Source organism: Odocoileus virginianus, chromosome 12, assembly GCF_023699985.2.
Source record: "Odocoileus virginianus isolate 20LAN1187 ecotype Illinois chromosome 12, Ovbor_1.2, whole genome shotgun sequence".
In the NCBI taxonomy this organism is placed as follows: domain Eukaryota; kingdom Metazoa; phylum Chordata; class Mammalia; order Artiodactyla; family Cervidae; genus Odocoileus; species Odocoileus virginianus.
The window spans coordinates 41,374,811-41,514,991 of NC_069685.1; the positions used below are offsets into that span (position 1 = coordinate 41,374,811).

At 57.1% G+C, this 140,181-nt stretch overlaps 2 protein-coding genes and 1 pseudogene across 28 annotated transcripts; 2 read left to right on the forward strand and 1 right to left on the reverse strand.

The window, feature by feature from the left end:
* Window positions 1-5,075: 5,075 nt before the first annotated feature.
* On the forward strand, window positions 5,076-6,713 carry LOC110145402 (protein farnesyltransferase/geranylgeranyltransferase type-1 subunit alpha pseudogene; annotated as a pseudogene).
* A 4,373-nt stretch (window positions 6,714-11,086) lies between these two features.
* Window positions 11,087-17,416, forward strand: LRCOL1 (leucine rich colipase like 1). The gene is made up of 5 exons (XM_020905671.2): window positions 11,087-11,182; window positions 12,158-12,283; window positions 12,394-12,519; window positions 12,587-12,709; window positions 17,189-17,416. Exons 1-5 carry the CDS (start codon window positions 11,087-11,089, stop codon window positions 17,414-17,416), a joined length of 699 nt encoding a protein of 232 aa, XP_020761330.2.
* A 7,852-nt stretch (window positions 17,417-25,268) lies between these two features.
* On the reverse strand, window positions 25,269-108,647 carry FBRSL1 (fibrosin like 1). Of its 27 annotated transcripts, none has more exons than XM_070474989.1 (20): window positions 107,954-108,640; window positions 92,250-92,450; window positions 75,249-75,353; window positions 73,049-73,084; window positions 57,091-57,120; window positions 38,944-38,989; window positions 36,092-36,407; window positions 35,761-35,978; window positions 34,995-35,063; window positions 34,627-34,826; window positions 33,859-33,909; window positions 33,566-33,661; window positions 32,947-33,015; window positions 32,764-32,796; window positions 32,489-32,560; window positions 31,101-31,230; window positions 28,801-28,878; window positions 28,553-28,636; window positions 28,159-28,366; window positions 25,269-26,767 (listed from the first exon to the last, which is right to left on the reverse strand). In XM_070474989.1, the coding sequence occupies exons 1-20, from the start codon at window positions 108,230-108,232 to the stop codon at window positions 25,930-25,932; spliced, it is 3,159 nt and encodes a 1,052-aa protein (XP_070331090.1). In that variant the 5' UTR covers window positions 108,233-108,640; the 3' UTR covers window positions 25,269-25,929. The 27 variants fall into 27 exon arrangements, with proteins under 27 accessions (XP_070331090.1, XP_070331092.1, XP_070331088.1 ...); XM_070474991.1 differs by having other exon boundaries at window positions 32,489-32,557; window positions 32,764-32,793; window positions 35,761-35,981; XM_070474987.1 differs by having other exon boundaries at window positions 32,764-32,793; window positions 35,761-35,981.
* Between the last annotated feature and the right edge of the window lie 31,534 nt (window positions 108,648-140,181).

Genomic DNA, 140,181 nt, shown 5'->3' on the forward strand with positions numbered 1-140,181 from the left:
CTATAAAGGTTTTCTTGTTTTTTTTTTTTTTTACTTAAAAAGTCATTTTACAAGTGAAAAAAAATCAAGTTACACAATTGAATTCTAAAACCTTTGGTTAAAAGGAAATGCTACTCTCTGATAAGAATAAAAGTAGTGAGAATAGAATTTTTAAAATGTATAAAACTATCAAGTTATAAGTAAAAGTTCAAATAAATTTCCTTTCCTAAATAGCTTTATTGAGATAAAAGTCACAGGTTATGCAATTCACCATTTAGAGTGTATAATTCATTGTTTTTAGTATATTACAGAGATCTGTTTTAGACTGTCTTCCTCACCCCGGTAAGAAACCACATCCCGTAGCCAGCGGCCCCTCCTCACCCTCTGTGACCTCCCTGAGGGATAGTGTCTACTCCTGGGTTTCAGCCCTGGGAGGATCACTCCATCTCCTACGCTGACCAGGCATCTCCGGGGGTGGTGCTGGCTCCTGGCCTGGGTCCTCCTGGGACTGTGTTGCAAGGAAGCCGTGTGGGGGAGGCGCCCCAGCCGGTCCAGCTCCGGCTACCTCGGTGGAAGAGGCTTCATTTCAGGTCACTTCACCAGCCTGGCGCAATCTGACTGCCCTTTGCTGTGTGAGTCCCGGTGAGAATCTCCCTGGCGAGCCCGTCAATCCACAGGACCAGAGAGGCAGTCACAGACTGCCCTTTGGGCCACTGAGCTTTGGGGGGCTTGCTGGCAGTGGTGGGCCCTTGAAATGCTGTGCAGAACAGAGCCCCTCACAGCCCCACCCCTAGAACCTGGAGTTGCCCTGGGTCCCTGACGCCCTCACCTCCCACACACGGTCAGCACCCAGCCCCAGTTCTTTTTTGGCTGTGCCGGGTCTCCGCTGTAGCACAGGCTTCTCTTGCTGCGGAGCACGCGCTCAGTAGTTGCCCCGCAGCATGTGGGAACTTACTTCCTCTACCAGGGATCGAACCCACATCCCCCTGCACTGGAAGGCCGGTTGTTAACCACTGGACCGCCAGGGAAGTCCTCCAGTCCTGGTTCTTGCAGCTGCCTGCTCCTCAGCGCCCACTGACCCCGAGGTTCGGCAGTGCCATCTCGTCCTGCCCCGCGTGGTGCCCGAGCTTTCCGAGACGCTCTCTGTCCCGTGAAGGTTCTCGCGCCGGTTCTCCAGGCCCCACCCTCTCACCCACCCCTCAAACCAGGCGGAGCCGCTTCGCAGCCCATCCCCCTGCTCTGCCGGGACCTCCGTCCTGCCTCCCGCCACCTAGGGAACCCCACCTGGAGAACCCCGGTGCTCCCTCCCGGCATCCCCACTGCTCCCCTAAAGGCTCCAGGTGGTCTGCACGGGTTTCTTCCCCGCAATAAGCCCAGAACTCCTTTCCGGGTGAGAAGGCAGATGCTGCCGCACCGGCTTCTTCCCAGAGCTGGGCGTGGAGCCAAAGGTAAATGTCACTCAATGTTAATTGAATGAACACTGTGTTCACACCACCCACAAGAGAACAAACACAGCCTGGAATCGGCAGCCCCCCAGGCAGGCAGCTAGGGACCCTGAGGGTGAAAGAGGGGGGCTCCAGGGCCCTGAGGGTGCTGGTGGGGAGGGCAGGGCGGCTGACCTGAAGCGGGGTGTCCCAGGTGACGGGCTAGGGGCTGGTCCTGAGTGGAGGCGGGCAGACCCGGGGAGGCTGCGGTCCCTGGCCGTCGGCCGCGGTGGCAGAGGCTGCGACTGGTTTCTGGCGTTCTTGTGTGGGCCCGCGTCCTGCTGACCTGAGTGCCCTGGCCACCAGCCACTGTGCATCTGGTCTCTCCTGAACAAGGAAGAGACTTCTCCTGGAGGGCAGAGACAGGGACACGGTGGGAGCAGAGGAGGGGCTGGGGGCCGCTCCAGTGATTCTGAGCAGCTCTCTTCGGCGAGTCTCTGCTTCTGGGCTGGGCGTCTTTTCTGTGGCCACAGCCTGGCCAGTGTCGCTTCTGCACAAAGGAGCAAGTGGGCCCCAAGATTTAAAGGTAGGATCGCTGTGAACTTAATCCATTATCAGCTGGCTACCAGAGGGCGTTTTTTCCTCAGGGAATGCCCAGTCTCACATGGTGATTGGCGAGTCTTGCTCTTCTGTGTGTAAATGTACCAGGTGACCTGCCCGCGACCCCTTATCTGGGCAGCACCTTCGGGTCACCTTTCTCATGGGCACCAGAGGCTAGGCTGCCTCTCTGTTCAGAGACTGAAACAAGCAGCGTGGGTATGGCTCCAGCACAAGGGGTTTATGTTGTAAATACAGTAACTGTAGTTTGATCATATAATTTAAATTATTCAGATTTGTAAGGTTTTGGGCAAGGTTTGGCATCAGGCTTTTATTGGGCAGACTGAGATATCATGGAATCATACCTGATGTTGGTGTTTGGAAGGCAAACCTGTGCAAAGATGCCTGATTTGAGAGATGTATAAACGAATATTCAAGAAAACAGATTCTCTGCAAAGAATATTTCAGAATAACTAGAGGCAGCAAATATGAGATAACTATGCCTCCAGGGCCCTGAGTTTAATCCTGGTAAAATACATACAATATAGAATTTACCATCTTAACCATTTTTAGGTGCACAGTTTAGAGCGATTAAGTGCATTTTCATTGTTGTGCAACCTTCCCCGCCATCTCTCACCAGGACTCTTTCATCTTCCCAAAGGGAAACACTCTCCCCATAAAATAATAACTCCTCTGCTAGACCCCTCTCTGCAGATTTGACTCCTCTCCTAGAGAGGATCATAAAAGTGGAGCATACAGAACTTGTCCCTTGGTGTTTGTCTTATTTCACTGAGTGTGATGTCCTCCAGGTTTTTCTATGTTGTAGCCGGCATCAGAGTCTCCATGCTTTTTAAGGAGAGTAATATTCTATTATGTGGACAGACCTCATTTTGTTTGCCCATCATCCACTGATGGACCCTTGGGCAGCTCCCCTGTCTTGGTTGTTGTGAGTGATAGGCTGTGAGCACAGGTGGACTGTGACCTTCCATGAACTAGGCTTTCTTGGGGGGAGGAGGGGAGCGGTGTCCAGTGCTTCTGTGTTGTGGGGGCTGTTTGATTGGCCAGGCACAATGTACCCAATTTTGTAAACTGGGCCTGCATACTTTTCATGGGCCTAAGAAAAAATATGAGACCAGAAAAAAATTTTCCCCTGATTTAAAATACAAAAGGAACACTACAGGGTTTCCCCCATGGTCAGTGGTTAAGTCTTTGGCCTCCAATGCAGGGGGCATGGGTTTGATCCTTGGTTGGGGAACTAAGATCCCACATGCCATGCCAAGTAGTATGACCAAAATTTTTAAAAAATAAAGTATGTTTCAGTTTAGTTCAGTCGCTCAGTCGTGTCCGACTCTTTGCGACCCCATGTACTGCAGCACACCAGGCCTCCTTGTCCATCACCAACTTCCGGAGTTTACTCAAACTCATGTCCATTGAGTCGGTGATGCCATCCAACCATCTCATCCTCTGTCGCCCCCTTCTCCTCCTGCCCTCAATCTTTCCCAGCCTTAGGGTCTTTTCAAATGAGTCAGTTCTTCACATCAGGTGGCCAAAGTATTGGAGTTTCAGCTTCAACATCAGTCCTTCCAATGCATATTCAGGACTGATTTCCTTTAGGATGGACTGGTTGGATCTCCTTGCAGTCCAAGGGATTCTCAAGAGTCTCCTCCAACACCACAGTTCAAAAGCATCAATTCTTCGGCACTCAGCTTTCTTTATAGTCCAACTCTCACATCCATACATGACCACTGGAAAAACCATAGCCTTGACTAGACAGACCTTTGTGGACAAAGTAATGTCTCTGCTTTTTAATATGCTGTCTAGGTTGGTCATAACTTTTCTTCCAAGGAGCAAGTGTCTTTTGATTTCATGGCTGCAGTCACCATCTGCAGTGATTTTGGAGCCCAAGAAAATAAAGTCTGTCACTGTTTCCATTGTTTCCCCATGTATTTGCCATGAAGTGATAGGACCAGATGCCATGATCTTAATTTTCTGAATGTGGAGTCTTGAGCCAAATTTTCACTCTCCTCTTTCACTTTCATCAAGAAGCTCTTTAGTTCTTCTTTGCTTTCTGCCATAAGGGTAGTGTCATCTGCATTTCTGAGGTTATTGATATTTCTCCCGGCAATCTTGATTTCAGCTTGTGCTTCTTCCAGCCCAGCATTTCTCATGATGTACTCTGCATATAAGTTAAATAAGCAGGGTGGCAATATACAGCCTTGACGTACTCCTTTCCCGATTTGGAACCAGTCTGTTGTTTCATGTCCAGTTCTAGTTTGGAACTTCCCAGGTGTTCCAGTGGATAAGACTCCTCACTCCCAATGCTGGGGGCCTGGGTTCGATCCCTGGTCAGGGAACCAGATCCCACATGCAGCAACTGAGAAACTGTGCAGCCAAATAAATCAATAAAATAATAACAAAATAATTTGTTTAGAAAAATCTTCTCCATAATATAAAAAAGAACACTGCAGGTTTGAAATGTTAAAATGCTCAAGTTGTGATTGAAATTTAGCTCTTATTCTGTTTTGAAATAATGATTGTATTTGATACATTAGACATGGGAGGGAAACAGAGTGTACAAAGTTCAAACAGTGACTGTGGGGCTGCCATTTATCTTGAAACATGTTTATAGGACTCAACCGTCTGGTGTCATTTTCCTCAAATCATGTGATGTGTGTGCAGCATCCGAGACTTTTGACCTGCCGTGAAGGAAACGAAGTTCCTGCACCCTTTCTGCTGATGGCCCTCACAGATCAGCAGGAAGGCAGAAGGGTGGTGGTCAGCTGCAGGAGGAGCCTGCAGCCAGGGACGAGGGGCAACTGATCCAGAGCTTTCCTAGCATGAGGACTGGTCCATCCCTGCACCAGACCTGAAGACAGGCGGTGTGCAGACACTGATGGCTGGAAAGATCGGCTCCAGTGCATGCAAGGGGAGGATGTTGGTGGGGGAGGTGGGGCGACCGACTAGACGTGGGGTGTTGTTGTGGCCTGAACTGTGTCCTCCCAAATCCTACCCCAGGACCTCAGGATGTGACTGTCTGTGGAGACGGGACCTTTAAAGAGGTGACTGAGGGCAGTGATGGCGGCTGCCGACGGGGTCGGGGAGGCCTCGCAAGGAGAGGAGCCCGGTCAGCTGGAGACGCCGCTGCCGCCCCAGGCGCATCCTCCTCCGCCGCCTCCCCAGCCGCCGCAGGAAGAGGCGGCGGCGGCGTCCCCTATGGACGACGGGTTCCTGAGCCTGGACTCGCCCACCTATGTCCTGTACGGGGACAGGGCAGAATGGGCTGATATAGATCCAGTGCCGCAGAATGATGGCCCCAATCCAGTGGTCCAGATCATTTATAGTGAGAAATTTCAGGACGTCTATGATTATTTCCGGGCTGTCCTGCAGCGTGACGAGAGAAGTGAGCGGGCTTTTAAATTAACCAGAGATGCTATTGAGTTAAATGCAGCCAATTACACAGTATGGCATTTCCAGAGAGTTCTCTTAAAGTCCCTTCAGAAAGATCTACATGAGGAAATGAACTACATCTCGGCAATAATTGAGGAGCAGCCCCAAAACTATCAAGTCTGGCATCATAGGCGAGTGCTGGTGGAATGGCTGAGAGACCCATCACAGGAACTTGAGTTTATTGCGGATATTCTTACTCAGGATGCAAAGAATTACCAGGCCTGGCAACACCGACAGTGGGTTATTCAGGAATTTAAACTTTGGGATAATGAGCTGCAGTATGTAGACCAACTTCTCAAAGAGGATGTGAGAAATAACTCTGTCTGGAACCAAAGATATTTTGTAATTTCTAACACTATGGGCTACAATGATCGTGCTATATTGGAGAGAGAAGTCCAGTACACTCTGGAAATGATCAAGCTAGTCCCACATAATGAAAGTGCGTGGAATTATTTGAAAGGGATTTTGCAGGATCGTGGTCTTTCCAAATATCCCAATCTGTTAAATCAATTACTTGACTTACAGCCAAGTCACAGCTCTCCCTACCTAATTGCCTTTCTCGTGGATATCTATGAAGACATGCTAGAAAACCAATGTGACAACAAGGAGGACATTCTTAATAAAGCATTAGAGTTATGTGAAATCCTAGCTAAAGAAAAGGACACTATAAGAAAGGAATATTGGAGATATATTGGAAGATCCCTTCAAAGCAAACACAGCACAGAAAGTGACCCACCTACAAACGTACAGCAATAATACCATCTTGATGAACTTGATGGGATGCTTTTATTTTTTTAAGAGACTCTAATGAAGGAGTTAAAAACTACAGCGATCATTCCCTTTGCCTGTGGTGTAAAACATACAATGCACAGGTACTGCTTTTTAACATGAACTAAGTGTGATGCTCCTTGGGTGCTGCTGCTATTCAGACTAGTTCCAAGTAACTTGATTTTTTTTTAAGCAGAGAATTTGGGGGAGGGCGAGGAAACAAAGTCCATAAAGGAACTTTTGTAGTCTTATCAACATTTACTCTAACCCCTTAGCATCAACTTCTCCCTAAATGGTTTGTGTGTCAGGATTTGCGGCATTAATGTTTGCAGGTATGTAAAGGATATAAGGAACTTACCTTCTGGTTCAGAAAGCAGGGGATGCAGTTGTTAGGTCAGAGCTGCTCCGCCACACTCACAGCATCGTGCTCTCACTGTAACCAACTAATGCCAAAAGAATGGTTTTGTAATAAAATTACAGATGTATCCAAAAAAAAGAGAGGTGACTGAGGTAGAATGAGGTCTAAAGGGTGGGCCCTCATCCCATAAGACTGGTGTCCTTATAAGAGGAGATCAGAACACAGGTACACAGTGATGGCCATGTGGGGACATGGGGAGGAGATGCCAAGGAGAGAGGCCTCAGAGGGAACCAGCCCTGCCCACACCTTGATCTGGTCAGCCTTCAGGATGCAAGACCATCCTTGTCTGTGGTGTTTGTTACTCAGCCTAGCAGACTGATATGGGCGTCCCTTGTGATGGGTTAGGGGGCACATTTGGCTTCTCAGGCTGGTCCTGAGTTGGTAGAGGGGCACAACCACGGTGGACATCTGGGGTCACTGAGAGGTTTGACCGGCTCCCCTGACTGGCTGCTCTAGGCTGTGGGTCTGTCTGTAGGTTCGGTCTCCCAGGACCAGGAACTGTGTCTTGGGTTCCATCATGGAAACACTTGTCTTCTTCCCAAGGGCCACTTTGGAGTAGAGGGTCAGGAGTCTGGGTGGGAAGACTGGGAGGTGCAGGGGCTCCCAGTGAGGCCCCAGAGCCCAGAACAGCCTGCTCACACCTGCAGAGCCGCCGTGAGGTGCTAGGAGACCTGCAGACACCCCTGGACTCCTGTCAACACGTAGGATGCTCATGTGATAAAGGTTTGTCCCAGCTTTATAGGTACTTTTCTTTTTTTTTTTTGAGAGGAAAAGTTTAGAACACTGTTGTCACAAGTTGAAATAGACTTTGAAGGTGCGTTTTTTTTTTTTTAATCATTTATTTGTTAGGTCTTCGTTGTGCTGCACAGAATCTCTAGTTGTGGTGCACGGGCTCCGTAGTTGCTGGGCAAGGGCTTAGTTGCCCCTCGGCATGCGGGATCTTAGTTCCCCAGCCAGGGATCACACACATCCACTGCATTGCAAGGTGAATTCTTAGCTCCTGAACCATGGGGAAGTCCTTGACTTGCTTTTTTAAAGGCAGAATTTAAAAGAGAAATGGTATTGTCACCAAGACCAGCCTCCTCTGATCTCTTTTTTCTTCATCTTTATCACTTTTCAGTGACAAATAGCTCCAAATAGGGCTCTGAGTTCATGCTATTGTGTCTCTTCTGAAGCAATGAGCAAAACTTCTGAATGACATGCATATGCTCTTTGTGGCTCATGAGTGATGGCTTACTGTCGACACATTTAAATCTAAAATTACCGAAAACCAAAACTCAGAGCAGTGACGCATCCTGTGACTTATTTTTTACATGATTTTATTTGTTTATTTATTTTTGGCTGGGCTGGGTCTTTGTTACTGTGTGGCCTTTTCTCTAGTTGCAGTGAGGGGGCTACTCTTTGTGGAAGTGTGTGGTCTTCTTATTGAAGTGACTTCTCTTATTGTGGAGCACGGGCTCTAGGCCCTCGGGCTTCAGTAGCTGCAGCATGTAGCCTCAATAGTTGTGGTGCACGTAGTCTCAATAGTTGGTCTGAGGCATGTAGGATCTTCCTGGACCAGGGATCGAATTTGAGTCTCCTGGATTGGCAGGCGGATTCTTTACCACTGAGCTACCAGGGAAGCCCTGATTTGTTATTTCCATTGACAAAAACATATAAATGAGGCTAAATGCCTTTTGCCTTTCTGAGATGTTTTGTGTTGCTCAGTTCTGTCCTTACAGGAAGCATAGGGTTATTTCTCAGTATTTGTATGGGGCCAAAAGAATCTGTGCTGACAGTAATGGCTCCGGAGTAAATACCAGCCTCGCTCATTTGGATCAGGTGCTCCTGTGTGAGGTGAGAGGAGCAGGAATCAAGCCAGACCCCTGCCTGCCCGCCCCCACATCTCCAGTGCTGTCCCACTCCCCACCAACACCACTGCCCAAAACTTTCCTGGTCGGCTTCTCTGGGTGGGAGGGAACCACCCCCCCTCACGCACCACCACCCCAGTCTGTGCTCCTCCCCAGTTCTGTTCTCCCAAAGGCTCTGAATTCCTAGCATGGGGCCCAGACGAGGCAGCCAGACGGGGGAGGCCGAGGATGGGGAGGAGAGAGCTGGGCATGTTCCTAGGCTTAGGACCTTAACATTTCAGGGAGTATAAAAAGCAGATTTCCACTGTGCTTTCCACATCGTGACTTCACAGAATCATCTGAAAACCATCAGTTGAAAGGGAACCCACCCCTCACTTCACAGAGAGGGAAACCAGACCCCCCAAAGACCCAGTGGTCTCCCCAAGGCCCCACAACAAATAGAGTGACCTGGGAGAGTCTGAGGGGGGCCTGTGGTCCCTGAGGACACTGTTCCTGTCACATCACAGGGTCCTGAGTTGGAGACCACAGGGGCAAGTGACAAGGTGGGGCTGAAAGACAGCCAGGAGAGATTCTGGAACATGGGATGGAGGCAGGGAGGGGAGCAGGAGACTCGGCAGCCTGGGGAACCCCTCCCCGCTCAGCCCCGACCTTCCCAGGGCTTCTCGGCTTCTACCCTGTGCTCGGCAGAACTCGGAAGGACTCGGCAGAACTCGGCAGGACCCCGAAGGACGGTGTTCGGATCACTTCCGCTCCCTGCCGGGCTCTGTGCAAGTGGCTCTGCTGATGGGCCCCGGCTGTGGTGGATAACAGAATATTCTAGATCAGTGGCCCCCAACCTTTTTGGCACCAGAGACCAGTTTCATGGAAGACAGTTTTTCCAGGGCTGGGGGGTGGGGATGGTTTCAGGATGATTCTCATAAGGAGCACGCAACCTAGATCCCCCGCATGCGCAGTTCACAGAAGGGTTGGCGCTCCTGTGTGAATCCAATCCCGCCACTGAGCTGACAGGAGACGGAGCTCCGGCTGCGGTAATGTGAGCCTGTGAGCGATGGGGAGCGCCTGCAGCTACAGATGAAGCGTCCCTGCTCAGCTGCCGGCCTCCTCCTGCTGTGCAGCCTGGTTCCTGACAGCCCCAGGGATTGAGGACTCCTGTTCTAGATGGAGCTGGTGGTTGCACAACATTAAAAATGCATGAAATGCCACTGACTTGTCCACTTCCGAATGGCTAATTTTATGCTGTTTGAATATCATCTCCATTGGAAAAAAAATTAGGAATAAATTGGAAACCAAATTGCTGGCTCTGTGAACAGCCAGGAAACCAACACATAGCCCCAGTGGGTCGGAGCAGCTCAGGCTGGGGGTCTGGAGGGCCTCTGCAGAGGGACTTGGAGGCGCGGGAGGAAGCAGGCTGCAGAGGGTAGACCCCCCCAGGCACACATTAACCTCAGAGACATTCTCCTCTGAAGCGAAAAAGGGCTTGATCGTTCGCCAGAGAAAAGTGCTGTTGAAAATCTATTTTCCACTCAGAATAAAGAGAAATTTGCTACCAAGCCCTAAAGAGACATGGAGGGCCCTCAGGTGTGTATCAGGAAGGGGAAAAGTCTTCTGAAAGGCCACACAGTGCACAATTCAACCCCGGGATGCTCTGGAAAAGGCACAGCCGTGGGGACAGTAAAGGGGTGGGGTGGGCGGTGCCAGGGGTGGGGGGTGAACAGGCAGAGCGCAGAGGGTTCTCCAGGCAGTGAGATGACCCTGTATGATCCTCAATCACAGGTACACATCATACATTTGTCCAAACCCATGGCAGGTACAACACCAAAACTGAACCCTCGTGACAGTGGGCTGAAGTTTACAATAATGTGTCAGTATCAGCTGATGAGTTGCAGCAAATGCATCCAACTAAGAAGTTAACAATGGAGGCGGAGGTGGGGGGGGGGAATGGGAATTGTCTGCACATCCTACACGATTTTGTAAACAAAGCCCTTCTAAGAAATCACATCTATTCATTATTTTTTTTTAACATCATGCCATTTTGCCCCTACTACTGTTTGTTTATATATTTGGCTGCATCAGTTCTCACTATGGCACGTGGAATCTTTTTCTTCTTTGTGGCGCGAGGGCTTCTTTCCAGCTGTGTCTTGTGGACTCCAGAGCTCGTGAGCTTATTTGCTGCACTGGCTGTGGGATCTTGGCTTCTCAGTGGTAGAGAGCCTGCCTGCCAATACAGAAGACATGGGTTCGATCCCTGAGTTGGGAAGATCCCCTGGAGGAGGGCATGGCAACCCACTCCAGTGTTTTTGCCTGGAGAATCCCATGGACAGAGGAGCCTGGTGGGCTGCAGTCCATGGAGTCTCAAAGAGTCAGACACGACTGAAGTGACTAATCTCACAGAACACACTTGGATCATAATTTCCTGGCCAGGGATTGAACCCACACCCCCTGCATTGTAAGCTGAATTCTTAACCACTGGACAGCCAGGGAAGTCCCTGTCTATTCATTTTTGAAAATCCGTGTTGATGGAGAAGGATTGGGAAGGCAGGAGGGAGGGGAGGGGGAGCCTCGTGGGCAGGCATCCATGCCCTCTGGCACCAACAGGCCGAGCCATGGCCAGCGCTGGGCGTCTACTGCTGCCACTGCTCTGCCTGCTACCCGTGGCCCCGGTGCTGACAATCAAGAAGTACCAGCAGCTGTCCCATAAGGTAAGCGCCACGTCCCTATCTCTGTAGGGCCCACGGCTAACTCTCGCCAAACCCACCCCAGGGCACCCAGGCTCCCAGCCCCCTCCCTGCCAGGTGCTCTGTGCTTTTTCTCCTGCCCCATCCCCACTTCATGAATGCATCTGCCTCTGAAGGCTCTCAGGTCCCCAGGATGATTGACTCCTGGTGGACACCCAGACCCCCGATGCCAAGTCCCAAGTCGAGGGACCCCGCACGGGACTGGGGGGTGTGTGCAGAAGAGGCAGTATGGGAGGAGGCGGGGCAGTGGGTGGTCTGGTGGGGTGATGTGCCCAGCTCGTGTGCATCGTGGAGCGACAGCAAAGACAACACAGTCTGTCAGTCCTAGGGGCCGTGTGTCAGCCCCTGATCCCCACGTCCTGCCTGGTCCGAGGTGCCCCTGTGCAGGACGCAGGAGGGAGGGTACGACGCTGTGTGGCCGCTGCTCCCCAGATGCAGCTCCCGCCTCTGTCCCTCCCGCTCACCCGCTGGGTTTGTGGACTCCAGTTCATGAGCCAGATGGCTTTTATCTCAGCCAAGAAGAGGTAAAATCACTCACACCCAATAGTAAACCCGCAACGACAACTCTTTGCAGCCTCCAGTAATTTTGCATTTGTAAAGGAGTTTCGAGACTCTGAGAACCAAGTCGAGGGCCCCTCCTCGCAGGAGGTGGGCAGGCAGCAGGACCAGGCTTCCGCTCCAACTCCTAGTTGGCTGTGTGACCTGGGCAAGTCTCTTACCATCTCTGAGCCGTGACATCTCACCTATAAAATGTGAGAGCACGTGGAGGGGGCCAGGTGAGCTTCTTCTGCTCACCAGCATCCTTCATCCTTTGGGCCTGGCTCCCTTAGCCTTCCGGAACAGTGTTGGGCAGGCGAGCTAAGTTTGCCGAGCTGGACAACAGACTTGCAGGGACGCTGGGTCTGTGGGGGCGCACATAAAGGAGCCCCAACTTTGCAGAGCATTGGAGAGCCCTGTGAGATGCACAGTGAGTGCCAGAGCGACTGCTGTGTCACCAACAGCCTGAGCCCTCAGAAGTTCTGCACCGCCCAGACCGTATTCCAACAGTGCCTGTCCTGGAAGAAGGTGTGTCCTGCCTGGGCGGGTGAGAGGTGGGGGGCAAGGGGCTGGGGATGGCAGCCCCTGAAAGGAGGGCCGGGGGCCTGGCAGAAAGGACCGCTCTCCTTTTGCTGCAGCCAAATGGGTACATCTGCAAGGACCACTTGGAATGCCAGAGCAGATGCTGTGCCATCAGTAACTACGGGGTGGACATGTACTGCAAAGCCAAGACCATCTTCCTGCAGTGCTTGCCCTGGCGCAAGGTGAGGCCGGGGCCACGGGGCTGGAGGGAGGCGCCCGCCAGCTCTGACCTCTGACCTCTGTCCCCAGCCCAACTGGGACTACTGCTACTACCACACAGAGTGTCACAGCAAGTGCTGCATCCGGCTGAACGAGCTCAGCCCCAGCCGCTGCGTCCCCCAGAGCGGCATCCTGCTCCAATGCCTGCCCTGGGTGAGTCCTGGAACCCAGTCCGGCCCACCTGGGGTGCTCAATCCCACGACTGGCCTGAGGGCAGGCGGGCAGTGACCTGGAAGGCGGTGTGTCCATGTGTGTGGGTGGGCGTCCCCTCCAGGAGAGGCCACCAGTCGTTTCTGCCAGTTGGCCTCCTGTTGCTGCATCCTGCAGCAGGAGTGCGGCTGAGGCATCAGAAAAGGACACAGGTTGTGGGCAGTGGGTTCTCAGGTCCACCGGGGTGGCAGCAGGACAGAGCGTGGACACCTGGTGAAGGGCCAGCATGGTGGTAGGTGGTGGGCCCGCAAGACCCGGCAGCACCGGGGCCTAACTCCTGTGGGGCTGGACCCCTGGCAGGACGAAGGGGAGGGCCCCCTCTCAGGAGTTTCCTCCTCTTCCCTCCCTCGCATCTCCGCTGGAGACCCCAGAACACAGAGCCTGAAGGCACCGTGGAGAACAGTTGGGGGCAGAGAGGGGTGGGGGCACAGTGATGGGGTTGGAGAGGATGCTCTGGTGTCTGAGCTCGGATGCCGGGATCCAGGACTTCAGTCTGATTATAAAGGTGTGTCTGAGCCCAGAGGTTAAGAACCAGACCTTTCTGAGCATCCTCACCTGCTGGCCATGGTCCATCAGCACCCAGAACAAGAGTGGGTGCAGCAGGTGCCACAATAGTGAGTCCACAGGTGTCCCCAGGGTGTCCCAGGGTGTCCAAGCAAGCCAGGCAGCACCATCAGTGGCTTCGCCCAGAGGTGCAGACTGTCAGTGCTGAGGAGAGTGTCTGGCCATTATCCAACTGGCCCTGGAGGACAACTCCTTTCTGCCTCGTGGGCTGTGTCTCCCTGTGTGTTTCCTAATTGTGCTGTGTCTTCCAGTGACGTGGGCCCAGTCTGTGCCCTGGAGACCACCCTATACCCTGAGTCCTGTGTGTGTTCATGGGACCATGAAGGCCTGCAGGTATTACATGTCTAACCGTGAACTTCCAAGACCATCCATGTCCGTGCAAGCCAGGGGCAGCTCCTGGAACCTCACTGTGATGACTTAGCATGAATAAACCTCCTGACTGAGTGAGCATGTTTCTGTGGGTGTGGAGACCCGGGTCTCTGCTTGGTGCCGTCTTGAGGAACCCCCTCAATCAGAGACCAAGTCTCCCCAGAGGAAAGGGCAGGTGTAGACGTGCTGCTCCCCTGCAGGCACATGACTGTGACTTGTCGTCACAGGTGAAAGGTTGGAAGGAGCCCCTGACCTTGTGGATGGTGCAGTGAGGGCGATGGAGCCCGTTGAAGACCCCTGGGGGGAGGGGCCACCCACTGGCCCCTCCTCCTGCTCCCTTGGCCCCCAGGGTCCCCACTTCCCCCAGGAGCTGAAGTCCTGGCTGATCTAGAAACTGTTCCCTCTGGTGGCTTCTAGAGGCGAACAGCACAACTGGCTCCTCTGCTTCCAGAGTGCCAGAAATTTTACTGTCACCTTCCTCTGCCCTCACCCATCTTGCAGATACCAGGATGCTTTTTGGGGCTCTGTTAAAAAAAAATTCCCCTCCCTCTCCCTCCTTTTCTTCTCCTCCTCTCCCTGTCCTTCCTCCCACATCCCCCTCTAGTCCCCCTCCTCCTCCGTCCGCCCCCCGCCTCCCCCTGCCTCTCCCCTTCCTCCCCCTCCTCTCTCCCTACCCCGCTCTTCCCCCCTTGCCTTCCTCCCCCTCTCCTGGTCTGGAGCTGACTGTGACAGTCCTTGCAGAGGAAGTCGTGAGATGCCATTCAGTTCAGTTCATTTCAGTCGCTGAGTCGTGTCTGACTCTTTGCGACCCCATGGACTGCAGCATGTCAGGCCTCCCTGTCCATCACCAACTCCCAGAGTTGACCCAAACTCATGTCCATTGAGTCGGTGATGCCATCCAGCCATCTCATCCTGTGTTGTCCCTTTCTCCTCCCGCCTTCAATCTTTCCCAGCATAAGGTCTTTTCAAGTGAGTCAGTTCTTCGCATCAGGTGGCCAAAGTATTGGAGTTTCAGCTTCAACATCAGTCCTTCCAATGAATATTCAGGGCTGATTTCTCTTAGGATGGACTGGTTCGATCTCCTTGCAGTCCAAGGGACTCTCAAGAGTCTCCCACTCTAATAATGAGAACAAGCCAGTTAAGCCACACACACACACACACACACACAAAGAATAGACTTAAATGTAAAACATAATACTATAAAGCATAATATATAGAAAAAAATAGAATATTTTCATGATCTTGGATTAGACAAAGATATCTTAGTCATGACCACATTCCACCGATAACAGAAAAAGTAGATAAACTGGATTTCATTAAAATTAAAAACTTTTGTTCCATGATAGACACTGTTAAGTTAATGAAAAGACAAGCCATGGATGAGAAGAAAGGACATATCTGACAAAAGACTTGGATCCAGACTAGAGGACTTCCCCGGTGGTCCAGTGGCTGGGACTCCATGCTTCCAATGCAGGGGCCCCGGGTTTAATCTCTGGTCAAGGAACTAGAGTCCACATCTCACAACTAAGAGTTCACATGCGACAACTAGAGATCCTGCGTGCTGCAATGAAGATGGAAGATTCTGTGTGCCCCAACTCAAGACCTGGTGCAGCCAAATAGAGAAATAAATATTAAAAAAAAAAAAAGACAAAAGATTTGAATAGGCATTCCACCAAGACAATATACAGATGGCCCAGAAGCACGGGAAAGTATGTCCACCATCAAGAGTACTGAGGGAAGCACAGAGCAGGCTGAGGTCTAGCCTGTGATTAGAGGGACCACAGACTGGGATGCTGAGAGCTTCGGCCACCTGCTGTGACCCTAACCCAGGTGGCCTCATGAGCAGCAGGTGGCAGCCAGGTGAACACTCACCCAGGTGCACAGAGAACTTGTATCCCACAGAAATCTGCTCAGATCTATCCAACATCACTGGACAGATGACCCAGTGCATCCCCAGGCAGGAGGTTGAGCCGCCCAAGGAGGAGTGGCCTCAGAGACCACATCCGCTGGGTCCCATCCACGTGATTCTCCAGAAAAGACCCAACTGGGCCAAGTCAGCTGAGTGGCTGTGTGGCTGGGGTGGTGATGGACTCACACAGCAGGGCTTCTGGGGGGTGAGGAGATGCGAAGGGTCCTGGTTGTGGTGGGAGCAAATGGATCTGTGGCTTTTCTCACAGCTCATCTGTTTTGGGGGGTGATCTTTAATGTCATCATACCTGTGAGACTGACATGAAACAAGGCCTTGGGAGCGCTGATGTTTTTGACTTTGTGTGGTAGGGAGGCAGAACAGACTTGAGGAGACAGGGAGCCACCAAGAGCTGAGGACGCTCAACTCCCACCCCGCACCGAGGCTGGCCTCCTGGCCTGCGGGACTCTCAGGAAGATGGGCTAGGAGTGGCCACCCCTGGGCAGCATGGGGTCGCCTGTGGGCCGAGGTTCACTGCAGGGTGCTTTCCTTCCCCCGAAAGTCCTGTGGAGGCAAGGTGAGTCTGCAGGAGGCCAGAGAGGCCTGCAGGCTCCACCCCAGCTTCGGTCTCGCCCCTCCCCTCTCCTCTGCCCACCCCTTCCTCCTCCTCCCTCGTCCCTCCCCCTCCCGTCTCCCTCCTCTCCCCTCCCTCTTCCCTTCCTCGCCACACCCCTCGCTCCCCACTTCCCAGGCCACCACTAGTCCACTTTCTGTCTCTGCGAATTTGCCTGCTCTGGATACTCCGAGTAGACAAACTCGCACAATCCGTGGCCACAGTGGCTTCCTTCACTGAGCGTGATGCTCTCAAGGCTCATCCACATTGTGGCAGGACTTTGTTCCCTTTTTTCCACTTGAGTTTGTACATGTTGTTTGTCCAGCATGGGTGGGTGGACATGTGAATTGTTTTCCACTTTTACTACTAGTAAAGCTACTGCACACATTCCTATGCATGTTCTCTGTGGACACAGGTTTTTAATCCACTGGGCGTGAATCAGGAGCAGCATGCTGGCTCTGAGGATTACTCTGTTTCACCTTTTAGGAAACTGCCAGATGACTTTCCCGCACACCTGCACCTTTTCACACTCCCGGGGCCTGTGTGAGGCCTCCAAACTGTCCACACCCTAGACAACGCCTGCTACCATCTGTCTTCTTGGTCCTGGCCAACCCAGGGGGCAGGAAGTGGAGCCCAGAGTGACTGCAGTTCATTCTTTAAGAACAAAGCTGGGGCTTCCCAGGTGGTCCAGTGGTTAGGACTTTACTTTCACTGCAGGAGGCACTGGTTAAATCCCTGGTTGGGGAACTAAGATCCTACAAGCCACAGGGGCAAAAATAAAAACAACAAAACCAGAAGGATCCCTCGCCTTACCTCAGAATGTTCTTGAGACACTAGGAGTAGAGGCCAGAGCTTTGCTGTGGCCAGGGTCCTCCCCACTGCCCAGGGAGCGGGGTGGGGTGGACTGTCCCCGGGTCCTGCCCCACCCACCCCCTCGCTCCGCTCTTCTGGGGCCGGTCTCCCGCCGCAGGGATTTCTCAGGATCCGCCCCAGAGCCTCGCGGAGTCCCCTACTCCCCGTACTCAGACACCCGGTTCTCAGCGGTATCCCGGCCATGCTAGTTCCAGCCCCTCCTTGTCTCCTCGGGCGTCGGGACCTCCCGGGGATCCGGACATTTTGCCTGTTTATCTCTCTGATGCACCCACAGCAGCCGCTGTCTGCGCTTCGCCAGCGGAAGGAAGGTTCGGAGGAACGTTGATGTAACTGCGCCGGCACCATCCGGGGCCGCCAGGGGGCGCTGTGGGCCGCCAGTCGGCCAGGCTCCCAGGCAGCCTGCAGGTGCTTGCTCCTCTGGGGATGAGGACAGACTCTGACATTTTCCCTTTTCATCGGGAAAACAGCAGTTTGCCCACTGCCTCGTTCAGGTTAACGCGGGGGGAGCACCTGCGTGCGAGGAGATTCCTGGCGGCTACTCCGGGGTCCCCGGGACCTGAGAGCCTCCCAGTGTGGCCTCGATCTGGCGGCTGTTCCCCAGGAAACGGCGGCGACCTGGTTCCTCGGCCTCCAGGAAAGCCTGGTCCCCTCGAGGCCGGTGCTTCTCCGCGAATGTGGAGAACGTGGTGTCCGGAGCCTGATCGGCCCCCGCATGGCTGACAGAGCCTGGGATTGGGGTGGGGGGCGTGCACGCTCTCTCCTCCTCAGGTCCCCACGCGGTCATTCCATGTCTGTGTCCTGATCTCCTCTTATAAGGACACCAGAACTGTGGGATTAGCCCCACCCTATGACCTCATTTGAATTCAGTCACCCCTTTAAAGGTTCCCTCTTCCCATACTCAAATCCTGAGGCCCTGGGGGTCAGGGCTTCAACATCTGGATTTCAGTTCAGTTCAGTCAATCCGTCGTGTCGGACTCTTTGCGACCCCAAGGACTGCAGCATGCCAGGCCTCCCTGTCCATCACCAACTCGGGGAGTTTACTCAAACTCATGTCCATCGAGTCGGTGATGCCATCCAACCATCTCATCCTCATTTGTTCCCTTCTCCTCCCGCCCTCAATCTTTCCCAGCATCAGGGTCTTTTCAAGTGAGTCAGTTCTTCACATCAGGTGGCCAAAATATTGGAGTTTCAGCTTCAGCATCAGTCCTTCCAATGAAATTCAGGACTGATTTCCTTTAGGATGAACTGGTTGGATCTCCTTGCAGTCCAAGGGACTCTCAAGAGTCTTTTCCAACACCACAGTTCAAAAGCATCAATTCTTCTGACCCAGAAGAATGGTCACATCCATACATGACCACTGGAAAAACCATAGCTTTGACTAGACGGACCATCTGGATTTGGGGGGACAAAATTCAGCCCACAACACCCTCCAAGACATTCTGGAAACATGTTAGATGGGAGGAAAGAGCTGCCAGGCCCAAGGCCCTGGGGAGAGGAGGAGAGGGAAAGGAGCAACCACGTGGGATTCCTCCTGTCTGTTCCCTTGAAGGCCCCCACCCCCGTTGGCCTCCTCACCATCCTGGTGGCCGGGTTTGGTGACAGAGAACTCCTGGGAGGAGGGACCCGGGGATGCACCTCTGGTCCAGGGCTGGGCAGAGGGGAGGAGGGGTCTGCAGGGGAGTTGGTGACAGGTGATCCGAGGGCCACCTTCCACAGGGGCTCAAAGGCGTCACTCGCTGGTGGTGGCCCTGCTCACAGCCCTGTCTGAGGCCCGACAGCTGGGTGACAAAGGGGACTTTGCTGGGGTGGGTAGGACACAGCCTGGGACACCTCCCTGCAGAAGGAACTCGGGTGATTCTTTGTTCAAAGCAAGTCACCCAAGGGCTCCTACGTCACGGGTAGGACAGGACGACCTCCTCTGAGAAGTGAGAACAGCACGCCTCCCCCTGAGGCGTCATCGCCCCCCAGAGTTCATATGCAAAATGTGCCCACCTGCGGTATGGGGGAGTGGGGCTACAGCTTTCCTGGCTTCTTTCCCTCAAAACGTTTTTTTGGGTGTGTGAGCCCACAGTTCTTTCGTTTGTTTAATTGTATTTATTTTTGGCTGTGCCAAGTCTTGGTTGCTGCCTGCGGGCTTTTCTCTAGTTGCAGCGAGTGGGGGTTAATCTCTAGCTGCTGTGCACGGGCTTCTCTTGTTGTGGAGCACAGGCTCTAGAGCTCGTTCTCAGTAGCTGCGGGCTCCCAGGCCTAGCGGCTCCGTGGCATGTGGAATCTCCCTGGACCAGGGATCAAATCCATATCTCTTGCATTGACAGATGGATTCTTTACCACTGGACCACCAGGGAAATCCTCCCCAAACTTTTTATTCTATATTCATGGAATGCAACTTTTTAAAAATTGTGGTTAAAATACACTTGACATAAAAATTTCCTTCTTAGCCATTTTAAGTGCACAGCTCAGGGGCCTTAAGTACATTCACACTGAGAGACCATCCCACCACCATCTCCACTTATCTTCCTAAATGGAAACTGGACCCTCAAACTCCTGACATTTTTGCAGGCTTCCAGCATCAAGAAGGGCCAAGCCCGAGGCTCCCCTGCCTGTGAACTGTTGCCGGCGCCATCTCTTTGAAAAAGTGTGAGTGATGAAGGCGACCCCTTGGTATGGGATCCACCTGGTGGTCACTGCACAGCACAACCTCTTTCTGCACTAAGCAGCTCTGGTTTAAAGCTGCGCTGGTCCCCAGAACAAACTAATTCTCCAGGATGTGGAGCCACAATGGAGGAGATGGTTGGGGGAGGGGTGCCCTGACTCCTGCTACGTGTAACGGGGACACGCGCAGGGGAGGTTGGTGGCCATCACTGGACAGACTTACTCCATGTGGTCTCCCCACAAACTCTGATAAGAAATAACAAAAGGTGTTAGTTACCCAGGGTAGGGTTTTTAGATCATCTCTAGGCGGTTAATCTCTGAGGTTCCGAGGCTTGGGGGCAACCACACCCCTGGAAGTACTTTGTGGCTTCAATGACATGGTGGAGAGAAAGCAGGTGCTTTGTGGTATTTATACCCTGAGTGATGAATGTGGCAATTAGAGCCTGCAGTCCTGTGGGAGGTTTGCTGGGGAGCAGGCGGGGGAGGGGAAGGATACATCCCAGGGGGCGGGGTGAAGGGCATGGGAGGGGGAGAAGACCCAGAGATTTGGATTTTGCAAAATATAATAAAGACAAAACTCTGAGAGTCTGATAGACAAAAGGGGAAACACCAATGAGCCTGAGGAATGTGAAAGGTAACAGAGTCTCAGAGGAAAGACAGTTTGAAAGAAGGTAAGAAGTGTGTGGTGTGGACTCCACACTGAGGTGCCCATGTTCCTCAGAGAGCAGATCCATTCCTAGGAAGATAAAATGAAATGTTAGTCGCTCAGTCGTGTCCTACTCTTTGCAACCCCATGGATTAGAGCCCTCCATGGAATTCTCTGTCCATGGAATTCTCCAGGCAAGAATACTGGAGTGGGTTGCCATTTCCTTCTCCAGAGGATCTTCCCAACCCAGGGATTGAACCCAGGTCTCCTGCATTGCAGGCAGATTCTTTACCATCTGAGCCACCAGGGAAGCCCTCACAAAGATAAAAATTGCCTAAATTGTCTCTAAAACCACAGATTAATGCTGAAGATCAGAAAGGGTCAGTGTTCTGGCCGGGAGCAGGCTTGCCGGGACCTCCTGGTGGGACAGATGTGGTCACAAACAGGACATCCTCAGAAAGACGTTGGCAAGGTTGCCAGGCAACATGTTAAATAGCCACAGAAGCACAGGAAACTACGTCTCAACTTTCCCCCTTCAGGACTCAGGGAAGTAGAATAAAATTTGGTCACCAAAGAGCCATTGGATTAAAAGTGGTCAAGGGTGCAACTTACAAAATCATTTTAAAACTAAGAGTGCCTGGACTGCCCCGGTGGTGCAGTGGCTAAGAATCCGCCTGCCAATGCAGGGGAGACGGGCTCGATCCCTGGTCTAGGAAGACCCCACATGTGCGGAGTAACTAAGCCCCAGTACCACAATTACTGAGCCTGTGCTCTACAACCCACGTGTCACAAGTACTGATTGAAGCCCAAGAGCCTAGAGCCTGTGCTCTGCAACGAGGGGCCACCACAAGGAGCAGCCCATACAGCAGAACCAGAGAGTAGCTCCCGCTCGCCGCAACTGGAGCTGCAAAGGAGACCCATTGCGATTAAAAACGAAATTATCAATATAATAAATTAAAATTGTATATTGAAAAAGAAAAAAACAACAACAACTAAGAGTGCCTGACTCAAGGCAGTGATGGTCATGCAGGAGAGCATGGGTTCACGTGGTCACACTTGGCCTTTTCACAAGAACTCAAGCAAGCCAGCACAAAGGTCGTTCAGTGTTAGGACAGCTGCTTGTGTGATGTGTGACATGAGCAGACTCAAGGAGAAAATCCACACGGTCAACTGATAGATAATTAGACCTGTGTCTCATTTAAAAATTAAAAAGTGAGCTAACCAAGATGAAAACCTGCCAACCGAACATCAAAGTCCCCGCTGTATTTGTACAGCATGTATCATGCTGGAACAGTGGGCATCCTCTGGGGAGTCCCAGCTCAGGGGCCGCCCAAGGGGTCAGTGAGAAGATGCTGAAGGACAGCCAGACTGTTCCTTCTTGGAGTTGACCTCCCAGTCTACCTGGAGACTAAGAGAATCAACAGAAGGACTACTGGAACCAGTAGGAGGATTCGGCCGGCCCCTTAGCCCGGAGAGGTCAGGTTGCGCTGCTTTGGCAATAGCCGCAGGTCTCAGGGCTCTGGTCTGTGCCCCTGCACCAAGAGCCAGGCCCACAGAGCAGCCCCCTTGGGAGCAGTCCTAGTTCTGAGGTCCGGGGGTGCCAGACCAGCAATCAGATGGCCCCCTGCTCAGAAGCAGTGTATGGCCCTTCCACGGATGACCACTGACCAGGGTGAGTCCCCCAGCCCCACGCCCCACAAAAGGCCTGTGGTACAGTCCTCCCACCTGGTTACCCTTGGTAACCAGCACTGAGGCCACAGGAAGGGCTCAGATACACAACAGATAAGCAGACCAGGAGCTCTCTGCACAGCTGTCACAGACAACGAGGACACACAGCTTTACTGAAAGCATAAGTGAAGTGAAAGTTGCTCAGTCGTGTCTGACTCTGTGACCCCATGGACAGTCCATGGAATTCTCCAGGCCAGAATACAGGAGTGGGTAGCCTTTCCCTTCTCCAGGGGGTTCTTCCCAAGCCAGGGATCGAACCCAGGTATCCTGCATTGCAGATGGATTCTTTACCAGCTGAGCCACAAGGGGGAGCCCAAGAATACCGGAGTGCATAGCCTATCCCTTCTCCAGCAGATCTTCATGACCCAAGAATCAAACTGGGGTCTCTTGCATTGCAGGTGGATTCTTTACCAACTGAGCTACCAGGGAAGCCCAGTGAAAGCATAAGACACCTAGGAATACATATAAGCTGTGAGACAGCTGAAGGGAATTAAAACCTTTACCAAGAGAAAAGGAAACAAATACATTAGTGAGAGTTCTGTGATAGACCAGGAAGGATCAACATTGGAAAGGTGTCAGTTCCTCCCAAATTTATCTATAAATCCAATGCTATCCCAACATAATGGCCAGAGGACAAAATTAGCAGAATTTGATAAGCTAACTCTAAAGTTCACATGGAGAAAACCTGCAAGAATGGTGGCAACAGCCTCCCTAGAGGCCTCCTTCCTGGGTCCTAAGGGCGTCCTCCTGGGCACCCTGTTTCTCTTGGTTTACACCTTTATTTTACGGCAGTATGTCCTCCAGCAGCTCCGAAAGAAAAGATGCAGTGAATTAATATATGTCTGAATCCTTGCGTGTCTGAAATGTCTTTTTGGCTGGTATTTGACCGGGATGTTGTAAAATCACTACTTTAAGATGTCCCACTCCACTTAGCTTTTATTCTCCCCCAAATTCTATTAGTTGGAGGCTGGACATCCTGGGAGGTTGTTCAGCTTTTCTCACATTTATTCACTGTCTTTTTAACTTTCTAGGCGATTTTACAAATTCTATCTTTTAATGCTTTTATTGAAACATTTTATTTGACAATCATTTAACTTCACAGACCTTTCCTGGAGATGGCGCTGCAGTGTGGACTGTGGGTTCCTGGAGGCTGGTGCTGCCTGACAGACCATGGTCCCTATGGACCACTATCGTAGGTTACAGTTGTTCAGAAACATGCCGGTATGGAGGGTATGTTTCCCCCCAGCGGGCAGAATTCCACTGGTGATTTTGTTCCATGAAAAATCATGCCCTTTGGGAAGACATTCCGTTAGAGAACGTGATCCCTTGAAAACAAGGTCCCTTAGAGATGGCCTGCCCCAGGGCAGATACCAACCCTACCCTGCAGGGGACGTGCTGCCAGGGGCCCTCCTCTGAAACCAGGCAAGAAGCACAGGCCTCCTCCCCGTGTCCCTGTGGTTCAATGCAGACTGTCATTTGGCTTTAACTCAAACATTTAATCCCTTCCTGTGATATCCCTGGACTCCCAAGTGGTCTCGGTCAAGGGCAGGCCCTGAATGGCATCCATCCTCCAACTACATCTACGCCTGAGGCCCCAGGGCCCTGGGTGCCGAGCTGGCTGGGCCTCTGCTTCTCAGGGTCTGCTCCACGGGGACCCTGCAAGCGCTGTGGGGCGTGGCCCGGGTGACCGGGCGGAGCAGCCCAGGGTGAGTGTGGTCATCAGCCTCCCACAGTCCGTCAGCAGAGCACGGTGACAGGTGCTCCTGACACTCTGCTGTGGAGGCTACCAATGAGACAAAGGAAAACCAGGCCGTGTGGGAGGAAGGCACTATGGCCGGCTGGGGCTGGTCCCTGGGAACCAAACTCCTGTGGAGAAGGCCCTGGAGGGTGCTCTGGCCGCAAGTAACCAGGAGCGTCTCCCTGGGGATGAAGGGCAGGCCCCCCCCTCCTCCCCCTGCTCTCCATGGGGACTCCAATGGGCTTAGGCTCCAGGAAGTTCTGAGCCAGGCTCCTCACCCTAGAAAGCCAATTCAATTGGGGTGCAATGCCAGGGCCCCATTTCCAAACCATGCCAGGGTAGGGCCCTGTGCTGAGCACAAGCAGCTGCACAAGCCCCACTGCAGGGTGGGCACCCCCACACCTGTGTCCTTCAGCAGGTCAGGGCAGCAGCTCTGCCCCCGCGCCCCTCCTTGCTGAGATCTCCCCTCTCCAACAATGGTCACCTGCTCTGCTAGGGGAGCAGGGGGCGAGGCCAGCCCTCCCGAGGACGTGCACCCTGACCCCCAGTGCACAGAGAAAAACCACCCAGAGGACAAGTTCGGGGCTGGGGTGATGTGGCAGGTGACAGGGTGGGGACTGTGGGACCAAAGCAGCTGAAGGCAAGATGGAGATGCCAGCAAAGGTCAGAGGGAGGAGCCCCAGCAGCGGGAACTGCTCTGGGGAGCGAGCCCAGGGGAGGCAGGGCAGACCTGGAGGGTGGGAGCCAGGGGTTGGGGGAAGTAACTGGGGGCGGGTACATTACCCCCACCTGCCACAAAGCCCCACAAAACACTCAACCACCTTTTCATCCAAAATCAAGGCTGTATTTACCTTCATTGGTTGATGTGAGAACAGATCGTTTAAAATAACCGGGTTCTACCGTGAAAACACGGGGTTGAAACTACAGAACGGAATAAAGTAAACAGCCAAGGATGGCCAAACCGAGGATCCAACGCTCAGGACACAGGTGTGGACGTCAGGAAAAAAGGGATACTGACGACAGGGCACGGTGACATTCACGGGGTTATGAAAGTAAGACTCAAACTGAAAGGAACTCATGCCAAAGCCTTGGCAGGTGGGAGAACATGAGACCAATGTCTTCTGACAGCCTCCGTGGAGAAGAAACACGGGTTATTTCTTTTGTGATCAGCCTTGAGCCTCTTTACCTCCCAATCCCTACTCATCTAGGGTGGATCCCCAGGGCACCGCATAGCCAGCCCGAGGTGCACGCACGTCCCAGGGCCGCTCTGCGGTCCCCCAGCGGCCTGGCCGCTCAAGCGCTTGCATAGTTGAAGGATGTTGCTGCCATTAAACGTCTGAGGGCAGTTCCAACTGACAGCGGGTGGGTTGTTGTGACCACCTTAAACAAATAACCAGAGAAATTTCTAGAAACTGTTTTTATAAAGTCTACCTAGGTTAAGAATTTAATAACATCATATATTTATATTAACAGACTATTTACAGTTTAATTTTTCTTTTTAAAAAAACAAACCGAAAAAGAAACCCTTTTACACTTCTGCATAATAAGGCAAAAAAAGCTTTGTACATTATTATCTTAATATATATCTGTAACTTCGGTTCCAAGTACCAAGGGAGGGCCAGGGCCGGGCCTGAGTGGGGGCCTCACAGTGCATTGGACAAAATGACCGTTTTTTTTTTTCTCCATAAATAAGACAAAAAAACCCCAGGGGTTCTGGAGACGGATCTGAGGCCATTAAATTGCAAAACCAAACTAAAAGTAAAAAAGCAAAAGTGTCTTTCGTTTCTCTTAAGTGTCTAAAGAGCACAAAGTTGAAAAAAATACAAATCTATTAAAAATGCTTCTCACCTGTGGGAAAAAGGTACAAACTTGAATTTTTTTTCCAGAAGCCTAATTTCAAGCTCGGAAAACAAAAGATCACCCCCATAAAAGCTGTGTGTGACACCCCCGACGCTGCGAGTGGAAAAGTGAGCGTCGCCACCCCAGGGCCGATGGAACTGTGCTTAAGTTCTAGAAACGGAGGTTTAGAAAAGTGGACAGCAGTGCGTTCCTGGCGGGAGCGGCCCCGCGGCCACTACCGCGCCTCCACCTCCTGGGGGTTGCGGGAAGGGGAGTAGTCGCGGGCCTCGCCCGGCGCGCGGGCCCCCAGCGGCGTAGTCCTGCTCCGCGGCTGCCCGGGGGGCGTGGGGGGCCCGCCTGCGGCCACCAGCGGAGGCGGAGCGCCGAGCGCGGCAGCGGAGGCGGCGGGCGGGGTTCGCGCCAGGAGACTGCTGTGCAGCGCGGCGGCGGCGGGCGCGAGGCGCGGGTAGTGCAGGGCGCCCAGCGCCGGCAGCAGCGCCGCGCCGTCCAGGTGCGCGGCCCGGGCGCGCTCCAGCTCGTCGCGGCGCGCCTCCCGCAGGCGCTCCGGGCTGTAGTCGTGCGGTTCGCGGTCCCGGTAGGGGCGCTCGGGCGGCTCGAGGAGGGCGGCAGGGCCCGGGCCTGGCGGGGCGCGGCGGGGCAGCTCCGGGCCACGGTAGGCGTCGCGCGACGGCTCCCACGCGAAGGCTGGGCGCTCGCGGCCTGCGGGGCCCGGGCCGGGCTGTGGGGGCGCATCGCCGTCCTCCCCGCGCTCCTCCTTGACCTTCACGTCGCTCTGGGACCGCTCGGCCGGCGCCTCGTGCGGCTTCCCGGGCTCACGGCCCAGGAGACCAGCCAGGCGCAGGCCTTCCCCCAGGGCCATCTTGCTGGGCTTGGGGCCGTCCTCCCTGGCCGGGGAGCGGCTCTCCTTGATGCGGAGCTCAGCCTCGCGTTCGGTGGGGATCCCGGGCCGGCCCGGATCGCCCTGGCCCCGGAGCAGGAGGCCACTGCCTGGGTGGCCCACGGGCGCCGCCGGAGAGGCCCGGCTCAGCAGGCGTGTCTTTTCCAGGAGGTCCCTGGGAGTGACAATACAGACACCCCCGCTCAGCCCGACGCGACACCCTGCAGCGAGCTCCTCTGCCACCAAGGTCCCACCCTCAACGCGGCACCGGCACTGTCACTGCAGCGACCTCAGGCTCCTTGTGTGTGGGTGTGTCCACTTAGCAGCCCAGGTTCCTTGTGATTACTGCTAGTGGCACCCATCAACACACACATGGTGATCATAGCCCACACACCCCCAAGTGCACCCCCATACCTGCCTCCCCGCCCACAGGCAACTTTGGAGCCCAGCTTTGCAGCAGCAGCACAGACTTCTCCACCGGAACCCAGGCCACTCAGCCAGGAGAAGCCCTTCAGTGGGGGGGGGCCCTCCATGCCCCCTCAGACCCACTGATCCTCTAGAGGGACAGGGCTCTGAAACCCTCTTCTGGTGGGTGTGTGTGGCCTGGGTGGGGCGCACAGAGTGCTGCCTGCCCCATCCCAGTCTGGTTCTCACCCATGAGGCGCCACTCTACGTTTTAGCCCTTTGGCCCTGAGACTGGGAGCAAGATGGGCATGGCCTCCACCCTGATGAGGGGCTGGGATGGCAGCTGAGCTTAAGCGCATCAGGTGCCCAGGTCCCCTTCCAACCTTCACTGCTGCACCTGGCCACTCTTACTGTACTTGCAGCCCGCCCTCTTGACCCTGATGTCCCCACGGGGGGCTGTAGTTCCCTGGGCTGCTCCCCAGCACCCTTCCTGGGGCCTGTGACAAATGTCCCCGTCGTCTTCTAGGCCACCCCCTCCCTCACTGTGCTCTCAGGCTCTGCCCAATACCTAGCTTGCAGCAATGCCCGGACCTGGCCGGAAGGGCTGGCCAGGGGGCCTTCCTCTGCTCCTGTCTGCATGCTGGCCCATGACTCAAATCCCGGACTCTGACACTCGCCTGTTAATGCAGGCTCCCTCCTGCCTTGCCCTGGCCTAGCTCTGCTGCCCGTGGGGTGAGGGGTGGGAACACACAACCTCAGCTCCCATCCTCCAGCCCAGGGAGCTCCCCACAGGTGTACCTCCCAGACCTGGCACCCCCTGGTGGGTCAGCAGCCCACCTCCAGACCCCACTGTGGTGCAGAAGCCCACCATCCCTGCCAGGGCCTTGGAAGAAGTAACCCTCATCCTGGATGGTACCTGCCCAGACCGTGCCCCAGCAAGTCTTCTGTGGGAACAAGGTGGAGAGTGTGTGGACTCGGGGGTCCCCTTCCCCCGGTCTTTCTGCAGTCTTTGTGTCCTCCCACAGAAGGAGATTTCAGTTTGCGCCCTTGGGTTCAGCAGAGGTGGCTGGGGGCTGCAGGTGCTGGGTGGGGGTGGGGGCCAGACAAAGTGGAGGGGGCAGGGAGCTGGCAGAACAGGCAAGTGGAGGGGCCCCTACTCACCGGTCCCGCTCCTCCTTGCCCTTGTCCAGCTCTCGGTCGTGGTTGGTCAGGGCTGAGACCCGCTCGGCGTCTACAGGCTTGGGCCACGGGGGTGGTGTGGGGAAGGAGGGTGGTGCTCGGTGCAGCCGGTTCCAGGCCTCGTGGGGGCTGGGCAGGCCATGTAGGGTGGGGCCTTCCTTGGGGGCAAAGATGCCACCGCCACCGGGAGCTGGAGTGGGGGTGGTGGCAGAGGGTGAGGCCAGGGTGGCAGGGAGGAGCACACACAGGGAGATGCCCAACCCCAGGCCTGCGTGTGCCCTGAGGAGACAAGGGGTGACAGTCCACCCGGTGTCATTGTAGCCCTGATGCATGCCCATGCCCGAGTGAGGGGAGAGCAGGCGGCAGGGTCACTCACTCAGCGCGTGGCTGCCGAGGCCTCCGAAGGCGTTGCTGCCCAGGCTCCCCAGGCCCCCAAAGGTGCTTGATCTGGTGAAAGGGTCTGTGGGGACAACAAGCACTCAGAGATTTCTGTGTGCACCAGGACCTCCCCCACCCCGGGGCTCCAAAACCTGGCAGGTTACCACCTGCACAATCCGAGGGTGCCCTGGTTCTTGGGGGTCAGCACAGGCCAGTCAGACTGCACAGACCTCAGGGGACACCTACCTGTCAAGTGACCAGTGGGCAGGAAGCTGCCAGGATGCGCTGAGGGTCCAAACGGGTTGGAGGCGGGATGGGTGGCACCTGCAGAGGGGGAAGGCTGTTGGAGGCCTGGGTGCACCCGGGGCCCCATCTCTGCCTCCTTCGCAGGGTGGCTGCACCCTGGTGCTCCACCTCCCCTTTCAAGCTCAGGACCAGCTGGGAGGTAGGCTCTCATCTCCGTGAGTCCGGAGGACCAGCACGCAGGGGAGCAGGGAGGGAGGTGCTGATGGCAGTGAAGGCCCCAGAGGAAACACGGCAGAGAAGGGCCTGAGGCTGAGCCGTGAGGCGCTGCTCCCGCAGCCAGCTACCTTCTGAGGGCCCAACCAGAGCTAACAATCCTGGTTGTGACAGTGAGTGCGGCCTGGTGCAGATGGACCACGGCCCGAAGACGGCAGCCTCTCTGGTGGTGTCCCCTGGCTATAGGCTGCAGCCCACAAGCATCGGTGCGATGTCAGCCCCACTCTCCAGACGCCCCTCAGAACCCAATCTGGAGGGCCCAGTCCCGAGAAGGGGCTGCTGGGTCAAGGGCTGACTCTGCCACTTAGGGTGTCCCACCTTCTGTCTAGAGGTGAATTTCTGGTGAGACCTGTGAGAGGGGTGCCCTCTCCTGTCTCTCCAGCTCCTTCCACCTGTGGGGACCCCAACAATGGAGTGCTCCTGCCTGCCTGCTGTGGGCATCACAGGCGGGCTCTTCCACCCAGACAAATGCAGGATTAGTTCCCAGAGAGCTTCCACCTAGAAACGTGATCTCATTTCTAAGTGACCTTGTGAAGAAATCAAACCAGAAGTTAGGAAACAGCTGGTCCAGTGCTGAAGAGGATGCTATGAGAGCATGTGGAGGGCAGTCAGGGAAACATGCTGCCTTAAAAAGCTACACCCCGAGGAAAGGCCAACAAGCCGATACTCCCTGGGGAAGAAGATGGAAGAAACATACACGCCAGATTGCAGAGGGGAGGGAAACCAGGCGTCAGGTAGGCCCTGGTCTGGGTGGGGCATGTGCTGTGGGAAGTGGGCACACAGCAGGACAAGGCCATGGGTGGAGGGAAGCACAGAGGGGCCCAGGCCACAGTCTGTAGGCTATGGCCTAAGAAGTCTGCTGGCCGCCAGGGCTGAGGCCCAGATGGGAGGCTCTCTGCTTTCTGAGGGACCCTGACACAGGGGAGACGTCTCTGCCCTGACTGGGGACTGGAGGTCATGAGGGTGGTGGAGTGGGGGCTGGAAAGAGCCGCCCAGCTCACAGGCCAGCCAGCATGACCCCATCACGCCGGTGCGCTAACAGGCTGTCTACAGGGACTGACATGACAGGAAGCGAGCATGAGCTTGCGCCAGAGTGTGAACACAGTGGATGTGAGGAGTGGTCAGGGAAGGTTCTCTGAGGAGGTGACATCCTTCAAGGGCCTGATGGCTGGCGAGGAAGCAGGAGCTGCCTTGTGGCCTCCAGACCATCACCCTGAGGCCTGCTGCACAGCTGCCCTGGGCCAGCGTCTGAGAATTCAGGTTTCAGGAGGTTTCTCACCTTCCTCTGATAGGAATGCCTCACTCACATGTGCTCAGATTGTGCAGTGTCGTCTGTGCTGAGCACCCACTTTCCTTTCGGGAGTCTGGGTTTTGGTCCAGGCACACACAGGTGCCTACGTGACTGGCCCCCAGTAAGAAGCCAGGACGCTGGGTCCCCACAAGCTTCTCTGGGAGACAGCCTCTCACCCTGCTGTCAGGGCTCCTTTCTGGGGAATAAAGTGCATCCTGGGGCTCCTCGGGCAGTTCTCAGGAGACACCCACTTCCACCCTCCCCCCCATTCCTTGCTGACAGATGCAGGTCCCTTGGCTACAATGCATATAGCTAGTGGGGTGTGAGACGTGGGCTGAGTCCCGGGGGCGCTGCAAGCCCAGCGATGGCCCTAGGGACCCCGACACAGTGAGGCCGTGGTGTGGCTGCTGGCGGAGGTGAGCACGGAACAGAGGCTCTGGAGCAGTTTCCCACCATTTGGACAACAGCCGAACCCTTCCTGGGAGGGAAGCCCCAGAGAGGAGGGTGTCCTGGGCCAGAGCATGGGCGGGGTCAGATCAGCGGTGGGGACACCACTGGGGGTGTGGAGGGAGAAGCCTGAGGCAGGCAGGACTGCCAGACCCCACCTGCTACAGCTGGAGAAACAAAAGCGCTGCCCACACAAGCCAGAGGAGAAAGGCAAGAGCGCGGCTGCCAGGCCACCCCTGGGACTGCACGGTGGCCGGGCTGCCAGCCCCCCTGGGCCAGGCCGCCTTACCCGAGCTGGAGAAGAGGGGCCGGGCCAGGTCCTGCGGGCAGTGGAGTCCGGCGAACACGCCCGGGGCGGGGGGTCTGCTGAACAAGTCCAGCTTGGTGCCCACGTCCAGCTTGTGGGGCTCCAGCTGCATCTGCCGGGACAGAGCGTGTATAGGGGCCGGAGGCCGGGCCTCTGTCCTGCTCGCCACCAGGCTGCCGATGAGCTGGACAACAAGGTGTGATGCCCCCAGCTCCGCTGGCCTCGCTCAGTGGGCAGAGAGACAGGTAAGAGCCATCCTGACCACGTGTCAGCGATGCGGAGAAACCGAAACGTCGTCACGTGTGGTCGATATAGGAGGTTCCCGATTGCGGCGTTTCGCTCCTGTTTATATGGTCTTTGAAAGCTGGTGTTTTACACTTAAAACTCACCTCAATTTAGATGCTACATTTTCATTAGAAATACTCTGTTTAGATTTTGTAAAGTTGAGTTGGAAAAGTACATGCGCATACCCGAGTCTTTCCAGTTTTCCAATGGCTAAATTTACCATGAGTATTAAAATTTAAATGTATTAAATAAAACTAAGATGCCAGTCCCTGGGTCACTAGGGCCACAGGAGGCACGGGGCGGGCCAAGTCCGTCCCAGTTCTTCCTGCTGTGGTGACAACAGAGGGGTACCCCCACCCTGCCTCCTCCACTGCACCTTCCAGGCACGCTGCCTGAGTGTCTGCATGCTAATCCGTCATAAATCCCTTTCTGTGACTTGTCCTTTGTAACCCACTTACAGCGTGATGATTTAAAAATACCTTGAGTAAGGGTAACGTGTTACCTGAGATGACAGACAAAAGTGTGGAGACCCTTCTGTGATACAGGGTGCGGGATCCCATCCTGGCCTCCCTCAGCACCCCAGCCCACTCTCCCTGGCTACAAGTCCCCAGGCTTCCCAGGGACGCCTCTTCCCTGCATCGCTCAGCCAGGGCATCTGGCATCCCCCACTGCGGGAGGACAGCCTCAAGCTGGGTTCCTCTTCACCACCTGTCCCCCCCAGGAGCATGCAGGCTCCATGAGCACTTATGTTCAACTTTGTCCGTGGCCCACAGCAGACACTTAATAAATACTTGGGGGAAAGGGGGAGCCGGGCCAAATGCTCCCTGGGAGAGCTTTGAATGACAGACAGCAGGGAGGCCCAGCAGGATAACCCTGCCTGGGTCATCCTGGGTGACCAGCTGGGATGTGACTCTGAGTTCCCCATACACTTTCGTCCTGCTCCCCAGATCCGACCCCTGCTGGCCCGGCCCAGCGCTGGGGAAAGGGGCACATGCGCACACGTGTGGACGCTGGGGAGGGCCTGGCCCAAGAAAGGCGCCCTCTGAACCGCAGGCCTGGCTGGCAGGACGAGCAGTCCAGCTCACCTTTATCTTCTGCTGATGGTGGTAGATCTGCCAGGCGATCTGCACGTGCACAGCGCACCACTTCCCCGGCTTCTGCGACGGGGGGATGGGCTCAGCCTCGCGGCCAGAACCGTCTCCTCACTCCCCACCCCCAGATCCCTGCTGTCACAGGGCACCCCTGGGCCACCCCAGAGAGTCCTCCCTGGCCTCAGACACTCCCTGAGGTCCCACCGGGCCCCTTCCTCCCAAGGTGAGACACACACAGACCTTACACATGCAAGCACGCACACACTCACCCTGATTGCTGTCCGGTACGGGTCGGACACCTGCTGTTGACAGAGGAGAAGTGTTAGACCCAGGCTCTGCAAGCAGTCAAGCCCAGAGGAGCTGGGGAGGGGTGACTATGTGAGCCTCGTGAAGCCATGCTGGCTGGATGCCCACCCGGGAAGGAGAGAGGCAAGAACACCGCTGCCACCTACCCCGGGGGCTTTCTGCAGGAGGGTGTGAACCGCACTGGCCCGGCCTGTTAACTCGAGTGGGTGTGAAGTCTGAGGGGAGAGAGGGACACCGCACGAGACCACTTTGCAGGCTCCGTGCCCAGGTGGCACCAAACCCCCCCCCCCGGGTCACCAGTGTCCACCTTGCCCTCCTTGTGGGGCCCTGCACGCTGTCACCCGGGATGGTCTGGCTTCCCACCACACCCTCCGTCCGGAGGTTTCTGAAAAGGTGGCAGGAGAAGGCTCTGATCGCTGTGCTGGGTGAAGGCAGCCCTACTGCAGGGAAGGTGAGCAGAGCAAGCCCGGTCCCTGGTGCCTAGGCCTCCTGCAGTGTGGATGGCCTTGGGCGGCTGCTGTCCACACTCCACCTCTGCTCCTCTGCACTGCTCCTCCCAACCCCCAACCCTGAGTGCTCCCCGCTGAGGAGCAAACAAGTCAAGCAAGGCTCTCCTGGCCCCGAAGGTCAGGATATTCTGCACTGAGGTGAAAGCCCTTCAGGTGCCACCCGGGATCATGACTACCCTGAGAGATGCTGGATGGGGGGGGGCGGTCCTGCAGCCCCTGCCCACCATACCCACCCCCTCCTGGGAGCAGCTGGTACCTTGGGCTGAAAAGCACCCTGCAGGGATCCAAAGGGGCCTGGGTGTGGGAGCAGGGCGGGCAGTCCTGGGACGGCCGGAGGGAAGGGCGGGAAAAACTGCAAGAGAAGGTGGGAGGGGTGTTCCAGGGGCCTCACCGGGCACTCGGACATCCTGGGCAGGGGCGTGGGGCCTGGCCCTCTGGTCCCCACCCTGCCACGCCTGCACTAGGTGGGAAGCTACATGGACAAGGCGCAGCCCGACCTCCACACCCCCCACCCTGCCTGGCGATCCCAGGGCACGCAGGGACACTCACGTTGGAATGTCGGAAGTAGGGGCTGTCCAGCTTGGGCGTGTACTTGTCAAACTGGAAGGGAAGGAGGCAGAGAGTGAGGCCTCCCAACCTTGCCGATGCCCTCCACTGGCCAAGCTCCCACCCACACCGTCAGGCCAGGCAGCGGCCAGAATGAGGCTGGCGGCCTCCAGCCAGCTGTCCTCCAGGCTCCCCGAGGGTGCTGGCCCATGGCCCTTCCCCGTTCTAGTGACCTCAGCACAGGAGGTACAGACTTGCCCACCTGGGTGTCTGCAGCCATGACTGGGAGGGGAGGGCATGGAGCCCAGGGCGGGGGTTAAGCTGCAGGGGCACACTGAGGCCACTGCTAACTGGCCAATGCCCAGGCAAAGCTGGGAGGGGGCTCTGCCCACAGCAGCTGGCTTGGGGACGAGATCTCAAGGCTCAGGAGCATGGGAAGAGTCCTGATCTGCATGGCCCCTAGTCCTGGTCCTCCTGACCTGCTGCCTTGCTGCCAACTGAGACATTGAGGACCTGACATGGGTACAACTGGACCCACGGTCATGTGGACGGGGGTGTTCACCCAAGCCCAAGAGAATGGCCCAGGGCAGGATGCTTCATGGGATGACCTGGGAGCAGGGGATGGGGGGAACCAGAGGAGGGGCTGGACGGACAGGCGGACCGAGCGGACAGTGTCAGCCTGCATGCGTGCAGAGAGCGTCTGCGTGTGCCTGCTGCGTGTCCCGCGCCCGGGGCCACCCCCTCCCGCCTGCCGGCACGCAGCCTACGCACCGGCGGGGGTGCGGCGGGTGGCAGGAGCGGCGTCGGGGGCGGCCCGGCAGGGAAGGGGGCGAATGTGTGTTGGTGCTGGTGTGTGTGCTGGTGTGTGTGTTGGTGCTGGTGGAACTCCGCCCGCAGCAGAGCTCCCGGGCCCAGGGGGGCGCTCTGGACCAGAAAACGCGCGTTCAGCTCTTGCCTGAGCAGCTCGTGATCTACAAGAGAAAAAGAGAGAGACAGAGAGGCACGTCGGCCGCGGGCTCCCGGCGGGGCGAGGCGGATAGTCACCTGGCACTCCCGGTTTCGGCAGGCCAAGCCGTGGTGGCCGCTCGCTACGTGCGGGCCCCAGGGTGGAGGTAAGAGAGGTGCCTGTGACCAAGTACCAATCAGAATCCCCGAATGAGGCTGGCAATACATGATTGGCTGGCTGAATGAGATCAACAGGCTGGCATCTAAAGGCAAGAGAGAACACGGTGAGCCACCCTGGGAGCCCGAGACAGCCCTGTCGGGGAGCCCTGCCCGTCCCAGCCTCCCCCAGACCATTGTTTTGGTCCCAGCCTGGGGCACTGAGGTGCCCCCAACTGAGCTGGGCTCAGACTTTTAGAAAAGAATTGGAGACCCATGAAAAATCCTTAGTGACCTAAGATTCGGCCATGAGGGGGGCACTTGCTGGAATCAAGCAGTGAGGCAGAGGTCAGGCTAGCTGCAGTTCATCTAGGGCCCCGTTACCCCACAATTCAGCCCTATCCACCCCTACCCCCACAGCAGCCTAGGGACGGAGGGATGGGAAGAGACACACAGCAGGCCCTGGGAGCCCTGATTGCAGTGATGACTGAGCAGCTCCAAGTTATACCAACTCCTGGCTCCGAACTGCCCTACTAGGCTTGGCAAGGGTGGAACAGGGAGTGTATGTCCGTGTACACGTGTGTGCACGCATAAATCTGTGTGTGTGCACAACTGAGGCCCTGGCAGGAAGTTTCCTCTGCCCTGCACTGATGGTCTGGAGGAGGAGGTGGGAGAGAAGTCTGTCTCTCCGAGGCCAGCCCCCGCTTCCCAGGGGCCACGTCCCTCCCTGCCCAGGGGTGAGGAACCCAGAGTGGAAAGGGAACAGGCAGTGACCCTGGCCCCACCGACGGCACCCAGACCTACCGGCGGGGTGTCCTGGGATGACCAGGCTGTTGGCCGGCAGCGCCGGGGGCGGGGGCAGTGTCGGGGGCGCGGCGAACATGGCCGCCGCGTGGTGCTGGTGCTGGGCCTGCGAGCGGAGCGCCAAGTGTGAGGTAGAGAGGTGGGGGCCCGGCCCGTGAGGCGACAGGGACGCGTGCTTGGCGAGCCCCAGGCTGGCACCGCTGCTGGCACTGCTGCTCCTGCTGCAGGGAGGGGCGCTCAGTGCCCGGCCGCGCGCCCCGCCTCCGCGCCGCCCCGCGCCCGCCTGAGGCCGCGCAGGCTTGGCCCCGCGCCCACCTGCGGCTGTGCCCACCTGAGGCTGTGCAGGCCGTTGTGCGCGGCCGGGCCGGGGCCTGGGAAGGCGCCCGGAGGGAGAGGCACGTGCGTCAGGAGCGGGGCCCGGGGCTGCGAGGGTGCAGGTGGCAACTGCGGGGCGAGGCGAGGCAGCGCCGGGGCTTCCTTCTTGACCAGCGGGCTGGCCGCGGTGCTGGCGGAGGGCAGGACTGGCGCAGGGCTGCGCACCGGGGCCAGGAAGGGCGGCTCGGTGCTCAGCTCACGGCTGCGCTCCAGACCCGAGACCTTGGGCGCTGCCCCGGTCTTGGCCTCGGACTTCTCGCCCAGCGTGGGCCCTGCGGAGAGAGAGGCAGGGGTGAGTCTGGGGTTCAGGATCATTTTCAAAGGGGAACTAGGCGGAACAGAGCCCCTGCCCACACACCTTGGTATAACCCACCCCTTGCTCCCCAGGGAGGCTACCTGTCTGGAGGGCCAACCAGCAAGGTGTGTCGTGTACCTCCTGCTCACGGCCATCTCAGTGCAGGCGCTCTTATGGCCGTTTTATGGAGGGAGACTCAGAAGGTGAGAAAGCCGGCTCAGTCTGGGCACTGGGCTCCAAGGTCTGCCGCCCTATCTCCCACCACGGTAGCGTCACTTGAGTGAGTGGCTGCTCTTTCTTGACCCACCCGACTGACCCAGGGCCTAAGCTCTTTCTTGGGTCCTCACCCTGGGGGAGACTTTCTGGATGACCAGCCTTGCCTAGTCTGTTGGGAGAAAGTGGCTGCCTCAACTCATCACCACCCATAGCCTCTGCTCCCCTCTGAGCTCCAGGCCTGCCTTTGGGCCATAAGCAAGCCCGCTTGCTCATTCCAAGCCCTCCTTTTGAAGCTGCTCCAAGTGAGGTCTCAGGTCACGTGCCCAGGGGCCAGGTGGAAAGCATGTGTCCAGGCCAGGGGAGGCACCACCACCCATCTGAAAAGCTCTGCCTTCAGGGGATGACATCCCAGTTTTCCAGGAGGAATGGAAATTCAGGTTACTGAATGTGGTTGCTTCATCTGGCCTGTTGGTTGACTCCACTTCCTCCTCCAGGCCCAGGGGCCCATGCAGATGGCAGCCACGCAGAGTGACACGCTGGCCACAGCCTCCCCTGTGGCTGCAGGGCAGTGTAACCCATAACTCAGGCTGGCAGAGAGATGTCTCCTCTGCTCGGGCGACACCTCCCTGCCTTGGGCCTGTTTGCTTAGGAGCAGGCCTGAGGAGGAGGCCACTGCCACCACTCCTGCAAAGAGGACAGGAAGCTGTCAGCCCACGTGCTCATAGCTGCCTGGGGAGGCTGGCCCCCTCTCCCCTCCTGTCTCTCTCACTTCTCCACACGCAAGGCTCTTCCAAAGTGAGAGCAGCCATCAGAACGGAAAGAGGAAGGCACGGGCCATGCAGACCTGGATGTGACCCCAGGCCTGCCCCCAATGCTCCAGCCCTGCTGGCGAGTCCTGGAATCTCTAGAGCCTCCTGCCACTGACAAAACCGTGAGTGCTGCTATTGATCACCTCCCTCCAACTATGCACCTCTCTGGATACCTCAAAGCCTTGCCCAGTTCCCTGAACTCTGCTGAATCATAACCTCCAGAACCTGGCACTGTGACCTTATTTGGAAAAAGGTCTTGGTAGCCATAATCAAGCTAAGAATCTCCAGATGAGAACAGCTGGGAATCGGGGGTTGAGGGTGCCTAAGTCCAGGGACAGTGTCCTTAGAAGAGACAAGAAGAGGAAGGGGCCACATGAAGACAGAGGCAGAGACGGCAAGGATGCAGCCAGAAGCCGGAGGATGCCCACATTTGCAGGCAGTATTAGGAGCTGGAAGAGGCAGCAGGGACTCCTCCCCTGGAGCCTCTAGAGGGAGCACAACCCTGCACACATCTGACTCCAGACTTCTGGTCTCCGGAACCATGAGCCTGTTGTTTCAAGCCACATGGTTTGTGGTCATTTGTTGAAACTGATAACACCCTACGTTAATTCTGTCTGAAATGTCTGCTGAGCATGCCTGGCTCCAAGGAGCCTCTGGTGGGCCTCCTTGTCCGGACTCTTCAGCAGGCATCGGCTCCGCTGCAACGCCTGACTTGAAGAAAGGGATTCCTGAGCTGAAGGCACGCACAGGCCATGCCCAGCTACCAGGCCAGCAGGACCTGTGGTGCACTGGGTACCCCAAGGCCTGTCCTGTGTAGTCATGTCCTAAGGGAGCCTCCCAAGCAAAAAGACTCCTTCTCTGTGCTGGGTCCAATGACACCTGTTTTGGGCCACAGCCACGACCAACAGGCTGGGCTACAAAGGGCTATCCTGGCCTTGATGGGATGGTGCCGGCCAGAAGAGCTTTCTGTGAGAATGGGATGCCAGGCACTTGTGCCGTCCCACTCGGGATTCACTGGCTAGGGCCCAGGTGTGGCTGAGGAGTGAGTCTAGTCTGTCTCATGTTAATATAAACAGCCACAAGTGTGGTGGTGGCCATGGGGGCCAGTCCACACTGACGGGGACGCTTCATGAGCCGGGAGCTGCTGTCCATCCCTAGAGCATGGGACTCCATGAACCTGGGAAGGGCCTGGGAAAGTACATTCCTAATGGTCCCCGGGGGTATAGGAGACCCCCCCCCCACTTTGGGAACCACCACTCCAGATCTGTGTGGCTCTGGCTGAGACACTGGTCCTCCGCTCAGCTCCCCCTGTTTCCTTGTGGCTGTTTCTGGGGGTGTGGTTTGCATCCTTCAGTAAATGGGAACACCTAATTCTGGCCTCAGGCTCTGCACCTAAAATCCAAGACAGAGCTAACTTGGGGCCTCCAGCTCATTTCAGGAGTGTGTCCTGTGCTTTTCTAGGAGCCTGGAGTCCAGGGACACACTTACCTTTATCGGCTGCCGGGGCAAAGAGTTTCTCGGAGCCCACAGATGCCTGGAAAAAAGAGAGGAGGGTCAGGTCAAAGAGACCTACAAGGCTGGGGTGAACCTGGCCCTTACCCCCTGCCCTGGGCACCCAGAGAACAGGTCTGGGCAGGCTCAGTACACATGAGGGCTGCCCAGCCTGGCAGAACACATCTTTCTGTGCCCACTGCCCCCACGTAGGAGGGTGACCACACCCAGGTCCAGTGGACTTGTACACAGATCACTAGGCCTGTGATCAGGGACCCAAGGTTCCACCCCTCAGCAGGGATGTGGGGGCTCAGTGGCCCTGCTGGGTGGGGAGCTAGGATTGGGGAATCTGGGTGCCTCCCTGCAGAGCCAGCATCAGGAACCTGAAGGCACTCCTGGGCCTGGCACTGGAGGCAGCGGGGTGGGAGGAACAGAGTGGGAATGCCCCCCACCCCGAGGCTGCAGGCCACCACCGGCCAGGCCTCAGACAGCCTGAGTCACAGGTCTGGGGACCACAGCCGCCGTAAGGCACCTAGTGTCCAGGGTGGAGTGGGTCCCTCTGAGTGGGGGCCAGCCTGCTTCAGGGAGGAATGTGGCAGTTTCTGGTGGGCCCCTGACCCCGCTCAGCCTCTCCCCTCCTGGGGAGAGGCCCGTGTGTGCACAGGACCTTGGTGAGGACAGTCAGGATGAGGACGTGGCCCTCACGCTGGTTCACAGGCAGAGGCCCATAAGGCTGTTCTTAGCAGATCTTGTCTCCCTAGTTGGTGGTGTTTTAAAACAGTTTTACTGGGATGTGATTCACACACCATACAACATACCCACTGAAAAGTATAGAGCTGTGAGCAACCCTCACCACAACCTGTTATAGAAGACTTTCTGCACCCCAAAAAGAAACCACACGCTCTTCCACTTTCACCCCAATCCTCACATCTCCCCAAGCCCTGGGCACTGCTACTCTGCTCCCAGTATCTGTGGATGCCCCGTCCTGGACTTCCACGGGGAGAAAGCAGCCAGTGGTTGCTATTAGGGGTGGGGTGACTGAGTACTGAGGCGCATGAGACCCCCCTGTACCCCATAATGGCCACCATCAGAAAAGACAGAAAACGGCTGGGCTTGGTGAGGGTGTGGAGAAACTGGAAGCCTTGTGCACTGCTGGTGGGAATGGAAAATGGTGCAGCCGCCATGGCAAGCAGTATGGAGGTTCCTCAGAAAACTAACCACAGAACTACCATGTGATACAGCAATCCCACTTGTGGGCATCTGTCCAAAGAATTGAAAGCAAGAACAGACATGACAGGTGAACAAACAGATACAAGAGTCCAGGCAGAGAGAGGCCCCGCGGGCTGGAGCCCAGGTCTGCAGGGAAAGGGCGGGAGCTGCTCGAAGCAGCTCCCTGGGCCAGGGTCATACCAGACCTGCTGACGGAAATACGCAGAGCAAACCGTGACACCTTCACATGAACACGGTGCCCCTCACACCTCGTGCTAGGGTGGGGTCACCTTCCTAACCCTGCCCAGAAACCCACATCTGAAAGAAAACAGGTGGCAAATAACCCGAAACAGGCTCCCTGAGCCTCAGGCTGGACGGGCATTGGGCCAGAGGGGAGACTGCAAGCCTGCCCGCCCCCCACCCCCCAGGAGGCCCCAGTGTGGAGGGTGGTGGCCAGGATGCTCCTCCCCCACTGGGGCTTGGGGGCATCAGGGAGGCTGTGACTGTGACTTCTTCCCATGGGTTCCCAAGGCACCCTGTGTGGTGAGCAGCAGCTGTCAGAATGCCTGGATCCCTCGAGGAAACCCCAGGGGGTGAGTGGTCCACCTGAGCAGGGGGTCTGAGGGGCAGGATGGCGAGGTCAGCAGTGCTGCCCACCCACCCCTCAGGGCCTGGGTGTAGACACCTCATGCCCACTCGCTTGGCACCAGGCGTGGCCCCAGCTCTGCTGGGAGCTATGATCGCGTGTCCAGGCATGAGGTCAGGTGCCCGTGGAGCCCTGTACCCTCCTGTGAAGGCCAACAAGTCACCTACCCTCCTACTCCCAGGGCCTGCCCAAAGATCCCCCGCCAGGGCCTCAGCCTCAGAGGACTGGACCCTCACCATGACCCCAGGAGGGGGTCCCGATGTCACCCACACTTGAGGCCATACAGCTGCTGTAATTATTATTAATAGCTGGTCTCATTAACAGTCTCACAAATTAGTTCTCCATATAGCAGCCGAGAGTATCTTTCAAAACCAAAGCAGAACAAGTCACCCCAGGACTGAAAACAGTCCAGCGCCTTCCTATGGCCCAAAACGGCAGTGTGCATTTCTCCCCCAGCCCCCCAAAACTGTGACCAGCTGGCCTGCCTGGGCCCTGACCCGGGAATTTCAGTTGAGTCCCCCAGGCATTCCCAGACCCCCTCAGTCTGAGGGTGCCTCCCTCACTGGTGCAGGTTTAAATCCTCTCTGCTTACTGCCCTGCACCAGCGGGAGGAGGGCATGAGTGGGCACTCGGCACCCCCAGATGAGAGGAATAGGAGCAGGGGCCGCCACTGGCCTCTGCTGAGGATACCCTCGTGAAGGTCTTTGTTACCTGTGGCCCTGACAGCCCCTCTGAGCCTGGCCCCGTGCAAGCAGCCCACGGGGGTCCCCAACACCTCCTGGGGTGCCTGATCACTGCCCTCAGCAGGTGAAACAAATGAGCTAAGGGATGAGTCTCAAAGCTATCATTACATTCCAGGGGTGTGGTCGCTGGGCCACGAGGATGGGGAAAGGCGGCTACCTCCTGGCAGGTGGTGCCTCAGCTGCACCCTCTGTGCCAGCCCTCCCTGGAACCCCCTCCTCCGATATAGCAGGGCATCTCCATCGCACCAAGGCTGATAGTATGGGAAGGAAACAGCAGAGGCATCACTCTGAGAAAACAAGTTTGTTTCCGTGGGGCACGACTGTCCTAGGTCCCAGACTAGGAGTGAAAGGGTGAGCAGCAAGTTCAGTTAAGGCTGCAGGTGCCCTTGCCCAGCCCAGTAGGAGGCCCAGCCAGGCCAGTTCGGGTTCACTTCAAGGCCCCAGATTGGAGCACCGGCTTCCAGAGCCAGGAGGTGGCGCGCAGACCCTGGGAAAGTCAAGGGAACAGAAGAGGGGGGAGAGGAGGAAGGGGTGAGCAGCAATGGGGGAGGGTCTTCCCTCGCCCTGGAGACCCCTGGGATGCTGCCCAGGCAAAGGCAGGAGGCAGTGGGCCGGCCACTCTCCCCTCCCTATCTGGTCCCCACACCACACTGCTCAAGTTAAAGTTTGCTCAGGGAAGTTGAAGGATCCAAGTCCCCACAGGGGTCACAGGCAGGGACCTGGCAGGCTTCCACCACATGGCAAGGGCCTGGACACCTGGCTAGGCACAACCGCGCCCATTGGAAAAGGCTCTCAACAAACACAGGAATCCTCAGGCCCCAGGATCTCTGGGGTCGCGGCCCTGGCTACAGCCCCCTTGCCAGCACAGGTACAAAGCCAGCCCTTGCTGGGACATGTCCCAGGTCGAGGTCCTTCGGCGATTTTCCTTCCAGGACAAGGGGTCTGGAGCCGGCTAGCTGACCCAAGGCGGGCGAGCAGTCCCAGCGCAACCACTACACCCCTGCTAATAACTTCCCGAGGATTATCTCCTGGGACATGACCCAGGCAGCGCAGGTATCCTCCCGCCCTGGCACTGAGCCCGTGTAGGGGTGGAAGCAAAGGGTCACTTCAGCCAGAGTACAGGTTAGAGGTCCCCGTGGAAGGGGCAGGTTCGGTACCAACAGCGTCAAGGCCAGCACTCACTCCCCAAAGATAGGCAATCCCAACTGCGGGCCGTGAAGGCGCGCTTTGTCTGCGAGGACCCGACCTGTGGGGCAGCCTCGCCCCAGACACGCGGCACAACCTCCTCCGGTCGCGCCCCGCCCCAGACAAAGAGCTCCAACTCCGGGCAGGTGAGCGCGACGGGCGCCGGGAACCCGAGCCCGCGCCGGGGCGCAGACAAAGGCGCCCCGCCCCCCCCCCCCCCCCCCCCCGCCACCTGCCCAACGCCCTACCCAGCCTACGACCCGAGCCCCTCTGCGCCCTGGCCGAGGCCCGGGACCCTCTACGGGTCTGCCACCACGTGCGCCCCAGGGGCGCAGAAGGAGGTACTTGGGGGTCTCCGCGCGATCGGCTCCTGAGAGTCGGAATGCGCAGAGCGCCGGGGGCCTCTCTCGGTTCTCTAGAGGGGGCAGCGGCTCTCCCAATCCCGGCCTCCAAAGTCCCGAGTGCCTCCCGGGAGTCACCAGCTCTCACTCACCGCGCGCGCGTCCTGGGTCCCGCGCGCTCTGCTGACGATCGCCGCTAGTCCTCGGACCAGAGCCAGAGACGAAGCTGGGCGGCATGGACGCCGGCGGCCGAGCGCGGGCCCCTGCCAGCCTTAGACCGTCGAGGTGGCCCCTCTCCCGTCGTGCCCTGCCTAGCCCGAACCCAGGCCGGGGGCGCACGGGCCACGCATGACCCCCACGCCGACTTGGCGCGCGCCGGGATGCTCGCAGTGCGCACTGGGGTCCCGGGCGCCGTGAGGCGGTGCACGGGGACTGGAGGCGGAGGCGGCGGCGGCGGCGGGTGCACTGCTGGCGGGCGCGCAGGCGGCGGCCAGGGAGCGCGGCGGGGAGGGGCGGGGGCGGGGCACGGGCAGGCCCGACTAATCCAGCCCCGAGGCGTGGATCTGCCCGCGCCGGGCAGCAGGTTTGGGTTCAAGCAATCGCTGTGCCATCCCCGCCACCAGGTCAGGGCGCGGTGCCAGCTACACCGAACTATGTAAGGGCTGACTCCTCCGATGCTCACAGCAACGAATATGGACGGTTCCTACGCCCAGTTTACAGAGGAGAAAACTCACAGAGTCGCCGAGGTTGAGCAGCTGAGACTTGAAGGGACACCAGAGCCCCCACATCTGTCTGATGTAAGCTCTGCCCTCGGTTTCACCATTGGCGAAGTGGGGATGCAAAGTGGGAGAAGAGGTCCCAGTAGTTATTGTAATTGCAAAATGCACAGCATACGCCAACCCTGACCACTATTCCAGAGCCATCTAGCCACTGCGTGGACCAAAAGAATTGAGATTCAAGGGGAACAACTGCCCCTTTAGAAAGTCGAGTACACGTGTGTTAGTCACTCAGTCCTGTCCAACTGTTTGCGACCCCATGGACTATATGTAGCCCGCCAGGCCCCTCTGTCCATGGACTCTTCCAGACAAGAACATTGGAATGGGCTGCCATTCCCTGGTGGCTCAGTGGTAAAGAATCCACCTGCCAAGGCAGGAGACAGGAGATTCACAGGCCCATCCCTAGGTCAGAAAGATCCCCTGGGGAAGGAAATAGCAATCTATGCCAGTATTCTTTCCTGGGAAATCCCATGGATAAAGCAGCCTGGAGGATGACAGTCCATGGGGTCACAAGAGTCAGACACGACTTAAGCAACTAAACAACAAAACAATGCCCCATATGGATCCAGGTGCATGGGGCAGCATATTCCACTCCACAGCGCACAGATGCAACACCTGGATGGCAGCAGCACAACTCCCAATCAAGAAACTTGCTGTAAAAAAAAAAAAAAAATCCATGGAGAGAAATGGGATGGAATGGTTGTGGAAGGAGTTTGAGAGCCCCACCTCTAAGCTGCTGTGGGACTGGGGGCACTAGGGTGCCAGTTCTGGTGAGGTATCCAGGGACCCACAGCTCAGAGCCCAGGTTCAGGGCCTGCATATACCTGCCCCAGGCTGAACGATCAGAGGTGGGTCCTTTCAGGAGGGAAGAGCGCAGCCATTCAGTTGGGACCATGGGAACCAGTTCCAGAGCTGTGAGGGCTGGGCCAGTGCCCCCTTTTTCAAAAGGCGGCAAGACATTGGCAAACACATGCACTTGCACAGCCTACAAGAAATCTCCAACCTTACAGAACAAATGGCTAATGGTGCCAGCCTCTAGGTGGGGCTTTTAAGTCCTTTTGCTCTACTAAATTACTATTTACATGTATCAATTTACCCCTTACCCTGCCCCCTAAAACACCATCCCTCCAAACTCAGTTTCTTGCCATAAAAATAACATGTGGGTGGCCCTTGGTGTGTGTCAAGCAGCACTGTGCTGAATGGCTTCTAAACGTGAAATCACTGGGCCCTCATGCTTATCTTTGAGGACATACTACAGTCATCCCCATTTTGTTGATGAGGAAACAAAGTGAGGAAACAAGTTGATGAGGAAACAAGTGAAGTGACTTGCTGGAGGTCATAGAGCTGGTATGTAGCAAAATTGGGATCTGAACCCTGGCAGTCTGACCAAAACATGCTCTGTCTCCAGGAAAGCAACAGAGGCTGGACCTAGGACTTGGGATTCTGGTGGGAGAATCCTGACTCTCAGGCTGGAGGTTGGGGGGTGTCTGCGGGCCTGTATGCTCCTGTGCCCACCACACCATGACTGAGCTGGGCTGTAGTACTTGGCCCGGCTCCAAGGCCTCTGGCAGCAAAGCGGAAGATATTCATGCAGTGGGGTGTCCCTACATACCTCTCTGGGGTCAGCAGCAAAAGGGCCTTAAGCCTGGAAATCTGTGAACCTTACACAGCAAAGTGGAATTGAGGCTGGTCCTCCATTAACTGTGAGATGGGGAGATGACCCCATGCTGTTTTTGTTCAGCCGCTAAGTCGTGTCTGACTCTTTGTGACCCCATGACCAGGCTTCCCTGTCCTTCACTATCTCTTGGAGTTTGCTCACACTCATGTCCATTGAGTCAGTGGACATGCAACCGTCTCATTCTCTGTCGCCCCCTTCTCCTGCCCTCAATCTTTCCCAACATCAGGGTCTTTCCCAATGAGTCAGCTCTTCACATCAGGTGGCCAAAGAATTGGAGTTTCAGCTTCAGCATCAGTCTTTCCAATGAATATTCAGGGTTGATTTCCTTTAGAATTGACTGGTTTGATCTCCTTGCTGTCCAAGGGACTCTCAAGAGTCTTCTCCAGCACCACAGTTCAAAAGCATCAATTCTTCAGCACACAGTCTTCATTATGGTCCAACATTCACATCCGTAATGACGACCCCATAAGCACAGTTTAATCACAGGGTTGTTACTAGTGGGAGGGGGAGGTGGGAAGACGCTGCCTGCTGGCTGTGAAGATGAAAGGGGCCAGGAGTGTGGGCCCCTCTCTAAACTCCGAAACACCACAGATGGATTCTCCTGGAGCTGCAGAGGGACCAGCCCAGTCCACTTGACTCCCACAGACTGAGAGATAACAGTGTAGTATTCAGCCACCAAGTTCGTGATAATCTGTCACAGCAGCTATCCTCACACTGAGGACCCCGATGAGGGGATGGTATGCAGAAGAACAAGCCCTTGGGCCTCCAGAGCTGCCCAGACGTGCCATCAACAGGCCCGAGTCAGCATCAGCCTAGTGGGAGCGATGGGCAATACGCTGGGAAATGGGCAATGAGTCAGACGGGGTGGGCAGCTCATTACATGAGCTGAACGGCAGCTGGGGGAGACTTCCCATGAGGGGCATTTGAGATGACACCTGAAAGAGGAGAAGGGCCAAGCTGAGGGGAGGTCTGTGGAAGAGTCCTCTGGGGCAGCCACAGCCAGTGCAAAAGTCCTTGAGGCAGGAACAACCTGGCAGGGCCTTCCATAGAGGTGGGGTGGGGGCACAGGGCCTCGAGGCCATGACGGAGCTCAGGCACTTGTGCTGAGTGACAGGAAGAGGTGTGTGTGGAGTCTGAGGAAGACAGAGATGGTGAGGTCATTAAGAAGGCCCTGCTGTAGGAGCCACCACAGGGCTAGGTGAGGTGCAAGGAGCTGGGCTAGGAGCTGCTGTGACAAGCAGGTGTGGGGATCAAAGGGAGTGGGACCCCTCCAGACTTGGGGACAGGGACTGTTCCATGGGAGACATCAGCCAGCAGCTGGTGACGGAGCTTAGAACTCCGAGATGGTGACTTTGGTGCACCAGGTCAGGCGCCGTGCAGTTGAGCAACTGAATCCTCTGGGCCCCCAAAGGTGTTCCGTTGTCATGTGTCCTACAGATGAGCAGCCAGGCTGCACCCAGCCTCTCCAGCTACCTGGAGACCCCACCCCTGGCTGTCACAGGTTCCAGGAGCCAGGGTGGGGGTGGGGAGAGCAGGTGGGAACGGAGGGCTAGGCCAGTGCTAGGAACCAGTGGGAGCAGCTAGGAGACTCGCCAGCCCTAGCCCGGCCTCATCACCCTGGTAGAACTGAGTGTGACCAAGGTCTCAATGTCCCCCCTTGGCTCCTGTCTTGGGGCCTCTCCTACTGCTGCCTCAGACCTTGGAGGAGATCCCGTCTTCCTGTAATGATACGGCTTCATGTCGAATATCATTCTTAAGTCCAACATGGGCACTGAGTCCTTGGAATGGCTGCAATCCTGGCCCCACCCTCTGGTTTGGGAGGAAAACCAGACTTTAGGCAGGACCATCTTTAAGTCCTTTTAGAAAGAAGAATGGTGTGATCTGAGAAGACCTAATGAGGATAGAAATCTAGAAAGAAATAGAGTGGGACTAGATTAGCAGGAAGAATGAAGGCAGCTGTTGGAGACCACAGGGACGTCTCTCAGACCTTCAGGCCAGACAGATGTAATCCACTCGCGGCCTGTGGTCAGCAGCATGGTTACCGAGAGTTCCGGGGTCAGCAACCAATGTTCTGTGTCTGTTGTCCTTAGGCAGAGCAAGGGGAGGCGTTGTCACGGGGTCCATGCAGGATGCTCCACCCACAACCAGGAGGCACTAGGAGTACCTACCCCATTGCCACTCAGTCAGTGGCTGGGCTTCCCTCTGCTAGGTTAAGATGGTGACAGCCAGCCGGCTCCCTCATGGCTAACTCTCAGAGGGGCAAGTGGATGCAAGGGGCTACAGATGAAGGCCCATGGGCCATGTGACAGGAACACCTGCCAAGACAGGGTGCTATGTATGTGAGGAGGCCAGTGTGGCTCGGGGGTTGGGGGGAGGGGGGACAGGCTTCCTGGGCCCAGCTTCTCCGCCTTGGTTAGTTCTTGCCAAGGGGCTGTGTGGCCTTATACAGAGTGAGCTCATGGGCATGGAATGGAACCCAGGTCCTCTCAGCCAGGCTGGCAGGCTCAGCTGAGGAAAGGGCATGGGGGGGTGGGGCAGAGTGCTGACAGTCTGCACTAGCATCCAGTGTTGGGAAAGAGGCAAAAGCCAGAAAAATCTACAAATGCTCACTGAGAGGAACCAGAGATCAAATTGCCAGCATTTTCTGGATCACCGAAAAAGCAAAGAGAAAAAAAAAAAGAAAAAGCAAAGGAGTTCCAGAAAAACATCTACTTCTGCTTCATTGACTATGCTAAAGCCTCTGACTGTGTGGATCACAACAAACTGTGGAAAATTCTTAAGAGATGGGAATACCAGACCACCTTACTTGCCTCCTGAAACCTGTATGCGGGTGAAGACTTAACAGTTAGAACTGGACACGGAACAACTGACTTGCTCAAAACTGGGAAAGGAATATGTCAAGGTTGTATACTGTCACACTGCTTATTTAACTTCCATGCAGAGTACATCATGGGAAATGTGAGTTGGATGAATCACAAGCTGGAGTCAAGATTGCCGGGAGAAATAACAACCTCAGATATGCAGATGATTCCACTCTAATGGCAGAAAATGAAGAGGAACTAAAGAGCCTCTTGATGAAGCTAAAAGCGGAGAGTGAAAAAGCTGGCTTGAAACTCAACATTCAAAAAACGAAGATCATGGTGTCCAATCCCATTACTTCATGGCAATCAGAAGGAGAAAAAGTGAAAGCAGTGACAGACTATTTTCTTGGGCCTCAAAATCACTGTGGACCGTGACTCCAGCCATGAAATTAAAAGAAGCTTGCTCCAAGGAAAGCTATGACAGACCTATAAAACATATGAACAAGCAGAGATGTCACTTTGCCGACAAAGGTGCGTATAGTCAAAGCTATGGTTTTTCCAGTAATGTATAGATGTGAGAGTTGGACCATAAAGAAGGCTGAGTGCCGAAGAATTGATGCTTTTAAACTGTGATGCTGGAAAAGACTCTTGAGAGTCCCTTGGATAGCAAGATCAAGCCAGTCAATCCTCAAGGAAATCAACCCTGAATATTCATTGGAAGGACTGAGGCCGAAGCTTCAATATTTCCCTGATGCTGGGAAAGACTAAAGGCAAAAGGAGAAGGGGGCGGCAGAGGATGAGATGGTTAGATAGCATCACTGACACAATGGATGTGAACTTGAGCAAATTCCAGGAGATTGTGGAGGACAAGGAAGTCTGGTGGGCTGCAGTCCCTGGGGTCACAAAGAGTTGGACACGACATAGTGACTGAACAACAGAAGGTCACTAAGAGGGCTGGTTTGCCCTCCTCACTGACCAGAAAAAGGAAATCTAGTGCAAAACAGCTACAAGGGGGTAAATGCAGATTGTGCCAGAGATGTGAAATTTCATGCAACTGAGAAGACCCTTTGGAAAGCCTTGGAGGAGGGAGCTTGGTGATGGGCTTGGGAGTACAGTTGAGGGGATGCAGAATGGAGCTTTTAAGGCAGTGGCCCCTCTGCCATCCTTGGCACTGTGGCCACAACAGCCCTCTGCAGTTTGTGCTGTCCACGAGATGGCTGTGGGCAGGACAGGGCAGCCTGCCTTGGGCTGAGTGTGGCCCCCAGAGACAAGCACAGCCAGGACCTCAGAATGGGGCCATATTTGGAATGAGGGTCTTGGCAGGTGGGATCCAGGATCTCCAGGTGAGCGTCCTAGACTGGGGGCCCAAGTCCTATCACTGCGTTCTTCTGCACAGAGGAGACAGTCATGGGGGTGTGGGGGGCTGCATGACCACAGGCGCGGAGACGGAAGCCATTCCACCAGCTCGGGAAGCCTGAGGCCACCAGAGGCAGGAAGGCTCCTCCGGAGGGAGCACAGCCCTGCCCATACCTTGATTTTAGGCCCTGGGTGTCCGCAACCCTGAAGAGTGTGACTTGCTGTGGGTTGAGCCGCCCAGTGTGTGGTGCTCGAGTCCCGTGAGCATGAGGTGGGCACCCTGACCAGCCCATCCCTGAGGAGCCATGAGCTCTGGGTATCAGGAGGGAGTGCTAGAGGCGGGAGGCAGGCTTGGCTCTTTTCAATCAGAACAACTACAAAGCCCTTTCACTTGGGAATGGGGACTGGGCTCTGGTCTGCAGGTCCCTTAGTGGGGTGGGAGGCATTGAGTGGGGCGATGCCTCTGGTCCTACCAAGGGGTGGAGGTGGGATGGGGGTAGGGAATGGGACTCACAGGGCGGAGCCCTCTTGTGGACGCTAATCCAACTCTCTGCTGTGGCAGGGTTGGGGCATGCAGGGAAAAGCCTCAAGTCTGGGGGGATGGGATGGGCTGTCTCTAACCCCTGCCCCATCCACCCTATTTGTTCTCAAGCTCTGACTATGTCCGAAAGCATCTACTTGTTTTGTGCGCTTGGTCTTTGCCTGTGTCCTGATGAATCCCATGGTTCCCACCAGCCTCCCCACCTGCCCCAAGGTAGGGACCACCCACCCTGCACGCCTGCACCAGGCCCTGGGTGCCCCCAGCCCAGTGAAGCCTCCTCCGAGACTAGCAGGACAGGTGCAGCAATCTGAAGGGCCCCGGGTCTCTGGATTTTAGCCTAAGGAGACGCATTTTGGACTTTTGACCTCCTGAAGTACAAACCTGAGCTGCTTTAGGTCATTGGTGGTTTGTTATAACAGCTGTAGGACACGAGGACCACCCCCACCCCTGCATCTCTAGCCCAGGCCTCGCCATGGCCAGCTAGAATCCTTGCAGTAGCCTGACTCTCCCTGGGGACTCCAGTCCTGGCAGATCCTTGCTCAGTCCCTCAGGCTCCTCGCTGTGGGTTGGGCTGTAGGACAGACGTCACTTCAGAGGGTTAGCTGGGGGAGAATGACCGACGTGGGCAGGGCCCAGGAGGTATGGGCTACATTTTAGTCACCAGATCATAGTCCTTACTGAGATCTATGCATGACCCCCCAGTGCTGGCCCAAGACCCTCAGAGAGCAAACTGCCAAAGGCTCTTCCTTGGGCAGACCCGTGGGAAGACTCTCTGGGCAGAGCAGCCCTAGGTCACAGTGCAAGCCCCTCCCAATCCTTGTGAGGACACCCCTGTGAGGTCGCCCTGCTCCTCTGAGGAGCAGGTGGGGGTGCTGAGGTGAGGGTGCCTGGGGAGCACCAGCTTTGGGCGCTTCTGTCCCCACAGCATCTGGCCTGGGAGGGGGGCAGTGGCTGGGAGAGAGGAGGGTGGGTAAGCCTCCTATGGACTCCAGCAGGTGTCCTCAGGAGTGGGGCCGGGCCAGGCACATGGAGGAAAACCTCTGTGAGCAGGGGCGCTCCGAGGGCAAGCAGGGGTGTCCCGCGGGAACTGGGTGCTGAGCATTTCTCAGGGGGTGTCAGCCGGGGACGGCCGTGATGGTGCTGGCAGGGCCAGAGGGGCAGTGCCCCTTGATGGCAGCGGGGACGCATGCCAGGCGCTGTCTGTCAGTCTGTGTGCCCTTTGCTTGTCGTCACAGGGGACCTAAGGTGTAGACCTGCTAAGCCTCATTTCAGAGATGAAAACATGGGGGTTCAGAGAAGGCTGAGCCTGGACTGGGGTCTGTGCTCACTGCAGACTGAGGGCCTAGAAGCAGCCATGCTGACCCGGGGCTTTGGATGTGCTGGGGTGGGAGAGGGGGTGGGGGTTAAAGTGGGGGTGAGAGCGGGGCTGGGGCTGAGAAGCTGGCCAGACCACCTCAGCAGCCAGCACCAACCCCTGGAATCCCTGCCTCCACCCCAGGCTGCAGGAACCACCATGATGCCCAGTTCACAACGTTTAGCAAAGAGCCAAGGCTGAGAGGATAGAGGGCTGGCTGTGGGAGTCTGGCCCTCAGAGGGCCCCAGGCCCTCCAGCCAGCTGCCTGACCGCCCCCTCCCAGGTTCCTGCAGCCCAGCACGGGGAGCATGTCCTGGTGGAGTTGGGGAGGAGGGGGATGAGCCTGGCAGACAGGCCAGACAGACAGACAGCCCTCCAGAGAGAGCTGGGTGCTGGCCGGCCAGCCACCTCGCTGGGCCGCTCAGGCAGACGGCAGCTGGCCAGGCCAGCGGGTTGCCTAATGAGCCCCACACAATTTTTCACCCCATATTTTTCCAATAAAAAAGCAGTTAGACTCCAACCACAGCCATCTGGCCGCTGGGCTCCAGAGCCTCCTGGCAGCACGGCCGCCTTCCCCACCAGCAGTCTGGTGCCCAGAGCAGGACTTGGGGGCAGCATGGGGAAGCATGTGGGGGATTATGTGTGGGGGAGCCACATGTTTTGGGGTGGTGAGAGGGGCCTGCAGCCCAGAACATGGGCTGCCCCCAGGGCAGGGCCTGATCCCTCAGAAGGAAAGGTGGTGGAGAGGCTTTCCATCCATCTGTCTGTCTGTCTGGGTCTCTGACTGACTGTATCTGGGAGGCACAATGTCCTCACTATGTTTGCACCTGGAGCCAGAGGCAGACCCAAGGCTGGCGAGGAGGGGCAGGTGGGCTGGCAGGAGCCCAGGGTAGGGGCAAGGTGTGAGGGGCAGGTCGATCTGGCCTCAGATACTGGAGCAAACTGGCCAGGAGAGATGGGCCTGGACCTTCCTTCCCGCCCTCTCTGCCTGCCATGGCATTGCCAGCACCCAGCACGTGGGTGAGCCAGCGTGGACAGACCCCATCGGCTGCAGCCTCTCACTCTCCCGCCCCACCTGCACGCCCAGCTTGCTCCTCCTTCACTGACCTCTCCTCCCAGAGCAGCCCAGGTGGCTTCCAACTGGCTGCTTCACATCTGCTCTGTGCCAAGGAAAGTAACAGGTTAAGCTTGTTCTAACTTGTCCTGGGAGGCACCCCCGTGGGTGCGCAGGGAGCTGCCCCCTGGCCCGTTGGCTGCCAGGCTCCGGGGGAGGCCAGGGCGCTGCTGTAAGTGGACGCTGTCCTCCGTCCCGCCCATGCTCTTGCGGTCTCCTAAAGGCAGGACTTTGGCCATCCTGGATACCCTATGGAGACACTTGGCCTTCCTCCCGTCCAGCTCCTGGAGGAAGGCAGTCGGAGCACTGCTGGGGGCAGAGGCCTTCTCTATGCTCTCAGGAGGGGGCCCTGCCACAGGCCAGCCAAACTGGGGTGGGGAGGCGGATGGTCACTTTGGCTGAGGTCCTGGGCGAGTGTCTGCTGGGGCCCTCTGACCTGTGCGTGCTTTTTGATGGGCCCAGAGGAAGTTACTCATCGTCCAGAAACTCAGCTCGGGCAAAGGACAGAAGGCACTCAGGTCTCTCTGGTTATCCAAACTCTCCATACCCACCACCTCGACTCAGAACCAAACAGCCTTGAGTAACCAGATGTCCCTGCCACGGAGGAAACCAAGAAGTCTGAACCACAGTTGATACCCTTAGTGCAAAATTAGTGTCCCCAGGGGGCACTGCCGGGGTAAGGCTGTGTGGCAGGGACCTCCCAGGATGGTGGTTCCCCACAGGGCTTGAAACAAAAGCTGAACTTCTTGCCATGATTATTTGTTACATCGTGACCCCTCTGAGCTCATCCCCTCCCTCCCTCCTTCTGCTTCAGCTCCACTGGACACTTTGCACTAACATCATCCCTGCCTCACCACCTAGGTGATCAGTCACTCTGTAAGATCAATGGTGTGAGAAGAGGGAATGCAGATGGCTGGTGTTAGAACTGCCCCTGGGGATTAAGTGGTCACTCTGAGGAAGGGCTCCCCTACTGACTCAGATGGCAAAGAATCTGCCTGCAATGCAGGAGACCTGGGTTCAACAATCCCTGGGTCGGGAAGATCCTCTGGAGAAAGGAATGGCAACCCACTCCAGTACTGTTGCCTGGAGAATTCCATGCACAGAGGAGTCTGGTGGGCTATAGTCCATGGGGTTGCAAAGAGTCAGACATGACTGACTGACTAACACTTTCACGAGGAAGAAGCCATTTGCCAAGAATGGCCAAGCAGAAAGAGGAACCTGATGACTGCAGACAGGCCATGCCAGCCTAGAAGGCTGACATCCAAGCCTTTAGGTGAGAAAAAGAAACTACTAAGCCACTGTTGAGTCCAGTTTCCATTACAGAAGTAAACACATTTCCTAACTGATCTGGGGGCCAGTCAGTTCTGACCATGCACATCCCCATCCCAGTAGCAGAAATACCAAGATTCAGCCATGCTGGTTGGTGAATACCCTGGAGCCCTAGAGTGAGCCCCTGTCCTAGGGGACTGCTCTGCGAAGCCCCATGACCTCCCCTCCATCAGGCAGCTCATGTGGCTCCGTCCAGGACCCCTCCTGCCTAGGCTGAGTGGCAAGGCTGTCAGTTGCATGGAATCTCAGCCCTGGCCTCTGGCCTCCGGCCTCTATCTCAAGCTGCCCAGGGACACAACTGAGTGTCACAGGAGACCCACATGCTCACGGAGAAGGCAAATTTGGGTGACCTGGGAGGAAACCTGTACCTTTCCCTGGCTTACCAGTCAAGGGGCTTTCTAAAGCATGACGTGGCTCTGTCCACTTCTGCAGACGCGTCTCCTTACAAACAAACAGCAGCAGACAGGCTTACTCACTCTGCGCTAACTCGCTCACTGTAGCCCCCATCAGTCATGGAGTAGGTGGGTACACCGGGGCATGGAGAGTGGGCGGCTTCTCTCTCCCTCCTCTGACCTTGGCTGGCCCTGCAACAGAGCCAGGGGCTGTCGCACGTGGGATTGGGTGTGTCCCCACATCACCCGGGCAGCCCACTCAGGGCCCGCCACCGTGGCCCTGGCCCAGTCAGCGTGAGGAAGACTGGACTCAGCCCTTCCTCCTCAGGACCCCCTGAGGCCCCAACACAGCACCCAGCCAGTTCCTTCCAGCAGAGGGCTCTGGGACTTGGACCCTAGACTTCTCAAAGACCCTCCAGAGTGGAGTTCTTCCCTCAGGTTGCACGGGGAATCGCCAGAAAGAATCACAGGTTCCAGACCACCCCCAGACTTGGCCAGAGTGAGTTTCTGGGCCAGCTCGAGGGTGTGTGTGTGAGTGTAGAGGAAGCCAAAGCCACAGCCCCCCCGAGCGCCCTCGGTCACAGCCCGCCGGCCTCAATGCTCAGAGCTGATGGCCCCATGAAGTTCTCAGTGTGTGTGCTCGGGGCGGCCATGTGCGGCTGGGCTCTGGCTCTGCCCTTCCAGCCCCTGGTCTCCACTCCCAGGGTCCTGCCTCCTGCAGGACGGTGGACCCAAGGGTGCAGGGAGAACCCTGACAGGGCCAGCGCTGACAAGGTGGCTCTGGAAAGAGCATTCAGGAGCCTCAGGGTCTCAGAAACCCCTTCAGAGCAGCCCTCGACTTCAGAGCACTTTTCCTGCAAGTTGGTTTTAAATGAAAGGAGGCGCTGAGGGCAACGGGCCAGCATGGCCCTCTCCCAGGTGCTATGATCTAATTCACTACAGGCATCAGGAGCGACAGCGCCGGTGGAAACACGGCACCCAGCCTGGGGCTCACCTCGCCGGCACCCACCATGCCCTGTCCACTCACAGGACAGCTGAGGGGAGGGCACCCAGGACCAGAGACACTTCCCAGCTGCCCTGCCCTCTCACCACCTTCCGAGGATGGTCTAGACCACAGCGACCCCAGAGTTGGCAAAGTGGGCCAACTCACTTTGGACAGCACATCCTTGACCTCCCCCATGCCCACACCCACACCTCCTCTATCCACCATGTGACTCCCATCGCTACCTACACCTCCCCGCCCTTGGAATAAACACCCACCCGGCCCAGATCAGTACCCCTGCTGTGAGGCTTGTCATCTGGACCCCAGGTGTGCTCTACCGGCCTGCCGTGACCCTGCTCATCTGCCAGGTAGGCTTTGAGTTCTTTCCATGCTTCCTTACCTGCTTACAGGCTGAGCTGTGCTAAAGCATGAAGCCTGCAGGAGAGGGGCTGGCCATCTGTCCATCCACAGCTCCTGTCTAGGCAGGCCAGGACACACCAGGGAGGTGGCAACTGAGGACCACACACCCACCGCACAGACCTCCTGATGGAACCACGCTCCAGTTCACAAAACCTTGCCCAAACAATAGTGCTCAGCAGCCCTTCCGCCCACCTCTCACAAAGTGCCCTTACGTGCACTATCCTCACTGCCTGGACACTCGTCCTCCGGTGCAGAGTGCCAGCCCCCAGGGCCCCACCCTGAGGACCAGGGGCTCCATCACAACGGTGTGACCACCTTCTGCCAGTCTCACCACCTAAGATTCTTCAGGGGGGCTGTTCACTTGTTCACCAAAGATGGTGAAGCCAGACTGCCTGGGTTCCAGCTGTGTGACCTTGGGCAGGTTCCTTACACTCTCTGTGCCTCAGTCGCCTCATCTACATCGGGTAATGACAGGTCCTGCCCCATGGTGCTTTGGGACAAGCAGATGAGTGAGTGCTAGGTGCGTGCATCCATTGAGTCTCATGCCCATTGCTGCTTTTCCAAGTTGAGAGCCAGTCCCAAGTGGTGCCCCCAACTGTATCCCTGCCCACAGAGCTCAGCACACAGCAGGTGCTCTGCGAACAGCTGCTGAGCCAAGAGCTCTTCCCCCACCCCCAGGACACACAGGGACTGACAGATAACCAGGACGAAGGACTCCCGAATCCCATGGGCCAAGGGAGGAGCTGTGGAAAGGAATGCAGAAGGGCGCTGGCACTGTGGGAGGACCCCTCACTGTCCCTGTGCTAACTGCCCACTGCATAAACCTCAAGACAGTGGAAACTTCACTGTTCCTGAAAATGGGGGACTGGGGGGATTTCGAGGGACCAGGTGCTGCTGCTATTAGCAGAAGTGTCTGTTTGGGGGTGATGTTTGTAATCCCCAGCCTGGAAACACTGGGGGTTGCACTTGGCCCAACAGACTGTGACCCCTACTCTGTCCACGGTGCCCCGATCCCAGGGAACCCTGGACTCATGGCTGCAGACAGGCCAGGAACTGGGGTACGGTCCTGCAGTCCCAGGGAGCCTGGGCAGCACTAGCATGGACATCCTTGGCATCCTCAGCCAGACCAGGCTGGTGCCTCCACACCCAGGAAGCCACCCCCACCCTCCGCACACCCCACAGGAGAACCACGACCTTTCTGCCTGGTCTCTGGGGGCCCAGCCTGCCAGGGCCCAGGTCAGCAGCAAGGGCAGGTGAAGTGAGCGTGGGGGGCTTACCTTGTCATCCCCGTCGCTCTCGCTGTCGCACTGCAGAGGGGAGAGAGAGAGAGAGGGGAGTCAGTGTCCCACAGGCAGGCTGGCTGCTAGTAGGTGAGTGTGGGCTGGGGGCAGGGAGGGCCAGAGGAGGCGGCTCAGGCAGAACCCCACCCTGACCTGGGGCCTCAGATTTGGGATGGGGCTGTCCAGGAGCTGGGAGGGATCTGGGGGCCCCTGGCAAGCTCTGGGTCAGAGCTCCATTGAGACCCTGCTGTGGGGGCAGGGCAAGGGTGTAGGCGAGGCAGAGGTGAGACAAAGGAGGACATGTGACCGGGGAGCCACAGACCAGCCACCGCCCCAGGCCCAGGCGGGCCCAGAGCCACGAGGTAACCCCAGGAAACACATGGAGGAGGCCCCACTCCCCTCTGGTCCCCTCCCAGAGGGGAGCGGTGAGATGAGAGGGGCTCCTCAGTGGCTATGCAGCCCATGGACAAGGGCTCAGGGGAGGGAAGACGCCAAAGCCCAGCCTCGGAGCAACACGAGGGCGGGGGCAGGGTGGGGGCGCCTGGGACGCCTGCTCCCACTGCCCGGCCCCTGCAGACGCCCCAGTAGAAACCACTACACACGGGAGGGCAGCTGGTTAAGGAAAGACTGTGACAATCGTGTAAACATGTCTTTGTTTTCAATTCCCAGTAAGCATAGAGCTCTAAAAAGAAAGGCTGCTCTAGAAACCACAGCAATTTTCCCCCAAAAGAATATAAAGGAAAAAGAAGCTCTTCCCACAGCTATAATTGTGACATGTTTGTGTCAAGTGAATTATACCGCTGAAAATAAATCTCCCTGGAACTCACAGGAGGCTGATGGGACCCTGGCAGACATGTGGGGGTGCTCCCCAGACACATGTTGCTTCTGGGGGGGGTCTACCCCAGACCCACTCAGCAATGGGGCACACGACCTCCATGCCCGGGGCTAAGGGCTAGAGTGGTACAGTTAAGAGTTCACAGAGTTGTGCCAGCCTGCCTAGGGCTTCACTGTGGTGGGAAAGTGACCCTGGGGACAGTGGGGACCCCAACCTGTGGCAGCAGGGATGGGCATCTGGGGGGATCTTCCTGAAGCTGAGAGCAGCTGCATGGACCCTCTGCCCCCCAGCCTTGACGTGCACCCTGCAGGGCCTGATCCGAGACCTCTGGGGGGTGGGGGTCCCTTCACAAAAGGCAGAAGGGGCTGTGGGCCCAGCTTCCTGGCTGGACAACCACGGCAAGAGGCCCCTGCCCCTCAGGGCTGGCTGACACCTGGGAGGCAGAGCAGGAAGGTGAGCGGCCTGAACATGCAGAGTTTCACGTGCAGAGCCTGGACTGCGTGCAACCATGTGACCGGCACTTCAGGAAAGCAGGGTGGAGGGAACCAAGGGGTCGCTGCCTGTGGGGAGCGGGGCCTGGAGAAGTGCTGGCACGAACTATCTCTGATCCTTCAGAAATAGCGGAGCTACCGGAGACCCTCAATCAGGCCTCTTTATGCTTAATTAGCGGCATGGAGCCCCGAGGTGGAAACTGCAATCCCATCAAGCTGTCAGGAGGCTGGGTCTAGGGCACAGCACACCTGTCCCTCGGCCTCCCCGGGAAGCACCCCCAGGCCTGGGTTCACAGCCTTCCTGCACCTTCGTACGGGTCCACTGGTGACAGCTAAATGATCTGACATTGAGGAGGGGGTGATAGTGCCTTCCAGCGAGCGCACGGAGCCTATAATTAACCAAACAGCTCACCGTTCTCAGCCAGCACAGGCTGCGTCGTAAATGAATTCACGTTATTAAGTCCTACTGAATTAATGTTTAACTGCAATAGAGTCGGAATTGAATGAGGCAATTAATCAGGACAAGGAGGGAAAGAGAGCCGCATCTGTCTTGCGGGAACTGCCTGAGCGAGGCGACCTTCACGGGGCTGGGCTGGGCGGCCCTGGAAACTGCCACCCTGGTGTGGGTGGGGGTCCAGGCAGGGAGCCCACAGAGCAGGGGCCAGACCCTAGGCAAGTGCTGGGTGTGCAAGCAGGGCAAGACACCGGCTCTGGGGCAGATGCCTGCTCTGAGCTGTGCAGCCCTGGGCAAGTGCCACGACCTCTCTGTGCCTCAGGTGTGCAACTGTAAAACAGAAAACGGCCCACCTACAGGACTGTTGTATTGCTTATATGAGTGAATACGTGCAAAGCTCTAGGGCTGGGCACATACTCATTACCATATACAGTGAGATGGTATTTTCACCACCACCACCACTCCATGTAATTACTGTTGTCTTCCAAGAAGGATGAGAATGAGGGCTTCCCTCCCCTTTGGAATGGCTGAAGGCCCTAACCCAGGGAGTTTCAAGGAGGTGTCTCCCAGCCCTGCAAGTGCTGGCTCGTATCCCTCACCATAATGGCTGCTGGCTAGATGGGGAGCCCTATTTGGCCCAGATGAGAGCCCAACGTCAACCCCAACCTTCCCTGCCTGCCCTTAACTCCAATCCCACTCAGCAGGAACCACACCTCTCTACTGATCTACCAGTTCCTCCCAGCGTAGTCAAGCCAGCAAACGAAGCAGTAGGACCACTCGTCCAGGGCCATCCCCTCTGCCCATCTGTCAGTCAGCCCAGGGTTAGTCTGAGTGCACCTCAGCTCACCCGAGAGACCTCAGGCTATGTCAGCCTTAATGCCTCGGACCCAGGTGAGTCTAAAGAGTGGCTGGGGGGAGCTTGTGACCACCCAGCATAGGTCAGACACATACGTGAGCTCAGGGACCTGCATCACAGAGCCCCCGAGCTCAGCTCCTCCATGTCCCAGGCCATTGTGTTACTCTGCTAACAGATGTGACCTGCAATGTCTGAGGTTGCTGTGTGTCGCCCATGTTCACAGAAGTGATGTTAACAAGGGACACGTGGTACTTCCCAGGCTTAACTGATGGCCTTCCCTGATCCCCATCCATGGGTGGACAGGCCTTGAGACAAGGCTTAAGAAACCAAAAGCTAAATGAGGTTTCCATTGTCCTAATGTTTAAAAAAGAATCGCTGCCAATATTTAAAAATCTGGAGATTCCTCACGAAATCCTGCCTCTTACTGGGAATGGGGAGCCACACGCCCAGATGACAGCTCTGCCCAGCGCTAGCAGGCCTCCCTGGGGGCTCCGCTGTTACCCCACCCTGCCTCTCCTGACGTCGAGGGCCAGAGTGCTGGTCCTTGTTACGTGCTGGGAACATGGCCACACAGAGGCTTCTGGAGCCTGATCCTGGGGCTCTGTCCTCACTCTTCCACTTACGGTGATGTTGGCCACTCATTTCACTTCTTGGAGCCTCAGTCTCCTCATCTGTAGAGACAGGGCTGAGGGGTTCCATAGTGGGGTGGGCTTGGGGTTCAACAAGTCACTGCAGTGAAGTGCTCAGAACAGCAGCTGACTGGCAGGCTGGGCTCTGTAACTGTGAGCTGCTGCCACAGCCATCACCTCCTTCATTGTCACTGAATGAGCTTCACCTTCATCACCTTTGTCAGTGTTGTCACCATCGCCACGGTCGCTTTCACCCTCGCTGTTGTCTCCATCATCACCCTTGTCACCTTCGCCATCACCACGATCTGCCCCAGCCCCTTCCTGCATGTTATCTGACCAGCACTTGGAGGCACCCAAGTCCTCCTCCGGGCCTGCACACACTCGGCACCCCCTGACGGTGCCTGCTCCCCTAGGGCACTTGCACAGGAGGTCAGCGGGGCTCAGCCCCATCACCGAGTCTCTTCCAGAAATCTGGGCAGCTATCTGCATGGGGTGAGCGCCGCTGATCACCCCCCACCAACTGACACGGTCGTTCAGCAGCCACAGAGACTGGCCTTGTTCTCTCAGCGTGAACATTAATTACCGTGTCACAGCAGCGCTGAGGAAGGCTGCCGGTCTCCCACTCCTCAAACAAAGGCATGAAAAATTCATGGGCAGGGAGACCTCGCTGCTGAGCCTGTGCTCCCAGCAGACGTTCTAGAATCCAGGGCTGGCCCAGAGTCACCTGTGGGGACAAGTAGGGTCCCTCCATGTACAATGGAGACAGAGGATCTACCCTGGGGGGAGGGTGTTTAAGACCACGCCTAACCCAGCCTCCATCCAGGGGTCAGAGAGGGCTGAGGGGCAGCGTGGCCTGGCGCTTGGGGAGGAGGGGGAGATGGGTCAGGTCCCTGTCCCAGCAGCAGGACCTATGCTGTGCAAAGGCCCTGGAGGCCCTGCCCTCAGCCCTGCCAGGAGGCGGAGGGGGGCCGCACCCCCCCACACACCAGCCTGGGCTGGGCTCTCCGTGGGCACTGTCATCTGCAAAGGCCTGAGCAGCTGCCAACTGGAAGTCAGCAGGATCCATGGTCTGCTTGTGAGTGGAAGGCGACAGGACCTTCTGTCCAGCCCACCTGGGTATGAGGGGAGGAAGACCTGAGCCGCTGGGCAGTGGTGTTGACCCCTGCCCTGGGCCTCAGCCGTAAGACTGGAGGTGTGCTGTGGGGCACCTGGGGAAGCTCAGGGGACACCGGTCCTTGGTGCGGGTAGTGCTCGCAGGGCGTGTTCTTGTGTGTGCCGAGACATGGGGAGTCGCACTCTGAGGTTTCTCAGACGTGAGCACCTGGCATCCAATCCAATGGGCGCTCTACCTGACAGTGTCTCGCCAGGTGCCCCAGCGAATGCGTGGCACCTGAAGAGTCAGACCTGCCATGGGGCCTCATGGTGCCACGTGTGCATGGGGCCCAGGAGTGGTGTCCATGTGGGCAGTACACATCTGTCCTCGGGGCTCCCAGCCTCCTGTGGCTCCACACATCGGCCCCAGCTTATTAAACATCCTGCTTGTTGGAGCCACCTTGGAAGAACTGGGAGAGAAGAGCGGAAATCCATCCTTCTCTGCTGATAAAGGCGGAGGTGTCACCTTCATTTTTGTTGCAAACGCTCCATGGGGAGGCAGAACACATTCCAGTTAAGCGATTCAGCAATACGGAGCCAGATGAGGAGCGTGAACCCCAGGTGGGCAGCAGCCTGGGAGGAGGCTGCACTGTCTGGTTACCACCCCGAGTGGGCTGCAAGTCTGCTGTTCATCCTGTATGCTCACCTCCACCTTGGGAGTGAGCACCGTAGCTGAGGGTTTCAGCCAGGCTCCCCGGCCCTGTCAGGAGACCCCGGGGGCTCTCAGGGGTGGAGGTGGCCAGGAGGGCAGTGCTGGGGCCTTCATAGTCCCATCTGTGGACCGGGGCAGCTATGGTCGTCGGGTGGCCAGGTCTGAAGTGTGGGGCGGTAAAGCGGCGAGAGTCAGGCACATGGCTGGAGAAGGCTGCAGCCACCCATGCCTGCTGCAGTATAGACCCACTTCATGAGATGAGAAGAAGCTCAAAGGGTAAAGGGATTTACTTCCGGCCACGTGGCCAGTGAGCAGGGGCCTGAGCTGGGTCCAAGCCTCGAAAGGCCCTGTGCCACTATCCACCCTCCCCAGAACCACAGGCGAGCCCTGGGGCTATGAGGTTGGCAGGAGTGGGGGCAGGAGAAAGGCAGGGGCCTAGAAGACCACAGGGTGTGGGCTGATGCTGTGTTTGCTCACTGGGGTTGCTTCTCCACACTTCTTGAGTCCCCACCACAGATCCACCTGCTTATAGATGGGGAAACTGAGGCAGGGTGACTGGAAGCCCTACCAGGGCATAGCTAGAGGGTGGGTGAGCAGGCTCCTAAAGCCATGGTCTTAACCTGGCCCATGTGGTCAGGGCCCCATGCCAGCGACTCCCTCGTGGCAGCTGAGACTAGATGGAGGTCCCAGTCCTGCCTCTGGCCACCTCAGCCCAGGAACTCCTGATCAATTAGGCAGGAGACCTGGATGGTGGATCCTGAAAACCCTATTCTTATTTACTCAGCTAATTCACTTTTTATGACTGTTTAGCTTTCAAAGCAAAACAAAGCACTAATTACCCAATTAATGAGCAATTAAGTTACTGCATCCTAAAGGCCAGGGTGCAGCTTCCTCTGTGAGCAGAGAAGGTGGGGAGGAGACCACCGAGCAGGGATACATTGGGGGGAAATGCCATCCATCACAGGTGGGGGCGGCAAGGACAGAGGGGCCCGATTCTGCCCAGGGCAGGTGCCCCTTTCACACTGCCTGCCCACCTGCCTGCCCCATGGCCTCTCTGGGCCAGGAGAGCAAGCCCCATTAACCCATCCGTCCAGCTGTGCCTCGGCTGGTGGGGAGCTCATGGAGGGCAGTAGCAGAGTTCTGGGGACACAGAGGCCGCCAAGCCTGGCTGAGAAGAGATGGCCACCAGGGCAGTGGGTTTCATAGGGCCTGAGGGACAAGAGGCTGGGGACCCTGCTCCTGCCTCCAGGGTCTCTTTTTGCACGTTCAGATGTGGCTGACAGCAGCTCGGAGGGAAGCCCACAGAGACAGTACAAGGCTTGGTGGAAGCCTGGAAGCATCTCAGGCCCCGAGCCTAGGATGCTGCTGTGGACAACGTGGCTTTTGAGTGGCCAGTGTGTGGCCTGTCCTCAGAGGGCAGAGTCTGAGTGCAGCTGGTGCCTGATGAGAGGGGAGGCCGGCACAGAAGAAGCCAATCCCTCCAACCTGGAAGAGAACTCTGGGCTTTCTCAGGCCTGGCCGTTGTGACCTGCCAGCTGCCTCACCCCCATCCCTGCCAGGCTGCCTTCCTCAGCCTTCCCTGAGCTGTGTGTGGAGCAGCACCCCACACGGCGCTAGTCAGAGCCCAGAACTCACCCTGCAGCCAATCTTCAACTAGTTGCTAATTTACTTAACATCAGCCTCCTTCTATTGAAACCCAAGTTCCCTTAGAACAAAGAGCTCATTCCTGCAGTCCAGAGCAGGTTGGGAGTGAGTGACTGAATGAGCGACTAAGGTGGGTACACACAGACCCCAGATACTGGGGGCAGGGAATGAACGCATCAATGGCTCAGGTGGGTACATACAGACCCTGGACAGCGGAAGCAGGGAATGAATGAAGGAACACATGGATGATTCTTGCTCTGACCACTGACCAGTCCCACTCTCCTCCTCCCCTCATGGGGTCTCCAGAGGATGGAACCCAGAGGGGGCTTTGGGTGTCACACAGAGTGGGGTTGCTGCCTGTGGTAGGGGCCAGCCCCACAACACTGCCTTGGATCTCACACAATTCCAGAATGTTCTATCAAAGTTCCTGAAGCTGAAGACCTGCTTATCACTGGAGCCTTGACTGTAACTGCTATGAAAAACACAAAGTTATGCTTCATTTTCTCTGGGTGCAGTTCCCACAGACACCAAGGAGAACTGGGGCATGGTCCTGCAGGTGACTTTGCCAAGAACATGCACCTGGAGCCCCCCACGGCCTCTGCTCTGAGGATCCACGCTGGAACCCAGGCCTGGCACTCACAGCGTGAATGAGTCATTTTGCCCCATAAACTTCTCTCCCATGACTGCTCAGTGCTGCGGCCAACATCCGCCTCATTCCTAGCGCAAACATGTATCCAAATCTCCACAGGCCTCAAGGGCCACAACCTGCTCCTGCAACTGGCCGGCCACGTTGTAATTACACCTGCACACAAGCACATGCACTCACAGTGCCATGTACACGCACACGCCGACTCACACTCACTGACACACAAACACTTACATGATGGGCAGGGTCTGGTGCACGCTGTTTCCCTGAGGAACGCCCATCCCTCAGGTAGCCTCTGGTTCGGGCCTCCCCTTAGATGGAACCCCTGGACCCTGAGCCTCTGGGGGCCCCCTCCACATCCTCTCCCCTACTCTGTCATCTCCTTTGTGTACCCACTTCTCTTGCCCATCAGCTCCTCCCTCCACGGCACCCATGAGAGTGGGAATCTCTTCAATCCTCTGACCTTGGGGCCTGGAGTGGCAGGTGGCCCACAGTGAGGGGGCCACAAAGACTTGGGGCCAGCCAATAGCCGCCACCTTAGGATCTACTTTCCAACCTCTCCCAGCCATGCCCAAGCTGCAGGGGGACAGATGGCGCCCCTCAGAGGACCCCGTGGCCCTGGACCCCACCTTAGGGGCCTTTCCAGGGCCTGGATCCAGTCCTTCCCACACACCGAGGATGGTGTCACACCAAGCCGGCTCTCCCTTTCTCATCAGCCCTCACTGGGCTGGAATAATGAACGAGCCTCTGTCAGGAATGAATAAAAGATGGCCCCTGGCCCTGTCGCCCGCCGCTGACCTTTCTGAAGTCGACTGTATTAATATATTCTCCTGTTGTCAGACTCAAAGCGCTAACTGCCTTATGAATTATTTATCAACACAAAAAGTCTTAACCAGAACGGTGTTAACATGAATCCCTAACCTTCTGGGTCCCAGCAGCCCCGCCTGTTCTGCATAATTGAATTTCAGCTCCCAGCGGCCTGGCCAGGCTCGTCACCCACTTGCTCCCCAGGATGACTGTCCCTCCAGCCATGGTTCCTGACACATGTGGCCGTGGCCTTGAGGGGTCCCGCAGGCTTGTCCAGAGTGTCTGTGTCCAGCCTCCTGGGACAGGCCCTGATTGGACTGGAGTTCTTCAGGTCGTGCTATCTGAAGGGGCGAGGGCGGCTGGGGCCTCCAGGGGACCTGAACTGCTCTGTGCTAATCTGAGGGGCTGGGGTCTGCCTGCACCCCCGGCTGGGCCAGGAGAGGAATGTACTCGCACCCCCGCAGCTGCTCTGGAGGGTGGCAGCAGCAGAGAGAGGTGGGAGGGGTGAGTCCAGGGGCAGAAGCTGTCTCCTGACTGGAGGGTCGGGAAGGAAGCTGGCGAAGACCCAGCATGGCTAAGGGGGCTGTGATGGCCCCCACAAGCTCTCCCAGAGTTCACTGTAGAGTGACCATGCTGTCCACAGCTCGGCCTCCTACTCCCTAACAGGCTGCTCTCTAGAGAATTCCAGAGCCACGTGCTCCTGAACGCCTGGCCCTCAGAAACTGTTGTGATGAATGTGGGTGTCCTAAGTAACTAAGTCAGTGCAATTGGCCACTTAGCAATTGATGGTCAACCCAGCCTGAAGCTTCAGGCCCCCAGCTGGAGCAGAGGGCCTCCCAGCTCCAGTCTGCCTGGCTGACTGCTCACCAAAGCTCCCATGGGGTGGCTTGCCCAGAGGAGTGCTAATGTCAGACGGATTGGGTGGTTGGGACCAGCCGGCTGAAGCTGTGGGTTGGCAGGCCCCTCACCTCCTCCTCTCGGGGCCCTGGCACGCCTGCACCCCACCACGCATTTGCCCTTGGCCTGACTTCCTTGCTGCCCCTGACCATTGGCACAGTTTTCCCACCAACTCCACCGCATCCACCAACTCCCCATCAGGGCTGTGCCCCCAGTGGAACAGAGGCCACAGGCCTCAGTGATGCCCTGGACAGACACGTGGAGTGTGACAGTGTCCTGCCCCACAGAGCAGAGAGTAACAGTGGGAGCCTGGCAGGCTTGCTTATTCTCCCCACGGTCCTGTGGGTTGGGTACCGTGGCTCCTCCCTCTTACAGATGAGATGACTGGGGCACCGGGTGGCACCCAGCCTGGCGGCTTCCCCTCCTCTCCTGACGCGAGCTGAGACTCTGCTCAGCCCTGCCCAGTGGGCCCCTCAGCCCCTGGGGCTTTGTAGAGCCTTGGACCTGTGGTACAGCTGCCCAGTGGGCAGTGGCTAGCTAGTGCCTCTGGCTCTACCATCCCTGCTCCTCCCCTGCTCATGTGACACCTGGGGACCACACATGACCTTCGGAGGCTCTGGCATGTTCCTGACAGAGCAGAGTCAGGAGTCAGAAGATTCACTAACCCACAGGGCCCTGCGGGCCTGCTGGGACAAGCACCCGGAGCCCAAGGGCCTGGGTGCCCAGGGCTCCCAGGAGCAAGTGGCTGTCCAGGTCTGTGCCAGCCCAACCTATGACCTGTGTGAGGACTTGAACGGCCTCCCCCCAGCCCATGCTGGGGTGCTGTCTCATGAGAGGGCAAGTGGAACACAGCAGTGGGGCGGGGACCCCCAGGGAGCACAGGACGCCTCCTTCTCCCACCCCAGCGTCCAGCAGGACAGAAGGTAGCCACAAGAAGTTTCCTGGCCAGGAGGGTGGGTCCTTAGGACCCCTGGAGGAGCTCAGATGCTAGAGCCCTGAGGGGGATGGCATGCTGCCCTAGCCAGGCTGACCTCTATGTGGGACAGCAGAGGAAGTGCCAAGGACCCAGCTGCCTGCAGAGGGGCCCAGAGCACGCAGACATGACGGCCCCAGCAGGCAGAGCTGTCGGACAACTGCAGCACCACTTGGAACCACTCACACCAAATCCCGAGTCTTTGAGTTCTTCTCCCTCTTTACCAGCACCCTCACTAAGTCTAGCATCCATCCCTCCACACCAGCACCCCTCTGCCTGCACCACCAACGTCTACGGCACTGTGCAGGTCACCTGCTCACCTTCTGTTCTTCAGTCACTAAGTCGTGTCTGACTCTTTGCTACACCATGGACTGCAGCACGTTAGGCTTCCCTGTCTTCCACTATCTCCCCACGTTTGCTCGAATTCATGTCCACTGAGTTGGTGATGCTATCTAACCATCTCATCCTCTGTTGCCCCCTTCTCCTGCCCTAAGTCTTTCCCAGCATTAGGGTCTTTTCCAATGAGTTGGCTTGTTACACCAGGTGGCCAAAGTATCAGCATTTCAGCTTGAGCATCAGTCCTTCCCAATGAAGATTCGGGGCTGATTTCCTTTGGGACTGACTGTTTTGATCTTGCAGGTCTGTTTATCTTATTCTCCCTTTAGGAAGAACCTGCTGCCCAGTTGCTTGGATAGCCCCCACTGCCCAGAGCCTGCCCACAGGAAGCTGAACAGAGGCCCCCAAGGCCACATCCTTCCTGCTGCCACAGGAATAGACAGATGGGTGGGTGGGTGGACAGTGGCTCCTCTGACAAGAAGCAGGCCAGACATGGGCTGGGGATGCACCACAGGTAAGGACACTGCTCACCCCACTCCTGCTGTCCCTGGTGACCCTTGAGCAGCGGCCACTTCCCAGCAGCGGTTGAAGGGCTGTCCTGCGCTCAGAGGCGAGAGGAGCATTCAGCTTCTGATTCCAGGGAGAGCCTGATGGGCTTTTATTGCTTTTGTACAAATTACGGCTGCTCAGAAGTGCCCAAGGAGCAGGGTAATGGATGTCATAAACCTGCCTCATAAAGATGGAGCCTGCACTGCATGGCTGTGTGTGGGGTGGGTCAGGGGAGGCCCGCGCTGGCCAGAGCAAGCAGATGGCTCTGCTGTCAGGGGGGCTGAACTGCTCCTAGGTGGGCATGGGGCAGGCAGGTCTCAGCGTGGCTCAGGGGCTCCCTGGGCACATGTCCACCAGCTTTCTCGCCCTTGGATGCTCACTAGAGTCGAGTTCCCCACCACGTGCCGTACCTCCTCTTCAACCACAATTGTCCCTGGCTCATGGAGCAAAGCTGGCTAGTGACCCACATGCGGCCGACCAGGTACCCCATCCCCAGGAGTCTCTCTGCCTGCCCTCCCAAGCCCCAGGCCCACAGTTCCCAGAAAGCAAGACTGTGCCCCTTCTATCCGTGGATGAGGGTGGCGGGGTGAGAAACCTGAGTGCAGAGCCAAGAGCCACAGCTACCATTTCCAGTGCATGCACACACGTGTCAACACACATAGGCACTCAGAGCCCATGGGACACACGGCCCTGCTGTTGTGCTAAGAGCTTGACTGGCTTCGTCCATCACCACAGTGGACAGGGCCTGGCCACCGCAGGTGCTCGGCAGATGTGTGCGGGCTGCTGTTAGCTGTTACACACACGTGTGCATGCCTGTCTTCCCCAGTAGAAGCTGTTGTGCCCCAGCGAGTGTGACAGGCCCTGTCAGGATGGGTAGGGGCTCCGGGTGGTGGCCTGTACTTCCTCAGACTGCCATGCACCTGTACCCCTCTCACGAGTTGCTGACACAGCTCTTACAGATAGGAGGGGTCCACAGCCTCTCCCCATGAACAGAGGCGGGGAGGCTGTGATAACAGAGCATCAGGAAGCTAGGCCACACCACTGCTACTGCTTCCTCCTGGCTCTCGGGACCCTGGTAACCCGCCGCCATGCTGTAAGGAAGTCCAACCAGCCGATGGAGGTAGGCCCCATGTCGGGGGAACAGAGGCCGCCAACCATGAGCTGGCATCAAGCTCCAGACGTCAAGAGCCTTTCATGACCCTACCCCCCAGATGTCTAGGTGTTTCCGAAATGAGCCCCCAACCCCCCAGGCTTCCTCAGCAACTGCTTGTTTGGCACAGCAGCAGCCTGGGCCCTGCCAGCCCTCATGTCAGCTTTGCCTGGGCCACACCAGCAGCTAGCTTCCACTCTGTCCAACTGCCCAGACTCCCAGGGGAAGGGACTGGCCAGGGGTGTGCTACAGGCTGCATCAGGCCCTCGTGGCCCCAAGCAAGATGACACTCAACTGTACCAAGAGCCCAAAGTGTACCTGCCTGAGACCGGGGATGGGAGGTGCTGTGGGGGAGGTAATGGGAGATTAGCAGGCTCTCTGAGAAATTAACTGTCAGCAGCCCAACCAACGAGCCAAAATTCATTTCCAGAAATCCCCTGAAGGCAATCAAGCCAATAAGCTAATTATGCCTCGTGCGTATGTATGTGTGTGCGCGGGGGCTACCCTGGTGGTTTGGCAGGTGGGGCCCCACCCGACTCTGGTGAGCACCCCCGGCCCTCTGCACCTGGTGTGGAGGCTGCCTGGCCGGGGTACAGGCAGGCGGCTCCCTTCTCTCAATCCCACCACAGCTCTGCTGGGAACCCAGTTAGAGCCTCACCTCCCAGCCCGCCCACCTGCTGTTCCTGCCGGTGGTGACCCCTCCCACCGCAGGGCCTTTGCGTGTCAGGGCGGGGTTGGGAGGTCTCGCCAGGCTACTCAAGCGTCTTCATGGCGCTCACCACCTCCCCAGGGGCAGGGACACTGGCTGTTTGGTTCCTTCCAGTGGCGGTGATACTCAATAAATGTCCGTTGAGGGGAGGAAGAACCTGGAGGTGAGAGCTGTACCCCAGCCCAGGGAGGGTGGGAGGACGGCAGCTCGGGCTGAGATCCAGCTAGTGAGGGTGGGAGAGGCACCTGGAGGCCAGCAGCCGGCTGGGTTCTGGTGCCGTGGGCTGGGGCAGGCAGGCTTCCTTCAGAGGGTGACAGCGAGGGGCCTGGTGCGGGGACTGGATGGGAGGGGTTGGCAGGGAAAGCCTGGGTGAGCCTGGAGTGGGTAGTGGGTCTGAGCTCAGAGTGTGACCTTGAGCGGAGGCCCCTCCCGACAGTGGGGGCTGCAAGGGGTTCTCTGCCCCCTCCCCGACCACACCCACCCTGAGGACACCTGCCCGGACACTGGATCACCTGTGTCCTCAGCCCTGTCCGCAGGCTACACACTCAGGGTGGGGGCAGGGCAGCCTCCTGCCTGTGAGGCGTCTAGGTCCTCATTTCTCTTTAATAAAGAAACTCCCAAGTCCCCTGCTTCAGCAGGAGATGGATCCTCGTGTCCTTGGTTGCAAGCAGTCAAATTAAGAAAATTACTTTCTAACTAATTTTATGGCACTAACGAACCTCTGGCGGCGTGCTGGAGAGCTTTCGGGACATATGATGTTGAGAACGGGCAATAATTGGGGATTTGCTGGGGATAAATCTTGGCAAATTAAACTTTTAAGTATGATCTATAATCCAGGTCAGACAACAAATACCCTGTGTCACCTAGCACAGGGACGTTGTGGGGAGAGGCAAGGACAAGCGTGACCCCTCCTGAGCCTGAGGCCCTAAATGCTGACACACAAACGGCAAGGTGTGTGCAAATGTACACACCTACGCACAATGCCACATGGCCACAGGTCACACACACACACTGCACAACCACAGTCATACATATATAGACACATTGGTGCCATGTCCAGACACGGGCTCCCAGATGGACACTTACATGCAGTGTGGCACACACACATCCAACTGCTGCATCCACAGACACACACAGGTGCCTCCAGACAGACAGTTAAGAGGACAAAACACAGACCCACACACAAATGGCCACAGAGAAACATGGAATGCTTCTGGGTGCAGGCATGGAGCCCCGCCACGGCCACACAGAGACACCGCCTTGTAGGCACATGGGAGAGACAGACACATGTGAACATACAGGGTTACACAACACACACTTCCCTTGCACTGCGAGTCCTACACAAACAGGGCCCTCAGCCTGAGTGTCACCCTTGTGCCTGACAGCTCCATGGTGAACTCTGGATCTAGAAGCAGGGTCCTAGCCGGCCTCCAAGCCTCATTTCTCGGCTCCTGGCAGGGTCACCTGCCAGCCCCCAGCCTTGGCCTGCCGGGCAAGGGTCCTCTGGGGCCCCGCCCACTCCTCCAGCCCCAGGGGAGGCTTCCACCACGCCAAATGGACAAGAGGGCCAACAGGGTTGACCATACAAGCCCTGCAGTGCTGCCCAGCACATGCCGGGGACCTGCGGGCACACCTGCTCACACCAGGGCCTGGCGCACACACACCAGTGTGTCTGCAGACGTGGTTCAGGAACCGCCAGGGCTGAGCAGCAGGCTGGGCTGCTGCTCCCACCATCTGTCACTCACGTGCAGCCGCAGTGGGGGCTAAGCTGAAAGCAGCTGGCATGTGAATTACAACTTCTTGTCCAGGAAACATTCAAAGCAGCATTTTGCGGAGAAGACCACGAATGACACACGGTGGTATGGAAGCAGAGGGCTGCCCAGAGGCTCTGGCAGGGAGACCCCAGCTGCCCCAGGCGTCTCAGGAGGCTCCACATGGGGTGTCTCTGGGCCCAGTCTCTCGGGACTCCCAGACCCTCCAGGACAGGTGCAGGCCAGTGGGTGTTCTGAGTCTTGCCCCCAAAACTCCCCATCACTGCCCCAGTTTGCCCTAGTGCCAACCTGGACCACATGGCGCCTCCCAAAGCACAGCTCCTGTCCAGGCCTGGCCCAACCACCCCCGTCAACAGTCAGGAGCGGCTGGCACATCAGGACCACCCAGGCCCATGGGAGGAAGGAGCAGCCTGGGGCCACCAACCATGACCGCGACAACAGATCAGAGTACAGGGGCTGCCCGAGGAGGGCAGAGGCCTTCCCAGGAAAGCACACCTTGGGAGCCACCTGGGGCCACTGCCCAGAAGCGTACAGCACCCCCGGTCAAAGGCTCAAAGATGCTACAGCCTGGCTCGGGATTTGAGGCAGAAGGCAGAGTTGCCTGGGCTGGCAGACCCTGGGGGTCGAGGAGCTGGGGGAGGGGAGGGCCAGGGACCCGAGGCTGTCCCTGCCACCCGGGGAATTAATGGGTTAATTACACACCCTATAAAAAGCCGCTGTGATTTAGAGAGCCTGCCTGTCAGACCCTGGAACTCTGGAACTCGCAGTTAATCAGGAGCTGCGGGATGAGGCAGGCGGAGCCCAGGCCCCTGCCCTCCAATGAGCTGAAACGGCCGTAAATCTGCAGAAACGGCTTTTATGGAGCTCTGGGTTTTATGGTGTCATTAACGGGCCTCCTGATACTTAAGGGGAAATGAAATAAAGTCACGGGGAGGGGGCTGGGGGACAGGGAGGGTGGCCCCCGCCATGGCTGGAGTATCAAGCAGCAATAGGCCGGCCCCCCTCCCGCCCCTGAGCCCCTGATGACAGCTAAGAGTGGGTGCCTCACACCCTGTCCAGCCTCTTTGGCCGGGCCAAGCACAGCCGGGGAGAAGGTGTCAGGGCCTGGGGGCAGGGGGCAGAGCGGGGAGGGCATACGCTGCAATTGCTCCATGTGTAGGAGCCCCTGACACCAAACGCTGCCCCACAGAACCCAGGGTGTCCAGCCCACTGCCCACTCCTCTGCAGGGCAGGACTCAGAGTCCCGGTCCCTCTGAATCTCTTCCCACTCTGGCCCATCCCCATCCTGTACAAACTCCATTTCCAGCCTAGGGGAAGCGTTCAGTACAGTCGGGGCTCCCGTGGGTCGAGGGTCGCGGTTAGAGTGAGGGAAGCAGACAGCAGGAGGAGGGTGGGAGACTTACGGAGTAACCTCTGCCTGAGACTGCCTGCGCCGAGCTCTGCAGGGAAGGAAGAAGGACAGTCAGGAACCGGTTGCAGCCCGTGATGGTCACCCTCTCCCTTGAGGACCTGAGCAAGCAGAGCCCATCCTGGGTCTTCGCTGGAACTCCGGGCTGGGGCCACACTGATCAGCCTGCAGCAGGGCCCGAGGACCCACAGAGGAACCTTTCATCCCCAGACCTGGAGGTATGGTCCAGCCCAGAGGAGTCTCAAGGCAGAGAGGTGGCAAAGCCCCCACATTCTCCAGGGGTGGGCTCAGCCCCTCCCAGAGGACGTGCCCCACCTCTCCACGTGGGGTTCTGGGTCAGGGGCTGACCCCAGTCTGTGCTCAGGTCAGCTTTTCCCTCACCACCCACCAGCCTCCCAGGGTCACAGGGTCCAACGGAAAAGCCTGGGAAGGTTTCCTGGAGAAGGAGCTAGGCAGGTAATCCTGGGGCCTCAGATGTCAGATGGGGGCAGGGGGGTCAGCTATGGCCTAGAGGCCAACAGTCATGCCAGAGGTCCTGTGAAGGTGACCCCGACTATGCTTAATGGAGCGCCCTCTGGCTCAAATGGGCACTTAAGATCTAACGAGAAAAACCAGTTAGGTTCATTTCACCAGCTCCCCAGGGCAGGCGGTGGTCACCAGGGTTGAGCCCCGAGGCCCAGGCAGACAGGACGTGATGACCCAGCAGGTGGAGGTGGGGGGGTGGGGGGGTGGCGTCCACACAGCCGGCGAGGGCAAGCTTGTCTGAAATGTGTGGGACCCACAGACCTGGGGCCAGACCACACTGAGGTCCAGATGCCAAGATTCCTCTGGGAGGATGGGTGGCCACTGCAGCCTGGACCACTCTGCTCAGCTCAGCTGGGGCCAGGGGACCCCTTCCCTCCCCAGGCAGACCCTGGCCAGGCCCCAGGCCAGTTCCTGGGGGTCTGCCAGGCCAAGCTCACCCCAGTGTGTGTGTGGGGGGGCCCCTCACCCCCGGGGTAGCTCAGGCCCCAGGCCCTGCCACTGGGTGGGGGGGGCAGGTGCCATAATTGCCCCCAAGCTTGCACACTCACGCTGCCTGTGCTGTGCCTACAATCCGCCTGCTCCCATCCTGGCCGGCAATTAGAGGAGTTCGAACTAGGGCAGCCCCCGCGGCCCCAGACAATTACCAGCCTATTTTCCCATCTTGTGGCAACAAGATTGGAGCCGGGCAATTAGGCCCTCCTCCTGGCCTCCCGCACCAGCCCTCCCCCAGCCCCCATTTAAATGATAATGAGAGACGACTCGTTCCATTTAGCCCTACAGAAAACCCATCTCCGCTAGGCCGCCACTCCTGCAGCTGGGGGTCAAGAAGACAAAGGCCTCTTCCAGGAGTGCTGCCCCCCACGGGGGGGCTCTTCCGCCTGAGTCCTCATCGCACCCCCAACCCAGAGCCCCTCAACCCCTACTCCCTGCCCTTGTAACACCTGCCCCATCCCCCTTCTTCAAGGTCTAGGGAGACCCAGCAGCCCTGGAGGAATACCCTGCACCCCCATTGCTGGCCACGTCCCACTAGGAGCCCTCATGTGTTGCCTGGATCATCCCCAAACTGGGTCCTAAGACCCCCTCTCCCCCGTCCCCTGGGACTTTAGCTCAGGGACCTTTTCAACAGGACACACCAAAGGGCGTCCCCAGACCCCACCCAGCTTGTGCCTCAGAGGGGCACCATCCCCTCCGCGTGGCCCCCAGTGGCAGAGACCTGGATGCTGGATGCCCCGTGCTGCTGCCAGCCTGGGCTGACAGGCAGATCCGCCTGGGCAGGCAGGAGTGTTTGCAGCTCATTGGTCCAGAAACGCACCCCCTGCCTCCACCCTTCTTTAAACACATCTGTAGGAGCTGTTTGGCATCCACAGCCCTGCCCGCCACCAGCTGGGCACTGACCCCGAGCCTACCCTCCAGCTGGACAGAGGGACTGCACCCCAGCACGGTCGCCTCTACTTGCCCTGCTGTGCCTAATGGTTGGTCCTCATTTAAATCCCTCCTAGTGGGGAGGCCCCAGTTAGTAGACAGTCATGCTTTAAAGAAGGCAAATGCTAACTGTGAGCACAAAACCCTGGACTCAGACTCCGGGCCCCTAAGCAAATGGCTTGCAGTGTCCGCTGAAGGTTGGACCCCAGGGACTCGGAAGTGTTCCCGCAAGCAGCTAGGGTACTCACATCACTGAGTTGGTCCCGAGAACTGCTCCTCCGGGAGCTGGTGGCTTCTCGGAAGCTGTCGCCGTCACTGTTGTGGTCACCCCCTCTGGACACTGCAACCTTCATCTGGGGACAGGGAAAGATGAGAGACGGGCTCAGCACACACACCCTGCAGGGTGGGGCTGGGGCACAGCCAGGCTCAGGCTCCTCCCTCACTCCACCCGGTCCCTCTGGGCTGAAACCCGGGGAGGGGGGCGGCAGGGCAGAGCCAACCACTGACAACCCAGAAAGTACTGCCCATTCCTACCCAAAATGGGAAAGAAGAGCCCAGAGAGCAAAGGGTGAGCACTCAGTGGCATGAACTACTCTCAGCTCTGTCCTTTCCTTTGGCCGGCAGGCGACTGAAGACTCCTGGATGGGGAGCGGGCTGGTGGGTGGCTCCAGCCTCTTCCACTCCGCCAGGGGCCCATGATCACGTGTCAAGACAGGCCTGCCTGTGGCAATTCATCTCTGCTCCCTGCAGGCACACCACTCCTGGGCCCCCTTCAGCCCTCACCACAACCCAGGTCAGGGCTGTGAGGTCTGCAGAGTTGGGTGTGGACCAGCCACTCCCCTCACTGTGTCCTAGGGCCATTACTCAACCTCTCTGTGCCTCCATTCTGTCATCTGCAGCACGAAGCAAGTAGTACCCACTGGGACAGCTGCTGCTGGGTCAAGTATCTGCCGGAATCTCTGTAGGCCAGCCGGCCCTCAGCTCCTTGCTCCTCACACAGAAGCTCTAGTTGGCTGCTCTGTGCCCACTTACAGAGGAAGAAATCAAGGAGAGAGTTGATTAACCACTACGGAGGTTAAGTGACAGTGTGGAAAGTGGATCCAGAAACCTGCCTGCGTTCTTTTCACTTGGAAATAGTTTCAAACCTCACCAAGTTGCAGGGCAGGGACACAAATCACAGCCCCTGACCCTTGACCTCCGGGCCCAGGAAGTCACCACCCCGATCACGCCAGCTCCCAGCTGCCCTCCTGGACTCCCTGGCAGGACTCATTGAGCTTGGCTGTCCCACCACCTCCCGGTGGCTCCAGCTTCCTGGTTCTGGAATATTCCCATGGCTTTGTCTGGACATGCACCGACAGCCCAAACCTTCAACTGTCTGTCTGAGGCTTTTTAGCAACAGACCAAGGCCAGGGCTCCCAGCCAGCACACTGCCTAGCACCCAATGACCCCTGCTCCAGGTGCTGCCGATGTACCTGTGGAGCAGCATGTGGCCTCTTGTCCACCCCCAGACCTCCCCGCCCAGAGCAAATGCTCTCAGCTCAGGCATGCTGAGAACCTGCGCCACGACCAGGGGCAGGGAGGCCCAGTCCTTCGCATCCAGCCATTTTTGTCGTAAGCATCCTTCAGCCCTGGAGACCTCAGCTAAGGCGGAAAGTCACAACGGGTCAGCCAGGTGCACCAGCTGTGCTCTGGGATATTCCTGAGCCTCCAGGAAACCCCAAGACCTGAGCCCTTCTTCCTGCGGACCCCACGGTGGGCTCGCTCTCTCGAGGCTGCCCCTCAGAGCCCCTGCTCCCCAGGGCCAACCTAAGCCCTAGATGGGGTACAAGTTCCCCATAGCCACAGGCCCCTGCACGGTGTGGCTAGCAGAGTGTAATCACAAAACATAAGTGGCACTCATCCACAGCCCGGGCCTGGGTCCAAGGACCCAGGGGAGGGCCCCCCTTCTGGGGAAGCAGGAACGGCGAGGGGGAAGCCCAGCCCTCAGTACTACGCTCCCATCCTGTGGAAGGCCCAAGGAGGGGGCCCAGTCTCATCACAGGCAGAACTCCGCCACTGTGACCCCAGGGGTCCCCAGCCTCACTAGCTCCACCCTGTACATCAGAGTGGTGAGTGCACAGACCTGGGGCCAGTGCTGGCTCTCTGACTATCCTTGAGCCTCAGTTTCCTCATCTGTGAAGTGGGGGTGTCGACAGGGCCCTTCACAGGCTCTATGGGGGTAAGAAGTTCTGTTTGTGAGTCTGAACCCTTCTCTAGCACCGATAAGCACCGATAACCAGGTGTCACTGTTGTCACCAGCTGGCGACAGGTCTTTCTTGCTTCTGGACTCCATGACAGGTCTTCCCAAAAGGAGTGAATATGGGGACTGGGGGAACTTCCTCACTGCCTTGCTGGCAACGAGCCTCTGCAAGAAAACAAATGCCCTCATCCAGTGGTTTTCAAAGTGGGGTCCCTGGACACGCAGCATCAGCACCTGGGAGCTTGGCAGGAATGCAAATAAGCACTTCCCGGCCCCACTACAGACTCGCTGTGTCATCAGGTCCTCTGGGGGATCCTGGTAAGGCTCTAGTTGAGACTCTTGGTTCTGACCTTTAGTAATCACCCCCATGAACCCACCTTCACTATTGGAGGACAGTATTTCAGGTTGGGCTCGGAGCAGGGTCTCTGCCCAAGAAGAAGGCTGGACCCAGAGACACTGCAAGGACAGAACAGGCCTGGCACAGTTGTGCAGGTTGCTCATTGTACAGACACCCAGCAAAGGGGGAGGGGAAATGGAGGCTGAAGAACAGCCCACACACAGCTGAAAGGTGAGAAGGCAGGATGCCACATTCCATTTCATTCAGTCACACAAGTGATCTTCTCTCTAAGCTGGACCCTAGAGAGGATTCCTTATCTTTACTCTTTGGTGATGCCCCGCAGGAGGAGGACAGGCTGGGGTCTGTCATCCTTCCTCAGGCAGTGGGTTTTAGCTCTGAAAGCCCCATTTCCCAGAAAATCCCATTAAACTGAGCACTGTGGCCTGGGAACCATCCCAACCCTGGACGTACTGGGATGGCTGGTCACCTTCTCTTCCTTGGCCAGGCCCAAGCCGGACTCTGGCTGTCCTGTAGCCCCACCTGCTTCCTAGTGGCTCAGAAATGCTGCTGGCCAGCTATGCCAGAAGGCCAGGGATGCCATGCCTCCATTTTTAGCTGGAGGGATCAGATTCTGATCTGGGCCCTGACTGTACTGGGAGGGCAGCTGGGAGCCCCTGTGCCTGGGCCCACCCCTGGGTCTTGTGGTCTATCCCTATGCCCACCAACCATCCTTTATCCATCCATTCACCCTTTACCCACCCATTCATCCTTTATCCATTCATCCACCCTTCCACCCATCTACTTGTCCACTTAACCATCTGCCCACCATCCATCCATTCATCCATCCATCCATCCACCTATCCATCTATCCATGGGAAGATAGACCACTCACCACCCACCATCCACCTACCCATCCAAGGCTTACTGAGTGCCTGGTATGAACCAGCCCTATTCTGAGCAAGGAACATAAACATACCCAAGTCCCCACCCTCCCGAAGTCTACAAAGAGGCCAGCACATGGAGCACGTGGTCGGCAGACGGTCACAGCTGCTCTGGAAGGACAACAGCAGAGAAGAGCAAAGAAGGGGTCACCAGGGAGGGCCTCACTGAGAAAACAACACTTCTGAAAGGTGATGAGGCAGGTCACGAGGCTATTGGGAAGGGTGGGGAGATGGCACTGCCAGAGCAATGCGGCTCCCTGAAGGAGAGGAGAGCCCTAATGAGCACTGGAAGTTTCTGTAAGTTGTGCAGAATTCCTGAACACTGAACAACTGGCTCGTGCAAGGTGGCATACCACAAAAACATGTCCTCAGACTGGCGGGGGCAGGACTCCCCTTGAGACTGGTAGAAATGTGGAAACAGGGCCCTGTTCTCCACCAGGCAGGGTCAGGACACAGCCCTCAGAAGGGCAGGGAGAGGCCCTCCCCTTAGATCAGCATGGCTGGGGCACTGCCATCGGAGCAAAGGTGAGGGACATCACCCTCAGACTGAAGCACCTCGGGAGCACCTGGGGCCCTACGCTTCCTGGCACTAACAGAGAACCCCCTCATGTGACCCTTCCTGGGCAAGGCAACTCCCTAACCCAGTTCCGCAGCAATTCCGGGAGGAAGTGTCGCCTCCCAGGCGGGCTGCCAAGTGCCCTGGGCCACAAACAGGCAGTACGTGGTTCCACTTGACGCTCAGACCCACAGGGTGTACGCGGTGGCGGTCAGTCCAGGAGGCGTGGCTGGGAAGGGGTCCAAGAGGTGGGACCTGGCAATGTCCCCAGGCTACGTCACCAGGTGCCTTCCCTCTATGGGGGACAGGAAACTCCCTATGCCTCGGACACCCCAGGGCTCACTCAGGGGCCCCAGCATCCCTCACTCCAGCAGCGAGAAGACTCACTGGGACTCCTGACCCTTCACAGACCAGCTCCCACCAGGACACAGAAACAAAAGAGCACCAAGAGTCCCTGGATGGCCCCGCACGCCCTCAACAAGGCCTCTTCTGCCCACATCCCAACACAGCGCCTGCCTGCTCCTGAGAGCTGTCTGATGCTCTGTGCGTTCACCACCTTACCGAGACTCATGCCTGAAGCAGGATGCAGAGGCCCTCCCCCACCACGCCTACCTAGAGCCCTGTCGCACAGATGGAGCAGAGATGCCCTCTGCAACATGCTCAACTGCTGCACACGTGCAGATGCACATGCCATCCATCCATGGCGAGAGTGGGAGTGGTGGCCCTAGAGTTTTGCAATGTGCAACCTGAACAGCCATACGTGGCGGCCCCTGCAGGAGATCATTCCCCACCAGATGGCTTCACCCCCAGACAAGTGTCATCCCATGGAGCTCTCAGGAGTGCATACGAGCACACACACACATTCTCAGGAGCTCTGGGCTCTGTCCCATGCCTCTCCCACCTTCCCCCCCAACACCAGCCCAGTCCAGGGGTGGGAGGTGCCCTCTGACCCATGGCTGGTCTGCACTGGCCTCCAGGATGAGGAGAGGCCCACTTAGCCTCCACACCTACAGGCCTGGGAGGGAAAGGGGTGGGGATGGATTGGCTACAGACCCTGGGGAACCCTGAGAAGAGGGCTGTGGCTGAGGCCACCCATGGTCTCCTTCAAATCTGTGAGAGGACATGACCTGGGGGGTGAAGCGAGGGTCAGGCACCCACTAAGCATCAGCAACCACCCCTCAGCCCCAAGTCAGCCGGAACACTATCCCAGGGAGAAGGAAGTCATGAAAGTACCCTCATGACATCCTTACATAAACAGAGCACAGGCTCCTAACAGCCGAGGCACCCCATTCCATGTCTACTCACAAACACCCACAAACAGGCAGGTGCACACGTCTGGCCTCCCAGCCCCAGGGGCCACATGGCAACCCAGGCTGGGGCAGAGACCCCTCCCCTTCACCCCAATCTTCTTTCAGGGACTCCTGCACAAATAATGCCCCCATTGGGGAGCTTTAAAACCACTGGGCCTCCTCAGGGATCAAACATTGTGGGTCTGGGTCTCAAGAGACCTTTCTGGGCCCCCCAGGTGACTCCTGAGTGCACCTCAAGGGCAAGTAGGCAGCCACAGGTCAAGCCCATGGCCCCCACTGGGCCCCTGCCGGCTGGGCTGGGAGGATGAGCTGTGTTCGTCCATGAGAACCGTGTTAGTCTTCTCGATACCACTCTGGTCCCTGCTCATTCCAGCTGATTCCTGGTATCGAGTGTGTTCTACAGGCTCCAAAGTGAGAGCCTGTTCCGTCTACCTGAAGCCCCGACTAAAGCAGGGCCTGAGGCCCTGCCTGTCCTAGGGATGGGGGCCCCCTTCCCCCTTGGATGCCCCAGCCCCTGGCCCCTCTGTCACCCTGGTACCTCAATGCCCCAGGGCTATAAATGAGGCTCTGACCCAGAAGCCCCTTGCTGTCCAACTACTTGCTCTGTCCACCAACATTCCCTGATGCTCAGTGGGGCCTCATGACCCCACTCAACCTGCACCCCCGCCCCATCTCGCACATGCCACCTCCCTCCCCCAGCACATGACAGCAGTGAGGTCAGCCCGTACTTTATTCTGTTCAACAGAACCCCACCCTCTGAGCTCCAGGTCTGTGCTCTGCCTCCAGCTCTGCGGGGAACCTGGGTTTTAGGAGAGGGTCACAGAGCACGGCTGGCCCAGGGAGAGGAACCTTTACGCAGACCATGCAAACACACTCATGAGGGGGGCTGGTGAGCAGGTGAGATGCTGGGATGTGCAAGGCAGGCCAGGGCCCCCTCCCCACCCGACGAGGCCACCTGCAAGGCCTCTCCTTTGCACGCTCGCAGCACACCACTCCAGGTCAGTGTGGAGGACGGTGCCCAAGTGCAGCACTGCAGACCAGTGTCCCCCAGCCGACAGCAGCACCTGCTGGTGACGTGTGGTACTGCAGCCACCGCGCGACCCGAGGGCGAGAGGGAAGGTTCAGGGCTGTGAGTCCGGGTGGAGGCTCCAGAAGGATGGAGTCCACTGTAAGGAGACCCTGGCTCTGGGCACAGCCCCGCCTCTCCCAGGAATCCTTTCCGATGCTCCCTTCACTCCCCTGACAATCAGGCCGGGCGAGGCCCCTCAGGCTCCCATGGCTCCAGGTGTCCCTGAGTGAAGCAGGGTCACTGGGCAGCAAGTGCCCAGTAGGCAGGGGCTGTCCTTTGTCCCCACTACCTAGCAGGGGCCTGCCACCATAAGGAGGGGCCCCACAGCCGGCACAGGGTCAGGAAGCAAGCTGCTGCCCTCGGAGGCTGGCCCTCCCCTCCCACTGTTCCACATCCTCCCCTGGGACTCGGCCGAGTGGACAGCTGGGTGAGTGAAGCATGGAGCCGGACGGGGGATGGAGATGCACAACAGATTGCACAGAGGACACTGGCTGAGTTGAGGCCACAACCCAAGGAGACACACAGCCAGCAGGCTCTGGGGACATGAGCCGTTCATGAGCAAGTGCCATGTGAGTGACAGGACACCCTGCCTGTGCCTGAGCGTGGTCCCTCCTGCTGCGGGGCAGGGGCAGTGCACCAGCTCCTGCCCCCACAGTCAGGCCAGTGCACTCTGGGGGTGTGGGCCATCAGGGCAGGGTCCTCTGGGCTCCATCTGGCCTCTACTCTCTGGCTGAGCCACTCAGCTTGCGCCATTGCTGTCCCCACCTGTCCCCATCTGTTCAGCTGATTCAAGCCACAAGCACCTCCCTGCAGCTGCCCAGCCCCCCTCCAGCGCGAGATTTGAGAAAAGATACCTCAGCTCAAGTCACTGCGCAGCCTAAACCATCCCCCCCCCAGTGGCCCCTCTGCGGGTGAGTGGTGTCCACACTTGCCCAGGCCCCATGCCGTCCCCACCCCAGGGTTCTGGTCAGCTGGCTCCTTGTCAGCTGTCCTTAGGCCTCAGGTTGGGTCACCTCCTAGATGAGGTCTCCCTGATCCGCTAGTCTAAAGCAGCCCCATTTGTTTCCAGGCAGGTTTGTTGTCACCCCAAATCCCCCCACTCACGTCATGTCTGGAATTCCAGCAGGTGTCTTAGTCACCGAGCCCAGACAGGGACCAACGACAAAGCCCAAAGAAGTATCCACCGAATGGGCCATGCCCTTGGCACCCACTCCCCTCTACCCTTCTCCCAACAGGGCCTCCCAGCAAGTCCCCCATGTTTGTGAGGTTTCCGTGAGGGCCACATCTGAGAGTGGGGGTCTGGCTGTGCCAAAGCCATGGAATGGCCAAGCACTCTGCCCACGGGTCCTGCCAGGATGGCTGCACCCAAGGGGATCAGGTGAGCCCGCCAAGGAAGTCGAAGACAAGACTCGCCTGTCCAAGCCTTGCCCAAGCCTTGTCCAGGAGGCAGGAGAAACCATTCTAAGAGGAGTAATGATAAAGCAGTAACCACGGTAACAACGGCATACGTGCCTATCCAGCAGGAACCATGCACGTCAACTCAGTTTTCATCTCTACAACCCGAAACGTGGGTTGTAGTATTGACAGCTCTACTTTACAGATGAGGAAAGAGGCCCAGAAAGGAGGAGTCACTTGCCTGGGGCCACCACAGAGCCCGGGCCTCTAACCATGGAACCACAGCTCCATGTGTGTGGCCACAGGCAGACTGGCACAGAGCCAACAGTGACCTCACGATGAGGTGGGGTAAGGATGCAGTACATCCCAGGGAAGCCCACCTTGGCACCCCCCGCAAGCTACAGCCCAGGCCTCAGAAGAGGGGGAAGTGGGAGAAACCATCTGTGATAATGGGAGCCAGGCACTGTAGCGGCTAACTAGGACCCAGAGGGGTTCAAACTTTAACTGACTCACATAAAACTCTGAGGGAGTGCCACTAGTCCCACTGTACAGATGAGAAAACTGAGGCACTGAGGGGCAGTCACCTGCTCAAGGCCACACAGGTAGCAGGTGTCAGAGCTTATTCCCCACCACGACATTCATCTTCCAGAGGGCAAGGGAATATTCTGGAAGGACTCTACCAAGCCCAGTATGAAACCTTGTGATTAGAAAACCCCTACACTGGCAAATGTGGGCCCAGCAGACCGACGTGATGGTGAACAGCACAGACAGGCCATGTGGATCACGTCCAGAACTCTGCCCTGCTCTCACTCCCTGTGTTGACCAAGAGTCTGGGGCCCAGCCCTCTGCCAGGCTCGGGGTTACCAGGCCTGCTCGGGGGTGCAGATAAGAAATGGGAAATCACCACACCGCAGAGGGGTGAGCCCAAGAGAGGGGCATGGGAGCAGAGGAGGGGCGGTTAATGAGCCAGAAGGCAAGCAGGTCGGGGAGGAGGGAGAACTCAGACCACAAAGGCCCTTTTGGGGCACGTCCAGGAACCAAGACTTCCTGAGGGTGGAGGGGAACTTCCAGGGTGCTTTCAGCAAGGGAAGGGCGTGCTCAAATGGGCCCCTTAGAGGAACCTCACCACCTGCAGATGGGCAGGAAGACTGGAGCTGGCTGTCTTCCAGAGAAAGGTCAGGGTCAAGGGCACAGGTTCTGGAGCTGAGCCACCTGGTTTGAACCCTGGCTCCATCACTTTGCCTGCTTGTCTCGCACAAGTTACTCAGATGCTTTTTTTCTTTGGCTTCAGTATCCTCTGAAAAATGGTACTAGCAATATGCTGCCTCACAGGTGTGGTCACTGGGGACAGTGCCTGGGCTGGCGGTGAAAGGTCAGCTTTTCTTTGCTGGTAACAGGTGGTCGGCTGGCAGTGAGGGGTAGACACGGACATCCAGTTTAGAAAGTCAGTTTCTTCAACAGACACATGACTATTCAGATCATCTATTTCATCTTAGGGCTTCCCTGGGGACTCAGTGGTAAACAGTATGACAGGGCTGTATATTGTCTCTCTGCTTATTTAACTTCTATGCAGAGTACATCATGCGAAATGCCGGGCTTGATGAATCACAAGCTGGAATGAAGCTGGGAGAAATATCAACAACCTAAGATATGCAGATGATACCAGTCTAATGGCAGAAAGTGAAGAGGAACTAAAGAGCCTCTTGATGAGAGTGAAAGAGGACAGTGGCTTGAAACTCAATGTTCAAAAAACTAAGATCATGGCATCCGGTCCCATCACTTCATGGCAAATAGAAGGGAAAAAAGTGGAAGCAGAGATTTTATGTTCTTGGGCTCCAAAATCACTGTGGATGGTGACTACAGCCATGAAATTTAAAGATGCTTGCTCCTAGTTATGCTATGACAAACCTAGACTGTGTTAAAAAGCAGAGACATCATTTTGTCAACAAAGGTCCATATAATCAAAGCTACGGTTTTCCAGTAGTCCTGTACAGATGTGAGAATTGCAACACAAAGAAGGCTAAGCACTGAAGAACTGATGCTTTCGGATTGTGGTGCTGGAAGAGACTTGAGAGTCCCTTGGACTGCAGGGAGATCAAACCAGTCAATCCTAAAGGAAATCAACTCTGAATATTCATTGGAAGGACTGATGCTGAAGCTCCAATATTTTGGCCACCCAATGTGAAGAGCCGACTCATGGGAAAAGACCCTGAGGCTGGGAAAGACTGAAGGCAGGAGGAGGGGGACAGCAGAGTATGAGGCGGTTAGACAGCATCACTGACTCAACGGACATGAATTTGCGCAAACTCTGGGAGACAGTGTAGGACAGAGGAGCCTGGTGGGTTACAGTTCATGGGGTTGCAAAGAGTCAGATATGACTCAACGAGGGAATGATGGGACATTTCATCTTAAGTCTTGTTTTGGTAAGTTGTATTTTTCAAAAACTTTGTTCATTTCAGCTAAGTTGTTCAATTACTGGGATAAAATTGTTTATGTCCCATTCTTTCAATGTCTGTAGCACCTGCAGTGGTATTTCCATTTTAGTTCCTGATGTTGGTAATCCGTGTTCCTTTTTGCTTGATCAATCTAAGTACGGGGGAGTGCTCAATTTTGTTGATGCTTTCCAGGAAACAATTTTTGGTTTTGTTCATTTTCTCTATTGCTTGCTTTCTTGCTCATTAATTATGCTCTTGTTCGGACTCCTCCCTTTCTTCCATATGACACTCTTGCTCTTGTAGCTTCTTCAGGTCACTCATCTTTAACTTGTCTTCTTTTCCAACATAAGCACCAAAGCTAGAGGTCTCACTCTGAACACTGCTTTGATTGCACCCTATTAGGTGCATTCTATATGGTGAATTCTTATTTCCACTTTAATTTTCTAATGAAATCCTGTTCAGAAGGAGAGTTAGGAAGTGGAAGCAAAGGGCTGGCCTGGGTGGGGAAGTGGGCAGTGGAAGATGGCTCCCAGTTCCTGGCCCAATCCCTGGGGCAGATGCCGAGCTCCTCACTGAAGTAAAGGAAGCCCTGGAGCTGTTCTGGCTCATGCTAGCTCAGTGAGGGGGCTGTGGCTTCTGGGGTAGAGGGTATTGGCCCTGGATACACAGACCTGATACTCACAGGGGAGATTTTAGGCTGACAGGTGCTTGGCTTTGTGGCCCAGTGGTGGGGGTTCAAACCAAGGGCTGGCTGAGTGCAAGAATGAGAAAACCAACAAGAGTGGCAAGTGTGAGGAGACAGTGAACTTGGGAAAGACAACTTTCTGCCTCTGAGCCACACTGGGCCAGTCTGAGGCCAACTGAGAAAGAGCTGCATGAGGAAGAAATGCGCTGCCTTTCCAAGACTTGGTACAAAAATAAAGTAGAATATTCCACTGTTAATTTTCATACTAACTACATATTGAAATGATACTATTTAGAATATAGTCGTCCTTCGGTGTCCATGGGAGATTGATTCCAGGCACATTCTTTACCGCTGAGCCACTGGGGAAGCCCCCCAGGAGCCCCCTACAGATACCAGAACCCCACAGATGCTCAAGTCCTTTATATAAAATGATGCAGCCCGAGTCAGCCTTCTGCATCCGTGGATACACAGTGCTGACGGTATACGGAGTTAAAATATGTTAGGGTTAATTTTGTCTCTATTTTAGTGTGGCTTCCATCACAGTCCCAGCAAAGGGAGCTGCTCTAAGCTTCTGCAGTCAGAACCTGCCTTTTATCAAGGCCCCTGGGAACCCCCCCAGGAGTTTGGGTGGCGCCCCCTCAGTCTCAAGCCCTCTAGTCCCACCCCCAGAACAGGCTTCATGTCAGGCCCCTCAGGCAAGGGCAGGTGGCTAGACATGGACATCATCTTCCTCAGACGCCCCAGCTCCCGCCCTGGTGAGCTGCTAGGGATGTTCTGTGGTCAGTGTACACTGGAGGCGGGCCACCAGCTCCCCTGCCCAGCCAAGTGTCTCAGCATGATACATTAAGGGACTGTGTCACATTCCATGTCTGCCTGATCACAAGCTCCCTGGGGCAGGGGTGATCTGCCTTGGTCAAGATGCATCGTGTGCCTGGCGCTTCAGGTGCTGACAAAGTCCTTGTGCAGTGAGTGCCTGGTCCAGGGGCCCATCCTCCCCAGGGTGTCCCCCACGTGAAGGAGCAGAACTCACGGGGAATGACTAGGCGCTCACCTGGGGAGCACCTCTGCTCAAGACAGCTGTGCACACACACACTGGGAAGCCCCGTGCACGGCAGCCGACAAGCAATCTCTTCCAGGAAGCTGCCAGCCTGGACCAGGTGTCCCAGGTGGACGCTGGAGGTGGCGTGCGATCCCCTTCAAGGGCTGGGAGCCTGTGAACTCATCGGGGTCACCCGTGCTCATGCCCCTCCCCACCCACTGGGTGCATCCCAAGGGGTCTTGTTTAGTAGGTGTCATCTCTGTTGCTTTTGGACAGACCACCCCTTATTCAACCTGACAGTAAAACCACAACCACCATCACACATCAGAGGATTAATGGTGACCAGGCGTCGCATCAGGGGCTCCCGTACAGAAGGCACATGTCCCCGCCCCACAGCCCAGTCTGCAGAAGGGGAGGTGGGCCGCACGGTGCAGAGGAGAGGCCCCAGCAGAGCACTCTGCTCAGGCTCCAGTCTCCATCCGAGGGCTCCCTGGGGCAGCACAGGGCCTCCCCTAGACCCCCAAGGCAGCAGCCCCCTCAAAGACTCCAACTCCACCCATCAGGCCAGGCTGCCCCATTCTCCCCACAACGAGGTGGGCCAGATCGCACACCCTTGGCTTTAGGGCCAGGACAACTGCCAGGGCCCAAACCTCTGCCAGCAGGCCATGCAGAGCCCACACAGCTGTATCCTTTGGCCAGCAGGATGAGTCATCAAATTAGAATTAGCCACCAATGTTTGAAAAAAACCACTGAATCCACAGAAAAACCCAGGTTTCCCGTTGTTCTCAGAAACACAGATCTGGCCACACTGGACTACCTATATTTTTTCATGGCAACATGGGTCCCCCAGGACACGACGCATGTGATCCAGTCCCCTCTATGGCCAGTGGATGCCTTGCCCAAATGCACATCCCTCAGGGTCCTGGCACTTTGAACCTGAGGCCAGTGGTGACCACAGTCATGTGGGGGTTAGAGAGCCCCGCTAGGTCCGGATGGAACCCAAGTCCCTTCTTCAGCAGTGATCACACAAGGGACAGCCCCCACCCCCACCCACCAGGGAGTTCACCCACAGTGGGGTGGGGTAGCCCCAGGCTCTGGCGATCCTGTGGGCTCAGCCCTCTTCCCCACCCCTCTCCTGCCATCAGAGATGGTGCCCCCAAGAGTTGTGTTTCAGCCACTAAGTGATACCTAAGTACTGCAGCCAACATTCCCAGAGCACAGAGGCCTAGAAAGGAGGCGACCAATTGTCCACTCCTGGCCTGCCCTGCCCGAGACATGCCCAGACAAGAGCAGGCACAGGGCCTGGAGGCAGAGATGCTCAGACTGCACCTGGGTTGAGAGTTCTTGCCACCCTCTGTGAACAACGGGATAGTGGGAGTCGATGACAAGATCTCAAGCACCTTCAGTGGCATGGAGAAAAAGACCCCGGTGGGGATCCAAGAAACAGGACAGGAGGAGCAGGTCCATTAAGTAGGGTGCCAGGAGGGTGTGGAGAGTCATTATGGCAAGCTGCAGCCCCCAGGCCCACACCACGTGGCATGGTGAGCCATGTCCTGGCCAGGCGCCCCCCTGCCTGGGAACCCCCTCCCCTGGCTGCTCTCCTGCAGCTCAGCTGAAATGGAATAAACAAGAGGCAAGTCCAGATGTGCAGAAAACCACTTGTTGGAATAAATAACTTTCCATACGACACATACTATGTTAAATTACAAACACTGATGCTATTATAAAAATAATGGCACAGCACTTTTTATTTTCTTTAATCAGAAAAATATGTCCCATATTTCTGGGAGGGAGACCAGGTATCTGCAGGCCCTGCTCTGGGTGTCAGGGTCTTCACGACCAAGCAGGGAGGAAGGCTTGGGCCTGGAAACCGGGGTGGGGTGGGGTGTGAGGGGCGGGGTGTGTCTGTGGCCTCCAGGAACCAGGTCACTGCTAGAAGTGGTCATCACAGCCGCGTGAGACGGGCGCATGCAGCACTGAGCCCTGGTGGCTGACGCTGCTCTCCCACCTGTGCTGGGACTCCAGGGGCAAAGGGTGGATGACCCTTGAGTGCAGACGTGGGTCTGGTGGCGGGGTGGGGGTGCGACAGAGAAAGCCTTGTAGTGTAAGGTCCTGATGGGGGACGTCCTGGGGGGCCGGGAGCCAGAAAGCTGTAGGGGACCAGTGGGAGGCTGGGAGCAGACATTCTGGGATGGCCTTGGTCCTGCAGGCTTTCTTGGCCCAAAGCTGGGGAGGCAGGTGGGAGACTCTGCCCTCCGCCTCACTGCCCAGTCACCAGGGTGGAAACAGACTCCCGAGGCGACCCTCCTTGGCACCAGCAGACCCTAATCAACCATGGACGGCCCTGAGTATCCTTCAGGCCCTCTCTCCATGTCACAGGACCCTGGAACTGGACAGACACGACCCTTGACCAGAGAGAGGGCAGGCAAGCAGGAGCCTGGGCCTGGCTCTGCTTGTGCCCACTTAGTGCCTGGTGAGGGGCGTGGGGAATGCACACTGGCCAGATGGAGCGGGACCCAAGGAGGGCAAGCCCTACAGCTGGCACACCTCCCAAAATCTCACACACAGACACACTCTCTCTCTCCATGGACATGCGCACACTTGCAGACCACACACCGCGTACATGCACACACACACTCACTCTCTGAACAGTACACCTGGGCATGGAACTCCAACACTAAAGGACACGTGGGCACTTTTAGAGGCACAGAGAGATGCTGAAGGATCGCCCCCCCCACCCCCACCCCAAGCCTGAGCGCTTGGGGGTAGCGGTGTTCCCTCTCCTGAAGGCGTGCAAGTCACAACGCAGTGGGCACAGTGGGGGTGAGAATGTGGGAGGTGGGAAGGTGCTCTCCTCTCTTCCTGGTGCAAGGGGGCCTCCGATTGGTGGCGGCCCTGAAGGGGGCTCCCGCCTCTGCTGAGCCCTAGCTTCCAACCACAAACAGCCCGGCCTGTCTGGAGAAGGCCTCTGACCAGTCTGACCACACATCTCAGGCTGCAGGGTAAGGGGGGCCTTGGCCCGGCTCAGCAGAGCCACACCTGGGGTGGTCTGGGAAAACAGGCATCAGGCTCCAGGGCTCACGGACGGGGCCTGGCGGGCCACTGCAGGGGTGGAGGATCGAGTCCGTCGTGACCTCAGGGGCTGGCAGGGTTGGCCCGGGGCCAGGAGGGAGAGCTGGGGCTGATGGGCCCGCACCAGGTTCAGCAGGGACTGCCGTGGCTGGCTCGGGGGCCCCAGGAGAGGCCGGCGGGGTGGAGCTGGCCGACCTAGAAGTGAGGGGCGCTCAGGTAAGGGGAGTAACGGCTGGGGCTTGCAGGGCTGGCTCGGGCCCAAAAGTGACCGCAGGGGCTGGCAGGGCTGTTCTGGGCCCAAAAGTGGCTGCTTTCGTCGGCAGGGCTGTTCTGGGCCCAAGAGTGGCCGCTTGGGCGGGTGAGGCTGTTTTGGGTCCATGAGTGGCCGCTTTTGTTGGCACGGCTGTCCAGGGCCCAGCAGTGAAGGTTTGGGGTGGCCAAGCTGCTCTGGGGCTTCAACTAACTGCTGGGGCTGATTGAGACCAAGCAGTGACCGCCGGGGGCGGCTGGGCTGGCCCAGGAGGGATCTTCGGGGCTGGCATGGGGCTAGGAACGCCCGCCGGGGGCAGCAGCACTGGCCTAAGTGTGAGCTGGTGGGCCGGCGACGTGGACGCAGCATGAGGAGCGACTGGGGGGGCTGACACCGCTGACACTGGGCTAGCAGTGATCGAAGGGGCCGGCACCGCTGTCCTGAGGATGCCCTGTTGGGCTGGCCACGGAAACACGGGCCCACCCCTGACCGCACGGGCCAGCAGCGGTGCCAGAGGGCCAGCAGGGACCGGCAGACGTGGCACGGGACCAGGATGGATCGCAGGGGCCGGCAGCGGTGCCACGGGGCCAGGATGGACCGTAGGGGTCGACAGAGGTAACAAGGGGCCAGGATAGACCGTAGGGGCCGGCAGCGCTGCCATGGGGCCAGGAGGGAGCGCAGGCGCCGGAAACGCTGCCTGGGGGCTAGTGCCCAACGTGGCTGGTGGGGCTGAGCTGGGAGTGACTGCTGGGGCCGGCAGGGCTGATTTGGGGCTGGAAGCAGCTGCTGGGGCCGGCAGGGCTGACCTGGGCCCAGAAGTGACCGCCGGGGCTGGCAGGGCTGTCTTGGGCCCAGAAGTGACCGCTGGGGCCAGCTGCGCTGACCCGTGAGTGGCCGCTGGGGCTGGCAGGGCTGCCCGGGGTCCGGGGAAGCCCGACGGGGCTGGCAGCGCTGACACGGGGCTGGGAGTGACCCCTGGGGCTGGCTGGGCTGGAGCTGCTGCTGGCGCTGGGCCGGGCCGTTCTGGTCCCAGTGGTTGGCTGGGAGCGGCCCCCCTTCTGGGGAGCACACCTGCATGGAAGAAAGAGCACGTGTCCACCTGGGCAGGTGTGTCTGCAGACCCCCCATCCAGCCCGGGTCCCTGAGACATGCTGCCCCTCACCAGCATTCCAATCCCCAAGGGAGTTGAAAGTGGAGTGTGAAACATCAAGAAGAACCCCCTCTCTGAAAAGAAGGCGCAAACCAGTGAGTCCCTGAAGAGGAAAGCAGCTGCAGTGCTGAGCCGACACCTAGGACAGAACCCTGCACTCTGGGAGATAAGCCCCTGGCCCCAGTCTCCCTGCCCCATGCCAGCTGGGCTCTGGGTAACAGCAAGGATCACCCCACACTGAGGGCCCGCTCCCAGCGGGGCTGCTCCTTGCACCTGGACCACCAAACAGAAGTGATGTGACTCCCCTCGTCTTGCAGACACTGCGCTTCGCATAAGTTTAGCACATGGAGAGCACCCAGCAATGAGCCTGGACCCCACGCATTACAGACACGCTGGACACCCTGTAGTCGGCGGAGCCTGACAGACGCAATGGGGAAACGGGGCCAGCCTATCAGCGGTGCACCCTCCCGTCCCGCCTGAGTCAAGACCCCCCCTAGCCCCCAGTTCCTGGCCTGGTGTCGCCTCTCTCTGGCTGTGACCCACCCGAGGTGTCTCTTGCCTCTATTCAGGACCCTCAGACTTCCGGCGGATGGGCGCCCCTGGCCCTAGTCCACGTGTGCCCCATACCCCACCCCCGACAACGACGGAGCACGTTGCCAGGGAGGCCCAGCTGCCGATGGGTGGTGTCCAGGTGCTGGTGTGGCCCCGAGGCTGCCCAGGGGCAGAGGGCACAGAGCCCATGGCTCTGAATGGGAGGGGCCCGGGACTCACCTGCTTGGTGGGCTGCAGAGGGACCTTCTTCTTCCCTCGGTCACAGGGGGTCTCCAGGTCCTGCTCAGAGCTGCCTGCCTCCAGGGGCCGCCCGTTCTCACTTGGCTCTGCAGACGGGCAGTTCTCTGCCTCCCGGGGCTTCTTGACAAGGCGACGTTCCCACTTCTCCTTCCGCTCGTGTGGCTTCAGGGCCATGTCCTTCTGCGGGGTAAGGAAGAACAAAGCCAGTTAATCGGTGGTGACCCATCATGGTTCCAAGTGTTAGCTATCCCACCTGTGACACCACGAGAGACTGTTGTGCCAAAGGTGGGGCCCTGTGCACGTGACAGCACCCACCTGGAGGGGCTGTGGCCCGGGCCACAGCTCACGCTGCCCTCACAGCGGGCTGTCAGGCTACCACTCGAAGCTTGCGAAGGAGCCTCCCACCCTGGGGGGGCCGCGTGAGGGGAGTGAAGGGAGATGGAGGGACGGGTAGGGCACAGATGGGTCAGATGAGTATGGGCGGGCCTGTCAGGACTGGGGGTTTGGGGAGGATGACTGGGGTGTTTCCCAAGGAGCCCAGCCAGTAATAGCGTGCCCTGATCCTCGGCCCAGTGTGAAGTCTCGACCGAGCTCACAGGAAGCAGGCACTGAGACTGGTGGCTGTGCTGGCCTCTGTGAGACATGGCCCATCCTGGGAGTAACCCTTGGATTCCCAATCTGAGACCAGGGTGAGCCCTGGGCTGAGGGCCATTACCACAGTAGCTGGCCAAAGGCAGAGATGTTGCAACTCCAGCTGCCTCCTCCTCTGGTCCTAAGCCACCCGTGGGTCTATCAGCCCAAATTCCCTGCAGCCTGGCATCCTGACCAGATGGGAGCTAACCTGGGAAAGCAGTCTCCATCTCAGCCAGGCGTGCAGGCTTTAGTGAGTGACCCCAGATCCAGCCCTAGAGCAGAGATGCGGGCCAGCCCTGCTCACAGCTGTACCCAGAGCCTGGAGCTGAGCCTGACACACAGTGGGGGTTTAACAAGCATGTGTTACACTGATGCTGAGGACAGTGTGGTCTCCCATCCCATCAAGCCTCTGCACTGCCTGCACAGCTCCTACTATGCAGAGGTCTATATGCCCTGCCCCGCCCCCCCCCCCAACACTCACAGCCCTGCCCATGTGCCCGGAACCCAGGAGGACCTGGCACTGACATGCACTGAGCAGGTGAGGTGCCTCTTGCTGGCACCCACGGAGAAGCTGGAGACAGCTACAGCACCCCTGGGCTGCTGAAGAGAGAGGCAAGGAAAAGCCAACAAGGGGCTCAGCAGACTCCAAGAGCATTTGTCCAGGGAGGAGGGGGGGAGGAAAGCCTGAATGAGCGCAGTGGTGACTTTATCCCACAGCCCTGCAAGAAGTGTCCCCAGGCACATAAGCGGGTGGCAGCAAGGACAAGGTCCCAGTCTGCTCTGGTCCCCTGGACTAGAGGCAGGAAACTGAGGTTTTGTGCTTGCCGGGTGGGGTCCTCCAACTCAGGGTCCGCAGCCACCTCAAGAAGACTCCCCACGTCCCTCTTCCCACCCAGTGACCGGGACCCACACTTTCCAGAATTTACCAGGGGCGCCGATGAGGCCAACCAGACTGGAGTTGTCCCTCCAGACACAGAAGCACCCTGACTGCCCTGTCCGATGTGGCCCGTAGCCCAGCCCGGGAGCAACCATGTCCAACTTCAGCCAGACTGACCACCCAGTTCCGCGCTGCACACTGTGGCGGTAGCAGATCCCTTCCCTCTCCCAGGCCCAAACCCACAGGCACATAGACTTGGAGCTCGAGCAGGATGTGGGGAGTGAAATGCCATCCACAGCCTCTCAAGAGGAAGCATGTTGCACCCTGTGACGCCTGCCCCCTCACCAAACACTGGCACACTCACCTTCCTGCACACCCCTGCCCTATCCTCAGTGTCAACTCAGGGGTATCAGGAAGAGAGAGGAATGGTGTCCCAGTGGGGATGGGGGCTCCTAAAGGTCAGCTGAGCCGTGGGGCCACAGGTGGGGCACTTGTCCTGGGACATCCATGAGGTCAGACTGCTGCCACGCAGCAGTCCTGTCAGCCTGGAACTCAGGTCCCCACTGATGACCTGCCAGGCCCACAGTTGTGGATCTGACCAAAGTTCCAAAGGCAGATTCTGCCTGAGTGGCAAGGGGGACCCAGACTTGCTGGGTGCAGAACAGCCCCCTTCCCATGCTCACACTCTGGGTTATCAGACCCCAGAGACACCCACAGGTCACCTGCACTTTTGTAGCCGCCTCTGGAACCCCCCAGGGCACCAGCTTGTCTCAGTCGGAAGGGGCCACTCCCCACCTCATGCCCCGCTGACAAGAGTCCCTGCTGATCCCAGGACTTCCCATGCCTGCCCCTCCCACAGGAATCAGGCCAACTCATTACAGTGGCAGTGAGCACCGACTGTATGCCAGCTCGGCTCCAGGCACCTGGGATCAGATCAGGAGGGAGCCGGCCCATCAGGCGAGTTGTCATGACTCCCAAAAGGAGAGAAGGCTAATGCAGACAAGGAAGTGGAAGGGAAGGAGCCGCTTCAGAGGTGCATGCCTGTCTCCTGGGGACGGGAGGGAGGCCAAGAGGAAGGCTCTGACATCTGACCGCAGTCAGCAGCTGGCCCTGCATGTGGCCACGGGCTTCCCTGGGGAACAACACTGATGCTGTGCCTCCACTGACAGAAAGCACTGGTGAACACAACAGCTCGCTTCCCACACGCAGGGTGCTCAATACATATGGACTCCTGCTGTGCCCATGACACATGAATGCCAACCCCTTTACAGACAGAGGCCACGGCCCAGAGAAGTCCAGAGAGATTCCTGGTCACCCAACTGTAAGCAGCGAGGCCCCCAGAACCCCCACCTGTCCACTGTCGCCAGGCTGCAGGTCTGTCCCCTCAGAACCTCACTGACCACCCGTGGGTCTCCACCTCCCCCCAGCCTCCCATCTGAAGGTGGAGAAGGCCATAAACCCACTCAGAAGGCTTCCTCACGGCAGGGCGGGGCTTTTGTCCCACGTAGGTCTTCGGCAGACGGGACTGGGCTGGCCCACATGCAGGGAGACGCCTGCCACACTCAGTCTACAGATGGAAATGCAACCTCGTCCACACACCCTCCCGTCTGACCGAGCACCTGTGGCCAGGCTGACACAGCACTCGACAACACAGGAGGCACGGGCAGACGCCACCTAAAGGGCCCACAGGTACGGGGAGGCGGGGCTTTGAGGCCTCTCCCCCCACCCCCCCACAGGTGTGCACGTGCACATGCACACCCAGATATCGCAGCGGAGACAGGAGGCTGGGGCGGAGTCCCCACGCAGGACACTGCAGCTGTGCTGAGCAGGCCCCTGGGCCCAATCTCCCATCCCTTGGAGCCCCGCCCCTTCCCAACACGGGCGTTGTGACTTTCTTGTTGACACAGAAAGTGGCAAGCTTTCTCTCCCCACCCTCCCGTGGACCACTTCATTCTGGAAAGAGTAAGCCTCCTGCCCCTGTGTGGCCTGATCCTGAGGTGCGCACCTCATGCGTTACCGTGGGCTGAGCTCTCACAGGGAGGAAGGAGCAAGCTCCCACCTCAGAGCCTTCTTAGGGCCATCCAAGGCCACTTTTGACCTACATGGCTGAAGTTACAAAGGCTGTTTCTGGTCCAGGGGATAACCTCTGAGCTCTCACATCTGAGCCCCAGAGAGAGAACAGGGCTGCCTGTGACAGAAGTCTGAGCAAAGGGAGAGAATGTGTGGACGGTCCACCACCAACCATGAAACCTGCAGGGGCAACCTGCCCTAAGGGGTCACATGGTGGGGGGAGGGATCTGTCTTTCTAACAAGCATTTGTGAACCAAGGAGACAAAATGGGCTGGACAGGGAAGGGAAGCAAGCATAGGGGTGACTTATGCGGTGGGCGCTGCAGATAGAACCTCCTCCGGGACCCTACCCCCTCTGGGCCGGGACTCTTCCCTCCCCCTGCCACTAGCCCCAGCGCCTCGGCAGGCTCTGGAAGGGCCTCAGGAAAAGTCTAGGTCATCTCTCCAGACACATCGGGCCACCGCATCATTCACGTGGTAAAAAGGACACATCTGTCAACCACGAATTGTTCTAACTTGTCACTTTTACTGTTATTTTTTCTTTAAAAAACTACCAGATTGTCAGAAAACTTGAAACACTAGTGCCTCTCTCCCCTGGACTGGACTCAGTCCAGCTCCAAACCGGCCACAGCCCACAGTGTCACGTGGGGCCCAGGACAGGACCTTCTGCGTCTGGAAGAAGTGGGGAGTGGGAAAGTCACCTGCCCTGACCAAGTTGCCATGCACCCGGCGTGGGCCCTGTGCAGACAAAGCTCCCCAGCTTCCACAGGCAGGAGGCCTCGTGCCACACACGTCCTGGCTCCAAGAGAGGCCCACAGCATTTCCCGCCTGAAGGTTCGAGAGGATGAACTCTAAAGCCAACAGCCCTGCCAGTTTCCTCTCCTGGAAGGAAATTTGCTATCTCAGCAGGACTTCTCTGGAGCAGGGCTCACCGGGGGCCAGACGCCGCTCCCACAGCGAGTCACTGCCCTGAGAATGCTCCCAGAGCTCCCCGGGCTTCTGTTCTATGCATGTAGCTGGTGGGCACGAGCCAGCCCTGCCCCTGGTGCCGGGGCTGGGGCCGCCCTCGCCTGTGAGGCCCCAGTCCTGCGGTGGAGGGGGGTTGCCTGGGCCCCTTTAAAAAGGCTTAGCCATGCCTGGGCACATGCAGGGTCACTGCTCTGCCAGCCTCAATTTCCTCATCTGGAGATTGGAGCGGCAGCTGTGCCCAGGCCTGCAGGGGTTTTACCCACAGCTGCTTCTGGAGCCACACTGCAGGCCCACAATGCTTGTACTACAAGTGCTTCCGAGTACAAATGGGGCAATGAGGCACTGCCAAGGTTGTGACGATGCAGCATGAGCCAGGACAAACTCTAGTGCTCCAGGGTCTGGGGTCATGTCCACCAGCAACCCAGGAGCCTCCAGCCAGCCCCGGGGAGTGGCCAGCTCTTGCCATCACCAGAGGTGACACGTGAGGTGACCCTGGGTGGGCTGTCCAGGTAGCCCTCAGTCAGCATGGAGGCTCCGGGCCGCACCTGCGAGCACACATGGGCAGATGCAGCCATGCAGACGCCGGCACGCTCACCCGCACGCAGGGGGCCCTCAGAGCGGGTGCTGCTGGGCATGGAAAAGTGTACAACCCCTGGTCACCTGAGGCAATGGCCTGGCAGTGAAGTCCCCGATTGACCAGGCCCTTGGACCCTCCTTGGACCACTGGGGTGGGGGACAAGCTGCTATGAAATCACAGATTAGATTTTCTTGTAGCAATTTCATGTGACTATTTTTAACTCCCCTAAACATTAATACTATGCAGCACCAATAAAATTTCAAACTGTGCTTCAGTAAACCAACCATGGAGAGATAAAAGTAATTAAAACTGGCAAACACAGACTCAGAATTGTTCCCCTCACTGGGGGCCGAGGCTGCCTGCTCCCACGTGGATCAGGCCCTTCCAGGCCGCAGACTCTGCAGGCAAAGGCGTGGCCACCTCTCTCCAACTGAGCAGGAGACCCCTTCCACACTCTTGTGAACCATCTTGGGGTCTGTTCCCCAATACCTGGGCCCCAACTCCACAGAGCTCACCCCTCCTCACCAAACGTGGACAACTCTCGCTGCCCCCTCAGCAGGGTGAGAGTGCAAACGGCCCCCGTGGACGGCCCACCTGAGGCCTCACCACTGCCTCCCGCCCCACCTGCCCCTTCACTTCCTGGAGGGAGGCCTTGTGGGATGGCCATGTCACCCTGGGACATGGCCAGGGGACTGGAGTGGCTGAGGTTGCCTGTCTCCCAGAACCTCCTGGACTCAAGGGCCCCAGCAGCGCTCCCTGACTCCTGTTTCAGGCACCTGCTCTCTGTGGGTCCAGGAGTTGGGGTCAAATCCCACCTGCCTGCAGTCTGAGTGTGGGCCCCACCCATCCTACCTTCAGAGCCTCACCCTGGCTCACCTGGCAGGCTGCCATCTCCCATCAGAGCTCGTCCGCCCCAGGGCCTTGGCCCAGCTGCTTCCTTTGCCCTGGCATGCACATGGCTCACTGCCCCTCACCCGCAAGTTTTGGCTCAACACTCCGGCACCCGCTTACCTCAGTAACATCGCAGCCTCTCCACCCTGCTCCTCTAGGCTGTGGTTCACACCCTGGGGCAGAGACTCCACGTGCAGCTGCTTCCTCCCAGCAACTGGGGGAGCCTGTGGCTTACTGCCAGGGTCTTTCCCCAGGAGGTAACCCCTTCCCCTCCCCCCAGCCAGAAAGCAGTTAGGCTGCACTGCCCACCAGCATCCGATGCCCCCACTCCCCAAGTGACCAACTCTCCATGTCTGCCTGGGACTAAGAGGGTTCTGGAGCCATGGGACTTAAGCGCCAAAGTCAGGGAAGTCCTAGAGAGACAGGGAAGGAAAGCCTTGTGAACCACGACAAGATGATCTGCCTCCATTTACACAGGTTTTGCTAGAGCCCCTCCCCGCCCACACAGGGAGCAGAGAACCAAATGGGGGGCTGAGAGGGTCCTCCGCCTGCCCTAACCCCCGCCCCGGGCCCTGCTCCAGGTGAAGGAAGGCCACAGGCACCTCGGGCCCCAGCCGGGGACCTGTCTGGGCTCAGGCGCTGCACTTGGAACTGGCTCAGCTGTTCTGTGGGGCCAGGTCCAGTCTCCCCTCCAGCTGCGCCACCCGGTCAGAACTTCCTCCCTGACCCGTCCCCCGCCTATGTCACACCCACACCGCCCCAGCACCACACCCAGTATGCTGACTCTCTAGGCAAGGCATCCCTGAGGGTCCCCTTGCCCGAGGGCTGTTTTCTGAAGACCTCACTGACACCTCTGCTGCTCTGGAAGCTTCCAGGACCTGCCTCGTTGCATCCTGGTCCCACTGTGCTGCTCCTCAGGGCCCTACCCCGAGCACCTGCCCATAGTGAGCGCGGGGCACTGAGCACCTGGTGATGTGGGCTCGGCTGGAGGGCAAATGGTCAAGGGCAGGGAGTCAAGAGCCCGGCTCCAGCAGCCTCAGCCAGTGCCTACCAGGCCCAGCTCCTGGCACATGAGCAGGGAGCCCCTCCCAGGCCCTGTGAAGGTACCCACCTCTTCCCATATCCACTGACTAAGCCCCTGCCGTCAGGACAGAGAACAGTCACCTGGAAACAGAACATGCAGACCCACCCACCCTGTGGCTGAAGACCAGCCAGAGAGATGACTGACGACGCAGACAGAGGTCTGGGCAAACTGGAAGCGCCCAGTAGATGAGGCGGCGTGGAGGTGGACAAAGACAGCCACCTGCCCAGATCTGCGCCCAGTGGATCTGCTTGAGCCACCACCCAACACTATGTCCATGCGTGGGTCCCCCACCCCGTGACCGGGTCCGACCCTCTAACCTGCACTACACTGGGATTTGATGGTCACAAACCACCGTTCTGACAACGACATAAGGTTAGTCTCTGCTCAGGAAACCACAGGCCATGAGCCCCGCCCCCGGAGGCTCAGCACCCGCTCCTCCACAGCCAGATAGTGCATCCCATGCTCAACCAGGACTGCCACAGCTCCTCTCAAGCTCATGGTCCCGGGAGCTCCCCCTCTGGCCCTGGAATCTGCACAGCTGTAGCCCGGCCCAGCGGGGGAGCGGCCAGGACGGCTGCTGCTGAACCATCTCATGCTCGTGTTCTGTGTGGGTGGAGGATGAAGAAAAACAAGCTAAGAGAAGAGATAGGGAGGTACAGGACCACTAGTAGGTACTTCCACCTTATCACCCCGAGATGAGGAGAGTGAGGCCCAGAGCAGGCACAGGGCCACCCTGGCTGATAGGAGGGCCTCAGAAGCAGCATCCTGAGCTTGCTCTTGGGAGATGACGAGAGCTGGGCAGGGCCCCGCAGCAGCGCTCCTTGGGTGCAGGGCCCGAGGTGAGGAGGGAGGCAGGGCCAGGCCTTGAGGGGAAGGAACATGGGTTCATTCCATGGACAACAGACAGGGGACCCCTGGGGAATCTGGGTCAGGCAGAGATGTGATTTCAGGAGTCAGGGGCCCTTGGCTTTATCCAGATGAGTCTATGAGCATTCCTGTCTGACAAATCCTCACTGGGGCTGCAGGTGGAGCCAAGACTGAGGTGAGGGCAGGCTGAGTGGAATGTGGGAAAAGCATTGGCCAGGGGCCTGCCAGGGTCTGAGCATCAGCACACAGCGCCAAGCCTGGGGGCCAGAGGGGACAGCTGTGGTACGTGAGGGCAAGTAAGAGATGGGATCGTGGCAGAGCCCATGGGTCCCTGTGGGGACTAGCTCTCATGAGAGGTGGGAGACCTGGGGCCAGGACCAGGAACACCCCCGCCCTCCCCCAAGGCTGGAGAGTGTCTGCAGGCAGAGTGGCAGCTGCCGGGCACCCAAGGTGGCAGAATACGTCAGATTTGGGGCAACCAGTGGGACAGGGCAGGGATAGAGGATTCAGAACATGGCTGATGGCCACAAAGGGCTGGAGCTCCTGTGGGGGCTGGTCTGGAAGTCCCACCAGGAACCTGATCCCCACAGGGCTAACTCTTGACTCAGTGTGAAATCGTGAGGGCCCTCCCTCCAGAGGACAGGAAAGGCAGGGTGGTCGGACATGCAGCCCCGGGCCAGAGTGGTGAAGCCCAGGCTGGACAGGTGGGAGCCCTGCCGCTCTCTGGCTACAGGGCCTCTACCCCCAGTCCCCTGCCCCTCCGTGGTACAGCACAGACCCAGGTCCTGTGCCTGGTTCCCATCCTGCTCTGCTACTTGCCAGCCATGCAGATTCAAGAAGTAACTTAACTCCCGAGTTTTCAGAGGGGAAAACTGAGGAGAAAATGGGAACACCATGCACCTTCTGTAGGGGATGCTGGGAGGGTGAGGTGAACCGAGGCCCTGGCTGCTGTCGTTCCTGTTGGTGTGATTTTCGGCATCACCACTGACTGGGCCAGGCTCTGGGCCCCCAGTACTTCCCTGGCAATGGCACGTAAGTGGGGGCCCCCTGACAGGGTCACACAGGTGCCGTGCACAGATGCCTGTTCTGCTCCCCACAGCACAAGCTGCCAGGTCAACATATGCAGTTCCGTGCAGAGTCCAGAGGGCGGTGACCGCCCTAAACATCTGTTCCAAGGAAGAAGCAGAGCCAGGGCCACTGGAGATGCTTTCCCAGGTCAAGGTCCCTCCCACATACACACACGCACAGCAGCACCCCCACACCCCAGCCCCACGTGCACACCAGGATCAAAACCAGCTTTCCTCCCACACACATAAGAAGTCCTGGTGAGCTGAACAAAACGGGAAACTCAGTGAGATTTCTTTCCAGAACTACTGTGGCAAATCAGGGTCCTAGAAGATTCTCCACACCGAACTGGAACCAAATACCACATTTGTCCTAATTCCCCAAAGCACTTGATTCCACAAAGGTCTCAGATTCCAGCTCCCGGGAAGAGAAAGCATCTCAGGTGACCTCGGTGACCGGTCACCGCACGCGCCCCTCCTGGCCTCACAGACCTTCCACGGCCTCTCAACCTGCAAGCCCCACCCGCCCCAGCTCCTCCCCAGCACCTGCCTTGCCTTCATGGCAGATGCTGTCATCACAGCCCGTTACCTCCTTCCAGTCTCCTGCAAGTCTAGTTACCTGTTCGCCTCCTCTGCCTAGAGCCAAGCCCAAAGCTGGCGCGGGGCACAAGACACAGCCAGTGCTCAATGAGTCAGGAGGGCATGACGGGTCAGAGCCCTCCTTGCTGGCCAGCAGTCGCTTCCAGAGGCCTGGGAGACCCACTCGAGCCTTGCGAGGCCTGCCTTGGGGCCACCACTGCCTGGGTCCCGGTGACTGAGAGCGAGAGACCATCCCAAGCAACAGTCCAGGCAAGAGGGGTTGCCGAAGGCTGGGTGAGGGAGGCCATGGTTCAGTGATGCGACCCACAGTGTTGAAAACCTCTGAACGGGCAGTGGCCTGGCTCCCCAGAGGCCTCATGAAGACTGCACCTGGGGATGTGTCCTCGGGGCAGCAGGTTCCCCGGTCACCAAAGGTGCACAGGGGCTCCTGGCAGAGAGGTGCGGGCAGGGAGCACGGCCCAGCAAGTGTGACCACAGCAGGCACTTGGGCCTGGCCCCCGTCCAGCTGGACTTCTGCCCCAGATGAGAGGCCAGGTGAATGCTTCAGTCTCCCCACGTGCGGAGGGCCCCCAACTCCCAGGGCTCCTCACCGAGCGTGTGAACCACAAGGCTCAGGGTGTCTCAGTGTGTGCCGCTGCTCTCACTCAGCTGCCCCCAGCTCGGTGACCCCCACGCCCACGGTGGGCGTGGCTTCCAGACTCCAGCACCATTCCTCCAGAAGGCAGCGAACTGCCCACCTGAACAGAATTCGCTGTGTACACGTACCTGGGCTGCGGACCCCCCACCCTCCCAACAGCGCAAACGTGCACACACGGCCCAGAAACCAGAACAAGGGCAGAGAGAAAGCTGCTGCAGCTGCCACGGAGAAGCCCCACACAACCCAGGCTACTGCCCCTCCCAGGCAAACCTGACTAGCGGGAAGGGAAGGCTCCAGGCCGTGGAACCCTTTCTCTGCCACGCTCTCCCCCAGCACAGCCTCCAGGTGCTCAGGAGAGGGTGGAAGTGGTGACAGGTGCCCACCACCCTCTCTGTCATCAGGTCCACATGGGCTTCACTGGGGCTGGGCACAGTGTAGGTGAGACAGACAGGGACGCCCCAGAGGCACTGAGGCCACAAGTGCCATGCACACAAGCCCCAGGCACGGGGGAACAAGGGAGTGAGCTGGCATAAGGGAGCCCAGGAAACGGCAAGGCCCGACGGGGGGCTCAAGACCCTCACCTGTGCTCGGGGGCAGGTGAAGGTAACATGCTGACCAGCAGAGACAAGGCCACCATCCATCAGGGCTTTGGCTGCCATCATTGCTGTGTGTCACCAGTGTTCCCCTGTGACCTTACTTCCCGAGATGGACATGGGGTGATACTGGGGGACGCAGCTGAGCCCTCGAAGCCCGGTGCAGCCTTAGGCTCTGCAGTCTGGCGCCGATCCCCACAGTGCTCAGGGGGGTCGGCCCTTCCGCAGAGGTCAGGCAGCCGGCCCCGACCACAGCATTGTTCCTGCAGCCCACGAAAAGGCTGACCCTTCAGATGTTGGGCAGAACCACCCTCTGCTTAAGCTCAGCTTCTTCCCAAAGAGTGTCTGAAAAATGCAGCCAAGTTCAGGGGAACTGTGATTTCTGTGGCCTGGGATGGTGGCGGGCAGATCCTGGGCAAGGATTTGGCCTCCCTGGGTCTCAGCTGCTTCTCTACAAAGTGGGTGTGTGAGGACAGGGAAGTCCTCAAGACAGGCGCTCAGCTGCTGCTATTGTCAAAACTGCTCCCACAAAGCTTGTCTCCTCCACGACAGGAGATGGTGATGGTGCAGAGACGCCAGGCCTGACTGAGGCTGGGCCCAGAGCCCCTCCCACCCCACGATTAGCAAAACCAGTGCTGCCCTGGGCTGGTGGACACCCAGGTGGGCCGAGGGGCCATGTGGTGGCTTTGCTTTCACTGGCTGCCAGGGTTCCCCTTGGAGGCTGTGCACATCACAACGAGCTGTGGGCCCTTGCGGAGCAGGGGCAAGGGGAGCAGCCTAACACATCCTAGGCAGGTTCCAAGCTCGGCACCACACCTCCAGCCTATGATTGCAGGCAAAGCCCCCCGCTCTCCCCAACAGGCCTCAAATTCCCCATCTAAAGAGCAAAAGGCAGCCTGATGGAGGTGCTCTGGCCTGGAGACTTGGATGTTTTCCATGCTGAAGGCTTCTCTGGCTGCTGGCTCTCCTCACAGCGCCCAATCATCTGTGTATTGTCAGCCCTGACTACCCCCGTCTGAGGGCCAGGCTGGGCACATGGCCCCCCAGGTTAACCAACAGCATGGGGTTCTGTCCATGGGCTGTGGGGGCTACATCCCAGCTCCCCACACGCCTGGCCTTGAGCACCGAGCCAGCACAGACCACGAGCTCTCTGCCCCAAGGGGGGACTGAACCTGACTCGCAGAGGGATCACCACCACTGACCCTCCCCAATGTGGCCCAGGAAAGCGGGTGTCTTGGCAACCTTCACTGACTCCCCCACCCCCATGGGTTCATGTCCAGTCCTGAACCCACCCCTCACTGGGCATAAGGCCCACATCCCAAGCTGGGAGGGGTTCCATTATTTTTGGGTGAAACACACAGCGAGCCCCTGGACAGCCCCAAAGGCTGGGAGCAGTGGGGCTGGGCCAGGATCAGCTGCCCACACACCACTGTCCACCTGCCGATGTGTCAGAGGAAGGAGCAGGGTTTCTCAAGCACAACGCTATATGGAGCAGGTCATGAACGGCTTCAGGGTGTATGTTTTGTGGATTATAAAAGCTACACGTGTTGATCAAAACGTAAGAAACAAAGAATTAGAGAAAGGAAGTTGCCTGTGACCACAGCTATAACTTTGGGTGTTTTCCTTTCCATCTCTATTCCTGGGTACACACGTCCCAGACATATGTACAGATGTGGCAGATAACCTTTTCCTTCTGCAAAAAGGAGAGTCACAAGACTACAAGTGTGGTTATAGCTGCATAACATACTCTGGAAAGGCCAGGAGCTGGGGACAGGAGTTACTGAAGAAGACTGAGTCTGGTGCTAACTTTTTTCAAAATATACCTTTTCAAAAATATATATATATATACCTTTTCATAAAATTTACTTGAACCAGGTAAAAGTGTTTTGCTGTTTGAAAAGCAAACGAACAAAGAATCATATGGATGCCAAACCAGAAGAGTGGTTCTAGTGCCAAAAGCTCTCTCCAGACCCGGAGAACACGGAGGAACATGGAAGGCAAGGGCCGGCTGCTCTGAGGGAAAGCCCTGGGAAAAAGATGTCCTGTGCTGCCCCAACCACAGGGCCCCTATCCCATGGCAACCTGCTCACTGTCCCCACCTGGATAAATGGAAAACCGGAAAGCCGATAGGGGACGAGGGCTTAGGTGTGCGACCCCGTGCCCAGACCATGACTTCTGCATACCCTCAGCTCAGACACTGGATTCCAGTGGAGATAACTCTACCCCCAAGACTGTGTCCATGTCCTGAGCCAGACAGACTTGGGGCCCCTCCTCAGTCGACAACACCCCTGCCACATTACGGAGCGCCTGCTGGGTCCACAGCACTTAACAGAGGTGGCCAGTGATCTTCTCAGCTGCCCCAGAGGCAGGCACTGTGTCAGCCTTCCTCTGGAGCAGACACAGGGACAGGGGGTTGAGGGTGAGGGGGCCTAGGACTTGCCGGGGACACAGGGTGGAGGGGGCCTTCGCAGGACATAGAGGGATAGGGAGCCTGGAGGAACTGGGGGTGGGTGCCTGCATCCTCAGGACAAAGATAAGGAGGCCCCGAGGGATGCTGGCACTCTGCACAGGCCCCCACACCTGACATTAGGTTATGCTCCAAGAGTGGCAGCTTGCGTCCACATAGAGGCCAAGACAGACTCGAGAGGGCTTGGCAGAACTCCGAGACGGGGCACGCCGAGGTCCTGACACGGCAGACGACAGGCCTCAGTGTCCCCATGTGTGCAGTGGGGACAGCAGGTTCAGAACAGCACCTGGTAGAGGGAGTACTCGTTCGCTGCATGCTGTGACTATCACCCTCATTATGAATTATCTGAACTCTGGGGGAAAACCACTACACTTTAGCAAGAAATGAGGCCAAACAAGCGGGCTGATCTAGAAGTTCTGACTTGTCCAGAAGCCCCGTACTTTCCAAAACAGGCAGACCCCTCCCTGGCTCAGAAGGGCAGAGAAAGGTGTGTGGAGCGGCCTGGCGTGATGCGGCTGCGTGAATGCCAAGCAGAAGGCAAGCTCAGTCTCACCATGACCTGGCTGGGGCTGGTCTGAGCCGGCAGAAGTCCCCTCACACTGTGTGTCCCCTGAGGCAGGAGGGGTACCGCCAGGGGTGTACCCTGGGGTGCAGGGAGTGCAGGCAGTGTGTGGGGTACTGAGTAGGCACAGCCTCCCTGAGCCTGTTTCTCCTCTCACTGGTTCACTCCAAGAACATGGGGGCACGAGGACCCTCAGCGGAAACACACAGGCTTGGTGCCTGCTCTCCTTCAGCTACAAGTTCTGGAGCGTCAAAACAGCAGACAGCTTCAGAAAGAGTGGAAACTGGCGGCAAAGACAGTGTGTGAAATAACAAGGGGAGATGCACAGCTTGGGAGGAAGGGGTGCTGCTTCAGGCCATGCCCAGAGACAGCCTCTCTGAGTGCCATTTGCACTGAGACAGGAAGGCGCCGAAGAGCCCAGAGAGAGGGAACAGCAAGTTCAGAGGCCCTGAGGCAGAACCTGCAAGGGGCTGACACACTGGTGTGAGAGGATGTCAGGTGGCAGAGGCCAGCTGATGGGGTGCAGGGCCCTGGAGGCAACAGTAAGCGTTTTTGTCTTTACCCCACCTGACAGGGCGGTTCTGCATCTGGAAGGTGGGTGGTGTGTCCACTCTCAGAGGCCGCAGGGCAGGACCTGGTTTGAAAACTTAGCCCTGGGGCCTCCCTTCCCCAGGACAGAGCCTAGGCCTGCACCAACCACCACACCCCGACAAAGGGTGTTAGCTGAGGACCCCTAGGCCCAGGAGCCATCCCAGGCTTCCCAGATGAGCACAACAGGGGACCTGGGGCGGTGTTAGCACAGGCTCTGACAAAAGTGCATCCATGCGTCCAGACAAAAAGTGGCAAACCTGTTCCCGGGCCACCTGTCCCTGGCTGCCAGCACCTGACCCTGAGGCTCTCTACAGAGGCGGGGCAACCCTGGAAAGGGGTTGCAGTGTGGGAACTTCCTCTCCCCCAAAGCTTAGCTTCTGAGACTGGGGAGCCCTAGGCCATTGGCCCCCAACTCCTCAGAAAAGAGGAACTGTTAACTAAGCATTTCCTGGGACCCCAAACCCCACAGACGCTGGTCCCCCGAAATAAGTACTGTCTAGGGCCCCTGGAGGGTAAAGGGGCTGGCTAGCTGACTGGGGCTCACAGGACTCCCAGGCCAGGCAGCATTCCTACCCAGGCCAGTTCTAGGAGACAAGAGCTCCCGACCAGTGCACTTGCCAGCTCTGACAGCATTCATTTCCTTTTCCACTCACTTGGTTTCAGGCGAGAAGGGACGTTATTTGCTCAACAAATATTGTCCACAATAACTCAACCAGACAAGCAATATTTTCTGCCATCCTAATAACCACGCAGCACACAGCGGTGGCAGAGAGAAGGGGCTAAAATATGACCCTCCCTCTCCGCGTGTGAACAGAAACCTCGAGGAGAGGGAGGAGGAGAACAGGAAGAACCCTCAAGTATCCATTTTATCACGGCCTCCATGCAAGTTCAGCAGTGCTCACCTCCCTAGCACATCCTGAACCGAATCAAGTGATATTTTGGCAACATAAACACAATTGAAAAAAGACTGAGTAGCCAGGCAGTCCCCAGTTTGGACAGTATAATTTAGAGATTTTTCTCCCCAGCTCCTTAAAACACCAACAGGCCCGCACCCCCCGCAGGGTGCTGGGTCCTCCCGGAGCAACCCTCTAGGCGCTTGGGGCCCACGCAGCCCTGGGAGACCTAAGGGGGTGGGTGTGCCCATGCCCCAGGGGTTTCTCTCTCGCGACTCCGCGGCAACATGCTCGCGGGGGCCCACCTACCTCCAAGGCCTCCAGCGTGCTGAAGCTGGCGATGGCGAAGCCGTCGATGACCTCTTCCTCCTGCGAGCTGGACTCGCGGCGGCGGCGGCGCGGGGGGCGCGCGGCGGCGGCGCGGGGCGGGGGCGCGCGGGGCAGGCCCGTGTTCTCCTTGCCGGGCCCGGGCTCAGGCTCATCCCCCGACGACGCACTCTGGTCGCGGGCGTCGCGGGCCGCCTCCCGGCGCCGGCCACGGTCCCGCTGCGCGCGCGAGCGCCGGCTCTGGCGGACCTTGGCCTCCATGGCGCGCGGTGACCTTGCGGCCGCGCCGTCGGGCTCCCGCTCCGCTGCCGCTGCGCTACTCGGCCCCGCCGGGCTTGTTGCGGTCCGCGCGGACTCGGGCCCTGGGCGGCGGCGGGCGGCGGGTCGGGCCGGACATGCCGCGCGGGTAGCCTCAGCCCCGGGCCCTGCGCGGCCTGGGCGCCCCGGCGCGGGAGGCCGCGCGCATCGGAGGGGCGGCCGGCGCTCAGCGGCCCTCGGCCGCGGCCCCGAGGGCACGCCCCATGCGCGACTGGCGGCGGGCGAAAGCTGGGCTGAGGCCCGACAGGCGGGCAGGCGGGCGGGGCGCTGACCGGGGCTGAGGCGCCGGGGCTCGTGAGGCGGCGGTGGCAGCGGCGCCCCGAGCGGATAACAACTGACGTACTTCCGTCAGGCAGCCGGCGCCAGAGGAAGTGGGAGCTTCAGCGGAGCCGACGCGAGCCCCGCCCCGCCCCGGGCCCACCCCCTCCTGGCCCCGCCCAGGCCGCGCTCTGCCTCTTCAGCCTGGCCCCACCGTTCCGCCTCCGGCCCCGCCCCACCTAAGCCGCGCCCCGCCCCGCCCTTACCCCGCCCCTTCGGGGAGGGAGCTGGGAGGCCGCGCCCCTCCCCGCCCCTCCGCGCGCACCTGGGCGGGCGTCCTTGCACGTGGGAGGTGTAGGGAGGTGAGGTGCTGCCCTGGTTTTCTGTTTGCTTGTTTTGGGAGGGGCGGGGTGTGCGTCACTGCGCCTCCCCAGCCGCGGCCTCATTCTGATAGAATCTATCAATGGGAGCTCATAAGCGGGAAAGTGGGGGGGCCTCTCCAGCCAAGCGGGACATCTGCGCGGAGGGGCACGCCCACCGTCACCGCCCTTCCCCGCCCCCGCAGCTGGGGGAGGGTGAACAGAGCTGGGGAGTCCAGGTTCCCACCCGCGATGGGAGGCCCAAGGGTGGGTAGTCCTCGACGCCCTTTCAGATCCAGGGCCGGGTGAGGGATTTACTCGGTTCGCAGAGGGGGACAGACCACCTCAGCCGAGAGTCGGGGCATGTGAAAAATGAGGGTTTTTCATTCCCTCACTATCCTGCACCCCAGTCTAGGACTTCTTCACGTGTCTCCTGCCTCTCGTTTAAGGGGTCTTCCTGCAGGCTGGTCTTGTCCTTCCATGGTTCCCCGTGCTCTCCACCGCCCGCTGCCCAGGCACCTGACCTCTGGGCTCTGTTATGGGGAGGGAGAAGTTCTACACGAAGTGCGTTCCCCTCTACCTTTTCCTGGGTCAAGTTCCCCACCTCACCCCCCTGGGTGGGAGGCCCCCGGGGATGCCTCGTTTGCATAGAGACAGCAATTTGGGCTGCGGGGGCTGCTCCCCTTCCAGGGCAGCATGGTGGCAGGAACGGATGAGAGGGGGCAGCTGGAGAGTTGAAAGATATAAGGAGGAACTTCCTCTTTCACCCATGGGAGACTGCGGTTAAGGACCCACTGTGGGTGGGGAGGGACCTCTGTCTTCCTCAAATCTTAATATCATTAATTCATTTGACACCTATTTACAGTGCCCAACACAATGTTTGTGTTGCAGTAATGGATGGGACAGATGGCCCTTTTAGAAGTAAGCGAGAACCTGAACACAGAGCCAAGTAACATAATGTTGAAGGGTAACTTGAAGATGACTGAAGAGGGAGTTGTCAAAGGAAGTGGGCATGGGGTGGTCCCGGAAGCCTCTCAGAGGAGTCGTAATTTGAGCTGAGACCTGCCAGATGAGAAGCCAGCTAGCCTGGGGCCACAGTGTGTGCAGGGCAGGGAGATGTGTGGTCTGGGTTGTCACAGGCTGTTGACAGGGTTGTCCCTGGGGACAGCGGGAGCGGGGAAGGCAGTACTCCAAACATCCTGATACAGGGGGGTGGGGAGCCCAAGCCTCCAAAGCTGCCAGCCTCCAGTTCACCCAGGCCCATCCTGTCCAGCTCTCTCTGCTCTGGGCCCTCCTTCCACTGACTCCTAGCCTCCTTGGGGGTGGGAGCAGAGTCCCCTTCTCTGTTTCCCATTCCAGATTTTGTTATCACTCTAACTTTCCCAGCAGCATCCCCTTTGATATTTAAGAGCCTTGTTTAAAAAGGCAAAAAACTTCTCTGCAGTCCTACCCTAATTCTCCTCTGAGGACAGAAGACCTGAAAATTTGTTTTTACAGGGGCAGGAGGCAGGGGTGGTCCCAGGGGTAATACTTAAGTATTTTGTTTGGGAAACAGGCCCTTGGGCCTGTCTGCCCATCCCCAGTGGGACTTCCGGGCCCCCACACTTGCTCTGGAGGCCTGGAGTCCTCAGAGACCTGTGGCCTGGGCTGCTGAGCTGATCTTGGGGACTGCAGGGGGCTTCCTTTCTTGTCACCCCTTCCCTACCCTCTAGGACAATGCTTGGGAAGGCCCAGGTCTGGTGTTGAGGTTTTCAAGTATAAGAATGACTGTCTGTCATCTCCCCTTGAAGACACTTGGATGTGTTCAGGGTGAAGCACGGGAATCACGTAGACCCCCTGTGGGCTCTCCTCTCTGAGTTTCTTAGCTCTTCCGGGGAGAAGCCCTGCGAGTATTTTCCCTCCTTCAATTCATTTCCAGGTGACTGGCCAGTGCCTTAGGGACCAGCCAACATCTCCTCAGGATCCTGGGCACAGGAAACCTCCCTTCAGGGGAGAGGCAGGGTGGGGTGGAAGGAGGCCGAAGCCTGCTTGCCTGCCTTGTGCTCATTCCCCGCCCCCCACTTATGCACATCATGGGGGCTCAAATGGTAAAAAACCTGTGGAAGACCTGGGTTCAGTCCCTGAGCTGGGAAGATCCCCTGGAGCAAGGCATGGTGACCCAGTCCAGTATTCTTGCCAGGAGAATTCCATGGACAGAGGAGCCTGGCGGGCTAGAGTCCATGGGGTACCTCTCCCGGGGCTCCAAACCTGCTTCTCAGGGTTTGCAGGAGCCTGCAGAGCTAAGCGCTGACGCCTCCACTCCCTGCTGGTATAAGGGGTGGCAGGGCTGCTGTTCTGCTCACTTTCCGTGTGTACTTGCACACACATTTGGCTTCTTCTTCCTGAAGGTGGTTGGGGGGGGCTTTGGAGTGCAGACATGGCTAAGGGGTAGCTTCAAGACCACACTAGTGGTATTTTCTAGATCTATGCCATCCAGCCCAGAAATCACCAGCTTGAGATGTGGCTCATGCAACTAGAAAACTCAACTATGCATTTTATTTATTAACTTCAATCTGAAATGAAATAACCCCTGTGACTGGTGGCTACTATGCTGGCCAGAGCAGTTAAAGAACCTAGGCTCTAACCTCAGCTCCTCTCTTTGGACTGTGAGCAGATGGTCTAATTTCTCTGCCTCAGTTGTCCCTTCTATAAACCCAGAGTGGGGTGGGGTGGGGTGGTGATGACATGCTTCCTGTGGTTGGTGGTCTGAACATTCACCTAGAATCACACAGGGGCCGGAGACTTGTTAACATATCAGAGACTCTTTCCGTCCTGGTCCTACTTGGGGTTTGAGATTTGCATTTCCAACAAGCTGGGGCTGTGAGTCTGGAGACCACAGGTTATGAGCCCCTCTTGTTTGCCTGTAGATACCAGTGTCCCAGAGAACGGGCACCTTCTCCCCTTGCTCCACCTCTCCAGAGAGGTACTCACCTTTCTGGACCTGGGTCCTGATGAGCTAGGTTTCTTCTCTCCTCTCTGCCTTCTCACTAGCTCCCTTGGGGCCCTTGGGGCTCAGCTGCAGTCAGCCCAGGTCTTTCCTTCCACCTCATCCCATCCCTGAGGACTCATCCTTCCTCCAGTACAATAGGGAAAATGGGTCCTTCCCACAGGTTAGACACTGCCAACAAGAAGCCTTGCCCCATCACCAGCCTGCTGGCCCAGTGCTGTGTGATTTTAACCCAAGGCTTCACCAGATCCCACCCCCAGAGCCAAGTCCTCATCTGGTCACCACAGGTAGCAGAGCGCCCTCCCCAGCAGAATTCTGAGAGGCATTGATGAAAATTATCTGCTTCCAGGGTGGCCTGGAGCTCAACCCCATCAGTCTTTGCCATTTGGCTTTGCTTTAGAGTCACTGCTTTTCTGTCGGGCTCTGAGCAATGTTAATTGACATGGAATTGTATTCAAAATTCAATTTGCCCTCACAGATCCATTCAGGCCCTATAAATCATCAGAGTCAGCTGCTCCTTCGGGGTTCAAACACACTTTCTGCTTGTCAGGTGACGGCCAGAAAATGAGTTCTGGCTCACAGGCCAGCCCCTAGTGCCACGTCTGTGAACAGCTGTTTGCTCCACCATGGTGAGAAATGTTGGTCTCAGCCTTTACAGTATCCATGCAACCTCCTTCTGGCAGCAGCGCCTCAATGTACTTTGGACACTTAGCCTATTTCGGTGGATGCGGTCTGGGAGGGACAGACAGCTCACTGAAAGCTTCTGCCTCTCCTAACCAAAGAAGAGGCAGGTGACCTAGTTTCCACAACAATGCTGTATGACAAACAGCCCTAGAATGTCTGTGACTTGGAACATGAACTATTTCTTTTTTGCTGATAAGGCTGCAGATTCCTGGAAGGGCTCTGCTTCAGACTGTGGATTAGGTTGAGGTCTGTTCCAAGGGTCTCTCTCTGGGACCCAGGCTTCAAGAGGTGAGCTACTTGAGGCGTTTTCTTTGCAAAACTCACAGGGGCAAGCCATACTTCAAGGCACAGTGGAAGTCTGTGCTTTAAGCCTATTGTGTCTGCTTGCATCCTGTCCAGAGCAAGTCACTCGGCCAAGACTGTCACCCATGGGGAAGGAAGTTGATGCCTTCCAGTCCATTGTGGGGAAGGTGGGAGGGTGGCATTGTAATCACGTGGCAGAGGGTGGGTGTGGAGTCTTGCTACAGAGAGGAGGTAAAGATTGGGGACTATATTCCCATTTGTCACAATAGAGGGCCCACATACCAATTCAATGTCCTGTGCCGAAATTAGAATCCTTTTTTTTTTTTCTTTTTGGCCACGCTGCTCAGCTTGTGTGATCTTGGTTCCCCCACTAGGGATCAGACCTGTGCCCCCTGCAGTGGAAGTGTGGAGTCCTAACCACTGGGCTGTCAGGAGATTCCCTAGAACCTGTCTTAAGCTGGGTATCCAAGGAATTGAAATTTGGGGTATACTCATTCCAAGTGTGCCCCCCTAATTCTTGCACCTCAGAATCTTCTCTGTGCTGGAGCTTGAGCTCCCTGCTGCTCCAGGGGCTGACCCCCACCTGCCCTGCTCTATCCACTTCCCCTCTCTTCATCAGCCCTAACTCAGATGTCTCTTCTCCCCAAAGTCCAGTTGGCGGCTCCGTGTTGGGTTGACTCAGCTGAGTGGGAACATTTCTCAGAATTCCCCTCGTGTGACTGGTCAGGATGGCCCACGTGAGAATTCGTTCACTCTGGCAGGCAGAAGTGACAGTGAGAGAGCTCAGTTCTCCTCCGGGGCCCCTAAAGGTGCCTGGTCTGCCACCATCCCTCATGCATGGATTGGAATCCATCATTTCCCATCTCCAGAGGCTCAGATAGCTCCTTCTGTGGCCCTAGGGGCTTCCTGCATCTCCTGCCACACACTCGAGTCCTGAGGAAGGGTTGGCTTTGTGGGAGGTCCCTCTGGAGCTCAGGTTTGTCCAGGCTCTGCATCTTTATAGCTGCCACCCGGCCTTCTGACCACTCTAGAGACACACAGACAACGCCCAGTAGGGCTGTCTCTGCCAACCCATCTGTTCATCGTGGAAGGCCCAGCTTCGGTGCCCAGCTGCACACAGTGCATCTCTGTGGGCCTGAGGCCTGTCCAGGCATAGGTGCCCTCTTGGTCTTCTCTCCTTCATGGGCACATCAGCTCCGGGAGAGCAGCTGTGGGCCTACCTCAGTGACGGCATGCAGTGGGCCCCTGAGTGCCCTTTGTCTGAGGTGCCCAGGAGTCCTGGCTTCCTGAGTCTCCTTAGAGGTATTCCAACAGGTCCAGCCTTCGAGGAGGAGTGGGAGGCCTGTGCAAGAAAGGGACATTTGCAAGGCAGTGAGGTCCTGTCTGAGTGGTCCCTGTGTCCCCAACCTGGCCTTGAGCGGAGTGCACAGCAGGTGAGGGGACATGGGAGGAAGGACAGGGCCACAGGGGCCACTGGACTTTTCCATTTGAAGGAAACAGAAACCCAAACCTGGACTGGCTTCCTCTGCTGTGGAGCTTCAGATATGCTCCTGGGCCTCAGATCAGACTGGCTCAGGCTGGCTTCACTTAGGGAAGAGAGGGGTGCAGCAGCCTCCTGCTGCTAAGTTCAGGTCAACAGCAAAGAGGCAATCTTTTCAGAGCCTTCAGAGAGAGCAGTTCAGCCAACTTGCAAACACATAAACCATAAATACTTATTGTCCAAAGAAGCTGGGATCCTGGGGCTGTGTGTTACTCAGCCCTAGCTGACTGATGCAGATAAGGATGAGGAGGGTGGAATCTGCAGCCAGGCTCAGAAAAGACCTCACATAGCTCCTCAGCCGCAGCTGGGTGCTGCAGGCATGAACTGTGATGAATCCAGCAGTCAGAGAAATGTTTCTGCTCTGCCAGCCTGTGGGAACCAGCTGTTGGTTCTGCAGTGACTGTCAGGACAACTACAGTTGTGCAGCAGAGGCGGATGACTTTGAGAGGCACAGCCCTTGTCTGCTGGGGCCTGCAGTCAGCAGTGGAGGTGGGTAGTTAGGAAGTCATTACACCTCAGGTTACCAGGCTCTGCCATAGCTAGTTGGCTGTGGGTGTGGGGTTAGGAAGCATAGGCACCTCTTTCAATAAGCGTGACAGTGAAGGGGGACATGGGGTGGGACCATACCTAGAGAGGAAGGTGGGGCCAAAAGAAATTCCCCATGGAGGAAGCAGCATGTGGTGGTGCAGCAGTAGTAATGGTAATGAGGACACTACCAACCATCTCTTTTGGAAAACTTATCAGATGTGGTTCCAAATACTTCTCCTGTGTTAACTTATTTAATCTCTTAGCTGAGCTAATACAAGACTCTTAGTTGGTAGGTATTCTTATTACAGATTTCCAGTTCTTAATTGCAATTCTTAATTGTCCCCAGCCAGAAAAGCGCAGGGAATTCTTACAAAATGTTATGTGTTCTGTGTTACTTGGGTAACAGTCAAGAAATGGAATATTATTCATAGCATTGGCTTTTATTTCTCTTACTTGACGTTTTATTGATAGGGAGTTGGTGATGGACAGGGAGGCCTGGCGTGCTGCAGTTCATGGGGTCGCAAATAGTCGGACACGACTGAGCGACTGAACTGAACTGATTGATACAATATGGTTGCTGCAGCTCCAGCCATCATGCCCTCACTTCAGTACTCCATGAGGAGAGGAAAACAACAGTGCTACCAATCCCTGGAGTTCTCATTATCAGAATAGTGTTTCATAGTCATTAATTGTTATAAAGGAGGCTGGGAAAGTGAAAATCTGGGAAAGGGGGTGGATTTACTAATAACTTTCTGTGACCAAATATGATTCATTATAAGGTTGGGTTAGGGGGTTGACTTTCCTGTGGTCCCAGGGTTTCTGCTTCTTATGGAACAAAGTAGGGCTCTGTGAGCTGGGAAGAGGGACGTGGATGGCTATTTGGTGGACAGTGAGCACAGTCCATCATACATTGTCTATCATGTCTTTGGTAATAGCACCCTGATTTTCCTCTGGGAAATCCCTAATCTTCTATACTCAGTCCATGAAATTAAGGAGGTGTTAACTCCATCTCTGACTCCAGATGTGAGTGTATCACTCAAGTTTTGCAGTTGGAACAACCCATTTCTGTCCTCAGTGATTGGTCCAGGAGTGGGCATATGACCCAGTGCCTTGGTGGTAACTATGGAAGGGAGGTTCTCTCTTTCCCTCAGGTCTCAGGGGCAGGCAGATGTCAGCTGGAGTCTCACCATCCAAGGGGAGTGCCTGCCAGAGAATGGATCCCATATGGAGGACAGATGAGCAAGGAGACTGAGGGGACTATGACCTAATGATATTTTTAACTTCAGAGCCAGCTGTACCTGAAGCATTTTCTGTGCATGGACTTCACATAAACATGATTCAATATATTCCTTTTTTGCTTAATCCAGTTGTGGTTCTGCCACAACCACATCTTACTGAAAGGGCCTATCTGAAATGACCTCGTTACCTGTCAAAAGCCCATGAAGGGACTTGCCTAGTGGCCCAGTGTTTAAGAATCTGCCTGCCAATGCAGGGGACACAGGTTCGATCCTTGGTCCAGGAAGATTCCACATGCTTTGGGGCAACTAAAAGCCTTGCGCCACCACTACTGAGCCCACATGCCCCTCAGTCAGGGCTGATGCCAGCCCCTACCTCCTCAGGTAGGAAGTGTCCCCTGAGGTGTCTCTTCTCAGCAGCTCTCAGACACCATGCTGCCCTTGGCTTCTTTGTTTATCCAGCAAACATTTCCTGAGCTCCTTGGAACTCCAGAGAACCCACTTCACAGGTCATACTATTGGTAAAGAACCCAAGTACTAGTGCAGGAGATGTAAAAGACATGGGTACGATGATTGGGTTGGGAATATCTCTCGGAGGAGGAAATAGCAAAACCCTCTCTAGTATTCTTGCCTGGAGAATCCCATGGACAGAGGAGCCTGGTGGGCCACAGTCCACGGGGTCGCAAAGAATCAGACATGATTGAAGCAACTTAGCACGCATGCCTGGAGAACCCAGAGATGAGCAGGACAACGTTGGATTTGTCAGATTTTCATTGGCTGTTGTTGCAAGTGGCAGACACCCAAGTTCAGCTTCCACTGACGTGGGCAGGAGGAGTGTGTGGAGGACACACCTGGGGTAGCGGGGTGCTCAGGAGCCTCTGGAATGGGGAATCAGGCACACATCCACGCTCCTAGGGGTGCTGGCTGCTCTCAGAGCTGCTTCCCTCTCTACTACCTCATGCTGTTTGTAAACACTAAACCTTAGTCATGACAGGCTAGGTTACACTGTAAGATGAGCTCTGAAAGTACAGTGCTTACCACCATATCTTTTTAAAAAATATTATGTATTTATTTATTTTTGGCTGCGATGGGTCTTTGTTGCTGCGTGTGGGCTTTCTCTAGTTGTGGCAAGCGGAGGCTACTCTTTGTTGCAATGCACGGGTGGAGTACAGGCTCTAGGCATGCAGGCTCAGTAGCTGTGGCGCACGGGCTCAGTTGCCCTGCAGCATGTGGGATCTTCCCGGACCAGGGGCTGAACCTGTGTTGCCTGCATTTGCCGGTGGGTTCTTAACCACTGGACCACCAGGGATGTCCACACTATATCGTTGTATTCCTGCTGCATGTGATCGATCATTCAGGCACCAATGCCGGTGGAGGGTCTGCTGCCCGCAACACTGTTGGTTGCCCCAGTCATGTAAGAGAGCTGAGAGGGAATGCCAATTCGTCATGTGGTGGCCCTAAAGTCACACAGGGCAGACAGGCACTTGGGTCCCCAAAACACAAGAGGGGGCTGGAGGTGAGAGGGTCTCACAGGTGTTTGTAAGCAGTAGATGTTTCTCCAACAGCTTTTATGAGCAATGGAGTATAGACAGGAGTCACTACACACCAGCTGTTATAACTCTCTGGACTCACACACAGAAGCCCTATTTTCTGGTCCTTCATAGATCGCATGAGGTCTGGAGTCTCAGGTTAACCCAGGTCAGCATTATTACTGAGCACCCACTCTGCGCCAGGCTCTCTGTGGGAGACATAAGACACCACGCCTGCTTGAGGCACAGCGTCTCCGTTTCAAAGATTCCAAACTTGATCTGAATTCTGTTGTGGGCTCACTTTTTTTGGCAGGTGGAAGGACGAGGCAGGAGGAAGCAGAGTCCAAGCTTCCCCTGCCACAATCCCCACCATTCCCTATTCCCTTTTGCCCACATGCCTCACCCATCTGGTTCCTGCCTGTCTCCACAGACATTCGTTGCCCTGGATTTCCTTATCTGCTTGTTCGGGTTACTCTTTAAGCCTAGTGTCAGATAGTTCCAGAGAACTGATGACTTGGCCTGACTTTGGCTGACCTTTAGAAATTCAGGTTGAAAAATTTCACTCCGAATACAGACTGGAAAGCCTGAGTGCTGAAGGTTGGCATCTCCTGGAGTTGTGTAGTGTACAACCTGTATGGATGTACACAGAGACTCTGGTCTGTGGGATGGGAACAGACTGAGATAGGCCAGTTCTGGAACTTGGCCACCATGTGGTGAGGAAGCTCAAGCCACTGCCCATGGCCACGTCTTCTTTTCCCTCCTTCTCTCACTCTTCAGACCTTGCATGGCTCATCCTTCACTTGCCACTGCCTTGGGGCTCTGCAGAGACTCACAGAATCCATTGGAGCTCTTTCTGTTGTGAAGAACCTAAACCCAACCCAACTGGCATACATAGAAAGAAAGGACTTTATTCCTGTGGCTGAAAAGGACAGATACAGCTTGACCTAGGGTTTCAGATAATCTGCCAGGACTCCACTTCCCACCATCAGCTCTGCTGTCCCCCTGTGTTGGCCCTGTTCTTGGCTAGGCTCACACCCTAGGGGGCAGGATGGGGAGCAAAATGGCTTGAAACCGAAGCTGCCTGATCACACTCTACCAGGGCAGTGACCCCAGTGAGACAGTCCTTGTAAAATCCTAGGGTTCACTTTGATCAGACTCACTTGGGTTATTTGCCTATCCTTGATCAAACACTGTCACTAGGGAGATGGTGACAATGACAATAATAGTTAGCAGTTATTGAGTGCTCATGAACAGCCAGAGTGAAAGTGAAAGTTGCTCAATCGTGTCCAACTCTTTGCAACCCCATGGGCTATACAGCCCATGGAATTCTCCAGGCCAGATTACTGGAATGGGTAGCCTTTCCCTTCTCCAGGGGGTCTTCCCAAATCAGGGATCGAACCCAGATCTCCCACATTGCAGGCGGATTATTTACCAGCTGAGCCACAGGGAAGCCCAAGAATACTGGAGTGGGTAGCCTATCCCTTCTCCAACGAATCTTCCCAACCCAGGAATTGAACCAGGGTCTTCTGCATTGCAGGCAGATTCTTTACCAACTCAGCTATGAAAGAAGCCCTGAACCAGGTATTATCGACCCCAGATCACCACCATCACCTTCATCATCACCATCGTCATCACTTTCACCTTTTCATCACCTATTTCACCATCTTGCTCCTCCTCTTCCTCGTCATCACTGTCACCATCACCATCATCAACACCCCATACAGAAAGTGGAGATTGAGGTGGTGACAGTGGTGAGGGATGCAGGGAAGAGTTCTCTGGCCACCAGGGTCTCCAGCCCAGATGTCAGGCAAGAGTGGGGAGTGACTGTGTGGGGAGAGTCAGGGGAGCACATTGGAAACATCAGAGCCAGTACCAGCCTTTACTGAAGGATATACTGGCTTCAGGCTCATCTTCCCTGCAGGGTCTCTTCTCACAGATGCAGTGTGCTGGGGAGGACTTGAGGACTTGCCTACAGTTGGGATAAGTTGTGAAATTTTCCTACAAGAAGGCAGAGTTGGCTGTGAGGGTGACCTCTTCCCAGTCCCTCAAGTCCCTCTTGGAACACCCACACCAGGCCTTACAGGAAGTGCTGAGAGCCATGTGTTCCTATCCAGGGTGATGGACACAGTCTCCCACCCAATGCTCGCTCCGGCTGAGCCCAGGTAGAAGCCAGCCTACAAGGCTCCATCTGCAGGGTCAGCGTTGGGCAAAGAAAGAGTCCCAGGGCAAAGAGCTGGGCACAAGTTGGAACACAAGGGTGGACGTAAGGAAAAGCTTCTTGGCCGGCTATGCACAGATAAGGCTCTTCTTGTCCTGGCAATGCAGGAGGCTTAAACTTCCATTAAAGAGATGACACTCAGCCCTTCCTGGTTCTGTGTGCCCTGACACTTTTCTGAAAATGGAGAAAGGCTGACATCACAAAGAAATTCTTTTGGGGTCCTCTTGATGGCGTAGAAATAGGGGATGCTCAGAGCAAGGGGCCATTGTGAGCACCAGTTCCCATGACACAGAGACCAAAGCTCCTGGGTGGTGATTTGTTCAAAGTTACAAGGGTGGGTTAGGATGGAGCCGGGACACAGCCCACCTGTAGGAATCTTTTTAAGAGCCAAAGAGTGTTAGGGAGGGCTCTCATCAAAAGTGACAAAAACCCAACCCAATGAAGCATGAATAAAAATGGAACTGTGCTACCTCAGGTGATTGGATATGCCAGGGATACTGGTTTCAGGTATGGCTTGATCAAGAGGTCAACCCAGGCTGACACATCTGCGTGTCCCTGACTCTATGCTCAGCCATTCGCCTTTGCTGAGTGTTGGCACAGATCCAGGAGTATCAGTGGTTTGACTAAGGTTACATGCCCAGACCTGGACCAATCTTTGACATGGGCAGAGGGAGGGGGAGTGATACCTGCTGACAGATCAGATCTGGGTTTGACCAAGGTGAGGGTGGGTCCCCTGAGACTATACTCACGGGGGAGGCTGCTCCTCAAAGCAGGCTGAGGTGACTTTAGCGAAAAGTGGGGGGATGGACGTGGGCAGGCAGAAAGATCTCCACCCCCACAATGGGGTTCCCCTGGCTCTAATAGATGCAAAGGGGCCTGACATCATCAACCCCTCCCAGGGAAGGTCCCAGTTGTTTTCACTGAGGCCCGCTGGGAGCAGGTCCCCTTCACGTACGTGTGCTCTGGGTACTGGGCCCACAGCCTGGCTGGGGGTCCCAGGGGAGCGGGTGTCAGGCTGCCAGGAGGCCCACATGCTCTGGGCTTTTCCATGGCAACAGCTGGGCCAGCTGGCAGCTCGGCAGGCACTTCATGAGCCTCTCAGAGGCTGTGAGGCCGTGTCCTGCATGCTGATGAGGGAGGGAGCCAGGCTTGAGGGCACGTTCCATGGCGTGCATTAGTGACATGGCTGCCAGCAGGCAGGAGGAGGCCTGGGACTCCAAGGAGGGCCAGGCAGGGCTGGAACCAGCTCACCTTCCCTGATCCTGCAGGGTCTCCTGGGCTCAGGTGCAGTGGCTCAGAGCCTGGCTTTGAAGTCAACATGACATCATGTGGGTGAATGACCGCAAACGCTGTGCACTCAGCAGTCTGGGCCTCAGTTTCCTCGTCTGTAGGACATGATGAAGGTGAGAGAGGAGAGTGAAAAAGCTGGTTTAAAACTCAATATCCAAAAAACTAAGATTGTGGCATCCGATCCCATCAGTTCATGGCAAATAGATGGGGAAACAATGAAAACAGTGACATACTTTATTTTCTTGGGCTCCAAAATTACTGTGGACAGTGACTGTAGCCATGAAATTCAAAGATGCTTGCTCCTTGGAAGAAAATCTGTAACAAACCTAGACAGTGTACTAAAAATCAGAAACATCACTTTGCCAACAAAGGAGTGTATAGTCAAAGCTGTGGTTTTTCCAGTAGTCATGAATGGATGTGAGATGGGCCATACAGAAGGCTGAGCATTGAAGAATTGATGCTTTTGAATTGTGGTGCTGGAGAAGACTCTTGAGAGTACCCTGGATAGCAAGGAGATGAAACCAGTCAATCCTAAAGGAAATCAGTCCTGAATATTCACTGGAAGGACTGATGCTAAAGCTCCAATATGTTCATCACCTGATGCAAAGAGCTGACTCATTGGGAAATACCCTGATGCTGGGCAAGATTGAAGGCAGGAGGAGAAGGGGGTGACAGGATGAGATGGTTGGATGGTATCGTCGAATCAATGGACGTGAGTTTGAATAAGCTTCAGGAGATAGTGAAGGACAAGGTTGCCTGGTGTGCTTCAGTCCATGGGGTTGCAAAGAGTCGGACATGGCTGAGGGACTGAACAACAATGTCATAGAGTTGTTGAAAGTTGTAGGTTTAAATGCAGTAAAATCAGTCAGGCACTCTCTACCTGGGCCCTTTGAAGAAGGTGTAGAAAGAGACAGGAACTGGCCTCAAAAGAAATGCTGGACGATGGCCTTCAGGCAGACAAAGAATAATTTAGGTCAGAACTCAGGTCTGCAGAAGGAAAGAGGGTTGGAGAAAGAATAAATGAAGGCAGAATAAAATTTTTGCTTTTTCTAAAAAAAATAAAATAAAAATTTTGCTTTTTCTTTTTTTTTGTTTTTGCTTTTTCTTATTCTAATTGTCCTACAAATAACAGTTTCTTCAAAATGATAGCAGCACAATGCATTGGGTGATTATAGCTCATGGGGACATGAACAAGGCAGTGTTCCCCAGAGAGGAGGCAGAAACCAGCCAGTGTTATTGAAAAGATGCTGCTTGCTGTGTTATTGAAAACAGACTTGGATTGGTTGTGAATGTACATTGCAAACTCCAGGGCAACTGCTAAACATTTTATTTTTTCTTTTTTACAATAAGTGTAGTTGCTGTGTTGCAAAGGGACACAGGTGTGTTTGGGGCACGGGTGTCCCCGGGGAGGGGGCAGGAAGGAGGGTCCCATCTGAGACTGAAGGGCAGAGGGGAGGGGACAGATGCAGGAGCAGACACAGCAGGACAGACACACGAGAGGGAGAAAGGAGGGGAACCCATTGGGCAGGGCGCCTGCAGGAGCTGTGGTCCAGGTAGGTGGACAGCCACAGTCAGGGGCCCTCTTTCTGTGGCCCCTGGCCCTGCTATCCTCCCGGCGCTCCCTTGGCTGGACTCAGTGGTGGTCAGAGGGCAGGGAGCCCCTGACTTGTCCTTTCCAGGCCCAGAGCAGGATGGTGAAGACTGGGTCAGGGAAATTCCAGGAAAAGCACAGATGGATGACCTGCTGCCCCTTACTTCCTCCCCCCTCCCCCCCACCCCAGCTGCTAGGATGCTTGTTTCTATTCCTGGGTTTAATTCCCCGCCTGCCCACCCCACCCCCACCCCGCCCCAGCCCTTGGGGGGTATGGAACCTAAGTGATGGGCAGGGACTTTGTCCTTAGAGGCTGCGCGCTCTGGCATTGCTGGATCTAGTCCTCAGGATGTTCAATTACCATCTTTTTAACGACCTCAAACAGATTCTCGGCCCACCAGGGAGAGACCGGCGGCGGTGTGCCAACAGCCAGCCCAGCAAATTTAATCAGTGACAATACTCATCTGACAAATTCAATCCTTCTCCACCCCACAGCCTCCAGCAACCACGGGGCGGGGAGCAGCAGGGAGGCACTGGGGCCAGCCGGGTGGGGCCAGCCCCGGGCCTTTCAGGGGCTGTGGGTTCGGGGGAAGCAGGGAGGCTCCTTGCACCCACCAGCTGTTGGTGACAGCCGCTTCCATCTGCTTCACCCCCCAGCCCCTTCACAGCCCCCCCAGGGCTCTGTCGGAGGGTGAATTCGGGTTGTTGTTCAAACAAGACTGATTTTGGCAAAGCCCGTGGGGTGGATGTACTCTCACAACTGTCGCCCGGCGTGTGGTTTCCTAGCTGCTGTAACCGAGGGCCACCCTGCAGGCACTCCTCAGTCTGGAGGCCAGGAACCCGGGGTCTCACGGGAGTCTGGGGTTGGCAGGGTGCCCCAGGAGGGCGTCTGCCCCATGGACTCAGGCACCCAGCTGGACCTTGCTATTGAGGGCCGCCTGCAGTCAGGTCTTAGCCCCCATCCCAGTGAGACACAGTAAGTGAGTCAGATGGCTGACAGTCGATGGTGAGGGCTGGCGAAGACAGAATCCAGGAAGCTTAGGAGGCCGGGGGCGGGGAGGCTTCATGCAGAAACTTGGGTAAAGCCCCGAGGAGTGGCCCCGCTGTGCCAGTGGGAACAGCATGTGCACACACGGTCACCACTAGGCTGGGGGCGGAGGCTGAGAGTACAAGTGGACAGTCCAGCACACTGTGGGCCCGGCATACGTCCTCTCTGTCCCCTGGTGTGATCTGTGGCCTGGGTCAAGGTCAGATTCATGCACTCAGGGACTCTTGGCTCATCCCAGGCCTGGGACAGAGCCCTCAGAGCAGGAGCAGGAAGCCCTGGCAGCCTAGGAAAGACCCGCCGCCCACATGGAAGCGATGGAAGGCCACCTTCAGCTCTCACAGGGCCAGCACTTTCCCAGGGAGGCAGCAAGGGTCCAGGTACCAGAAGAGGGGGTCAGTCCACGTCATGGCCCAGTACCTGGCTCCTTAGGCCCAGACAGCACCCCTGGAATCTGGAAGGTGCCCCCGTTTCTCCTCCAAACTCACATCCTGCCAGGCAATGCACTGATTCCAAGTGATATTGAAGAAGCGCCTGCTCTGTACTGGGTGCTGTTCTCATCACCGGAGTGCGGTGAGGCCAAGCAGAGAAGGTTCCCCCACAGGAGTTTGGATAGCAGCTGTGCTGCTTATTCTATGAGAGTTGTTGTTTAGTTGCTAAGTCATGGTCGATTCTTTTGCGACCCCATGGACCGTAGCACACCAGGCTCCCCTGTCTATGGGATTTCCCAGGCAAGAATACTGGACTATGGGCATTTCCTTCTCCAGAAGATCTTCCCCACCCAGGGATCAAATCTGCGTCTCCTGCATCGACAGGCAGTTTCTTTACCACTGAGCCATCAGGGAAACCCTCTGTGAGAGCTAGCCAACCTCAAAGTTAGGGGGGAGCCCAGGGCACACAAGTCCCTCAGTGCTGACACCACCTGCAAGTCCAAGGTCCCCGAGATCCCCTCGAGTTGGACAACCCCCTGGGAGGCCTCCACCACCCCTCAGGGCTCTGTTCTCACTGTCCCGGTTAGGGGTAGGCAAGGGGAATGGATTAGCATCAACCAAGGGACTGGCTTGGGACAGACGCAGGAGACCCCCAAACATGAGCCCCTGGTGTCCTCCCACAGGGCTGTGGGCTGAGTTGAGCCCCTGGCCCCAATGTATGACAGCACACATTGGGTGCTGCCAGCCAGGGGCTCCTCACCTTGGTGTCCAGCCTTTGCCGGGGCTGCAGGGCCCATGTGGTTGCCCTCAGTGTCCAGCCCCTCTGGAGAGGGAGCAGAACCCCACCATGAACCCCATCAGGGGCTCTGATGGGCCCTGGCCCCATAAACAGTCCTCCCAGTAGAAAGAACCCTGGAGCCTGGGGTCCCTCCCGGAGCCTTGACAGAGGCCAGCCCTCAGTTTGGGGTTCGGGGAGTTAACTCCACACCCTCTGCAGAGCTGGCTTGCCTTTGTGGGCATCTCTCAGGGTCTGAGGCTGGAGCAGACTGAGGAGCCCCATGGCAGGGATCAGAGTGCAGTCCCTGCCTTTCAATATCCTTCCACGAGGCAGAGACTCACAGCGATAACTGCCAACACTGCCCTCAGGGGCCCATCACCATGCTCTGGGTCAGGTGGGGGCAGGGGACACACCCAGTGACCACGTGGTGTGGGGCTGCCAAGGCTCCGGCTCTCAGTCACTCAGGTGACACGGCTCGGGGACCTGCCATGTGCTGGTGATCTGGGCCTGGGGTGCAGCTACGGGCAGCTGCCTGCTATCCGGCACAGACAGAGAAATAAGGCAGGAAGAGGGTAGGGAACAAAGGTATTGAAAGGGCAGGGCAGGGCTGGCTGAAAAGGTGCCTTACCTGACGGGGGTGAGGGAGTGACCCATGCGATGCCTGGGGAAGGTCATGGAGGGTGAGCGGGCTGCCCAGGGCCAGCGGTGGGGGGAGAGGCTGGAGGGGAAGCGCTGGGGCACGTGTGCGGGGACTGTCACCTATCACTGCTGTGACACCACCTTTCAGGGGGAGGATGTGAGACCCGGGAGGCGGGAGAGGCAGGGACAGAGCCAGTCGTGGCTACCACGCCTGTCCGCTTGCCTGGTCATCAGTTCCCACAAGCAACACTGCTCCAGGTCAATGAGGGCATTTCCGGGCAAGATTGGCATCTGAGTGGCGGCCTCTGCTGCACATGCTTCTCTGGTGTGGGGGCCTCTCTAACCCAGTGGAGCCTGAATAGCGCTCAAGGTGCAAGGAGGAGAATGCACCTCTTTTTCCTGCTTTGCTGGTGACCGGGGACATCTCATCGCCGCTCCTCCTGCCCTTGGACTGGGGTTCACACCATCAACTGCTCTGGTTTTCAGGGCTGAGAACTCAGACTGATTTACCTGATCCACTGTCCTGGGCTGCTGGGCAGCAGATGGCAGGTTGTGGGTTCCCAACCTCCAGAAGCACGTGAGCCAATTCCTGTAATGAATGAACGAATGCGTGAGTACAAGCAGGAGGCCAGCTGAGGCCACTGTAAACCTGGGCAGTAGAGGTGGGGCTGCAGAGATGCGTCCGGCTGAGTCCTCTTCCTGGTCAAGTGCACTTGCCCCGAGATGCCAGCACGTGTCGATGAACTGGATGTGGATGGGAGGACAAGAACATGGGAAGATGAGAAGATTCTCCTATCGGCCTAAGCAACCAGGAAAGAGCAGTCTTTTCTCAAGTGGGGGACGCTGTGGGAGGGGCGGGTCTGGGGCGTTGTACTTGTTTCCTGGGCCTGCTGTGACAAAGCACTGCAGACTGAAAACAGCAGGAATGCATTCTCTTACCATTCCGGAAGCTGGAAGTCTGAAGTCAAGGTGTGGGCTGGGCCACACTCCTTCATTCTGGAGGCTCCAGGGAAGGACCCTTCTGGCTTTTTCCAGCTGCTGGTGGCTCCAGGTGTCCCTGGCTTGTGGTCACATCGCTCCTATGTCTGAGCTGTACTTTCCTGGACTTCCTCCTCTGCCCAGCCCTCCTCCCACCCTCTTCCTCTCCTGGGTGCAGGCCCCTCCCAGCATCTTGCTGGCTTACTCAGGGCCTGGAAGTAGGACCTGATTCTGTCTCTGTGGGCGTGGCCTGTCTCTCAACAGGTATTTCCCCTCCTCACCCCCCCCACAGATGTGAGAACTGGGCCATAAAGAAGGCTGAGCCCTCAGCCATTAAAAAGAATTCATTTGAATCAGTTTTAATGAGATGGATGAAACTGGAGCCCATTATACAGAGTGAAGTAAGCCAGAAAGATAAAGACCAATACAGTATACTAACGCATATATATGGAATTTAGAAAGATGGTAACGATAACCCTATATGCAAAACAGAAAAAGAGACACAGATGTACAGAACAGAATTTTGGACTCTGTGGGAGAAGGCGAAGGTGGGATGTTTTGAGAGAACAGCATCGAAACATGTATATTATCTAGGTTGAAACAGATCACCAGCCCAGGCTGGATGCATGAGACAAGTGCTCTGGCCTGGTGCACTGGGAAGACCCAGAGGGATCGGGTGGAGAGGGAGGTGGGAGGGCAGATCGGGATGGGGAATACATGTAAATCCATGGCTGATTCATGTCAATGTATGACAAAACCCACTACAATATTGTAAAGTAATTAGCCTCCAACTAACAAAAATAAATGGAAAAAAAAAAAAGAAGGCTGAGCCCTGAAGAATTAATACTTTCAAACTGTGTTGTTAGAAAAGACTCTTGAAGTCCCTTGGACTGCAAGGAGATCAAACCAGTCAATCCTAAAGGAAATCAGTCCTAAATATTCATTGGAAGGACTGATGTTGAAGCTAAAGCTCCAATATTTTGGCCACCTGATGCGAAGAGCCGACTCATTGGAAAAGACCCTGATACTGGGAAAGATTGAAGGCAGGAGGAGAAGGGGATGATAGGGGATGAGATGGTTGGATGGTATCACTGATTCGATGGACATGAGTTTGAGCAAATTCTGGGAGATAGTGAAGGACAGGGAAGCCTGGAAAGCTGCAGTCCATGGGGTCGCAAAGAGTTGGACACGACTTGGAGACTGAACAACAGCAACCCCCCACGTAGACTTTGTTCCAGGAGAAAACATCTAACACCAGGGGGCCATCAGAATAACAAGAACAGCACGTCTGACTGACTGCAGGAGCTCTTTGGCGCTTCATCTACCCGACATTGTGGCTTTCTCGATGCCCTCTTGGCTGGCGGCGCTGCACCCATCTCACGCTGAAGATGGAGGCCAGAGAGGCAAAGCGACTGGCTCGAGATAGCTCGGCAGGAGGTTTTGGCGCTCAAGTCCAAACAGAGGCTTGTGTCCTCCTTCCAGGCCATATCGCAAAGGGGAGGGGACAGGAGCCAGGGCTGTCCTTGGCAGAGGCCCCGTGGCTCCGCGGAGCGGCGGGCAGGAGGCCAGCCTCCAGCTGGTGTTCGGTCATATCTATTCTGGCTGAATAACACCAGTATTGACATGAAAAGAGCGAAGAGATATTTTGCCTGCCCGAGACAGGGACTCCCCTAAATGGCTGTGAGAGGCTGCATGGCATCCCCGGGACAGAGGAGACTGTCGGGTGGTGGTCGATGCTGTTGTTCACTGTCTATTTGAATGGACAGGTGCTGACTGTAGTCTGTGTGTCAGGCCCTGTTCTGGGCACCGACAGCAGGCAGAGTCCAGACAAGGGGCGTCCCTGCTCCCTTGGAGTTGATCTGCTCCAGGGCTCTCGGGGTGGCTGCTGCGGGTTGCCTGGCCCTCCATTACTACAGATGTCTGGCCTCAGTCTTGGAGGGCAATAAGGTGCTCCTGCTGAGGCCTCACAAGGACAGGTGACCCGGTAGGGGTCAGGCAGGGCTGCGGGCAGGAGAGGGAGGCAGATGTGAGGTGGAGCCAGGGATGGGGAGGGGGGACACCTGGTTGGCCAGGATTCCCCGCACAGAGTTTTGCTGTTCTTTGACTTGCTAACCTTTAAATATTTATTCAGATTTAAGTGGGAAGAGACAGATTTTTATTTTTCTAACATTTCATTTTTTCCCCTAACATTTTGTTATGAAAATTTTTCGAACCCATGGAGAAGCTGTAAGAATGTTCCAGGGCAGACCCCGCAGCCCATCACCCAGACCTGGCTGTACCTGCTTCCTGCCCAGCTCCCCCCACCTCCGTCCAGCTGGGCTGGTCACCTAGGGCGGCAGAAACACATGACCATAAATTAGGGGCTGAACACAGCAGAGTTTATCCTCTCATAGCCTGGAGGCTGGAATTCCAGGCTCAGAGGTCGCAGGGCCGGTTCCTCCTGGGGACTCAGGTGAATCTGGTCCAGGCTTCCTCCCGCTCCTGGAATTGCCAGCAATCTTTGATGCCCTGCACTTGTGGCCAGCCACAAGTCACATCACCTCACCTCTCTGTGTGTCTCCTCCCCTTGTCTGATGGACACATCTTTGAGGACCACCAAATGGAAAGTGAGAAAGCTGGGATTCAGGACAGAAGTCCCTCAGCCCAGGAGTAAGTGAATTCATAAAAGTAGAGTGATATATATAGTGCTGGATGGATGCTGTTTTCACTGTACATCAGGAGTCTGCTCTGTCAGGACCTCTCAGGGGTGCGATGAATTGGGGATGCTGGAGGCTGGGGTTGTTGTGCTGTGTTAGTTGCTCAGTCTTGTCCGACTCTTTGCGACCCCATGGACCTCCTGCCAGGCTCCTCTATCCATGGAATTTTCCAGGCAAGAATACTGGATTGGGTAGCCCCTCCCTTCTCCAGAGGGTCTTCCTGACCCATGGATTGAACCTGGGTCTCCTGCACTGCAGGCAGATTCTTTACTGTCTGAGCCATCAAGAAAGCCCCTGGAGAAAAAAAAAAAAAGAAAGCCCCTGGAGGTCAGGGGGATGACCTCAATTTTCATCTCATTCCATCTTAGATTCCATTTCTGAGCATATAATACCTTGACAATGATGGTAATTAAATGCAGATTAGAATTTAAATTCCAAGTGTGACCTACAAATAGGAGAGAAAGATACAAACACTAGCATCTCAATGTCCTTGCAAAAGCCAGGCCTGTTTGGGGGGCCAGTGGGGGGATGGCTGTCAGGGGGCCTGGCTGTAGGCACAGGAGGCAATTGACCTGGGAGAACTGGGTCATGGGTGAAAGAAACAGACCCGATGGTCCTCTCTTCTAAGGAGAGGAAGTCCTCATGGGGGTCCCCAGGGTTTGCTGTTTTGGGACCTGGCCCTGAGGAGGACTGGCTCCCAGCTCTGCCTCCCAGTTCGTGCCCACCCACCCAGCCTATGAGCATCAGACCATGGAATGCGAGCCTGGCCCCCCACCTCCCAGCAAACATTGGACTGATGTGATTTGATGGCTGGAGCCACCCACTGCTCCATGAAGCCCTCTGGGAGTCACCTCTAGCCTGATGGGGTTCACTGTGTCCCACCCAGAAGCTAAAGGAGAGTGCTCACAGCCAGGAGATGAGGTTGGGGACCAAAGTGAGATTTCAGTTTCCAAAAGGATGGAGGTGATCGGGCTGAGCCCTTGGACCTCTGAGATGGACATGACTTTGGCCATGAATTTCAGAGTGGACACTGGAGACCCTCGGAGAAGGGGGGCGGTCACTGGGCAGCAGGCTCCCTATGGGCACAAGAAATCACACAAACTCATGGCTCAAAACCACACACCTTCCCCTCCCCCCTCAATTCCCTTTTCTAAGGGTCAGGTCTGGGCAGGTTGTTCCTTCCGGAGACTACAGGGAGAACCCTCTTCTTGCCTTTTTCAGTTTCTAGAAGTGCCTCTCTCTACTCTTCCAACTTCAAAGCCACTCCCCCCAACTTCTGCTTCTACCATCATGTCTGACGGACCCCGTCCCCCATAAGGACCCTTGTGATGACATTGGGCCCACTGTCATCACCCAGGACAATCTCTCCATTCGAGAACCTTTATCTACAGTATCTTCAAAGGCCCTTTTACCTTGTAAGGTAACATATTCTCAAGTCCCAGGGATTAGAACCTGGTATCTTGGGGTGCTGTGGGGGTGGCTACCAGCCCCGTGTCAGACCTGCGAGGTGTAATATGACAGGTGAAACGTGTGAATTTTAGCAGGACATTTGGTCAGACTTTCAACATCTTCTGTGGCAAACGGCAAGCATGGCTGGATGCTGAGGGAGGCAGTAACCGCTGGACCATAGGTCACTGTCCATCTGCTGGTGGACAGTGAGAGCTGACCTAGGCCCACTCCTTCGCTGATCTTGGAGGTGTGTGGGGATCTCAAGGGGATGCTCATCTACCTCATGGCTGTCTTAGTGCTGGATGATGAGGTCATTGTCCAGAAGATTCCAATCAGTTACAGCATGGGAACATCCACGCACTGGGCATGGATGGTCTGGGGGTCGTCCCAGTGCCATTGTCACTGTGTGTGGTCTTGGGCAAGTTACTGACCACTCTGCATCCCCGTTTCTTTATCAGGAACACACGTCTGCCTCAGATGGGCCAGGGTGGGGAGGATTACAGGGAGATGATCCACGTGTGGCTGGGGAGTCTCTAAAGATGCCAGGGTAACATCACCCACTGCTGTCCTCTAGTCCTGCTCTCTGCCCTGGAGCCGGGCGGGCCTTCGTGGGTGCCTTGGCCCACATGGCATGGTGCAGGTGGTTCTGTGTGCTGAGTAACGCTGGATGTTGGCACTTGGAACCAGCCAACAGGCTGGGAGGAAGCCCCAGCAGCTCATATGGGGAGAGGCCACTTGGGGAGGAACCAAGGCCCTCGGCCCCCAGTCATGTGAAGGCGCTTTCTTAGAAGGGGGTCCTCCTGCCCAGCTGAGGTGCCCAGGCGTGGTGTAGAGGCGAGTGTGGTCACTGAGCCCTGCCCACCTGGTGGGTGCATGAGCAGAAGAAATGAGTGCCATTTGTTTGGGTTGGGCCACCCAGCTTGGGTGACTTGTGAGGTGGTGACGGAGAACCGAGGCCCCACATGGAGCCCTTAGCACGCTGAGAACACATGGTTAGCGCTCAGTAAGTGCACAGGCTGCAGTGGTGGGTGCAGGGCGCCTCGCCTGCACCTGCTCTCTGTTCTGCCTGCCGCCCCCGCGCCCAGCAGCAAGTTCCGCATGGTGTGGGACATGTGGACAGCGGGGAACCCCAGCTGACTTATCAGGCCAGGGCAGGAGCTTCATTGGGGTGACTCTGCCACCCAAAGAATGTCTGGAGGCATTTTTGTCTTTCACACTCGGGCAGGTGACACCCGATCTGCAGCCTCCACTCTGCCTCCCTCTCCCACGTATGGAGGGCACTGTGATGGTGCTAGGCCCGCCTGGGTCACCCAAGATCATTTTTTTCTGAAGTCAGCTGATTACAACCTTCCTCCCCCTGCCGTGTAACCCAGTGCATTCACTGGTCCTGGGGATTAGTGCAGCCCTGAGACCTCATTTTAACTTGATCACGTCGGAAAGATTTTTTCCAGATGAGGTTGCATTCACAGGTGCTGGGGGTTAGGGCTTGGGCACATCGTTTGGGGAGGCAATTCAACTCGTGACAAGTTTTTAAATGAGTGTTGATGCCCTCCAGTGTTGTGCTGTGTTGGCCGCAAGGTCACACTGAGTCCATCATCCTCACGGGGTGGCCTCCCCCTTCCCCTCTCCCCCAGAATCTTCTCTGTTGCTCGGCTGTGCTGGGAAGGAAGCCCCGCCCATGTGGTGCTCCAGGTCTGTTCAGGGCTCTGGAAGTATGTTGGCGGGGGGGCGTGGGGGGCATGGTGTGGCCTCTGACCCTCAGCTGGCCAGCCCAGATCTTCTGTCTTCTTGAGAAGCCTTCCTAGGGGCCCCTCGGAAGCTGGAGCCTCCAGAGATCTGGGTCCGGGGCCCGAGCCAATGACACTCCCTGATCCTGACAGTCTGCGGGGGGACATGGGCAAACCCTGATCCTGGGGGATGGGAAGTATACCTCCCCTACCACCTTGATGAGAGACAGTCCCATGTCGTGGGGTGTGGCTGCTGGGGTCTTCGCCGCCGTCTCCCGGTACACAGGCAGCCTCGCCCCGCACCCAAGTGGGGCTTTTGATTTCGTTCTGAACTTCAGGAAGGGTGGTCACCTTAGCTACCCTCAGTCAGGCTGCACATTCACACAGTACACCCACCATTCACACGTTCACACACTCACTCACACATCCACGCACATATACTCACACCTTTACACTCAGTCACACATGCATGTGTGCACACACGTTCACACAGGCTCATACCCAGACCCAGAGTTTTCCTTATAAAGACTATAACCCATAAAACCCCAAACACCTGTATTTATTCCAGATTAATGGCTCCTTTCTCCTGTTTCACCTCTCAGAGTGCCAGACCAATACCCAGTGAGGTAAGCCCTTCTGGCTCCTCCTGGTGCCCCCTCTGTTCCTGGGCTGACCCCCTAGGCACATCCTTGCCCCCTGCCCTGGGCCTCTGAGCAGTGAGAAGGCCAGACCCTGTACTGGTTAGTGCCTTTCCCTCTTCTCTGAGCAGTTACCACCTGCTTCAATGAGGAGAAAGCAGAGACCTGAAGGGGTGTGGATCATTGGGCCTGGAAAAGTTGGGGGTCAGACAAGTAGGCCTGCAATACAGGAGACCCCGGTTCTATTCCTGGGTTGGGACGGTCCAATGGAGAAGGGATAGGCTACCCACTCCAGTATTCTTGGGCTTCCCTTGTGGCTCAGCTGGTAAAGAATCTGCCAGCAATGCGGGAGACCTGGGTTTGATCCCTGGGTTGGGAAGATCTCCTGGAGAAGGGAAAGGCTACCCACTCCAAAATTCTGGCCTGGAGAATTCCATGAACTACAGTCCATGGGGTCACAAAAAGGTGGACATGACTGAGCCACTTTCACATAATAGGCAGCTCATTCACCCGTTCACCCAGCACGCCATCTCCCAGAGTAAAAGCCAGGCTTTACAGACGGCCTGGGAGGCCCTACTCTCTCTCAGCCTCCCTGTGCTCCGGCCACGGGGCCTCCTTGGCCTTTGGCGCAGGTGGTTCCCTCTGCCAGGCACTCTTCCCTGGGTGGTGGGAGGCTGAGTATGGTCCTTCTGGGCCCAGGAGCTAGGAGAGAAACTTCTGAAGGCGGGGTGCGGCCTCACAGCTACTTGGCCCCTGACTTGGGGCTCTGACACGCCTGCCTGGGGACGCCGGTTACCCTGCAGATAGAGCCCTGTGCCAGCCCTGCTCTGCCAACTGGCAAGCGTGTCCCTCGCTCAGTCCCTTGGATGAACTTGGGACAGCTGAATAGCAGAACAGATGTTTCTGTAACCCCTTCTCATACAGGCCAAGGAGTAGGCCTGAGAGAATGACCCAGACTGGCTGGGTACTCACTCTCACCCCCACCCTACCCCGAGGCCTGATGGGCGGGGCAGGGCAGGGCTGAGTGGGCGCCCTGGATCTGCAGTCTGGCCACCCAGGGCGAACTGGTTGGCTGGAGCTGAGCCGGGCTTCAGCGCCTTTGGGCCCAATAAATCCTCCCATTGGATGTGTAACAAGCCCTGAGGCGTCTGCCTGCTCAGCTCAGCCGCACAAATTGCAGGTATAAATTTCCTGGCTTATTGCAGGGATTCTGGAATTCAATTAAGTCAGCCATCGTCCTGCTGTGGGGCATGTGGAGAGACCCGCTCTGGGCTGGGTGATCAGGAGCCCAGCTGCTGCGGCTGCCCTCGGGGACCTGCCAGCTGCCGGCTTTGCCTGGGGCCCTCCCCACCTCTCCCCAGGCCCATGCCAGCTGCTGCTCAGAGGCTTGGGGTGAGCAGAGATGGAGCCCTGCCCTGGGGGTGCCGTCCAGTCAGAGGGCAGTCGGTCAGAAAGATGTGTGGCTTCCTGAAGCCACGTCGTGTGTCAGGCAGAGGTCAGTGCCTCGAGATGGGCGGAGAAGCCCTAGGACAGTTGGTTTCCTTGTTTCCTGGGTGACTGGGAAGGTGATGTTAGCATCTGGTGAGGAGCAAGCCCGGGGACCTTGGGGGTAGAGGGCAAAGGGAACAGACTGTGCAAAGGTCCGCGGACACGAAGTCAGAGTGCTGGCCACAGCCTGAGGGGGATGCATGTCTGGACCACATTGTGGGGAGTGGGGGAGCCGGCTTCCAAGGCTGTTTATGAGGATTTTGTTTTTCATAATGTGCTGTGTGCGAGAGTGTCCCCCCAAATTCATGTCTCCCAGGACCTCAGAATGTGGCCTCATTTGGAAATGGGGTCTTTGCAGATGTAACTAAATCGAGATGTAGTCATAAGAGATTAGGGTGGGCCCTGAACTCCACAACCTGGCCTTTATAAGAGGAGAGAGAGATGGAGACACAGAGAAACCTCTTGAAGACAAAGGCAGAGACTGCAGGAGCTGCCAGAAGCTGGAGGAGGGGGAGGAAGTCCTTCCCGGAGGCTCTAGAGGATGAATAAACACACTCATAAACATACAAATAAGTAGCGAGTGCCGGCCTTGGAGGGACAATAGGGCGTTGACAGGGAGAAACGGGGGCTGCTCCGATGCGCGGTCAGTTTGGGCTTCTGGCTCTTAGCTCAGGGACTCAGTACAGAAGTCAGCAGACAAATTACACACTCCTGGCCCTTCTTGGGAGCAAGCTCTTAGTGGCTCAGACCCTTCTGACCTGGTGGTTTCTCTTTTAGAAATTATCTTCATGAAATAGCCGTAGCTATTTCCTAGTGGGTAGGTGTCCATATTCTAGAATTTTCTGGAAAAGGGAGAGAGCTGGTGAAGGCTCTGTGGCTGAGAAGGGTGAGCTGGCAGCCCAGATGGAGAGGGTGCAGGAGTGAGGCTGCCCTGACAGCAGGAGGTGCCCAGAGGTCTGGGGTCAGCCTGGTGGGGGGGTGGGGAAGGTGGTCCAGGATGGGGGCTGTCACACACTCATACACACCCTCACACACCTGCACGGGCCCCAGTCACCCTGACGGTCCCCAGCACACACCTGTCCTAGCCCAAGAAGTCACAGCAGCTTGTGGTGGGGTCAGCTTGGGGTGACCCCGGGCCTGGCCCCACTCCCTCCCTCCACGCTCCACACCTGCCCCAGGACATCTCATTTAGCTGGGGGATCTATCTGCAGCCCTGGACATCTTCCCCAGAGACCCGAAGTCTTCACGGAGGGGGCTCGAGGGGCCAGCAGGGGAGCACAGCCCCTCTGCGGGTTCTGGAATGGCCCCTTCCAGACCTAGCAGCTCCTCGCCAGCTGTGGTCGTCCTGCCCTGTGACCCGTGGGCCTGACCTCCAGGGCCATCATCCATCTGGTCTCCGTGCACTTTAGGCTGTAGGGGTCCTGGTCTGGCCTCTGAGTCTGCCCTTGGGGTCCTCAGGGGGCCCAGAGTCACCTACGAGACCCTGATCCAGCTGGTCCCTTCAGGTTGCTGCTCATCCACCAGAAGGAAGGGTGCGTGTGCTGAGCCCCCACGGCCCCCACCCCAGGACCACATCCTCTCTGGCCCCTCCTCCTTGAGCCACTGGTCAGAAGTGTCTGAATAAAGACTTCCCTGTGCTCGGTCTCTGGGGATTTCACTGAGGGTTTCGTTGGCTTTCTGCAGCATCAGGAGGAAGCTGAACACAGGAGAGATTGGGAAGCTGGTGGAACCTGGGAGCCTGGATGCTGTTTCAGGTGGTCCCGGTGGCCCTCAAGGCCCCCTGCCTTCCTGAGCTGGTCGGGCTCACCCTCCTCCCATTAGTCTCTTGCGTGGGGACCCCTGAGCCCTGCCTGGCCTCCTGGGGACCGTCTGTTCCATCTGGGGAGGACTGCCCAGCAGATCTGTGCTCCTCTCTAACCGGGTTTGTGTGACCTCTTCTCACAGGCCCAGAGGCATCTCTGAGGGGCAATCAGGCCTGGCCCTTGGCTCCCGGTGGGGCTTCCCATGGGAGTACCTGGGGTGTCTGTGATTGTATCTGCAGGGCTTGCCTTGAACATACTCCCTTCCAGGATGTGTCCAGACAGTGAGGGTAAGGAGGACTGACCCCCAAGACCCATATATCCTGCACAACTTACATCAACCCAGGGGTCCCTGGGACAAGCCTCCCATTCAAGCGGCCCTGCTGGCAGATCCAGCTTCCTGGGCGGTGAGCTCCAGGGCGGTCACTTGTCACTTCCTAGAGATCTCCAAGCTGAGTAGAAGCGGGATACCCTTGAACTTGAACTTTGGAGGATTTGCCAGGAGTTTGACTCTGGGCCGTACCCCCTCCCCACTCTGCCCCACTCAACTTGGCCATGCTCAGCACTTGTGGCTCCTGCTGGAATAGCATCACTCCCCCAGAAGCCTCCAGGTCCCACTCGCACCAGAGGACCACATCCTCTCTGGTCCCTCCTCCTGCCACTGGTCAGAAGTGTCTGAATAAAGAACCTGAGGCTCTGCTGCCTTCTCAGTTGTGTGCAGCAGGTATTAGGAAGCAGCTGGAACACTTGCCTGGGCAGATGGAGCACGCCTCTGCCTCCGGCAGGCACTCTGATTGGCGACCAGCAGGTTAACCCCACGTGCTCACTTAGGAGCTTTTCCCCTAGGGGCTTAGGACTGAGCCATCCTCGGCAGAGCTCTCAAGGGTTGTGTTCCCAGGACCTGAGGGGGTGGCCCTCGTGCTGGGTGGAAGGGGGCTGGCTGCACAGAGATGGAGGGGTGGTGACCTTGAGCTCAAGGGCAGGCGTTGGAGCTCCTCGTGGGGGCTGCGTCTGGAATCTGTCCGTCAGGAGCCTCTGTAAGGGGAGGTCCACACAGTGGAGAGGGATGCAGGGGCCCCCCATCAGCGTGCTGGGAGGGCTGGGGGCCGCAGAGGGGAGGGGGAGGAGCCCTGGTGATTGACGGCGGCGTGAGGGAGGGCCAGGAGGCATTGGCCCTGACAGCCTGGAGCTGGCTTCTAGAAGAGGAAGCCCTCCTGCCAGCCGTCTCCCAAGTCCTGCGGTTTACTCATCACACCAGCTCCGATAGTGCCTATCCCAGGACAGTCACGCAGCCAAGGAGAGCTGTGCACCATCACCTTAGGCTTAGGCTAGTGCCTGAAAAGACCCACCCAGGCGACTTGGCTGACGGGGAAATCTGGGGCGTCCTCCTCGCAGGGTGTGGTGATGCTGGATGGGACCGTTTACCAATGCCTGCAAATCGGCCTTGTAGACCCAGCCCCACCCCACGCCTGCAGGTCTGAAGGGCCTTCAATGAGCCCTCTGGGTGCTGGCATGCACCTTCCAGGCTCTGGCTGGGCCCTGGGCCTGTCACCCCTGGTGAGTCCTTTCTATCAGGCTGGAGTGGGGAGGTTCTCAGCCATGGGAACTCAGCCTCCCCACACCACCTTCCCCAAGTCCTCACCAGGCACTCAGGACCCAGCAGTATGTAACTCAGAGTGATCCCAACCCGTAGTGGCTGCTCATGTGCAGGAAACAGACCATAAGTAAGCGAGTGCACATTATGCATAATTGTTGGAAAGAATCAGGGTCAGGGCGAGGAGGTCCTGGGGAACCCCAAGTTGCAGATGACAGGGAAGGAATCAGATAAAATAGCTGAGCTGACCTTGAATGAAGCCTCAGTGTTGAGCCCTCATCCAAGTGCATCCCTCTGTTGTGGGCTGGAAGGCGCTTGGTGTCTCAGTGAGAAGTCCATTCTGTTGCTGCTGCTGTTGTTTTTTTCTGCTTTTGGCCATACCACATGACATGTGGGATCCTAGTTCCCCAATCAGGGATCAAACACATGTCCCTGGAAGCAGGGAGCCTTAACCACTGGACCACCAGACAAGTCTTGAGAAAGCCCATTCTGGACTTCACATCTGTTCCTCCTTCCCCCTCAAAGAGCAAGACCAGCTGTCTCACCCGAGGCTGATCACCAAGGTGGCACACCTGTCCCACTCTCGGGCTACCCACCTGCTCCTTCCTGGTCTCCAGGTGGAGTCACTGTTGGCACGCAACCTTCCTCAGCTGTCCCATCTGGGGTCCCAGCCAGCATGGCATCCTTTAGATCGGTCAGCATTCTGGGTTTGGAGCAGCAGAAATAGACTCTGGATGATCTACATGGAGGATGAGTTTAGTCCAGAGGATGTTGGTTAATTCACAGGTGTGGAAGACACACCAGGAAGTCAGAGGCCAGAGCATGACCAGGTCCCTGAGCTAGAGGACAGGCTGGTGAGGAGTGACCAAGGCTGCATTTGAAGGCAGAGCCCTCAACTGCCTGCCTGCTGACGCTGGGTGCTGCACACCCAGAAATCCTTTCACATTTCCTGCTTGTGTGGGGTCCCCAAGACAAGCTCACGTCTGATATCCACTGAAAGTTTGGGGTTCCCCAAGGCCACCCTTAGGTTTGATGATTTGCTGGGACTCCCAGGGCTCAGAAAAGCTGCTATGCTCGGGCTTACAGTTTATTACAGCAAATGGTACAGGATGGAATCCACAAAGGGAAGAAATGCCCAGGACCAAGTCCCAGGGAAGCCACATGTAGGCTCCCTGTCCTGCCCTCCCTGGGGCAGCACTAGATTCTCCCAGCTGTGACAAGTGACAGCTTACCAGAGGCACAGTGTTGCCAACCAGGGAGGGTCACTGAGACTTGTGGTCCAGGGTTCTCACTGGTTTTGGTCATGTAGACATAGCTGGCTGCCCACACGGTTGACCTTAACATCCCGCCCCTCCAGAGGTCAGGCTAATGCGTGTGGCCAAAGGCCAGACCATAAATCAGATAGTAGGAGAGACTGGTCCCAGGTAAACAAAGACACTCTTATCAGACAGGACCTCCCCAGGGCTCAGAGGTCACCTCCCTGGAGCTGGCAAGGGCCAGTCCTTAGGACCTTGGGAGCTTTTGGAGTGGGGACAAGTGTGATTTTCTGAGTTAACCCTTTCCGGCCCATGACTGCTCTAAACATGGCTTCTGCTCTGTGTCAAAAGCAGGCTCAAGTGCGTCTGGGTGGCCAGAGCTGGGTCCCGTGCTGTGGGGGCTGAGAGGCAACATCTGGACTTAGCATAGATAGTGAGACAGGTGCTGCCCCTCACCCCACTCAAGTAGGGACTTGCCCGAGCACAAGAGGGTGCTTCTGCTCCCCCACGTTAAACAGTCCTTCCACTGTGAAAAGATGGATCCAGAATCTCACACGTGAAGGTTTGAGGTCCTGGTCTGCCGTGTGTGGGATCCACCTCCATCTTGTTCTGATTCCAGAGGACCAGGCTTGGGGACACGCCCATCCCCACTGCTTCTCTGCAGTCCACATGGGTAGCAGCGACCTCAGATTCTTCCAGGCCTGGAGACCTGAGCCCATTGGAACCTGGAGTCTTTGCCACGTGGACTCTGGCGCCCCTCAGGTGCCCACCTGATGCTCTTGGCATTGTGGGGTCTCCTGGTAGGAGCAGGATGGCATCTTGTGTCCCAGGCAACATGACATAATTAGATCGA

What these genes read in the sequence shown, in the direction of transcription:
- LRCOL1 (XM_020905671.2), top strand. Translation starts at nt 11,087, where the DNA reads ATGGCCAGCGCTGGGCGTCTACTGCTGCCACTGCTCTGCCTGCTACCC. An exon ending in AGTGCTTGCCCTGGCGCAAG is followed by an intron (nt 12,520 to 12,586) that starts GTGAGGCCGGGG and finishes CTCTGTCCCCAG; the next exon opens with CCCAACTGGGACTACTGCTA. An exon ending in TGCTCCAATGCCTGCCCTGG is followed by an intron (nt 12,710 to 17,188) that starts GTGAGTCCTGGA and finishes CTCCCGCCGCAG; the next exon opens with GGATTTCTCAGGATCCGCCC.
- FBRSL1 (XM_070474986.1), bottom strand. Translation starts at nt 108,232, where the DNA reads ATGGAGGCCAAGGTCCGCCAGAGCCGGCGCTCGCGCGCGCAGCGGGAC. An exon ending in CTCTGCAGCCCACCAAGCAG is followed by an intron (nt 75,354 to 92,249) that starts GTGAGTCCCGGG and finishes CCCTGTCCCCAG; the next exon opens with ATGAAGGTTGCAGTGTCCAG. An exon ending in GCCCCTCTTCTCCAGCTCGG is followed by an intron (nt 28,879 to 31,100) that starts GTAAGGCGGCCT and finishes CCCCCTCTGCAG; the next exon opens with GTGCCACCCATCCCGCCTCC.